The sequence below is a fragment of the Gymnodraco acuticeps genome, unplaced genomic scaffold, assembly GCF_902827175.1.
Source record: "Gymnodraco acuticeps unplaced genomic scaffold, fGymAcu1.1, whole genome shotgun sequence".
Lineage (NCBI taxonomy): Eukaryota > Metazoa > Chordata > Actinopteri > Perciformes > Bathydraconidae > Gymnodraco > Gymnodraco acuticeps.
The window spans coordinates 546,848-675,564 of record NW_022991779.1 but is presented as its reverse complement, the minus strand read 5'-3'; the positions used below and the strand labels follow the sequence as shown (position 1 = coordinate 675,564).

Here is a 128,717-nt window from a genome sequence, read left to right as displayed (position 1 = left end):
CCTTTCAAATGGGAAATAACGATGGACGTTTGTAGTAAATTACATATAAATATACAAAAACAAAACAATAAAAATGTGACTAATTACTGTGAACAAAAAAAAATACATACAAAAATAATAAAGATTAATAAAATATATAAATAAATAATAAAATATGTTCAAAAATCTATCTGGAAGAAATGAAGTTAGTCCACTTTATAAGGGGACGTTAGACAAATCAAGTGTATATCTTACAAAGAAGTATTGTTTTTAGTCCCTCTCTTCTTCCCAGGACATTGTTTCCTCGCCTGATGCATGCTGGGGGTTTTAAAACAATGTTTGTTATCGTCGTTTATTTTGAGGATTCAGGGAGATTTTATCGCGAAGAAGAGATTTGAATATTTAAAACCCCTGTATTTACTGAGCAAACCTGTGCTTCTTGTAATCCCATTGCACTTAGATCTGATCACATAGACATTTTCATTTCCAAAGATATCACACAAATAAAAAACGGCCCATTCTATGTTTTATATATTAACCCCTATATTTAACTTTTATTGTTGTACATTGTTAATGTTTATTAATACATATTTAACGGGGTTTTAATCCCCAACGACTCCTCCTTTCAGTTGTTGTGCATATTAGAATAAATAAATGACTTGCAACTTGTCATCAAGAGGGACATGCTACACAAGGTTCCCAATCAGGAACGAGTTACACCACAATTACCGGGGGGCTCCGGTAAGGGTCAAATTCATTGTCACTGGCCCCACCATGGTGACCACTGGCCCGGAGCATTCGTCCAAAGAATCGACTAATAAGGAAGACAATTAACACATTTGTTGCAATAGGAATTAATGCACAAACTACATTACTACAACATTTGAAACATCAGTTCTTCCTAATTTTCCTCAATTGTTCATATTTGGTTTATTAAAATAATTATATTGTGGTCATTGTTAAATCATTATTATGAGTATATTATTATTAGTATAATGCGCTTTCTGCCTTCCTGTCATTAGGAGTTAGCATGTAATGGCTATGTAATAGATTAGAACCGTCATCATCCTAAACTGCTGGGACATTTCCCTGAAGCCAATACCTTTATATTTTCTACTCTTCACTTACTTGTCAGCATGGGTCGGCATTGATGTACAGAGCCGACAGAAGACCTTGTTTATATCATCATATTGAAGCCAACTCCTTCGATCAAGCTGAAACCTTCTCTCCCTCTTCTTCTCATGCTCCCTGTCACTCTCCTTTAACTCCTCCGGTGACATTCTTTTATTTGAAGATTGTTTTTTGCTCGGCGCTTGGCCGGTTACCGCTGGTATTAAAAAGAAATTGGCGAATGGTTAGGTGGCGAGAAAGTCTGTAGTGAAGGGGAGCCTGCTCCGCACCAACAACGACAACCGCCTCACGAAACGCTATGTTGTAGCGTTAATAAACGAAACAATTTAACTAAATTGCTAGTCAAAATACCAATACCACAGGACCATCTTTTTTTTAAGCAATATTTTGAGTGGCCCGAGCGGGCAAGTGGAAAGTACGTTATGCTGGCCCGGGGGGTCTAAATAGTGCTTCCGGGCCAGCGGGCCGTTTATAACGTGAGCCCTGAATGACATGGTTTGCTTTTGAATAAAACCTCTGAAGCAAAAAAGCTTTCGTTTCTGCAATCACACAGCACAGAATAAAAAGAGGGAAGCTGGAATCAGGAAACGTGTTTCGATAACATCTGTTTCTATATTGAATTTGAAGATCAAAACGTGAACAAAGCTTACCAAAAAATCCCTAAAATGGTTTCCGTATTGAGCGTATGAAAACAAACAGATTAAAAAACCGCTTCAGCAGGATTCCTGACACGCCGAGGCGAGGCTGAACTCCAACACCAAGGACAGACATCAGAGAGTACGTCTCCAATGTCTGTGGCGCTTTTCCACTGCAGGGCCTCGCTCGGCTTAGTACGTATGGCTAGGCCTCGTTAGGCCTCGTTGGGCCAGGCTCACTTTATGCTGCGTTTCCATTACAGTTTAGGAACTGGGGCAGTATCTATAGTAACGCAGTATCTATAGTAACGCAGTGTAGGCGGAGCCGTGACGTCATCTTCAATGAGAAACACAAAACCAACACAGCCGTTAGCTGTTAGCACTCAGAGCTCACAGCTCCTCATATCTGTTCAGAAACTAGACAAAAGTTAAACAAGTACAAACCACAGACTGTCTGTGTCATGGAGAATACAGTCGCTGGTTTATTTATGTCTGTATAGGCCGTTGTTGTGAGTGTGGACGGTCGGAGCATATACAACGTTAGCTTAGCCGATCTCCATTCAGAAAACAAGCATTCTAAAAGGTTTTTTGCCTGCCGTCTGTCTGCAGACATGTCAAAGCATTAATTCATGGTTTTTACTAACCGGTATCAGTATGTAGTTACGTCGGCATCATTTTGAAACGTGTATTACAATTAAATCACGGTCAAATATGTTCATCTTGTTGTAGTTGCCAGCGATTCTCTCACTAGTTTAGCCCGGTTGTTGGCCCGGAAAGAACCTCGATTTTGGAGAGCCAGAAAAACTGTGAAAAAGTACCCGCTAGCCGGAACTACGCCGAGTGGAAACGCAACCAAAAACGGGCACGGCACTCTTAAACCGCGCTGTAGTGGAAATGCGCCATAAGTCACCTAATACAAACGGGATGAAGTAGACTTCATTGCTTCTGTGGCTAGATAGATGTCGTTTACAGTGCTTTTACTTTACTGCTTGGCAATACGTGCTCCTTTTGTTTACAACTAGCGAGACAGCAAACAGTTTTTTGAGTGTAGGGAAAATACTGCTTTTAAAATGCTTAACACCAACAAACACGAATAGAAGCAGAAGACTTTGTTAGAAAAGAACGTATATACCTCAAATTAAATATAATACAACAACTCAAAGACCATTTAGTCGGTATTGGTTGTATGGCTCTACAAAGCAGCTATTTGAAGTCTGGTTCAAAGTACAGAGTAAATTCAATTTAAAGTATTTCCTATCCGATATCCTCTTTTACTCGTATGAGTGAGTGCGCGTCTGTCTGTGTGTCTCTGTGAGTGTGAGTGTGTGTGTGTGTGTGTGTGTGTGAGTGTGAGTGAGTGTGGTGAGTGTGTGTGTGTAGTGAGTGAGTGTGTGAGTGTGTGTGTGTGTGTGTCTCTCTGTGAGTGTGAGTGAGTGAGTGAGTGAGTGAGTGCGCATCTGTCTGTGTGTCTCTCTGTGAGTGTGAGTGAGTGTGTGTGTCTCTGTGTGTGAGTGTGAGTCTGCATCTGTGTGTGTGTGTGTGTGTGTGTGTGTGTGAGTGAGTGAGTGAGTGAGTGAGTGTGAGTGAGTGAGTGAGTGAGTGAGTGTGTGTGTGTGTGTGTGTGTGTTACCTGGGCCATCTCCTGCAGGTAGGGGGCAAAGTGTTCCTTGGTGATGTTGGGCAGGTAGAAGGAGGGCATCACCTCGGTCTCGGCGAAGTCCAGCCCCCACGTCTTGGTGAAGAAGTCCGACTCCCTCTTGGCGAGCCGCGGGTCGTTCAGCGCCGCCGGGAGGTTCACCTTCGAGCTCAACACGGTCCACCTGTCGAGATCCGCCACCACCGAGGGGCCGTCACACAGGCCCCGCCCCTCACCTGCACAGGGGACGAATCACAGTCAGACTGAAGACTCTTCTTGCACTATTTCTATTTTATTTGTATTTACTTGCACATCTGAAGAACATTCTCTTGCACTATTTAATCTGTTTTATTTGTTGTATGTCCTCTATATATATATATATATATATTCATGTTGCAGTGTTTCATTGGCATATCTACGCTGTAGCTAATGTGCACATGTCAATAAAGCCTTGAGTCTTGAATTGACAGATGAATCAGTTAAAAGGAGCCTTAAAATGATCCCACCTGTGGGCTCCTTGGGGCAGACGTCAGGCAGCGAGCGGAGGCTCCGGCAGCGAGGGGGGGGGGGCGCCCCGCTCCTTGAGATACATCCCATCTCGGCCTGGACGAGGCACGGGGGAGGAGCCGTGGCTGGAGGCCATGGCATCGGGAGGAGCCTCCCAGGAGGCTAGCTGAGAGAGAGGGACACATGAAGAACTGGTTAGACACAGGAAATCTATATAAAGGATACAGCTGGTGATATGCTGCTCCTTTTTTCAACAGATCCCCCAAAAAGAGAAACATGTATGTATCAGAGCATGATTCATCTTCTTCCTCTGTGCCGTCGAGCTCCATTGTTCAGAAAAACTATTAAAAACTCTTCAGTGAGCCTCACTTTTGCACTGGTGACATGTTCCTTCATCACCATGCACACACACATTTATTTTGACTCAATCCCACACACACTCTCCTGCTGCCACACACACTCACTAGAGCACCAAATGTGGTTTAATGCGGAGATGAAAATAGTCCCAAACAAATGCAGTTATTCCTCCTGTTCGTTGAAGCAGAATTGACATAGCCTCCTTTAAAGAAGGCAGACTCTATATTTGTGTTTTTAAAGATTAACATATTTAGTAGTAACCAATTGGCTTGGAGCGAAGAACCACAGACATTAATGAGGAATGAACAAACATGTAGTCTCGATATCTTCATGGAATTTGATGACAATAATGAAAATATAGGTTATAGTTAAACCTGTTAAGCTGCGTTGCAATATATATGTTTACATCTCTTAATCTAAATCTTAATAAAAAAACTGTTCAATATTAAAAACTAACTAGAACACAGTAAATCATCCGAGCACCTCTCTCAAAGCTTTCCGTGTCCTCTAAAGTGCAGGAAGTCACACCTGTTCAGTGCGAGTGTGTTTCATGCAGCTGCAGAAGCTCAAAGCAGGACTGAAAGTGTGTTGTTATCGCTCAGTGCTGCAGGTTCAGGGTGGTGACACCGAGTGACTCAATGACTGTCAGTTACACCACCTGAACACAACAGTTCAACAAGTACACACTTCTGTGCTGAGCTGTTTTTATGGATGGTGTTACAGCCGCTGCTACCTTGTGAGCTTAAGTCTGTTTGTGTATGTAAATGAGTTGTGCAGTTCCTCTGCTGTCATTGGCCGTCCGGACCGCTCAACATCCGCGGGGATTGGACAGACGTCGCCCAACCCCTGCTCGCTCCTGCTTGCTCCTGCTCGCTCCTGCCACGTCATCCGGGGGAGGAGTATAAAGGCTGAGCACGGACAACAGTCGGGAGGCTCTGTATTTTGTGTCAGATGCCTCAACCCTATCCTTGTGATAAGCCTTCTTTCTGTGAATTCTGAGATTTAGCGTGTGTCTTTGGTATTAGCTCCACTGATTAGCAGTGTCTATAGGAGGGTTCTAGGCGAGCACACTGAGTAGCAGTGTGTCGTCGGGTTCTGTGTTAGCGTAGGGATTTTGTGTGTGTTTATACTGCTTAGATCCAGGTTGATTAGCACCTGTAGACCAGCGTTCCTGTGTGTGTATACTGCTTAGATCCAGGTTGATTAGCACCTGTAGACCAGCGTTCCTGTGAGTGGATATTGCGTAGAGCCAGGTGATTAGCACCTGTAGACCCGCACCAGCTGTGTGTTTCCACAGTCCCGTTTTGTTTATTGCTTGTTTCCACTTGAGTAGTGAGATTTGTTTTTCTTTCTATAGCGGGGCAACTCTCTTTTGGAGACCCTTTGTGTTGTATTATAGTGACAGATTGACCCGTGTTGTGGGGCCAATCTGTGTGACCATCATTTTGCCTAGTTTCAGTGACAATAAAACCACCGGTAACAAATATACCAAATCCAATCTGGTCGTGTCGTTCCCCGTTTGTACCCTAGCCAAGTGGGAACGTAACAGATGGTAAAACAAAATAAAGAGATTTGAGCACTTAACTTAATTATTTATTAAATGTATTCCACTTAATGACTGTGACACTTAATAACCCTATCTAAAGTATGTGAGTAAATGGCAGCTTATTATTTACAACAGTAAATAGTCTTTGGAGATATTTTTAGTCTGAAGATCTTGAAAGGGGTCAATACATGTTTTAGGGGTTTCATGAAACTGTTGGTACAGTATTTAAAATATGTCACATTCAGATGAAGGAATCCATGGTATTTTCTGAGAATCTTATTGACTGAAATTCACAAAGCAGATAACACAGATGAATTACCAACAGCCCCTTAAACTCAGCACTGAGCTGTTAGAGTTACATCCATCTGCTGTGTCCTCTCCAAAAACATTGAAGACAGAGAATAATAATAATACATTATATGTATATAGAGCTTTCTTGAACTCAAAGGCGCTTTACAGTGCAAGGGAGGGTGGTCAAACAAAGACAGTCAACAGGAAATGGTTTGATGGGGGGGGGGCTCATGGATAGACAGTGGTGAAGAGATGAGTTACATTTGATTTGATAATAAAGACTGAGTAGCAGCAGATGATTTGAAGTGGAGTCTTTTCGTTTCCGCTTTGAATCTGACTGCTCAGACTGTGGAGGAGTCAAATCACTTCTTTGAATCCCTGATGACAGATTTAGAGGAAGGGTCTGCAGCCTCTCTGTTCCCACCACCACTGTTTGATCTCATTCTGTCTATACATCAAAAACTGTCTCGTCGTCACATCCTGAGGCGACAGAATAAACAATTTGAAGTGTAAAAATGCAGACGCTGTTCACCAAGACGTCTGTGAGGTAAAAATAGAAATGATTGGGCAATTTATTTTGTGAAAGCAGACGTGATGCTTAAGAGGGTTGCATAATCAAATAAAACCAGTCTGTCACAGATTCAACTCATCATTATTCGCTGCTGTAAAAAAACTCTTAAATGTAATTAAAACTTATGTTCTTTCCGACAGAAAGACAGAGAAAGAAAATGTGTTGGTTGTTTCTCAGTAATGATGTACGTGTTGTTCAAACACTCAACATTACACAAGATGTTGTGCACCGTCCATCTGTATGTCGCCATGTGTTTACATACATGCTGATATCTTTATGTTCGTGTGCTTGATCAATATTTGGACGCTTCTGTGTTCTGGCGGTTTAAGTAAATACCTCTCTGGGACAGGAAATGTAAATATAAAATGTAAGTCATTATAAGAAAATCAACTTTGACTCTCTGTCGACAATCGTGTTTACAATTCAACTGGTCTGTGTTTCTGTAGAAAAGCCAAATAATCAATTAACAGTAATATATTTCAGTGTTGTAATAAAGCTCTACCTCAAACTCTTAATAACGTATTAATATAATAACTAAGGGGTTTAAATAGTTGCTCCAGCAATGTTGTGTTGCCTGTCCATATCGTTTTGGGTGCTCATAAAAAGGACAGATTATGATAGAAGAGGGAAAATCGCAGCAGCAAATATTAAGAAGAACGTTTTCAGAAATACAGAAGTGGAGTAAAAAGTACAATATTTAGCTCTGAGATGTGACGTTAGTGGAGTAGAAGTGTAGTTACATAAAAGGCAGTGTTGTACTTACTAACTACATCTGCACAATGACTACTTTTGGTACTATAAGTATATTTTGAATGTTAACACTTACTTGTAACATTTTGAATGCAGGACATTTACTTGTGTAGTATTACTACATTCTGGTACTTATACTTTTCCTTAAGTACATGATCTGAAAAAAGTAAATACTTAAGTACAGTACAAACACCTCCAATTTTCCAAAATATAAGTAGAACATGTTTAGTAAATGTACTTACATTCCACCACTGGTGTCTTCAGCAGAACAGGCAGCAGTGACAGAAGCTAGCCTGTTAGCTTTAGCTTAGCTTCCATGCATTGACTGCTGTAGCCTTTAGCGATAAATCCAGTGATCTGATAGTGAGGTCAACACTTAACGGTAACCAAAGACACACAACCCTGCATTAAACAATCGATGACAGGGCTGAGGAGGCTGTGAATATCCGAGGCCTGTGCCAGAAGCTAATGCTAAAGCTAATGTTGTGGGGTTACACTTACACCGGGTTACACGTAGACTAATGCTAGCAGCTAACGGCTAATGCTCTGACAGGCGGAGGGATATGAGAGACAAAACCGGGAGAGGTCACACACTGCGGGGTTTCGTCCGTACCTGTCGTTAAAAGCACAGCAGCCGGTGTTTGTCCTCTTCACCATCACAGAAACACCGGAGGAACCGGGAGGAAAACATACACAGCAGCAGCAGAGACCATCATGCACCACAGGAGGAGGGGCCGCTTCTTCTTCTCTCTTCATAAAACTAGCTGCTGCCCGCTGCTGACCGGGGCCTTTCTCATTTCTCTAATTTCCCTCCTCGACTCCCCTCCTCGACTCCTATCTTCATGTCTTAGTCCCGCCCACAGGAGATGCGAGCGGAGGAATCGAGGAGGGGAAGCAGCAGGTGTTTAGAGAAATTAGAACTCCTCTCCTCAGAGCAGTCATTTTAAAGAGAGGTCCATTAATGATGACAGGAGGCACAGCAGCACTCTGTCTGATGGACAGAACTGTGTTCACGATGACTTATTTACTTTTAATTCATTAAAAAAAATTCAAGTTTTATTTACAAGTATTAAAAGTAAGCGTAAACCGGTCTGTCCGCCGTATCTACGCACGCAACTACGCACGCACACACACACACACACACACACACACTGTACCACACACACCTACACACTGTACCACACACACCTACAGCTCCTAAAGCATAATCAGGCTACAGCCGTTGTGTATTTTATTATGTGAAGCACTAAATGGTCATAGAAAAATATCTTTGTTTGTAGATATCTACTAAACTAAAGCATACACATACAGAGAGTAATGTAGGCCTGTTATACTGAGTGATATATATTATACTACACACTGCTCTGCTTTCTGCACGGACCTCACCGCTGTTCTCACTGTTAACATCGCGTCACGATTCAAGCAGTAAATAAAAATAATATCCAGGGGATGCATGCAGAGCTGTCATTGGCTGAGATAAGTCCGGCCGTGCAGCACGACTCTTTATTACGTATTAATTAGCATCAAAATATAGTGAAAGTAGCGACAGTAAAAGTAGTCGTTGTGCAGATTGGTCCATTTCAGAATAATATATATGATATGTTTTATAATGATTGATCATGAAAGTGTTCTCAAAGCTGGTGAAGGTGCAGCTAGTTTGAATGACTTTGTATACTGCAGGGTAGCTTGTGGAATTTACTCTAAATATTTCTTATTTCCAAGTGGGAGGTTGGCCTCACGATGCGCCATGTATGTTTTTATTTCTTGTCTGTATTGTACTTTTATTTGGTTTAAAAGCTCAGTCTGAATCTTTGTGTTTCAAGTCACAAGACAGCAGATTAAAACGTTTCCCCAAGAAATATATTTGTGTTATGATACAAAGCTGGAATTAGGATCATTACACACAGCATTTCTGTGCTCAGTTAGACAACCACATTGCAGAGGAAGCTCACTCGATTTCCCACACAATAATTAAATACAGAAATATTAGTTTATTCCCCAACATGTTTACATTTCCATTTTCCCCATAGAAAAGCCTTAAAAAAACACATAGACCAAAGACAATAAAACCAAACTGTGATCGTGTGTTAGTGTTCATTTCTCTTTAAGGCTGTTAGATATTGCATTGATTTACAAACACATTACTGGAATAAATAAAGAGTGAGGCAAATCATCACAGTTTTGTCCAGGGAAGAACACCACTTAAGAGGAGGACAACAAAGCCTGCACCATTACACGTTCCAAAGAGGGCAGGCATCAAACCAATACAAGTATTTATAATGCTCAAAATTAAGTTAAGTTAAGTTATCAAAAGGACCGTTATGTTTTTCAGACAAGGCAGGATGATTTTGCAAAGTGCGACAATTACAGGGAATACATTAACTGCCATTTCCTCAACTTTCATGTACTTTAAGGCGAGGACATTACATTACAGAGTGTGAGGCAATCATCACAGTTTAGTCCAGGGGAGAACATTCACCACTTGAACAGGACAACAAAGCCTGAATCAAAAACCCAATATATGTATTTATATTGCTCAAAATTAAGTTAAATTAAGTGATCAAACCGACTCATGGTTGTGCCTTCTGTTGTTTAGGTAAGGCGGGATGATTTTGCAAAGTGTGACAATTACAGGGAATACATTCACTGCAATTCACAGTTTAGACCAGGGAGGAACATTCACCACTTCAGAGGAGGACAACAAAGAAAGCCTGAATCATATACCCAATACGTGTATTTCTATTGCTCGGAAATTAAGTTAAATTAAGTTATACAAAATTAAGTTATAGAAAGAACTCGTTTTTCTGTTGTTGAGACAAGCAGTCTGAGGTGTCTCCTTTATTTTACTGTAATGAAAGAAAGCGTGTGGCGGTTTACTGCCTCTTAAGCATCCTCTTGAAGGTAATGGTTATTATTTAGTTTACTGTTAAACAATAATTCTCTTAAAGTGTGAAGAGACGGATATTCTTTCATTGCTCGTTTACACAACAGTCAAACTACTTTAACTGTATTTATGGGCGACTGTGGCTGTGAGGGCGTCTTTGTGGGTTCGATCCCAGCCAGAGCAGTCAACATGTCGATGTATCCTTGGGCAAGATACTGAACCCTGAGTTGTGAATGAGTGTGTGAGTGTGTACGAATGTTAGTTCCTAGAGTAAGGTACACTGCTCTGTATGAATGGGTGTGAATGGGTGGATGTAGATGAACTTGTAAAGCGCTTTGAGGGGTCGTAAAAACTGGATGAAGCGCTATATAAGTACAGTCCATTTCTCATTGGTGGTCGAGGACACTCTTTTTTTCAGCCAAGCAGTCTGAGGGGTCTCTAGTCCAGCGGGCTCTGGAAGATGAGTTTGATGCAGCCGGCCTCCCCGCTGAGCGCCTCGATGCAGAAGGGGCACGCAGAGTGGAAGGTGTGTGTGCCGTGCGGCAGCGGGATCTGACTCCAGTACGCCGCCGTCTTCGCCGAGCACACGTGTCCACAGGGGATGAATGTGTGTGTGGGCGGCTCTGCGTCCAGGTAGAAAGCCGCCTCGCAGCCCAGCCACAGGGGCTTGTAGGGGCCCCTCGTGCGGCACATGGGGCACTCTCTCTCCTGGCACTCCGCCTCCACCTCGGGGTTGCGGCGGCCCCCCCAGCCGTGGTATCCGTGCACGTGTCCGCAGCGCAGGTAGGCCCACGGCTGCTTCTCGTCCAGGACGTCTTTGCGCCGCATGCTGGGGAAGGCGAGCGTGTTGAGGCCCACGGGGCACTGCGGCCGTCCCGCGTTCAGCTCCTGCCTCAGGGCCTCCAGGTGTTTGACGGTGGGGGTGTGGGCGAGGCCCTCCGCCGTGCGCCACAGCAAGGTCGCTCCACACAGGTCCACCAGGGAGCCGTCCACCAGCTCGTTACACTCAGGCTCCATCTGGAGAGAGAGGAGCAGATATACAGTATGACAATGTGACGATGAATCCTGTTGGAATGTCTTTTATAAGATAAGGACGGAATAAGAGGAGATATGACGCGATACAACCATAGGACATGACAAGACAATACGAAGCAATATGACACAATAAACAACTCGATATGACAAGACACAACAAGATGAGATATGCTACCATACAATACGATAAAACAAGATACGATACAACATGACAAGATATACTATAATCTGATGCAACAAATGCAAGGATACGATGCAATATGACAAGATTAGATACACTACGATACGCTACGCTACGATACGCTACGTTACGCTACGTTACGCTACGTTACGCTACGTTACAACATGATAAGATACCATAAGACAAGACACGATACGATACGATAAAAAACGATTTAGAAAATATGCCTAATTGTCCACAAGGATCTTTGTTGGGGGTAACACTGCTGCATCCAACTTAAAGATAAATGACAAACAAAGACAATGAAAACAAAAAATACATAGGTATTATAAAAATGAGGGAAGAAATTCTGAAAAACTATTTGATAAAAGTATATATACATCTATACGAAACAGTTGCTGGAATTGCTTTTTTTATTGTCACGAAAGAAAGCTTGAGCGGTTTTCTGCCTCTTAAACATCTTCTTGAACTTAATGGTTATTATCTAGTTTACATGTTAAACAGCAGTTCTCTTAAAGTGTGAAGTGGAACATATGATGTCCTTCTTAAAGCTTGCATTGTTCATTTACACGAGTCAAACTCAACTTTGCTCTGGTGCATTTCTAATGATCCACAGATGGTGGCAGTAATGTGCAAAGACAGATATCGATGCACTGACAAAGGGCCAGGATGAATAACTACATGTTTGTTAGAAACACTGAATGTTTACCTTACAACATTGAATGATGTGTTTACATCAAAAAACTATCTGCAGCTCCCATGCAGAGTAAGGCTCACCCACCATCTTGCCCCTCTGCTGAGAGGACCTGGTCTCCCTCAGCGTGAACACGTTTCCGCAGACGGAGATCTCCCTCCACAGGCCGGGTTTGGAGTCCTGGGTGAAGCCCTGTCGGGGGTGCATCACCAGAACCCCGTTGGTGGTCAGTCCGTCCATGTGACCGTCCTGCATCCTCCATTTAGCTGCTTTCTCCTGAGACAAAAGTTTAAAAATATGACCTGTTATTACAGAACACATAACATGATCTAGAGAGGCGAAGCCCCTCCCTTTCCGGGGGAGCTCCATGGGACCTTATTTCGGAAAAAGTATGTATTGAAGTCAATGGAGAGAGAAAGGTTATCTTTTGATCCCGTTTGAATTGTGCCACGAATTACACATATGATGTTTGTCAATTTAAAAGATCATTTTGCAAAATTAAAACGTGTCGTAAAACTGTGAAGTAACACTTTTTGTGCGTGAAACGCTCAATGAACTACAACTCCCGTCTCGCACCACACACCAAGATGGCCGTCACGTTGGAACATCTCACTTCTTTCTTTCAGAACGAGGCGGAAAGTATTAAAAGAGGTGAAAATCACTCCAAGTCTGGGCGCGTTGAGAGCTGTGCACACACACAAGGGGAGTTAGTCGGTCCGTAAGAGCCAGCATGCGGGACCGGGATTCTGGGATTTGTAGTCTTTCTAGTTGCGTATTTTTCATAGTCTTATATTTCAACAGTTTACGACAAACTGACTTTTTTTACATGGAAATTATTTGTTAAGATTGACAAACATCATATGTAATTCATGGCACAATTCAAACGGGATCGAAAGATACGTTTTCTCTCTCCATTGACTTCAATACATCATTTTTCAGAAATAAGGCCCATGGAGGTCACCGGAAAGGGAGGGACTTGGCCTCTCTATAGCATCTTCTACTTTCTACACTTATTTTTTTTTTAAAACTGTTGCTGGTACTTGTTGTTGTCCACCTGGATGTGTACTTTTCTTTAATTGTAATTTGTGTCATTTCTATATTCATAATTGCATGCGTGCCTCTTATTTAATAGTACATTTTTTCCTCTGTACTTTTGCTGTAACAACTAATAATAATAATAATAGATTACATTTGTATAGCGCCTTCCAATGGACCCAAGGCCGCTTTACAAGCTGAACAAACAAAGAAACAAAGAAACAAAAAGGGGCAAATAATAAAGTAAAAATTAAATAAATAGCAGTAGGAGTGGAAGTAGGGGGACTGTGATGGGTTAGGGGTCAAAGTACTGCGTAACGGTACAAAATGTGTCAACAAGAAGTGACCTTGTTCCTATAAAAATGTCTGTTAAATTAAATGTAGTGTAACAACTTCGGTCATATCGACACAGAGCAGTATCCCCCTCTAGCAGCCCCAGTTTCTGCAGCCTACCCCGAGGAAGATGTTCTTGGAGGAGTCGAAGCCGGCGGCGTAGATGCGTGCGGTGAACGGAGCGTCTCTCTGGCAGATGATGCGGCAGGCGAAGCGGGAGATGGTGCTCTGAACCGTCTGACCGTCCACCTGGATCTGACCCCCGGGCAGCGTGTCCGTCACCACGTAGTCAATGGGAATCTCTGTGGAGCGGCCAATCTGTGATGAAGCACAGACAGGGTTTATAATAATAATAATAATAATAATAATACATGGGATTTATATTGCGCTTTTCCTGATGCTCAAAGACGCCTTACATAAAATCATTGCTGGTACCTAGAAGTGTGTGCACATGAAACTGCAGCAGATACTTCTGTATAGTGTCATGTACATTGTGACAGTGAGTCGATGAAGTGGCCTCTACTTCCCAACTGTCATGTTAACGGTAGATAAAGTGCACTTCCCCCAAAAATATATATAATCCCTCCAAGCTCCCTTTCAGTAAAGATGTCGTCAAAGATAACTAAAACTGTTTTTCATTCTTCACATATTGTGTCATAAGATATATTGGGTATAGAATGAATCTGCAGTTCCTCGGATAAAACATTTGACCAAACTTTTTTACGGATGTCAGTTATTGAGCAACGACAAATGTAAACGTGGCTTTTTCTTAACATTACTTTCTGGAACTGTTATCAAAGCTATTTCTTTGAAGCGTGTTGATTCCCATTTCAGTTTCCAATTCCTCAAATGTGGTTTCTCACTCTTTGTTCCGAGTTTCATTTGGTCTTTCATGGGTTAAGGAAATTCTGCCAAGAGCCAAAAATTGTGCAACATTACAAAAGCATGGTGATCGAAAAGAAACATGCATAACAAAATTAATTGTAGCTTTTCTTTCTCACGACTTGTAGGTAGTTGTGTAATCCTTTTTTAGCTTTCCAGAAACTAATGCTGTCAAAATTATCGCGTTAACGGCGGTAATTCATCTTTTGAATTAATTGCGTTAAAATATTTAACGCATTTAACGCATGTGCAGAATGGCCCGCCCCATACATCGCACCAGTGGCAGCGCCAGGGTATGGCTGGGGTAGGCTACAGCCATACCAAGAAATGGCTTAGCCCCACCATGAAAAATGATGATAAAGTAAGCAAAATAAAGTCCGCCAACTCGCGCCGAGTAAATTGCACAGACGGCAGTTAGTAAGATTGATTTCAGTAGAGGCCACTTCTCTGGAAATACCGAAGACCAGAAACGGTTTTGAAAACTTTTGTCACGTAGTGATCGTCTTCTTAATAGAACATCTTTGATAATGTCTTCTGGCCAATCAGAATCAAGATAACGGCGTGGTGTTGTTGCAGGAAGTCCCGACGGAGAATACTTTTGCTGCATCTCTATACACATCGATACAACATTACGTGTTGATAGAAATCAACACGTAATGAAATAAGATGATTGATAGGTGTGTGTGCTGTCTTTCATTTTGACACACAGAACAATGTTATAATAAACATACATACGTTAAATGGATATATCCGCCTTCTTTCATTTATCTTTCCATTCCCACAACAATATACATAAAGAAATGGCATATTTTGGACATAGTTTGAATGGTGATTAATCATGATTAATACATTTTTAAGCTGTGATTAATCTGATTAAAAATTGTAATCATTTGACAGCCCTACCAGAAACACAAAGATAGATCATGAAAGGCTACATTTAGTCTGTGGTTTGTGATCTGTGTATCTGCAGGAGCATCAGGTAGAGTCAGTCGATGCTACAGACCTGGAACATGTCCGTGCTGCCGTCCTGCGTGTACTCCACCACCACCGTCTGTGCCCGGGACAGAGTGTAGGAAATACTGTGCTGCTCCTTGTTGCTCACAGCCTGCACAAACACAAGAGAGGCACTTTTTAAAATGCGTTTAAGATATGACAAACACACCTGTAATTGTTCAATAATAGTATATTTCATTAATGATGCAGTAAGGCTTTAACAGAGCAACAAAAGTGCGAAGAAAATCTTGTTTATCCTGATAACATAACAGAAACAGAACAGATAGAAAACATGTCAGCGTTTACATGTTTGTAACCATCTGTTATATTGCAGTTAATGCTTAATGACTGCTACTATAGGAGAGATACAAACGGAACAATTAGAAATGTCTTGATTTGGTCCATCTGACAGTACCCATCAAACTCATTTGGCAGGAAACTACAACATTGTGATCCAAATGTAAATAAAATAAAGTGTTTCCCATGTCTTATTAGTTAATTGCAGGTACCCCACACAACCACAATAAATCAGTAATATCCAAGAGCGTGAATTCCCTCTCTGTCTTCTTTTATGAACTTTGAAAGGTCCTGTCCTCTGCACTCCCTGTCATAGTGCCTGATGTTCTCTACCTGAGTTCAAAGCGCTCACCTTGGCAGCCTGAGGCGTGCACGAGGAGTGCACGGTGCTCGGTTTCACGCCGTTGGCCTTGTTCCTGCGAGACAGAGCGAAGCGGCTTTTCCTCCTCCCCTTGTCACCGCTTGGCAGAGAGCCATTACACCTGAACACAACATGGGAAACGTCTGATTATAATCACACAGGATCTGCACGGAGTGAACAAGTTAAACGTGTAAAAGCACATATTAAGGTCATTTCAATCTACTAAAAGAAGCTCAACCGTGGTTTATAACACACTTCAGTGAAACGGCGTGACAGTGCAGGGTTTCAGTTCTTCACACAATAACACAGAAGCTAACAAAAGGTCTGAAACCACAGGCGCTCTCTGAGTCAGCAGAGAGAGGCCTTCAGTCAGGAAGTCTGGGGGGGGGGTTCTCTACATTAAAGTGGATATATACAGAGTTATGCTGACAGCAAACCAGAAGTGGGATAAAGTCATCGTTTAGCAAATCTCGTCCGAAACATCCACCTGATTGTTCATTTAACCAACCTGAGGTGAGGTATCATCTGTTGCCATTAGATACAGTCTATTCTTTAACCAATTTATACTTACTTCAAATAAAAAGCTACACGTTTTAGAAAAGTAGAATCCATTGTTGTATCTGTTTGTAATCTATTGGAAGTTGTATGTGTGTCAAAGCTCTTCTAACCCCTTCTGCTTGTCTGATAAGCTGGCCCTTTCTACCTAACAGGCAGATTTCCCAAACATTATTTGGCAGCTTTCACTGGAGACAGGAAGCCTGGTGGGTCAACTACATTTTGCACATTATTGTCAAAAGGAAAACTATGAAAGCTATGAATCTGTTGGAGGTTTAATTAGGAGTGTTTGTCTGGAGGTTATCTGCAGAGCCAGCCTGAGGATCATATACACATTTGAGTGGAGCCATTCTTCCACGGGATAATGCTAACTTCCTGCGTTTCAGGACAAACCCACTGTGGCTCCACTGCCTCTGTTCTCACAAACTATACGTCTCTTTAAAATGACACCCTGTGAGCGGTGTAATTGTCAGTTACATGGTCTCCCAGACTGTTGGGTTCCACATGTGATACGAAAGCAAACAAAAGGTCTGAAACCACAGCAGCCACAACTCTCCTGACGTCTCCCTGAGTCCGCAGTGAAAGGCCTTCAGGCAGGAAGTGAGCTGCATTCTTCTCTGCGGTGGAGCGTCTACACGTTAAGCTGGACCAGGCACAGCTTCTGAACTATTTCATACTGTACTAAAGTCCCACTGAGATCAAATGAAGTTATCTATTCAATCTTTTTTATCTGGAGAAATGTCACATTCTTATCTGAACTAAAAGGGTTTGCACATTTGAAGCAACTTGTGCAAAGTGTGGGCATTCACCTACAAGTTTAAGATGAAATACAGACACATACATTTAGTTTAAAGGCTTCAAGTGCTTAGACCTCACACAGCAGGGTATCACACCTTAATACATGTTCAGGACCGGACCCCATGTGTTCATACTAGTGTCTAGTATCACAAACAAAGCTGTCATTTAAAATGTGGTCAAATTTGAATCTTTAATCATATAACTACTGATTAACAAAACCGTTTAAGACAATTGTATACAAGCTCATACACTAAGCAGCCATACACATTGTTGTCTGGCTGCTTATGTATGCTTGTTGGAGCCATAATGCATGTGTCTTTTTATCTGGACGTTTAATTAATGATGCACTTTCTACACAAGATGGAGTATTCACTTGTGTGTGTGTGTGTGTGTGTGTGTGTGTGTGTGTGTGTGTGTGTGTGTGTGTGTGTGTGTGTGTGTGTATGTGTGTGTATGTGTGTGTGTGTGTGTGTGTGTGTGTGTGTGTGTGTGTGTGTATACATGTAATCACTGGGTGATCAGGTGCAGATGTTTTGGGACGGTAGCAAACAGTTTTCGAGCGTGTCGGCCGAAGCCGTGTCAATGTGAGCTGTGTGTGTTAAACCTGTTTGTATTCAGCGTGACTGGCGTGCATATATTGGTTTCTGAATGGTAACAGAAAGGCTATATGGACAACAAAATAAAAGGATCGATGGATTGAAAGATATACACTCGTATGGACATTGCTTTGTCATCTGGAACACGCGTCCGAACTTAGTTCTCCCGTTCCCATCCCTCAGTGGCTTGAGTATGGATGAAGTTATAAAGCCACTACAATGCTTATGTTAAAACGACATTTGAATTGTAAAATATTGGGCTTCTTGTGTTGAATGATAAACATTTTTGAAGAACATTTCTAGAAACTACCAAAAAATGTGTTATAATTTCCTTGAAAGTATAAAAGTAGTAAGCCCTATGACATGGTAGTGTTTGTGAATCTGTCATAAATAAAGCGTAGTCCCTCTGGATGTCCACAGGTTACTCACACATTAAGGTACAGCAGATTACTCCCATCTGTAGCCGGGATGATTACAAATACAAATCTCCATCCTGGTGGAGGATAAAGATTTACTCTGATCTATTCTATCCCATTGGTGGGTCTCCTAAAGTGCCCGAGAGCATCTCAAAGATGAGTTTCGATCACTCGATGAAAAGTTTCCTGATACACAAGTAAAGCTAATGCTGCGTTCACACCGGACTCGATGCGATGTTTGGGGGCTGCGCGATTACATGTAAAGTCAATGCAGAGACGCGAATTCGCTCCGACGGCGAGCATGAAGCGGTGGACGCGAATTCCGCGGCGGACGCGAATTCCGCGGCGCGATTGAGGCGATTGAAGGGGGTTGAACGCTCGAGTTAAATGTTTTCAACTCGAGCGTCATATTCGCGTGACGCGATCTTGCGGTAGCCAATCAGCGGTGAGGATCTCAGCCTGCCGTCACTGACGTTCATCCAGAAAACATCAGCCGTTAGCTGTTAGCACTCAGAGCTCACAGCTCCTCATATCTGTTCAGAAACTTGACAAAAGTTAAACAAGTACAAACCACAGACTGCCTGTGTCATGGCGAATACAGTCGCTGGTTTATTTATGTCTGTAGGCCGTTGTTGTGAGTGTGGACGGTCGGAGCATATACAACGTTAGCTTAACCTGATGGCAACACGGATTTCAAAAGGTTTTTCGCCTGCCGTCTGTCTGCAGACAGCATTCATTCATGGTTTTTACTAACCGGTATCAGTATGAAACGTGTATTACAATCACGGTCAAATATGTTCATTTTGTTGTAGCTCCCGAGACAGCGCGTCTTGTTTGAATGATGCGAGTAAACCCAGCAGACAGCCGCGGTTTAGAGTAAAGCGAATATTCGCATCGCGTCCGGTGTGAACGCAGCACAAGTGTTAACTTTCGTATACAGTACAACTATCTTAAATAGAGCCGAGCAATATGGATTATATCACAATCTTTTTTTAAAGTAATGTGGATATAATGACTTAGTGGATAAAGACAACACTTTATAATGCAGCCTTTAAAACAAGGAAATGACAACACTTATTTATAATTTGATTTGAATACTGACAGTTTACTTTGTGAACTGTGAAGTAGGAGCCAGATGTAAAAACAGAAGCTGTTCTCCACTAAATGAAATGGTCAGCAGTGAAGTGCACATTGTTGAGGGCTCAAACCAGCAGAACCTGAACAGCTCAGCGTCGATGATTCAGACGTTTTAAACCGCAGCAGAGAAAGCTTCTTACCCCAGAACAATGAGCTCTCCATATTTCACTGGTCCTTTGGTGGAGGCCGGGGAGGAGGGGATGTTTTCCTGACCGAGAGAAAACATGTGTGCAGCTTTCAGCGGGAGGAAGGGTGAGGAAGAGTGAGGAAGGAGGAGGAAGGGTGAGGACTTTCCCAGTGTCACCCTCAGAGCGTCTCCATCAGCACCGCTACACTCATCACCTGCAGACAGAAGAAGAAGAAGTACTTTTGACTATACTTTTCTACTTTTATTTGGTCCTGCAATACAACCAAGTCTTTATACTGGGGATCTGGACCCCAGCACAATGTGTTCATAGTGCCTGAATCAAAGACATTAAATATCTGGTCAGATTTACACATTTATCACGTAATTGCTCATTTGAATAGCAATTTAAGAACATTGCATGCAGGCAAAGTTCTTTTTTTGCCGGTATGTTAAAATAACATCTAAAATTTAAGATCTTTGACTTCTTTGTTGGACCTAAAATGAGTTCGGAGAAATTCTCAAAGTGCTTTTTGACACCGGGGATATTTCATTTAAAATGTAAAAACAATGTTCAGACATTCATACAAACAAACACATAGAGGCTGCAACACAACACTATTATGTCCTGCTACAATACAACCATACTGTCCTCAGCTAAATGAGTTATTTGTGCCTGATATTAAAACCACCAAATATCTGGTCAGATTTACACATTTAAGCCCATAATTCCACATTTAAATAGCCATTTAAGGCTGTTTTATACAGAGAAAGTACCTTTTTTCAGCTGTGATGTTCGAATCGCATGTAAAGCGTAAGATCTTTGGCTATTTGTGTTGAATGAAAAAGGGGTTTTGTAGAAAAACATGTTTATAATTCTTGAAGTACTTATTAAGATAAAGTTGAACTTTACAGAGAAAGCTTCACTTTGTGTCTTACATTTAAAATGGAAATAACTTTTTAGACTTTCATACAAACACACATAGTCTTCAACACACCATCATTCATTGGTTCCTACAATACACCCACACACTCTTTGCATTGGGTCTGTGCTGCAGACAATGTCTGAATTCATTGCCGGACACTGAGCAGCGTTGTGAAGAGAGTGTTCATGACGGGGTGACTCACAGCGTCACACTGGGACTGATGTTATAATGCTTTGTACCGTGAATAAAAACAAGCCGAGTGTCACTCAGACAACTCAGATGTCCAGAGGCCGAAGAGGACCCAACGTCACTAAAAACCCACGAGGGATTCACGCTGTGATGACGAATTAACCCGTTGGAAACCAAAGAGGGTTTAGGGTTCAGATAAATTGACTTTCATATATTCTGGTGTTGGCGAGTGTTTCTCGTTAGAGGGTCATAATACTCAACTGGTAGAAATCCCCTTTTTTTTTTTTTTTTTTTTTTTAAAATAGGAGGCCCTCCATTAAGGATCCTTTTCTTTATAACATGTTCTTTCCAGTGTCAAATAGCAGGTTTCAAAGGAATAAACCCAGAGAACTCCCTCCCTTTTAAATTGTAATAACATACCCAATGTTACCTTCAATTCTTGAAGAAACCTTTGCTTTTAGCTCATGTGTTTAAGGTGAACGAGGAATCTAATGGCGCATTTCCACGGCAGGGCCTCGCAAGGCTTAGTACGGTATCGTTAGGCCATGTTAGGCCCGGCTCACTTTATGGTGCGTTTCCATTACAGTTTAGTAGCTGGGGCAGTAACTATAGTAACGCAGTGAAGGCGGAGCCGTGACGTCATCTTCAATGAGAACCACAGAAAACCTACATCCGCCTTTAGCTGTTAGCCCTCAGAGCTCACAGCTCTTCATATCTGTTCAGAAACTAGACAAAAGTTAAACAAGTACAAACCACAGACTGTCTGTGTCATGGTGAATACAGTCGCTGGTTTATTTATGTCTGTAGGCCGTTGTTGTGAGTGTGGACGGTCGGAGCATATACAACGTTAGCTTATCTCCATTCAGAAAACACGAATTTTAAACGGGCCGGGTTTGGCACGGCACGCTTAAACCGTGCTGCAGTGGAAATGCGCCATAATTGTAGTAAATCGGTCTATGAACTCTCACACAACTTATGCAGTACAATGCAAGTCAAATTCATCTTGTTATGAACTCACTACATCCCAAACAGATGCATTTGCACTAAAACGATGTTATTCAAATCACTTCCACTTCAACTCAGATTAACACAGGCGCAAAACTAAGTGTTTGGCTTCGATTCATCGAAAGGCTTAATTCCTTTGAGGCATTTTAGTCGAGAAAAACCTTTAAAAAGTCTAATGAAAAAGACTTATGACCACAATGTCTTTCCAAGCAATGTGCATCTCTCACTTTAAATTATATACACCACCACACAACATCTTCTTTTGGGGAATATTTGAAAAACCACAATTTTAGACATTAGCTGCAACTTCCCAGATAGTCGTTCTGCTTTTCTGTAACATTTCAAAAGGAACATTTACACATGCTGGTCTTTTTCAGCAAGAAGCATTTCACTGAATATGTTTTCGTGTAAAGATGTTGTATTTTGACCTCAAAACATACAGAAATATCAACTAGTGAACACCAACGCACGGTTAAATGGACTAGATGTCTCCAGATGTGTGCTGGTTTCTACAGAAGTGTGGGCAGCGTCTTTATTATTGAGTCCACTGATGAATTTAAAAAGAAGAACGGTAAACAGGATGTTTCATATCGAACAATATTTGAATAGCAAATGTAATTTTATCAGAAGAAAATCTCACGCACAAAAAAAAAGATGACTGATTCTCAAAATGACGCAGCTTAAAGACATCATTCTTCTCAAATGAAAAAGATTGGCTGGATAAGCTTGAATATTTAATCAAACTGAATGCCGAGAATGAAGTGGGTTAGTTAAAGGTTGTGGTTCAAATTGGGAGATTACAGATGTTGAATCGTGTTAGATATTTAAAGGTCACATGTCATGCTTTTCCGGTTATTACCCGTCCCCTTGTGTGTTATGAAGGTTTTTATGCATGTAAACGGTGTGCAGAGTCAAAACCCTCAAAGTACACCCTGTAGCGAGTAAACTCTAATACAGAAAATACCTTCCCCAAAACGCCTCGTTGGTGAAACGTCATCATCCATTTGATTCTTCCGGGGACATCTGATGTCATGTCGTACCCGGAACGAAATGGACCAATCCGTGGAGCCGTTACGTTACATCCGCGGAGCCGTTACGTTAATCCCCCGCTGATTGGTCCAAATTGACCAATCCACGGACTTCCTCACACACTCAGTGCAGGCAGCTCTGCTGATTCTCCTCCCTGGCCTGCAGGCTGATAACAGACAGTTGGGATCGCGGCGAAATTCTCTCTGCAGACCCATTCTCTCTGCAGACCCATTCTCTCTGCAGACCCATTCTCTCTGCAGACCCATTCTCACAGCGTTTATCAACCTTTTTCTTACTCAATATCAAGCCACACTTATTGTTTTTACTTCGGCTGTGACTTTGTGTGTGCTCAGGGTGAGTTTGGCTGTGTTTCGCTGTGTATCGCTAAACAAGGAAATCACACCTCCACGGAGCTCAGCGTGATTCACAACGTCCCGACTGGTCCCGACCAATAGAAGCACACTGGGCTCACAGGGAGGGGGGGGGGGGGGGGGGGGGGCAAGAGCTGCAACGAGCCGTTTAGTGGAGAGAGTGAATACACGTAGTTTACAGAGTAAACTAGTTTTAGTATGCGAAACAATGTGAGTTTGGAAAATTGCACAGTATAAATCTATTCTAGTCGACCTCAACAATGGAATCATGATCAGTGGAAATGGCCATGACATGTGACCTTTAAGAGTCAGAGGGAAAGCATCTGCAACTCGAGTTGACCTTTTGATTATCATCTCTGCAGACCTTCATGGATACTAAGTTCCTGACATTTCATTAGCCTACTTCCAAGCAGCTTCTTCTACAACACCCCCACTCAAACCGTCCCCTCAGCAGCAACAAGTCTCCACTCTGAAGCCGTTAACAGACATCTGAGATAACATCTAAAAGTCTAACAACAGGAAACACAATAATTAGTGTCAGGGTGTGGTTTGACGAAGAGAGGGTGAAGATGATAATCATGATTCTGTGTTACCATGTGCTGAAACAAACTTGGCCTCAATTAACCTTAAGGACACATCTACCCAGAAACCTTTCATCATCACGTTTTCTAAGTAATCAAGTCTTTGTTACTGAACGTCAACAGGAACTAAGTTTACAGATGATTGATTATATCATCACCAAGTAGCTAGACTGATCACAAGATTAGATGCGTCAGGGTTTGTCTACCGTAAATGAACGTACTTGGCGGTACAACAACAAGTCAACAACAAAAAGACTGATTCTTAGTTTTAGGGGACCACTTTTCCCAATAAATCCCATGAAATCCCAGCCACTGGATCTTCAAGTAAAGGCCCGAACACTTCTTCTACCACAAGTTAGCTTAGAAAAATATAATGCTCAGCTATCTTTGTATTTAACCTCTGTATATCTGTGTTATATTACATGTCACTTGTTAGACGCTTTTATCCAAAGCGACTTACATACTCACTTATTGAACCTTTGACCCCCTGATCCGAACACCAACGCACAACCCACTGCACCACACGCCATTACATTCAAATTAAATTCAATGGTTTTATTATCATATGCACAAAGCTACAGTGTAGACATGGCAATGAAATGTGTCTGACCTGAGCTCCTCATTACATGTCCTTGTGGCTGACACTTTTGATCCAAAGCGACTCAAATACACTTCTAAAACATTCCTATAGAGCAATTTGGAGGAGGATACTTGTTGACATGTTGACTGCCGCTGGTGGAGATCGATGCTATGAAATGTGTGATTGGTAGACTCAACAGCCACACATATCACTGGTTGTATACAGTGGAGGAAATACGTATTTGATCCCTTGCAGATTGTGTAAGTTTGCACACTTACAAATACATTAACAGTCTATAGGTTCATTTTAACAGTGAGTGTACTGTTCTCTATGTGTTGTACTGTCTCAGTGTGAACATGAGGCGTGTAGCGCAGTGGGTTGTGCGTTCGTGGTGGGATCAGGGGAGCACAGGTTCAAACCCCACTGCAGTCAGCATGTCGTTGTGTCCCTGGGCAAGACACCTCACCCCAAATTGAGTATGTAAGTCGCTTTGGATAAAAGCGTCTAACAAGTGACATGTAATGTAATGTAACATAGATTACAGCCAGCCAAACTCTTACACTTAAGACTTAAGGTGGGCAGAACAGTGAGGGTAAGAATATCAAAAAGAAAACAGTGGGAAATAAGTATAACTTACCAAATCTGCAAGGGATCAAATACTTATTTCCTCCACTGTATCTATGTAGTTTATGGGTTAAAACAAATATTCCTCAGAGGGTGATTTGACTCTTTGTCTGCGACACAACATGTGGCTAACCTCTGCCCAGACTGTAGTTCAGTGCTGTTATAGGCCGATGCTTCCCTCCTCCTCTAACCCACCTCCTGGGGGGGAAACCCTGCAGCATGTTGGGAGTCAGCGGGGTGAAAGAAGTGTATCATGAGAAGAGCCTCAGCCCTCCATCATGACCGGAGCTTATGAATACAGCCAGTGAACAGCCGAGGGACAGAGAGCCATTCAGCGCCTGAAACTGGAGCCCAGATAGAGAGGACCACTTCTAAAGTGACTTCACTCCTCAGCAACAACCGCTCTTTGTGGTCCCTTTTCCTCTCGTGATGAAGACCCAACGCCTTCCCCCCCCCAAGTCCGACATGGAGGTGAATCACCCGTCAATGTTCAAAGCTGATTTTATCCCTCGCTTGTGACTCAGATCTCATGTTTTGTGGTGAACAACACAGCGCTGCGTGGACACAAGGAGCTCCACACAGCTTATGAACATCACCGTGGCTACATGTAAATCTGGTTTTTATTTATTATCATAGACACAACAATTACAGGGAAGTTAATCTTAGATCTAAGGCGCCATCTAAAAAAATGAACCAATGATAAAATATAACTAACGTTTAATAAATACAATAATATATATTTGTGGTAGAAAATAATATCTGCAGATGTAACTGTACCTAATATCTGTTTGTGTATTTGACGATGATTTGATTTACCATTAAATATTTATTTTCATGTTATTCATTTAAAAAAAGAATCTAAGACATAAAATACGGACGAAAGTAAAAATATGTGGAAAAAATATATAAGAAAAATGTAATAAATACAATATTTTTGCGGTAGAAATAATATTTGCACATGTATATATATAAAATAATAGAAGGTGTATTAAAAAATACATTATGCGTACACATTTTATTTGATTAGCTTATTAGTGTGTATGTTCCCATGGTTTTTAATTTACTATATTAATATACATTTTATTTTCATAAATGTTCATATTCTTAATATGTTCTCAATAATCAGATTATTCTTATGTTGTTTATGTAATTATTGGTTTACTTTCTCTTTCCATTATTATTATTATTATATTATTATGGACACGTGTGGCGCAGTGGATATTAATAATCTGAAAACCTGAGCGAGCCAGAGAGGCTTATTTCTGTCCGTATTCTCTAGTAGCAATAGTTAGGGTTTATACATTTGAAAATAAGTTAAATAAAAAATATCCAGATAGAAACAGAGCCTGCGCTACAGAGAAACAGCTTATATAATATCAATAATAGCAAGACAACAAACTCTCATTGCAACAGAGAAAATAACAGAAATCTGCAAAAGTGACTTTATATCCCTGAATAAAAGCCTTAATATGTTAAAGGACCCTTTGACAGGTAACCACACAGAGGGGGGTACACGCCGAGAAGTATTTATTTAGAGAGGCAAGGTAAACAGGTAAACAACAAGTCTCTCATCCTCTGAGGCCTGCACCACGAGGGGGAATAAGTGGGTCAAGCAGCCATCTTTGTTTGGTCTTATCTAAACTTTTCCGGTATCACAGAGCTGGCTCACTTACAGGCGGTGTAAATCACCATGGTAACCTAACCTATGCTCCGGAGCCGGTTAACTTCAGAGGAGAAGATAACGACCTGAAACCTTTCCAACTGCAATGCAATGAGATCACTCTAAACACACAGCTATACATCCTACAGGTTCCTGATCATATACTGACTTCCTGATTAACCATAAACAACCAATGCCTCTGCAGATAGCTGTTACACATTTTACATTTGTGAACTCTGGTTTTAAAACTAGTCTTCTAACAAACAAAGGGATAGTTTACACTAAATAACTCATGTCGATTGAAGCTGCTATTGGATTGCAATGCTTCTCCCCTTCCCAACACCGAGATGCTTTTACACGGTTACTCCATCGCTGTAGCTCGACACAACATGAGGCAACTTTGTGATAATGACCTCAATTCAGAATTAAAGGGGCCCTATTATGCTCTTTGGGGTTTTCCCTTTTCCTGTAGGTTTTGGTGCATGCAAACGGTCTGCACACCCCACTGAAACGCCTTAATTGGACAGTGACATCACTATGTAACACTCGCGCTTCTATTGGCTAGCGCATCAACACATTGTACGTGATAGGCTAAGGAGCGGGACATCTCTAAGCAGGTTGACCCATCACAACAGAGCCGGCCAGCTAACCAATCAGAGCAGACTGGGCTCTGATTTCAGACAGAGGGTGAAAAGAGGTGCTGCAGCACAGGCAGTACGAGAGAAATAAAGAGCTTTTTGAACATTAAAGCATGGAGACATGTCCCAGTAGAGACACTACATACTGATATACACCTGGAAATGAGTTCATTCCAATTCCAATACTGACCGACCTACAACCTACCAAATACAGAGCAGTTTCTCACTGAAAGGGCATCATCAGCCGGGCGACTTAAACTTTTCACACCTGCCCTGAAGTGGAAACCCCCAGCAACACACACACATACACACCTAACCCAGTTAACCATGACAACACACACAGATAAAGTCTGTGGCTGTGAAGTGTCTGGGAGCAGCCCGTCAAACTGTCTCCATCACAGGCGGAGGCGGAGAGAGAGAGAGAGTGTGTGTGTGTGTGTGTGTGTGTGTGTGTGTGTGTGTGTGTGTGTGTGTGTGTGTGTGTGTGTGTGAGGGACAATACAATCAGTGTGCACTAATAATTCAATTAAAAGCAGATTAAGGCAATAGTCTGGTCCCATTACTGCTCCGCGTAAACAGTTTAAACACATTATTTCACATGAGTAACGATCTAAATTGGGACACGTCTATCCAGATTAACAAAGCTGGGTTACTCATCAATCTTTTAATTAAAGATTAAAGACATAATGCAGCACTTTAAAGAAAGATCAATATCATATTAAAATCATCATAATCACATTAAAATATAAGGTCCAGGTTTTGAAACTAACTTTTTTGTCCAACTGCCACGAATCTACCATCCAAATGTATTACCATGGGGCTGGTGAAGGAAGTCATTCTAGCAGCCACCTGAATATGTTATCATCCAATTACTATAAGTCGCTATTTGTATCCCATATTTGGTCCTACACTATGTTCTAAAATAGCCAAACCTGGTATACTGAACATTGTTACCCCTGAATAACTCCCTAAATAATCAGAAAAGGTCTTAATTAGGATAGAGGCAAATGTTTGTTATCACTATTATTATATTGTGATATGAGTTATTTTGACACATTTTAGCTGTTAAAATGTATGATCTTGTGTCACACCGCATAACGGTGAAACAGGCTTTTAAAATATGTTATATTTTTCAAATTCTGTTAACTTTCTACACGGGTTCCTTCAATAGATGTTGTATTAGCGGTTGTAAGCCACAAAAATGATAATGCATCTCATATTGTGATAATTGTCTCTTAGTAGATAATGTCCTTAACAAAGGGGATATCATATATTAAGGTTTAAAATGGATAAACAGTTCCTTTGTTACCCAGAAATGTAATGTTATATTTAATAACATTTAGCTGATGTGGGGTTTTAACAGGTAAGGCAACCCGCTATAAAAACAGCATTAAACTATATATTCATATTGTCATATTGATTTCACCCATATCACTCAGCTCTGATTGACAGCTTGAACTGGGACCCTCCCCCCTCCCTGTCAGCTTTAATCCACTCAGACCGAACTTTCTCCAGGTTTTAGGTCAACGTGTGCGTGTGGAGAAGGGGTGTCTATAAGCTTTTAAAATGAGTGGACAGTTGCACACAAAAAAGGGCCAAGTTTCAAGTTTCAAATGGGGAACAATAGCAGCGTCTGTGGGGACAGATGCTCCGAAAGGACGGTGCATGCTAATCAGTTTGTGAGGCTGCAACAAAAGAGGCCAGCTGGACGGCCTGACAACCACAACCACTGCTGGAGAAGTGTTTGAACGGATGAACGGACCACAGACTGCAGATATACACAAAGTAAAAAGTATAAATACACTTGGCTATATGTGGAAACACCCCTGAAAAAAAACGTAGGCTACATTCAGAATTAATTACCCTATTGAACCAAATGAACAAACATTACCGACTGTTTGAGACTATTTTACAGTGGTGGAAGAAGTATTCAGATGATAATACTTAAGTGAAAATACTCCTCTACAAGTAATAGTGTTGCATTCAAAACCGTACTTAAGTCGAAGTCTTGGTTGTTATTATAACCTAAATGTACTTTAAGTATTAGAAAGTAGTCAAAGTGCAAATGTTCCCAGTCAGTTGTACTATTTATATTGTATAGCTGATCCAAAAAGGGGTTTAAAATGTTTATTTAGCTTAAAAAGAAAATACTTCACCCCTCAGTATTCTTAGAACATTGGATATTCATCAATCTGAAATATAACTTTAGCTGTCAGACAAATAAAGTTGAGTAAAAAGTACAACAATTCCCCTTTAAATGTAGTTTAAAGTTGCATTAAAGATAAAGTAAAGAATAAATGTACTTAGTTACCAGTGATGTAAAGTAACTAAGTACATTCACTCAAGTAGACTTGTCCTTTAATTGAGTATTTCAATTGTTCTACTGCAACATTTTGAATGCAGGACTTTTACTGTAACAGAGTATTCCTACACTCTGGTACTACTAACCTAAGCTTAAACATTAAAGTAGTGAAGTAAAAACTACAATATTTCCCTTTAAATTGTCTTGGAGTATTAGTACAAGGTGGCACTTCAAGGAAATACTCAAGAAGTACTTCATATGTGTACTTAAGAACAGTACTTCAGTGAATGTTACTTCCACACTGCAGTTGGTAACGTTGTTAAAAATGTAGTCAAACAACTTTTTAGACACCAAACTCACCAAAGTTACGGTCGTCCTAATGCCGTTTCATCACCGGGGAGTTTCCGTTCCGGTTACCGACGGTGTTAGCTGTTTCTGGTGCTAAATGTTCCGGTAGTTTGATAGTTGTAATCGGCAGAGGAGTCTTAACACAAACAGAGAGAGGTCTGACTCTCAACTAACACCAAATGATCTGCGTGGAACCGTCAGAGGGAACTCTACCTACTTCCGGTACGCATTTCAAAATAAAGCTCGCAAATCCAGTGAAAGCATTTCATTGAAGGTAATATAAAGAGAAAGGTGATGAAGGCACACACAGTACTGATATTAAACTGCTTAAAACATTAAGAAGTGTATGGTTACACAGCTTTAAATCAGTGAAATCATTGTAGAAGAAGATATTAAATATGAATAAGTATTACATATTAAATTGTGTAACTTTTTTATTATAATTTTCTTAATCTGTAATGTTATGCATGCTGTTTAGGTAACATTAAGCTGTCTTTGGCTCTTTTCTGCTGTAACAATGTAAATGTCCCCTCTGTGGGACTATAACGGTACGTCCACACGGCAGCGTTGCATGCTTCAACGGAGACGCTTCCCATTCACTTTGCATTTGGGTGAGGTCACGCTTTTCCGAACTGCATTGTGGTTCCAAGCTTCAACGCAACTTTGCCGTGTGCTTCAAGAGACGCTTCCCATTCACTTTGAATGGGGTGACGTCACGCTTTGCTGAACTGCATTGTGGTTCCAAGCTTCAACGCAACGCTGCCGTGTGCTTCAACTGAGACGCTTCCCATTCACTTTGAATGGGGTGACGTCACGCTTTGCCGAACTGCATTGTGGTTCCGTCGCTTCGCTTTGCCTTCGTTGCTCGCCTCGAAAGTTGCGAAAAGTTCAACTTTGGCCGTGTGGACGTACCGTGACGGTACGTCCACACGGCAGCATCGCGTTGAAGCTTGCCGGTGGCCGTGTCTGGCGTGCGACCAACAACCAATCACATTAATCTCCCGCCCCGGACACACAAGCACAAGGTTTGATTGGCTAGAGCTTGTACTGGCATATTAATTGATCGGCTGGCGCTTCCGTCGACGCTTGAAAAGTTGAACTTTTCTCAACTTTCGAAGCGAGCAATGGAGGCAAAGCGACGCGACGGAACCACAATGCAGTTCGGCAAAGCGTGACGTCACCCCATTTAAAGTGAATGGGAAGCGTCTCCGTTGAAGCACGCTGCCGTGTGGACGGGCCGTAAAGGTCTTCTAATTCTGATTATAGCAGATATATTATGTGTTGTATATATTATATTATATTGTCAGTGGTGTAAAGTCACCAAGTAGATTTACTCAAGTTCTTTACTTAAATACAACTTTCAGGTACTTTACTTGAGTATTTCAATTGTTTGGCTACTTTGTACTTCTACTCCACTACAATTCAGAGATACATCGTGTACTTTAACGCCACTAGATTTATTTAATATCTTTAGATACTTTGCAGATTTTGTTTACTCAAATAAGTCATTTGACTTATGTACAAGATCTAAGTACTTCTGCCACTTCTGTTTATTATTCAATAGTGAAGAAATTGTCTTTCACAATAAAAGTTCTCTAATGCCTCTATTTACTTCGGTAGACACTAATGTTACAAAATATATATATATAATGCTTCTCCTTGTTTTCTCCCTTTTTAACCAACAAGTCAGCAGTAATATTTGTTTTGTTAGTCATTTGTTTTTCAACCTCAAATGTGTATCAAAAAGTTAAGACTGGTTTTAATGCTGCTCTGATATTTTTCACGGCCAAAGAGGAATCTCCGGCAGTGGCTCAGTCAGTAGGGGCTTGGACTGTGAGACACAGGGTCGCTGGTTCAAGTCCCCGACCAGACCTACAATATGGAGTGTGGACTGCTACTTGGGCCGTTTCTCAATGTCGAGTACACATGCTGCAGAGCCACTATTTCAAGTAGTCATAGAGTGGCGCCACTCGATGACGTAATATAGGCTACTTCAAATAGTTGCTCTGCAGCAGGTTTACTCGACATTGAGAAACGGCCTTGGAGAGGTCCCAGTTCACCTCCTGCCCTGCCCTTGAGCAAGGCACCGGATATCCCCCTTCCCCCCCACTCCCATTGCTCCCCGGGCGCTGTACAATAGCTGCCCACTGCTCCTAGTAGCCTACTAGACTCCTGGTTAGGGATGGGTACCGTACCGAGCTATGGTACCGAGCCCCGGTATTAAACGGGCCCCGGGGCTGAATTATTAAAGACCGTGGAAGGCCTACCGTTAAGCTCCGACGTTAACGGTCTTGTTATCGGTACTGGAGACATGTAAAAAATATATAGGCCTATGTATTATTGCTACACAAACATTATATTGCAGTTTTAGTGTTGCCAACTCCGTTTTTAATATGCAAAAAGTGTGCAAAATGCGTCTTTTTAGTATTTTCGATCTTTCCAATCCAGGTGAGAGATCTCTCTCCCCCGCCTGCTTGCGAGGGGGCGGGGCAGTTTACACACACGCAGTTTACACACACGCAGCTGCTACATGCAGCAACACACACACGGAGGAGATGGCGGAGCGAACGCACTCCGAGGTGTGGTTAAACTATACCCGTCTCGATGTGGACAATCCTCGTTACCAAAAGTGCAATAAGAGTTTAGCATGTAAGGGCGCACGAGCAATTTGTCTAAACATTTAGCAAAAGTGCACCACATTCAGACGGAGAAATGCACCGGGTTCGACTTTCTTTCTAGTAGCTCTGTAGCCCCGTCCACGCAGGGCCGTTTCTTCCTATAGGCGGACTATGCGGGGGCATAGGGCCCCCGCGGCCACTAGGGGGCCCCCAAGCTGAAAGTATTATTTTTTTTATTCATCCGAAAAACAAAAAAAAGTTTAATTCATACACACAAAGATGAACAAAATTAGTAGAAGCGGGAGGGCTGAAGCATAGCTTGTGGAAAGTAGTCCTCTCGTGCATCATCCTAATACAGCGGCATTATTGCGTCAAAAACATATAGAAATGAAGGAGTACAAAGAAATAAAGAAAACAGGAGAAAAAATTAAATAAAAGTTAGGGCAGGAAAACAATAAATGCATATATATACGAAAACTAGATATAAGGTCATTTTCTGCACATGTCAATAGCAGTTTCAACTATATTTTTTTGGAAATTAAAATACTATATATAAATATATACATAGGTACACATGTACTTGGCAAATGAATAATAATAATAATATATGCATAATTGCATATAAACATTGTGAACACTTATTTTCAAGTGACTTTTTTTACATTCATATATGTTCACGCTGTGGTTTGGAACTGCTTTTGAATGTTATTAGGCATTTTCTTATGGAAAATGTTGTGCATAATCAGTACTGTTTTAAGCTGTACTATCTCAACACATTTTAATAGATTGAGTTTTTTTAAATATGGGAGTTGTGTGTTCATATTTACCAACACCTCAGACTATTCGTAATACTTTTTTTTGGGATGTTATTATTTTTTGTAGATTTGTTGAGTACGTGTTTCCCCATATTTCGGAGCAGTAGTAAAGGTAAGGGAGAAATAGAAAGTTATAAAGGGTATCTTTTCTTCAAGAATGTTCTTAGTATGATACAAAATACCTATTGTTTTTGACAGCTTAGTCTGTATGTGACGGCTGTTGCCTCTCCGGTCCTGTTAATACCGTTTTGCTATCCTGTCATGTAAATAAGCTGTGTGATTGCTTCAAGGTGACTGGCTACCAACTCCGGGTTCCGCCCTGAAGACACTGATTGGAGCACACCGGGCCCAACGCGCTCCAATCCCCGGGCCATCTCAGCGCACACCTGCGAGAGATGACGCTACAAAGCCTGGGGACAGCTATCACTCGGGAGGCTCTGTTGCTATCAGACGCCTCACTCTTCTTGTTCCTGTGTGGACACATAAAACTAGTAGATTGTATTTGACTCTTCTGAACTGTGTTAGCGTTGTGGGATAGGGGTGTTTAGTTATGTGTTTAGAGCAGTGGTTCCCAAACTTTTTGTGCCCAAGGCACACCAAAGGACAAGTAAAAATCCCAAGGCACACCTATTGTGCAAAATAGCCCTTATAACACGTGTTATCACTCATATCATGTAAAATATCTGTAAATGTGCATAATTATTTACTAATGCCAAATAAAATGTGACAAAGACAACTATATTACTCGTGAAATATTTCAGAAATTAATTTGAAACTTTATCAAATTAAGCTTCATCAAAGCAGCAACACACTCATTTAAACCAGACAGGTCACACAATTAAAAATGAGGCAAAGGAAACTCAGCAGAAATTCAGCACAGAGAACTGTCAATGCAAGGAAGCTGCATTGTCCATGGTCCTGAACTACAAATTATAAATGTAACATTTCAGCAATCAGCATTGAAACATGTGCTATTGTAAATATTTTGCCGACTTACAAATTAGTGAGATACATGTGCCTGTCGGAGCGCGCAGATTTTTTTAATCCTTGGTGGCACTGACGAGAGGGCCACTCGCAAGTCCTGTTCAACAGAGAGCCGTGACCTCCTGTTGTTCTTCATGTAAATCAGAGTAAAGAACGCCAACTCCAGAGATGGGGTCGTTACTAAAAAATTTTAATATATTACATATTACTTTTTTAAAAAGTTATATATTACACTTCTTCGTTACTATCTACATAAAGTAACTCGTTACTTTACTCGCCGAGCACGTACGAACTGCGCATGCGTGAGTGGCAATAACTTTCCTTACCAGCAGGCGGCGGTAGTGTGTTCATTCAAAACAGGCAACAACCGCAAGACAGAGAAGAAGAACAGACAACGTGATATAAACAAACAACAAATAGCGTGTACAGTAGCTTCACCTTAGCATGTGTTCTTTGCAGGTGCTTGTTGAGGTTTGACGTGGTGTTTCCAGCAGTGGATAACAGCTTCTGGCCTGGACACAGTTTGCACCTCACCGTCACATTCCTGTCTATTCTTCGGACGAACTCAAAATAATGGGCAGTTATCGCTGACTCAGCCATGTTTATGCAGCACTGCACGTGGAGATGTGGACGCGCAAGTCGCGCAGATTACGTATAAACCTACAAAGTACTGATATAGTAAATTAAATAATTATTTTTGTGTAGTTGTATATTGCAATAATAACGTATCCCATCACAAAATCCCACGGCACACCCGGACTTGCCTCACGGCACACCGTTTGGGAACCACTGGTTTAGAGTATAGCGTGTGGTGATGTGTGTTTAGAGTAGTGTGTACTGTTTTGTGCTTAGAGTAGTGTTTTCTTTTCCCCCTCTTGTTAGCTGCATTTCCCCATTTCCCGAGCACTATGGGCTACGCAAACTTCAATCAACTTGATAATAAATCATCCACGGACCACCAATGTAACGTTTGACTGTTTAATTAAATCAATTTAAAATTACTCAAACAGGCTACATTGTTTCACATGGGCTATAGCCTATTATGGCTGTAGCCTACACAGAGCCGAACACACGCGATAAGAGCAGCCAGCGGCACCAACCATGAACAATATTAATATTAATAATACAGCTATAGCACAACACAACCCTCTCACTGTCTGGAGAGACGCGACGCCACACACTCAACGGCTCGTCTTCGTGTGTCTCTTCAGCCCCCAAGTTAACGTTAGCTGTCAAGTTAGCACTAGCACTGACGTTAGCTCCCTCCTCTCTCGGTTATGTTGTAGCAGCAGTCACAACGTACGATGTGCTACCACCAGCTACATTCGGTTGGTCTTCTTGATCAGGTTGTTTGGCCGTCTTTTTAAAGAAATTGCCCAAGGTACGTTGTTTTTTTCTTTTCGACATGTCAGCAGCAGCAACAATGCCTGGTAAACAGGCAGTGCTAACTAAACGAGCTTGTGAGTGGGTAGTGGGTGGAGCTGCGGGCAGCGTGCAAGCAGGCGACACTTTTTTCATGAATCATAAACTCTAAATATAATTTTATTTCACTTATTTTACACCTTTGAAAAAAAAAAACATGCCCAAAATGGAATTTATTTGGTCATCGTATCAGTATTTTAGAGAGCTCCCCCCAAATTTCACAAACCATGTTCCCAGGGGAGCTCATGTCACCACTAGGGGAGCTATAGCTCCCCCTGCTCCCCTCCAGTTCGCACCCTGCCCGCAGCCTCCATCTATTAGTGGTGATTGTTAGTGATCACAGCTGCCTGATTAGGCTCACCTTTAGACCCCGGCCACACGAGGACGAAAACGGCTAAACGCATAGGATTAACGCAATCGCAAACAAGCTTCCGTCCACACGCAATAGTTATCCGGATAGTGTCTGCCCACACGAGACCGCTCCGTTTAGCTCCAACCGCTGGAGAAGCTGCAGTACATATGCAGGAGCCTGTACGTGGCGCTGTAACTTCCTCCACAAAAGCAGCGAAGAAGCATGGTTGTCATGGTTGCCCTTCTGTTTATTCTCCGCGGTGGGGGCGAGGGAACCGGGCAGAGTTTTTCGCCAGTCAACGTGTATTAAAGTTTAAATCTTCCGACAAAATTATAAAAGTGCCGGTCAAAGGTCTTCTTTGTTATTTATTGAGCTTTAAAACAAATGAATAACGAATCTATATATTATAATAATAAAATACACGGAGCCTCTCTTTTTCCTCCCTCTCTTCGGACAGCGCGCCAGTGTCTGTTTCATGCAGCAGTTGATCCAGTAATGAGTGACTCGGCCGACAGTAAAAGTAAACATATTGATAACTAGTTTAGGTAGTTTGAGAGGTAATAAATAAAATAGCTAAGGGTGATGATCTGACTTGAAGTGTGTGTTTTACTCCGTTCACCGCCGCATCACAGCGGGAGGAGCTGCAGGTGAGCAGAGCTGCGTGTCTCCGTCCTGTCAGATTAGACTTCACTCGCGTTTATGTCCATATTGAGAGAAAGATAAATAATCTGAATTCAATGTGCAGTTTACTTTGACGCGGGGGTGAGCAGCAGAGGTGGGGAGAGGTGGGGCTATTGCCTCATCATTATCAGAAAATGATCGTATAGGGCGTACACACGGAGCCGTTGGACCCCCCAGAGCGTTGCGTATGCCGTTCTATCCACCTTGGGACCCGTTATCGTTTCCTCAGTCGTTTAGTGCCGTATTCGGTCGTCCTCGTATGGCCGAATGGTCTATATGACACTAAACAGTAACGCAAACGGCCGTTTTCGTCCTCGTGTGGCCGGGGCATTAGAGTCCTCTTCTGGTATTTAGCAGCATACCTGCGCCCTTTTGGCTCCTTTCGTTTGGCGTAGGCTATTTTTTGTTCTGTTTTTATTGTACACCTTTGTTGTTAACCATTAAACCCTTTTATAATTATTACCAAACCCATCTGGTGTGTGTTACCTTCCTCATCCCTAGTGAGTTTGTAACATGTAGCCTACATAATTTATATGGTGCTTCCAATTGAGTTTTTCGTCAACAAGCACCAACCTTTTCTATTTCTGTATTGCAAATCCGTATAATGCAGTCATTTCTACTCTCAGACTTTGTATTGAATAACATGTAATTTGTTTTGGCCACATTAAGGGATAATTTATTAACTGCAAACCAGTTACATAGTATTTTTAATTCTGCATTCACAATTTTAACAAGATCGTCAAGATTATGATGGGAGCAGAGAATTCAAAGTTCAGGTTCAGCCTCAATATATTTGGGGAGAATTAAAATAAGCCGTCTTTATTTACATTACATTACATTGCATTTAGCTGACGCTTTTGTCCAAAGCGACTTACAATAAGTACATTCGACCAGGAAGACACAACCTTGAAGAAAACAGAATCATATAAGTACATCAGGTTTCATAGAGCCAAACATTTCAAGTGCTACTCAACTGGCTTTAGGTAAGCCAGTCCTTTATTAGTATAAAAGTGCTTCGTTAATAGTTCTAACGCTCAAAGTGGAGTCGAAAGAGATGAGTTTTCAGTTTGCGCCGGAAGATGTGCAAGCTATCTGCCGTCCTGATGTCAATGGGGAGCTCATTCCACCATCTTGGAGCCAGGACAGCAAACCCACGTGTTTTTGCCGATGGGAACTTGGGTCCCCCTCGCAGCGAGGGCGCAGCGAGTCGTTTGGCTGATGCAGAGCGTAGTGCACGCGCTGGGGTGTACGGTTTAACCATGTCCTGGATGTAGGAAGGGCCAGATCCATTCGCAGCATGGTAAGCAAGTACCAGTGTCTTGAAGTGGATTCTAGCAGTTACCGGAAGCCAGTGAAGGGAGCGGAGGAGCGGAGTGGTGTGGGAAAATTTAGGAAGGTTGAAGACCAGACGAGCCGCTGCATTCTGGATGAGCTGCAGAGGTCGGATGGCACATGCAGGTAGACCAGCCAGGAGGGAGTTGCAGTAGTCTAGGCGTGAGATGACGAGAGCCTGGACCAGAACCTGAGTCGCTTTCTGTGTCAGCTGGGGACGTATCTTCCTGATGTTGTAAAGCGTGTATCTGCAGCAACGGGTTGTAGCAGCGATGTTTGCAGTGAAGGACAGGTTGTTATCTAGGGTCACACCCAGATTCCTTGCAGTCTGAGTCGGGGAAACAACTGAGGTGCCGATGTTGATTGTTAGGTCAAGAGTGGGACAATCTTTTCCCGGGAGGTAGAGCAGCTCAGTCTTGTCAAGGTTGAGCTTGAGGTGGTGAGCAGACATCCACTGAGAGATGTCAGCTACACAAGCAGAGATGCGTGCAACGACCTGGGTCTCTGGGAAAGGACAGAATTAATTGGGTGTCATCAGCGTAGCAGTGGTAAGAAAAACCATGCGGGCTAATGACTGATCCGAGTGAGTTTGTGTACAGGGAGAAGAGGAGGGGACCAAGAACAGAGCCCTGAGGGACCCCTGTAGTTAATTGACAAGGGTCGGACTCAGACCCTCTCCAAGTCACCCTGTAGGTACAGTCTTTCAGGTATGAGGTGAGGAGGGAAAGAGCAGAGCCTGAAACTCCATGTTTTTGGAGAGTGCGAAGGAGGATCTGATGATTCACCGTGTCGAATGCAGCAGACAGGTCCAACAGGATGATGACAGAGGAGAGGGATGCAGTTTTGGCAGTGTGCAGTTCCTCCGTGACAGCAATGAGAGCAGTTTCTGTGGAGTGATCTGCCTTGAAACCAGACTGGTGCGGATCCAGAAGGTTGTTCTGATTGAGATAACAGGAGAGTTGTTTAAAGACAGCGCGTTCAAGTGATTTAGACAGGAACGGGAGGAGAGAGACAGGCCTGTAGTTTATAACATCAGACGGGTTGAGAGTGGGTTTCTTTAGGAGAGGGTTTACTCTTGCCTCCTTGAGACTGTTTGAAAAGTGACCAGAAGTTAGAGAAGTGTTGATGAAATGGGTGAGAAACGGTAGAATATCAGGAGCGATAGTCTGAAGGAGGTTTGAGGGGATAGGGTCCAGAGGACAGGTGGTAGGGCGGGCAGAAGTAATGAGGGTAAGAACCTCACTTGGAGAGAGAGGGGAAAAGGAGGTAAGTGTGTTGGTGGAAGGAGGGTCTGGTGACCCAGCGGTGAGTATAGGTGAGTCAGAAAAAGAAGAGCGAATATCATCAACCTTTTTTTCAAAGTGGGTAACAAAGTCGCTTGACAGAAGTGAGGAGGGGGGAGGGGCTTTTGGAGGGTCCAAGAGGGTGGAGAAGATGGAAAATAGTTTTTTAGGATTGGAATAGGAAGATTGGATCTTATCTTGAAAGAAAGTGCTTTTTGCCTGAGAGATTGAAGCAGAGAAAGAGGAGAGGAGAGCCTGATAGGTTAGGAGGTCGTGGCGGTGTTTGGATTTCCACCATTTCCGCTCTGCTGCCCTAAGGACGGTTCTATTAGCACGCAGCGCATCATTTAGCCAGGGAGCAGGAGGGGACTGACGAGCCTGCCGAGATGTGAGAGGACAGAGAGAGTCCAGAGAGGATGAGAGAGTAGAGATGAGAGTTTCTGCAGCAGAGTTTGGTGGCAGGAGTTGGAACGAGTCAGAGGAAGGGAGGGCAGAGAGCACCGACGAGGCAAAGGTAGAGGGGGAGAGGGAGCGAAGGTTACGGCGGACAAGTGCAGGATAAGACGAGATTAGTTTGTTATGTTTGGAAAGGGGTAGAGAGAATGAAATGAAGAAGTGATCGGATGTGTGGAGCGGGTTTACAGAGAGGTTAGAAGTAGGGCAGTTCCTTGAGAATATGAGATCAAGGACATTGCCAGCTTTATGAGTCGACGGGGACGGAGACAGTGAGAAAGCAAAGGCGGTTAACAGAGATGTTAGTTCGTCTATCTTCCCCGTCTGGAGGTTGAAGTCTCCGAGAAGTACAGCGGGAGGGCCAGTTTCAGGGATGTGTGAGAGGAGATTATCTAATTCCTCCAAGAAGTCCCCCAAGGCGCCTGGTGGACGGTAGAGAACAACAATGGTTAACTGTATGGGTTACTGTGACGGCATGGAATTCAAAGGTGGAAGGAGTGAAATTAGGTAGTTTGAAGAGGGAAAAGCTCCATTTGGGAGAGAGCAGGAGACCAGTGCCACCTCCTCTGCCAGTGGGTCTGGGTGTATGGGAGAAGGAATATGCAGTGGAGAGAGCTGCTGGGGTGGATGTGTTGGATGGAGTAATCCAGGTCTCAGTGAGAGCAAGGAAATCCAGAGACTGCAGGGAGGCGTAGCCAGAGATGAAGTCAGCCTTAGGAACAGCTGACTGGCAATTCCACAGGCCACCAGAAACTAGATGTTGGATCTCAGTGGAGCACGTGGGATAGACGAGAGCAGGCCGGTTATATCGATTAGGAGATACACGGGGCCAGTGATAATTGCGAGAAGACACATGAACAGGAATGGAGAAAATACACATGATTATAGCATGAGGGGCTTGAAGACTAAAGAAAAGAGAAATAAGACACCAGCTCAATCAGAGTAGGATTTGCCTCCTCTTTGCCTCCCTCTTTGCCTCCCGCAGGACTCCAATGTCTTTGTCAGTCTTACTCCCGCAGGACTCCAAATTCTTTGTCAGTCTTCGGTTGTCTGACGCTGAAGCTGACGCTCCAGGAAAGAGCTACCCAGAATGGACGCCTGATTGCTCAGTTCTCACAGCTGTAGGGCCACGCCCCTCTAATTAGTTAACTATCTACAGCTGATGGGCGACAATAGACTGGCCCTGCCTATATTAATGCAGGCTTGAGTGCTGAGATCTGTGAAGCAGGTTTCGCCTGAGCAGATCTGAGATTTAAAATCTCTCAAACGCGATTTAGCCGTTTAAGCTACAATAACAATTATACAGAGTCGAATAAATGAAACAGAGAAGTCTAATTAAACAAGAATATAACTTACAGTGGTTGCTGCGTCAATAGGTAATGTCGTCACCGGGTCCAGATGCACACTGAGTTCATCAGATTTTAAATGCGGTATTTAAATGCTTTTTAAGGTAAAAAATTACTGAGTCACGCGGTTGTACTTCACGCTATCAATAGACTGGCCCTGCCTATATTAATGCAGGCTTGAGTGCTGAGACCTGTGAAGCAGGTTTTGCCTGAGCAGATCTGAGATTTAAAATCTCTCAAACGCGATTTAGCCGTTTAAGCTACAATAACAATTATACAGAGTCGAATAAATGAAACAGAGAAGTCTAATTAAACAAGAATATAACTTACAGTGGTTGCTGCGTCAATAGGTAATGTCGTCACTGGGTCCAGATGCACACTGAGTTCATCAGATTTTAAATGCGGTATTTAAATGCTTTTTAAGGTAAAAAATGACTGAGTCACGCAGTTGTACTTCACGCTATCAATAGACTGGCCATGCCTATATTAATGCAGGCTTGAGAGCTGAGACCTGTGAAGCAGGTTTCGCCTGAGCAGATCTGAGATTTAAAATCTCTCAAACGCGATTTAGCCGTTTAAGCTACAATAACAATTATACAGAGTCGAATAAATGAAACAGAGAAGTCTAATTAAACAAGAATATAACTTACAGTGGTTGCTGCGTCAATAGGTAATGTCGTCACTGGGTCCAGATGCACACTGAGTTCTTCAGATTTTAAATGCGGTATTTAAATGCTTTTTAAGGTAAAAAATGACTGAGTCACGCGGTTGTACTTCACGCTATCAATAGACTGGCCCTGCCTATATTAATGCAGGCTTGAGTGCTGAGACCTGTGAAGCAGGTTTCGCCTGAGCAGATCTGAGATTTAAAATCTCTCAAACGCGATTTAGCCGTTTAAGCTACAATAACAATTATACAGAGTCGAATAAATGAAACAGAGAAGTCTAATTAAACAAGAATATAACTTACAGTGGTTGCTGCGTCAATAGGTAATGTCGTCACCGGGTCCAGATGCACACTGAGTTCATCAGATTTTAAATGCGGTATTTAAATGCTTTTTAAGGTAAAAAATGACTGAGTCACGCGGTTGTACTTCACGCTATCAATAGACTGGCCCTGCCTATATTAATGCAGGCTTGAGTGCTGAGACCTGTGAAGCAGGTTTCGCCTGAGCAGATCTGAGATTTAAAATCTCTCAAACGCGATTTAGCCGTTTAAGCTACAATAACAATTATACAGAGTCGAATAAATGAAACAGAGAAGTCTAATTAAACAAGAATATAACTTACAGTGGTTGCTGCGTCAATAGGTAATGTCGTCACCCGGGTCCAGATGCACACTGAGTTCTTCAGATTTTAAATGCGGTATTTAAATGCTTTTTAAGGTAAAAAATGACTGAGTCACGCGGTTGTACTTCACGCTATCAATAGACTGGCCCTGCCTATATTAATGCAGGCTTGAGTGCTGAGACCTGTGAAGCAGGTTTCGCCTGAGTAGATCTGAGATTTAAAATCTCTCAAACGCGATTTAGCCGTTTAAGCTACAATAACAATTATACAGAGTCGAATAAATGAAACAGAGAAGTCTAATTAAACAAGAATATAACTTACAGTGGTTGCTGCGTCAATAGGTAATGTCGTCACCGGGTCCAGATGCACACTGAGTTCATCAGATTTTAAATGCGGTATTTAAATGCTTTTTAAGGTAAAAAATTACTGAGTCACGCGGTTGTACTTCACGCTATCAATAGACTGGCCCTGCCTATATTAATGCAGGCTTGAGTGCTGAGACCTGTGAAGCAGGTTTCGCCTGAGCAGATCTGAGATTTAAAATCTCTCAAACGCGATTTAGCCGTTTAAGCTACAATAACAATTATACAGAGTCGAATAAATGAAACAGAGAAGTCTAATTAAACAAGAATATAACTTACAGTGGTTGCTGCGTCAATAATGTCGTCACCGGGTCCAGATGCACACTGAGTTCATCAGATTTTAAATGCGGTATTTAAATGATTTTTAAGGTAAAAAATGACTGAGTCACGCGGTTGTACTTCACGCTATCAATAGACTGGCCCTGCCTATATTAATGCAGGCTTGAGTGCTGAGACCTGTGAAGCAGGTTTCGCCTGAGCAGATCTGAGATTTAAAATCTCTCAAACGCGATTTAGCCGTTTAAGCTACAATAACAATTATACAGAGTCGAATAAATGAAACAGAGAAGTCTAATTAAACAAGAATATAACTTACAGTGGTTGCTGCGTCAATAGGTAATGTCGTCACCGGGTCCAGATGCACACTGTAGACAGCCAAGCCCCCTCCTGTGTTCGCAGTGGCGTTTTTAAATGTACAAAAGTGGTGGGGCACAAAAAACGTAGATGTCTATATATAAGCTTCTGCAGTGAGGTTCATGGCTGGTGAGGCACTGGCACTGACTCTTCAGGTTTACAAATATTATATTTTGACCTAAATCAAAATATAATATTATTTTCAAAAGATTTTTTTGTCTGATGCTTCGATTAATTTTAAACAGACAGTTCAACAAAAGGATACCCAAAAAATGTAATTTTATCATTTAAATATTGAATTGTTCTCTCTTAGTAAGATCCCATTTTCAATACAATTGCGGTCTTACCTTGACTTGAAGATGAAGTCCATTTGCCTATCCTTCTGGACAAAAATCTCTATTACTTTTTTGTAAAAGTCCTCCTTATCTTCTTGTAGTTTCAAAAGTCTATCATAAATCTAATCGATAGATTTAAGATTAGAAAATTATAACAGTAGGGTAGACATGTGGATATTATCCGGCTGAACAAAACGTGCATTTATCTAACAGGTACGTTTCCCACAGATCTTATTTTGAGCTATTTTCTAAAATCCTATGGAGAAATCTCATTGCTTTTCTGTGGAGGGAAGCCATGCGCAGCTTACTTCCTGGTTTTAGGATGCGTCTCTCTCCTCCTCTTCACACACCACACTTTTTGCGGCACACGTACTTAGCCAATCAGCTCTGAATTATGTGAGATGACGTATGGTGGGGATGGCAGCTCTATGGCCCTATGGTCATTATTTTTTTGCCACACACATTAAATAGGACAATACTCTGAGCATGTGCAGTGTAGTTTTTACAGTCACCATTGACTTAGACAATGAGAGGGAGGGGCATGATCGGGTTTTGTCCCACATGGCTCTAAACAGCTCAATAGGCACACACTGTAGACACTCATTAGAAGAACACAGACTAAAACAGCAATGTACAGACGAATCAGATGATTAAACATGATCTTAAAATATATTTTATATATTTTGTAATTTATTTTTTGCATTTTGTTGTAATCATTATTTGTAATACTTTCTGCTCACACTAGGTGGGGCTGTGCCCCACCTGTCCCTAGTCGCCACTGTGTGTTCGGTGAAGCATTATATGCTTACAAATCCAATGTAGGATATAAACACGACTAAACTGCAATGATAGCAAAGCTGTGGCTTGAGTTTTTGGGGTAAAGGGTTAGGGTTGACAGCCCAACGATCGTCTGAGGAAGATGACAAATGTAAATTAAACATTGTTGAGAAAATGCTGCATCTCTTGCATTTATTGACAAAGAGGAGCCTTATTGTTTACCTTTTTAATATCATTTTTTGTAATTTTCAATTGCTTGGTTTTCGTGAAATTAGCCTGTTTTCCTATTAAAGTGTAACAGATTGATGCATCTCCACAGATCCTCTTAAAGGCTTCTGAATCCCCCCCATTATAGTTAAAAAACTGTCAAAACTAGGGCCCCCAAACAGCATCTTACATAGGGCCCCCAAAAAGCTAGAAACGGCCCTGCGTCCACGAGTAACGTTTCCACGTCAGGTATGTTATGTATGCTAGCAGCAACACACCGAGTTAACTACATTATACAAACATGGGTTAATGATTAGAGGTAACTGAGTTATTTATTTAGTTAAAGTTTCAGCTATTCTGTTTACAGTTCTGTCATCACATTATTTAATATGATTTGTTAAAACACTGTTGTTTCTTTTGATGTGAAATATTATGTATTTAATTTAAATAAAAATTGATTTAGTTTTGTTCACAATTTGTTTAGTTAGTTTACCTTGTTTTTTCTCTCCAAAATAACCGATAAGAATATACCGTTAAAAGACCGGACCGATAAGCGGTATCGATAAAAGTAGTATACCGTTAAAACCTTAACGATACGATACCCATCCCTACTCCTGGTACTAGGGTTAAATGCAGATAACAAATGTCACTGTGTGTGCTGTGTGCTCTGCATGTGAGACCATTAAAGAGGGTCTCATCCCTCCCAATTCAATCAATTCAATCTTTAGTAAAAATACATTTTTTCTTGATTATTTCCAAAATTAGTAAAAGCAAATATTGAAATGGCTTTGTAAATGTCGCTTGACTATAGTTTCATTTTACAACAGCAGATAATGTTCTGATCTCGTAAATCCATGTCTGCTCAAGATGCTTGTTGTTGTCAAAATGAAATAAATCAATGATCAAGAATACTGCTGCAATCCATTAACTTCCCATAAGCTTTGCTGCTGTCATAATAATTAGGGTCTATTCCGAAATAAACTGAGCTTGTATGATAATGTAGGTTACATTATCATATTATAGAAAATAGGAGTCGGGGACCCTATCGAAGTGTTCTTACTGCTTTTAAATCCAGGCTGAAGAAATTGATATATTACAATTGTGCACAAGGTTTAGGTGTCCGGGACCCTAAGAAGTGTTATAAAAAATACATAGGAGTCGGGGACCCTATCGAAGTGTTAAAAATAGGAGTCGGGGACCCTATCGAAGTGTTAAAAATAGGAGTCGGGGACCCTATCGAAGTGTTAAAAATAGGAGTCGGGGACCCTATCGAAGTGTTAAAAATAGGAGTCGGGGACCCTATTGGAAAGGAGAAAAAATAAGAATAGGGCAAGAAATTAGTGTTAAGAGCAAAGGATCTTAAACTGCACTGTAACTTTTATTCATGTATTTTTTCTTTTAATGTTTATTTTATTATCTTTGTTTTTAAATGCCATTTTCTGAATGTCTTTCATTTTTGTAGAGCACTTTGAATTGCCTTGTGTTGAAAGGTGCTATATAAATAAACTTGCCTTGTGTACTTTGTCATAGCTTACACACATACCTACAGTTTGCAGTTCAATTATTAAAGTCTTAGCTCCTGCAAAATGAGTCACACCCTTAAAGCTGACACTTTCTTAGAGTACTTGAAGGATAGTTTAAAAATACTGCAATACTAACTTTCCACTAAAAAGTAACAAATAAATAAAGGGTACATTGTATTGTTTTCATTCCTCATCATCTTCTTCATACACACTAACAGCTCTTGATGGGTAGATCTCGTGTTAATGTGATGTACCCCTCAGATATCCTGGATTTATAGAGGTTTCAGTGAAGCTTGCAGTGTGACAGGCCATCAAGTGTTAGTCGTGAAATCACTGTAAAGTTGGCTACATGTATTTTTTTAGTGAGTTAAGGCCTTAAAACAACTTACTTATTTGATTAAATGATTTAAATAATGTCTAAAAAGTAGTTTATAGTGAATATTTTGTCGAAAAACCCCACTGTATTCAATTATTTTAATCCCTTGAGTGAGATTAATTAATTTGGGCATTGAGGTTAATTAAATATACGGTTTGAACAAGTCTCAGAGGGAACTTAAACATATATCATTTAATATAATAATAAAAAAAATTATAATAATAAAATAATGATTATAATACAAACATAATATAATACTATTCATAATAATAATAATATTCAGGTTAATAACTTTAATAAAAACAATTATCCTGTAGTAATAATAATAATGACATAAGCTCTAAACATGGGTGTGTAATATGATTAATAATAATGTAAACAAATTGTACATTGTTCTCACATTTGTACATGTCCTTAAACAACCCAAAAACCGACATGTATGTACTGTTGCTCCATTAACCACCATCGGAGGACCCGTGTTGACAGCACACATGGATCATGACCATAGACTGTATATATAGATAATGACATGGATGTGTAATAAGAACACTCCCCCCCAAAAACCAAGCAAGCAGTATTACCGGTGTTCCGCATTAACTGGTTCCCCGATCAACTGGTTGACAGATGTGGAGGCGTGGCCTTCGACTGAAATACACATTTCGATCGCTTCTTCTGTCGTTTACATCAATCTTTTGGTATATTTGGCTGGATAGGAACACGTTGATGCACATTCAGTACCAGTGTGTGAGGTTGTGGTTACGATGGCGATATCCGGACGCGAACAGCGAGGACTACAAAAAGAAAAACGAGTTGACTGGGGATGTCTGTTCAAAACATTGCGAGCTCCAATAAATCATTTAAACCAGCTATTGTTGCCAGACTTATTTCTGAATATCGTTCTTAATGTGATACCAAGTCCATCTGAGACCTGTGTACACCTTCAGACAGCCTCCCAGTGAAGCACACGTTGTTTACTCACAGTTTGAAAGCAGCGTGGAGAAGTCTTCAGCTGTGTTAAGTTGTGATCCTCTCGAACAAATCCTTAAAACCAGCTATTGTTGCCCAACTTATCACTGAATATCATTCCTAATGTGATACCAAGTCCATCTGAGACATGTGTACACCTTCAGACAGCCTCCCAGTGAAGCGTACGTTGTTAACTCAGAGCTTGAAAGCAGCGTGGAGAAGTTTTCAGCTGTGTTAAACTGTGATCCTCTCAGGTAAACTGTGATTCGCTCAGGGTCAACTGGGATCCACCCATGGGAAAATGGGATCCGCCCAGGTTAAACTGTGTTACGACTTCTGTGTGGCTATCTACCAGCGACCATGATTTATGTAAACGACAGAAGAAGCGATCGAAATGTGTATTTCAGTCGAAGGTCACGCCTCCACATCTGTCAACCAGTTGATCGGGGAACCAGTTAATCCGGAACACCGGAAGCCAAGCAAGAACCTCGCGCCTCAGAAACTCACAGCACCACCGGGAGACCCAAAGAGAGACACGAGGACCCGGTCCAGACCCTCAGGTGAGCTCCGTTCTTATTACCTGTTGTTACCTAAACGTGGTGTTTTTCTGAATGGGGCTTCTGAATGGGGAACAGTCTAAAGACACGTGGTAGTGGGTACTTTCACTCTATGAACGCGCCAGAAAGAGAGGAAGGCGCCAGAAAGAGAGGAAGGCGGGTAAATTGAATTGAATGAAGTTATTCTTAGTTTGAATCTAACATGTTAGGCTTCTATAACCGGATTTACTATATGTAATATGCACACTAACCGACCATATGTTGAGATAAACGTGACTTTTCTGTCTGCTTTTATTTTTTAGATTTGACTTATTCTGTTCAGAAACACTGCTGCTGTTCAAAAGATTAATAATAACAACGATTATAAACAAGCCAGATTTAATTTATTATAAAATAGCGTGTGGGTTGTTTCGTTTACTGTAGGCTATACATAGTAGGAGTCGATGTTGACATAAACAGACATCATAATCTAAAAAGTTGATTTCGTATTTTATGTGTGTAGAAAAAAATCGATACTGTCGCAATCGCTCTTGTTTATCTGTATTTGTTTTAAACACATGGTTATAACAATAATGACCAAATTATAAGTCATAATATAATGAGACAATGTTTATATTAGATACAATTAAGTCATTATCTCAACCTTTTATGTATACGTCTCGAGCTATCAAACAAAAATCACTCACGTGTATATTAGTTTGCAGCTTTGATCACAGAGCTTTGACAGAAATATAACGTTTTTTAATGATGCTCATCACTTATCTGTCACAAATCATTAATACTAATATAGCCGAACTGTCAGTTGGAGCCCAAATCGCACGAAAAGTATTCCGCATGTTATAACCATAGACTGTATGTCATAACAAGCCATCCAGATTACATTTAGCCGCCAAATAGAAGAGAAATTTGGCGGAATTAAACAATATGGTCTAGCTGCGGCCGCGGCCAGTACACGGCGGTACACGATGGTACACGACACGCCCACCTGACACTACGGTGGCTGAGAGATATGACAGATGAAAAGCGAATTGACGACAACTACGCCGCCTACGGTGGAGACCGTACAGGGCATGTTATTGTAGCATTTTAAGCAACTAAATTAATAACCTATCCGTTTTAAGCAACTATTAGGCGTTTGAAGCCACTATTAGGCAAATAAATTAATAACCTATCCGTTTTAAGCCACTATTAGGCAAATAAATTAATAACCTATCCGTTTTAAGCAACTATTAGGCAAATCAATTAATAACCTATCCGTTTTAAGCAACTATTAGGCGTTTGAAGCCACTATTAGGCAAATAAATTAATAACCTATCCGTTTTAAGCCACTATTAGGCAAATAAATTAATAACCTATCCGTTTTAAGCAACTATTAGGCAAATCAATTAATAACCTATCCGTTTGAGAACCCCTTGGAACCCCTTATCCCATTTTGATGGTTGACATCTCATTTGAACAGTGAAAGCCAGAATATTGTAAAAATGCTTACCAATGATGTATTAATAATAGGATATATATAGCGCCTTTCATGAGACCCAAGGTCCCTTTAAAAAGAAGAACAGGAGTAGAAACAAACATAACAAAAGGCAGTCAGACAAAACAACAAATAGATTTGGGGCCAAAGGCCTTGGCAGACAGATGGGACTTGAGGGCCCTTTTGAAGGCATCAAGCGTGGGGATGTTGCAGATCTCCGCAGGGAGAGCGTTCCAGAGAGTGGGGGCTGCCATACTGAAGGCTCTGTCCCCGAAGGATCGCAGGTTGGTGCGGGGGGCCAGAGTCTGAAGACCGCAGGTTCCGGGGTAGAGCATGTGGGAATTGTATTGATTGAGCCAGTGTTTCATCGTGTACTTTCAACTGCAGTATATGGTCAGGCAAGTTCAGCATTCACTGTGATGTATATAAAATATGACACTGATACCGTTTTCCTCAATGAACATTTATTGAACAGAACATCAAATGGAAAATCAGAGCTGGTCAACTTAAAAAAATATTGAATAAATAATAAACTCCTCGGAATCTTTCACAAGTCCTTCAGCCTTTGGTGCGCTTCCTCACTCATGTTCTTGGCGAGGTCATGAGAACAAAGTTCCATCTTACTGATAAGACTAGATGGTATAAAGAAGTAATATGTAATATTATAAAATCACATGCATCAGGGGTTGTACACTTCAATGTGTCCATTCACTAACCGACTCTTTAGGAAGGAAGCTGTAAGGCCTCTTGTTATAGGAGTGGTCCTCATCAGTGTCCAGGGGCATCTGTAGACAGTCAACCATTATTTTGACAGTGCTTTACATGCACGGTTTAACTCCTCCAAAAATGATCCAGGCTCGATTCAGAATGACACAGTACCACACAAAACAAATGTTGCATGTACCATAAGTTCTATGTAGTATGTGTTTTAGGAGTAGTAACCCATTCTGAAACAGGCACACAGGGTCATAGATACGTTGAGCGATACACTGACCATGGTGCTGCTTGCATGCGTCCTTTTACGACTGATCCTGAATGTACGTGGGACATTGTCGCTAAGGGTCGCCCTGCCTTCCTCACTATAGTGAGCAAACCTCTTTCCATACCTGCAATTAAGACACATTTTCTTCACCAGAAGGTTGAATTTTAGAGCCAGGTGTTCCCCCCCAAATCTTCTTGATAATACAATTACACATTCAAATGTTTTTGTAGCACTGCAGCATACCCTTCCAGTCCAAAGTTTTCCACCAGGATAACACACCACCACCTTCTCAGGAGAGACATGTCATGTTAAAGAAAGAGCATCAATTTTCATTAAGTTTGTTATAGCATTTTAATGTGACTTCTTTCCTTAATACTTACAATGCTGAAGTCAAAGCTGGCCTCCATGGCAAAATACCAGGCATACTGTAATGAGAATTTTATTAGCACATGCAAGACATAATGTACACGTGACGGCTGGGTGTGACCCGGTCCTTTCACAAAATGGACACTGGAAGGTGTCCGAGTCCAATTTGTTGAGCTCTGGGCGTGCTCCATCACGGAGTGTTGTGTTGTTTGTCTATAGGTGAATAAAATAGAATACAATTTAAGTGACTTTAATATTGGAAATAGTTAACTCCTTAAACAAGCAGCAATGGACTGGCCTGTATAATCCTATGGGACAAAGCTGGTCATACTTCCTCACTTTCAGAAGGTAACCCTTTAATGCACAAAACAACCTCTAGATTTCACTGTGGTTCGAACAGAAAGCCCTTCAGCTAGTTTAAATATCAGGCCTACAGCATAAACCCCATCTAAAAACAGAGGCTCTGTCCTAATTACCTGATTGCATCCACCTGGGTTACTTGGCTCTACCCAATAACTACCATTTAACTTTAAACCACACTTAAAATAATAATTATACATATTTACATGTCTACAGTATAAGAGCTAATACATGTTTTAAATAAAAAACATTCAAATGTGAAAGACACCTTCAATTCATATTTAAAACTTACATAAAATCAGATTCTTGTAAAAATTAGAGTACATGCATGTTCAGTTAGCATATATGCTAAGTTAACTGAACGTCGAGCATGTCAAGCTAAGATATACAAATAAACACAATTACACTGCGCTAAACAGCCACATCGACAAACAAACGAGAACCTAAATAGTATGTAATTATATCTAAAACCACAATACGTTAAGTACCTGTACTCGGTGCGCCATGTTGTTTGTTGTCTGTAAACCTCACGTGTTGGGCGTGCTCTCTTCTGACCATATTTGGAAGTACAACTTTTCGCGGCCGCAGCTAGACCCTTCTCAGCCACCGTAGTGTCGTGTCAGGTGGGCGTGTCAGGTGGGCGTGTCGTGTACCATCGTGTACTGGCCGCGGCCGCAGCTAGACCCTTCTCGAATTAAAGCTGGTTCCTCCATGTGGAGTTTACGGGAAGTGACGTAGTGCAACGTGCCGCGTCACTTCCGTCACTACCATAGACTATATGGTCACTACCCAAACTGACTCTTTTAAGTAAATGAAATAGTTAATAGTAAGATGTATAGGACTATAAACTAATATTATCGTTTTTTATTTATATTAATTTATTTTCTAGTTTTCTTTCTTGTAATTTGTATTATTCTTATTATTAAACCATGTTGTTACTGTTTTATTTAATATATAGGTTTCAATTTTGTATTGTATTGATTCATGTTGTCTTATGCCTTCCTTTGTTTTACCGAGAGGGATCAATATTTGTTGTTATTATTATTGTTTTCCTATCACACCTTTTACCTCCTTGTGTCGCTTGAACGGTTATATATTTGTTGTCAGTGCATTCAAAATCTACATTATTATTATTTTACTTAACTCAAAGTATAAGATCATAGTGAAAAGAAGAGTAAAACAAATACAATTTCACATACAAAACACATCAGTTTTACAATATGATGCAATGCTACATACAATCTGTCTAACAATGTGTTTTTAAAATAAATGCAGCAGATTAAAACAGTCATTATGTATCAGTAATACTAATATATACTAGAAATATCTTACTATATGCTAAATGCGTCTCTCACTTCAACAATCCGTACTGTAAAAATAATAATGCAGCTTGTAAAATGGAGTAGTTTTAGATATTGTTACTGCAAAGGTTAGCATTGGTATTTCTTTTAGGTCTAATAATCATTTGACGCACCACCATGGATGCTAAAGACTATAGTAAATGAGTCAGTTGATGAAAGCCTGTCCTGTAAGTTTAATCACGTGCTCCTGGCTGTTTATTTAAAGGCTTCTCTTGACTTTAGTGCAGGAACGTGACAGAAGCAACAGGATGACGATGAGTCCCCCCGCAGATCGGTGAGTTTGAGGCTTTGTTTTTACTTTTGGATATATAAACTAAATGTGTAAAGATCGGGGTTGTAAAAGTGTTTTTGTTTCCGCAGCGGCCAGGCTGTAGGCCTCATCATCTTCGTGCTCGGTTTGGGAACTCTGCTGCCGTGGAACTTCTTCCTGACGGCCTCAGAGGTTTCTACAACTCCTTCTTCATGATAAACATTGAGGGATTACTTAGCAAAAACACATACAAAAACAACTTTACTTTGCACTCAAGGGAATATCAATCACTGGGGTTGGTCAATTAATTGTAAGAAAGACTTGTTTTTTTTGCAAATCAACACAAATTGAGCTTCATGTGTGCCAGAAATCTGAATTAACTTGGTGTTAAAAAGGTCCTTTCCATTTTCCTCACGATCCAAGGTCTTTAAATGTTTTGTTTTATCAGTTCAAAACCCATAATGATGCAGTTTAATTTGAAATGAAATATTTAAAAAGCAGGAATTCTCCATATTTCAGAGGCTGACATCAGACTTATTTGTAATTTTTGCATGGAAACTAAATTAAAAATGATGAAATAATCGAGTTACGACACACAGTTTCCCACTCTCTCATTATGTTTTAAAATAAAATATGTTAAATCATTCTTTGTTTCCTCTTTGATAAAGTACTTCAACCAGCGCCTCAAATCAAACATCACCTCCAATGGCTCCTCAGGCGTCGCTGCTAAAGACTACAACTACGACAGCTGGATGGCCTTGCTCTCCCAGCTGCCCCTGCTGCTGTTCACGCTGCTCAACTCCTTCCTGCATCACTGGTGAGCTCCTGCAGCAGATTCATTTACATGAGGCTGGAGCCTGGACAGGTATAAACATGTACATGTCAGCCAGGAGGGTTGAGCTATAGGTAGTCATTGTTCAGTGTTGGAAGAAGTACTCAGATCATGTACTCAAGTGGTTGGAAAAAGTCCGGCATTTCAAATATTACTTTGTAAAAAAGTATTAGCATCCAAATATACTTAAAAGACCAAATACTCGTTATGTTTAAAAGCCCATTTCAGAATCATATATATTCAGGGGGTCCGCGAGGCCTTAAAGTTATTAAAAGTTGATAAATGAATTTAGTGAAAATTAAGGCTATTAAACGGCATTTTCCAAGGTATTACATTTTGTAGCTTGTTTTCATTAAGTATATAAAGTGTCCAAAGAGGTTGTGTTCTACAGTCTGCCTGAATGTAATCATGGCGTAGGTGTGTAGTGTGATTCTGTGTAGTTTATTTATGGCATCCCGTTGGATGTGACGTCATCTGAACAGGACATCGCACGCTCACTGCTTGATAGCGCGAATGTCCGTTTACGCCGGTTGTTAAACAACATCGTTATGGGGAAATGCAAATCAATCATCACTCCTCTCTGGTCACTTTCACTTTTCCATGGTGCTGTGAGAGGACATCGCTGTATTCGCCTGCAAGTTACATCCGCAGGGAGATTCGGTTCAATTCCATCACATAATGTAACGCAGTAACGCACCCATTTAAATCACAGTAACTATAACGGCGTTACTGAATGGGAATAGGTAACTAGTAACGCTATTAGTTACCGCAAAAAGTAGTTGCGTTACAGTAACGCGTTAGTCCCAACACTGTTCATATCACACTGATATCACATCCATCGATCATATAATATCACAATATTTCCTTATCTGAGTCAGCTTCTCGAGCCGTATCTGGCCGTGCAACACTTAGTTACATTGTCTCATATACTGTATGGGGCGTATTATTTTAAGCAACACATTAAGTTGACGAAACACTCAACTCAAATGTAATTAAAGTCAGATCCCCTCGTGTTTTAGATGGGGCAGTATCATAAAACTGTTTTCAAACACTCTGTAGTTTATTTTTTAACCAGTAGTTATATTCACCTTGCAGGTGCAACTATGTGGCTTGTATCCTGGATTATATGTTTAAGTCATCATGGATGTTCAAAGTTCATATTTGTCTAATATTAGTTTACTTTTCATTAATGAAGTATGATGCTGCGCTGTCAGTACACTTGTCCCTGTTTGTGATTGGTCAAATGTAGCTAACTCCGCCCCTTTCACATGAACGCGTTCTCAGCTGGAGAGAGAAACCCTGGCTTGATTTACCGAGTTGATAACCAGCGTCGTAGGACCGTTTAGCGAGATCGCGTTTGTTAGGGTTAGTTAAGATAACTCAAGCATATCCAGGGTCTGTTGAACTGGCTTCGTGGTACAGGGCACAGGTGGCTGCATAGCAGCGCTAATGTCAAAGACACACACATTATACATTATATTTTTATTTTACCAGGATGCAGTTACACAAATATTTGGGAAGGCTTAGCCTTCCCTTGCCTACAGCACCCGCCGCCCCTGCTGTGGAGGGTATGAGGGAATGAGTAGCAGGTGAAGGGAATGAGCTGATTGCAAGAGCTGGGAGGAAGGCAGGATCTGAAAGGACAGGAGAGTTTATTGATATGCAAAACCTATGAATGTGTTGAACTTGTGACCGAAGTATAATGTAGGATAAACTGAGAACGTTAGTACAATTACCTCAAAACAGACTTATGTACAGTATTTGAGTAAATGTACTTTATTCCTACATCCCACCATTGTCATTTTTATATCTCACACTGCAGTAATATGTAGTAAGACTCTTACCTTCTGGAGTCCACATCTGATTTCCCCCTTAGTGACAGTAACGTTTATTTTGTCCTATGAATGAACTGTTGAGGTCTCCTCTCTTGTCTCTCTGCAGGGTGAAGCCTCGTCTCCGTGTCGCCTTCAGTTTCATCGTCATCTTCCTCCTCTTCTCCCTCAACGCCGCTCTGGTTCGAGTCCCGATGCAGCCGGACACCTTCTTCTCCGTCACCATGGCCACCATCTGGTTCATCAACAGTAGGTCATATTATTATTTAGTAAAATAATGGATTCTTGTTCGTATAAATGAATAAATAATGGTCGATATGTATCAACTCTATCAGATCTTTCATGTATTATAATGAAAAAACAAGTCAAATGATCAATTAGTTTGAAAATGTAAAGGTCTCTCTCTATAATATTACTCTGATGCAAAGATTTTAATGATGTTTGTGTGTATGTGTGTGTGTGTGTGTGTGTGTGTGTGTGTGTGTGTGTGTGTGTGTGTGTGTGTGTGTGTGTGTGTGTGTCTCTCTCTCTGTGTGTGTGTCTGTGTGTCTGTGTGTGCGCAGTGGCCAGTGCGGTGCTGCAGGGCTCTCTGTTCGGGGTGGTGGGTCGGTTCCCCTCTCGGTACAGCACTCTGTTTATGAGCGGTCAGGGTCTGGCCGGACTCTTCGCTGCTCTCGCCATGCTCTTCTCCATCTTAAGTGAGTAACATCCACACCTAACACATACTGCATATTTATATGTCGGAAAACTCCATGTGACAAGTTGCCATTTTCCCATGACTCGTGAGATTGCTACAAAATGCATAACATACTTTAGAACTCGAAAACATCCAATCAATGCTTTTTATAATATATAGATTTGTAACATATGATTTATTATTAATATGAAGACATTTTTAGTTTTTTTGTTGAATATACAAATATTACCAAGAATGTGGATAAATACTGTATTATAACAATATACGGTATTCTGTTTTTCACATTTGTTATTTTTTAATCTGTTCGAAATAAAGACTGAAAGAAAGAAACATAACGCTTCAGACGTATTCACTCAATCCTAAATAATGGAAACTGCTGTTGACTTTTTGATAGGTGCACAAAGAAATACAAATGAAATCTCAAAACATGAGTGAATGTAAGGTTAAGGTTAAGTGCAATCATTTCATTCATTATATTTTTCTCATTACATTTTATATAATTTTCTCTTGATTTCATTTTCATTACTTTTGTTATTGATTAATGTCGTCCATACATTAGCACGATACAAACTAATCGGCTCATAAAGTATGAAGATGAAGAATATGCTACGAAATAGCATCATATATTAATGCCTTTATTTTACATGAGGCGAAAGAACTTACAAAAAGTAATAATAAGTAACTTTGTTTTTGCGATTTACCTTTGATGAATCTGCCGGTAATTTTAACAGTTAATCATGTGGTCTATAAAGTGTCAGATAATATAAAAAATGCCATCAGAAATTTCCCAAAACAATTACTCTTCACTTTCGAGAAGCATCACGCCTCATAATGTGTTGTTCTGCATGTAAACAGATACGAGCTCTGAGGCTGACGCAGACAGGAGCTCGGCAGCGTTGGGATATTTCATCACTCCCTGTGTGGCGACTCTGGGGACTCTGCTGTGTTTCCTGCTGCTGCCATACCTGGTGAGGACACACACACACACACACACACACACACACACACACACACATAAACACCTAAATACCCTGATGCTACTGTCAATTCTACAAATGAAAATGATGAATCTCTCCCTGAAATCATTTGAAGGGGCACATCCTGCTGATGTTCAGGTTCAGGTTCATATCAATATCAATACTTCATTCTTCTCATACTCCCTGTGCTGCAGCTCCTCTTTTCACCCTCTGTCTGAAACCAGAGCCCAGTCTGCTCTGATTGGTTAGCTGGCCGGCTCTGTTGTGATTGATCAACCGCATAGGGATGTCCCGACCCTTAGCCTATCACGTACAATGTGTTGGAGCGCTAGCCAATAGAAGCGTGAGTGTTACATGGTGATGTCACTTTCACAGAAGTAACATTTGAGAAAATAAAGGGCTTAATGTCACATAATAAATTAATCAGCCGAATCATTACAACTATTGATGAGTACCTTTCTTTTAATTTAAAGGCTTTAGAAGAAACCCTACATACTCTCCGAATTTCTGAAAGATTATATTTTAGTACTCATTATAATCTCCTGACGATGTCGACTCTCCTCTGCAGGAATTTGCTCGTTTTTACCTGAACAAACATCAGTCGCAGAGCGTGGAGGCGACACTGGAGCTGTGCGGCCCCACAGGTCGGTTCCTACACTCTCACTCTGCAACATAATCATGTCAGGGATTTATATTATTATTTTCAAGATGTTTAAGTCAATGTACACAACTTGAATATCTTCATATATCCATTTCTACTTTTAATGTTTTTTCAATTGGGCTTGACTATAAAATACCATCCATCTTCTACCGCTTGTTAAATACCAATTTAATTAATTAAATGTTGCATTTAGAAATGGCTTAAGTTAAATGTAGCTTGGAAGATAGGAAACATCTGTCCAATAAATAGCAAATAAGTATATAAACAGGAAGTCACTGATGGAAAGGAAAGCTTTTATTTATATTGTACATTGTACTCATGAAAGGGCATCAAAATAGTTTAGCATCAGCACAAACACTTAAAAACAAGCAACAAATGAAACAGAAATCAAGACGATGTCTGATAAGATTTACATTTTAATGTTGACTCCCACTTACTCGGCTAAGCTTGAATTTACAAACAGCTATTAACGCTGGCTGAGTCACTGACACATTTTCATTTATTTCCTTTCAAAAGACAAGAAAGTGTTAGAAAACGGCTCCAAACACCAGGAGGCCAACGGGAAGCTCTTCAGAGAGCCGGAGGGGGATCAGGAGCGTTCGTCCGTCCTGCAAGTCTTCAAAAAGGTGAGTTTTTGTATTTATTTAACACGTTGTTGTCCAGGTGCTAAAAGACAGCTGGTTAAGTCTGGATCCATTTTGGATATATATCTTTAAATGTGCCTTTTATTAAAAAAAATGTATTTAGTTTGCAATAATATAAAACAGGAAATTCAAAGCTTTTTTGTAATGCATCATTTAGCATAGTACAGGACTGCATTTTGTCTTTTATTCAATCTCATGTCCTTCTGACTTTAAAGCCTCTTGTCATTTATTTATATACAGTTGCAAGAAAAAGTACGTGAACCCTTTGGAATGACCTGGATTTCTGCATAAGTCGGTCATAAAATGTGTTCTGATCTTCATCTAAGTCACAACAATAGACAAACACAGTCTGCTTAAGAGATACCACACAAACAATTATATGTTTTTATTGAACACACCATGTAAACATTCACAGTGCAGGGTGGACCCCTAGGCTAAAGACTTCTTCAAGAGCTAATTGGAGTCAGGAGTCAGCCAACCTGGAGTCCAATCAATGAGACGAGATTGGAGGTGTTGGTTAAAGCTGCTCTGCCCTATAAAAAATACACACCAGTTTTGAATTTGCTATTCTTAAGAAGCATTTCCAGATGTGAACCATGCCTCGCACAAAAGAGCTCTCAGAAGACCTACGATTAAGAATGGTTGACTTGCATAAAGCTGGAAAGGGTTACAAAAGTATCTCTAAAAGCCTTGATGTTCATCAGTCCACGGTAAGACACATTGTCTATACATGGAGAGAGTTCAGCACTGTTGCTACTCTCCCTAGGAGTGGCCGTCCTGTAAAGATGACTGCAAGAGCACAGCGCAGAATGCTCAATGAGGTGAAGAAGAATCCTAGAGTGTCAGCTAGAGACTTAAAGAAATCTCTGGCACATGCTAACATCTCTGTTGACGAATCTACGATACGTAAAACACTGAACAAGAATGGAGTTCATGGGAGGACACCACGGAGGACACCACGGAGGAAGCCACTGCTGTCCAGAGAAAACATTGCTGCACGTTTGAAGTTTGCAAAAGAGCACCTGGATGTTCCACAGCACTACTGGCAACATATTCTGTGGACAGATGAAACCAAAGTTGAGTTGTTTGGAAGGAACAACGCTAGGTGTGGAGAATCCAAAGGGTTCACATACTTTTTCTTGCAACTGTATATATTATATATGTTTAAAAATGTATCCATCGTTGAAATGCTGTTCATCCATTTGTTTTCCTAATCCTTACTATTAGTATAATTAGTATTCTTGTATATTAGCATTTCACTGCCCTCTTTACAAATATGAGTATCTTACAAATAAATGTGTGTGTGTCCTGCAGATCTGGCTGATGGCTATGTGTGTGACGTGTGTGTTTGCCGTCACACTCTCAGTGTTTCCTGTCATCACACTCCGAGTCAGGACCGTCTACCAAGACAACTCGGTCTGGGGTGAGACACAACATCTTTATCTCTGTTCACGTCAGGGATGGATCGATATGATTATTGAATGTCAGCTGACAATCGTAATTTTACCTCTCTTAAAACCCTAAGAGATTCATAATATAGTTTTAAAGAGTCCTCTCCTGCTGATGTTCAGGTGTATATCAGTATGTAGTGTCTCTACTTTAAAGAGTCCTCTGCTGCTGATGACCAGGTGTATATCAGTATGTAGTGTCTCTACTTTAAAGAGTCCTCTCCTGCTGATGTTCAGGTGTATATCAGTATGTAGTGTCTCTACTTTAAAGAGTCCTCTCCTGCTGATGTTCAGGTGTATATCAGTATGTAGTGTCTCTACTTTAAAGAGTCCTCTCCTGCTGATGTTCAGGTGTATATCAGTATGTAGTGTCTCTACTTTAAAGAGTCCTCTCCTGCTGATGTTCAGGTGTATATCAGTATGTAGTGACTCTACTTTAAAGAGTCCTCTCCTGCTGATGTTCAGGTGTATATCAGTGTGTAGTGTCTCTACTTTAAAGAGTCCTCTCCTGCTGATGTTCAGGTGTATATTAGTATGTAGTGTCTCTACTTTAAAGAGTCCTCTCCTGCTGATGTTCAGGTGTATATCAGTATGTAGTGTCTCTACTTTAAAGAGTCCTCTCCTGCTGATGTTCAGGTGTATATCAGTATGTAGTGTCTCTACTTTAAAGAGTCCTCTCCTGCTGATGTTCAGGTGTATATCAGTATGTAGTGTCTCTACTTTAAAGAGTCCTCTCCTGCTGATGTGCAGGTGTATATCAGTATGTAGTGTCTCTACTTTAAAGAGTCCTCTCCTGCTGATGTTCAGGTGTATATCAGTATGTAGTGTCTCTACTTTAAAGAGTCCTCTCCTGCTGATGTTCAGGTGTATATCAGTATGTAGTGTCTCTACTTTAAAGAGTCCTCTCCTGCTGATGTTCAGGTGTATATCAGTATGTAGTGTCTCTACTGGGACATGTCTCCATGCTTTAATGTTCAAAAAGCGCTGCAGCACCTCTTTTCACCCTCTGTCTGAAACCAGAGCCCAGTCTGCTCTGACTGGTTAGCTGGCCGGCTCTGTTGGGATTGTTCAACCCCTTAGAGATGTCCCGCCCCTTAGCCTTATCGTGCTAGCCAAAAGAAGCAGGAGTGTTACTTAGTGATGTCACTAAGTCCCTCTGGAGGGAACTTTAGCCTTTGATGACTATTTACATGCACAAAAAAGCAAAATAAGGACTCTTGAAAAGTGACTTGATATAACTGAACACTCCTTTATTTACAGACAAAGTGTTCACCTGCGTCTGCTGCTTCATCGTGTTCAACGCCTTTGACCTGGCCGGCCGCAGCGCCCCGTCTCTCGTCCAATGGGTGAGTCTGCTGCTCAGCTGGGGGAAAACATGCTCTTTGGAGTACAAAGTAAAACATTTGCCTCTGAATTATAAAGAAATACCTAAAGTACCAAACAAAGGAACAAATTCAAAATGATTACTTCAGTATTGTACACAAATATTCATAGACTTAAGTTCCAGACTCCTCTAATATTGCAACATACAGTATACTTGGCACATACCAAGACATAAAGAGAGTTGGAGAGCAGTTTGAGACACGGTCGCCATCTTGGCCACATCAGTACTTTTTAAATGTTCTTTCCACCTCTTCCTCTGCTATTTTTGCGTTTTAAATGTCTAATTATTCCTGTGATGGACTCCTGAATGTTTCTGTATGTGCAGCCCTCGAAGGAGAGTCCTCTGTTTCCCATCTGCGTGTTCTCCCGCCTGGTGTTCATCCCGCTGCTCATGATGTGTAACGTGGAGACCTCGAACCTCACCATCCTCTTCAGTCACGACTGCGCCTTCGTCACCATCATGGCGCTCTTCTCCTTCACCAACGGATACCTGGCCACCCTCTGCATGTCCTACGCCCCACAGTGAGTCAACGTTTGTTGATTTATTTGTAAAATTCACAAGCTGCCCGGCAGTAAATATATTCCTGACCAGCTGCAAGAACTATCCATCCATCCATCTGTCTGTCTGTATGTCTGTCTGTCTATATCTATCCATCCATCTATCTATCTATCCATCCATCTGTCTATCTATCCATCTATCTATCTGTCTGTCTATATGTCTGTCTGTCTATATCTATCCATCCATCTATCTATCTATCCATCTATCCATCTATCCATCTATCTATCTGTCTGTCTATATGTCTGTCTGTCTATATCTATCCATCCATCTATCTATCCATCCATCTATCCATCTATCCATCTATCTATCTGTCTGTCTATATCTATCCATCCATCTATCTATCCATCCATCTATCCATCTATCCATCTATCTATCTGTCTGTCTATATCTATCCATCCATCTATCTATCCATCCATCTGTCTATCTATCCATCTATCTATCTGTCTGTCTATATCTATCCATCCATCTATCTATCTATCCATCCATCTATCTATCCATCTGTCTATCTATCCATCCATCTGTCTATCTATCCATCCATCTATCTGTCTGTCTATACAGATGAAGCGCTCCATTTCAGACGCCTACCCGTGCGGGTCCGTGATCGGCACGGGGTGGGCCCCTGCTGAAAAGGAAAACCCCCCCGCAGGACTTGAAACGCCCCCTTGATAAATACATTTAATTATAATGAAACCAGCTGCAATGGATAATGGATCCACCAGGGGGAGCCGTGATTAAAAAGCTGCCACACTGGAACCCATGTGAAATAAACAGCTGATCTACAGGTATCTGATATGCGGATATTTGTTAAGATCCATATGTCACGGATAGGATCATATTCTGTGCTAAATAAGAGACATGTAATCATTTACTAAACGTCCCCATGTTTTTATTTAACAAAATAATGTTTAATTCACGTTGGCGTAAGTACAAAACCATCGCTATGTTTTTAGATCAGGAAATGCATCCAGGCTCAAACAAACGATTTTCAATCATCATCCTCACGATCATTTAATGTATCATATGTTCGCGAGTTGAAATGAATGCACTAAATTTAATCCACGTGAGTTTACAACAACAAAAATAATCGCTTTGTTTTTATATCACATCCGACCGGAGGAAAATGCAGCACGGGTCTCACTACCGATCATCCTAATCCCACGGGCAAACAATAATATGTACAGTGTTAATAGTGTACTGTATTATTAGTATTATTAGTGTCTAATATTACTGGGGATTTCGGAATGGTAGCCTACTGGATTTTGATTTATTGTATCGGCTTCATATCGCAATATATTCCCGAAGTCTGAAATGCAAAAATGTCCCACATTAGGGCAATTCACCCTACATTTAATCATTCATACAAAATCATATTTCGTTTATTTTTAACGAAATAAATGTGGTGTAATCCACATAATTTACTGTGTTAATTGTTTACTGTAGTATTGTGCACATTACTTGTCGCTGCTTGTTGCACCTGGTTAGAAGCTAAACTGCATTTCGTTGTCTCAGTACCTGCAATATGTGCAATAACAATAAAGTTGAATCTAATCTTGAGCAGGAACAAATGTATTTAGGCTACTTAGTACATATCTGACATAAACGATTAAACACATTTGTGCATTCTTTAAACCGAGTCAAGCCGAGTCCGGAGGTGGCGGCACATTAAAGTGTGCACCTGATTGTTTAACTTGAAGGTGCCTGATGACATTTAATCATTCAAACTAAATCATATTTCGTTTATTTTTAACGAAATAAATGTGGTTTAATCCACATAATTTAGGCCTACTGTGTTAATTGTTTAGTATTGTTTAACTTGAAGGTGCCTGATGTGAACATTTCCAGAAGAACTCTAGCTTGACTGGCCTTTGTATGTATACAGTAGGCCTAACATAGGCGGCGCGTGAGGCTCAGGTTTGGGAAGGCTAAATAACTTTTTTTTTCATCTTACGCTGCCCGCCTCCGGCGTCTATAGAAAAGAGATCAACTCAGTGAAAGCACCATCTGCTGACCGATCAGAGCTCAGTGTGCGGAGTTTAAATCTATCAAGTCATATTACAGGAAAAAGGAAATGCAGTTCAAACTGCCGTATGCAGAGAAGACGCCGACGTGTCGCACGTATCATTCATATCACACTGACATCACATCATCAATCAGATCATCGATCTCACAATATTTCCTTATCTGAGTCAGCTTCTCGAGCCGTATCTGGCCGTACAACACTTAGTTACATTGTCACATATACTGTATGCAGACGTATTATTTTAAGCAACACATTAAGTTGACGAAACACTCAACTCAAATGTAATAAAGTCAGATCCCCTCGTGTTTTAGATGGGGCAGTATAATTAAACTGTTGTACGCTTTCAAACACTCGGTAGTTTATTTTTTAACGAGTTGTTCTGTATTCACCTTGCAGGTGCAACTATGTGGCTTGTATCCTGGATTATATGTTTAAGTCATCATGGATGTTTAAAGTTCATATTTGTCTAATATTAGTTTACTTTTCATTAATGAAGTATGATGTTGCGCTGTCAGTACACTTGTCCCTGTTTGTGATTGGTCAAATGTAGCTAACTCCGCCCCTTTCACGTGAACGCGCTCTCAGCTGGAGAGAGAAACCCTGGCTTGATTTACCGAGTTGATAACCAGCGCCGTAGGACCGTTTAGCGAGATCTCGTTTGTTAGGGTTAGTTAAGATAACTCAAACATATCCAGGGTCTGTTGAACTGGCTTCGTGGTACAGGGCACAGGTGGCTGCATAGCAGCGCTAATGTCAAAGACATTATATATTTATTTTACCAGGATGCAGTTACACAAATATTTTGGAAGGCTTAGCCTTTTTTCCCGTCCAAAGTTTGAATTGGATAAAGGTAATGGTTATCGATGGTGCTTTTATAGCCTATTGTATAATAACTGTGTGATTTATATTGCTTTTCAAATGCATATGGCCACCCATTTACACTGCTCTTCCCGTCAAGAATATGAATAGAACTTAGTTAGATCACTTTACATTTCTGCAAATTAATTTTTAATCACACACGTCTCCCCGTCCCGAAAATGATAAATAAAATAAAAAGAGGAAACCATTTTCAAGTTCAGTTTTCAACGTTTTATTTAAAATGACTGACATAACAGACACCATACAGTAGGCCTATCTGCTGCGGAAACCAGGACGAGCTATTTCGGGATCTGTTTTTCGGGGGCTCCTCAGTCTCTCATTTACCCGGCTCCTGGGGGGTATACTACGAAGCAGGATTTTCGCTTAGCCGGCTAAATTCAGGGGAAACTCCGGCTTTCCGGTCCTACGAAGCTGGTTCTCTTTTTAGCAGGCTAGATCTCCATGGTAACTTATGCTAAGCGGCTAACCTGGTCGGGACCAGGTTAGGTTGCAGGCTAAGAGCTCAACTCAGTGAAAGCACTGCCTGCTGACCAATCAGAGCTCAGTGTGCGGAGTTTAAAGCGATCAAGTCATATTACAGGAGAAAGGAAATACAGAAAAACTGCCATTGCAGGAAAGACGGCCGGCAAAAATCGCCGACTGTGTGAACGTGAACATTAATAGAATATCACCTCCATCTTCAGAGCAATCTGACTATTATAACATTAGCGTTAATAAAGCTTACTTAAATATCTGCCACAACATAAGTACACTGAGTGCAGACGATGTGTCCCATTATCATTCATATCACTTCATAATGTATCATATTTTCTTATCTGAGTCAGCTGAGCCGTATCTGGCCGTGCAACACTCACAGCGTCACATACTGTATGCAGAAGTATTATTTTAAGCAACACATTAAGTTGACGAAACACTCGAGACAAATGTAATTAAAGTCAGATCGTGTCTTAGACGGGGCAGTGATATCATAAACCTGTTAATGTACGCATTCAAACACTTTTTCTTTTGCCAGCTGTATTCACCTTGCAGGTGCAGCTCTGTGGCTTTGATCCTGGATCAAGTGTTTAAGTCATGGATGTTTAAAGTTTAACTTCTTCATATGTCTAATATTAAAGTTCACTTTTCATTGAGGAAGTATGACGCTGCGCTGTCAGTGCGCTTCTCCATGTTTGTGATTGGTCGAATGCTCCAGATACCACCCCTTTCATGTGAACGCGCACCTAACTAGATAGGAAACGGCTGGCTTGAGCGATCCACTTGATAACCCGCGTCGTAGTACAGTTTAGCGAGAGCGCGTATGTTTTGGATTAGGCCAACCGGCTAACTCAAACATATCCAGGTTAGGTTGAACCAACTTCGTAGTATAGGTCCCTGATTAGGACACATCCTTGGGATTGTGTTTACAAACATTGACCAGACCGTTCACCAGCCCCCACCCCCCATGTTGCCCATGCTGTCCTGTGTTGCGAACTCTTTGTTTAAAACGAATTGGCCATCGGAATGTGTGGAGGAATTCTCCCAAGGGTCACATTCCACAGCTCTCCCCCCCCCCCCCACTCCTGTGATCTCCCATCCCCCAGTCTGTAGGTTTGTGTTTGCATATTTCTATGCCGTAATTCCTACTGGTCCTCTCACGCACATACATTCTCCTTACAGTATACATACATAGGCTATATGAGTCCGTGTATCTACGGACCATTTGTTTTTCTTTATTAAAAAAGTAAACGGAAGAGCGTCTGAGATGCGTTTTTGCCCTTTTGCTTGTTACCTTACTAAATGGTCTAATGGTCAGTGGAGCGAGGGGGGAGGCCCGCGAAACTCGCGGAAGTGATTTCAAAACAAAAAGCACTCGTTTGCTTGGAACAAAGAAAACGGCCAAGACACACATTGAGTCCAGAAAATGAATGTTATTAAGGGCTGTAAATATAATAAGCCTGTGTCTAAAATTGACAACAGGCTTATTATATTTACAGCCCTTAAGATACACTTTTGTGTTTAACAGCTGACCACTACCATGACATACTTTGTTTTAGTAGATTTCGCATGAGAGCAAAATGTATAAATATGAGCATTACATTATATGAATATGAGAACAACATGCATGAATGTGTGAGTGACAATATATGAATGTGTGCATTTAAATATGATAATATGAGAGCAAAATGTATGAATGTGTGAGTATATATACGTGTGTGAGAGTGAAAATGTATGTATGTAAAAGGAGAATATATGTGTGTAAGAGTGAAAATGTATGTATGTAAAAGGAGAATATATGTGTGTAAGAGTGAAAATGTATGTATGTAAAAGGAGAATATATGTGTGTAAGAGTGAAAATATGCTGCATTTTGAATGTCCGATAGTCCACCATTTCCACCGGAAATATCAAACATTTAATAAAAGTGAAAAACAATGAACAAGACTTAACGTATTCATCATAATTAATTATATTTATTTCGTTTGGATGTAGGATTTTTGACTTTGTTTAGAGCAGTGATCTTCTACTATATGAACATTTTGGACCCAAAATCACAAAAAAAACGTAAAAACAGATTTTGAAAATGATATTATTTTTCATATGTAACACAAACATACACAACGAAACCATTTAAAAGCTGGAAATATATACATGGGATGTCACTATGATAATGTGAAAGTTTGATTGAGGTAGCATGGGATTTTATTCTGATAAGGCAAAGGTGTTATTATAAATATAATACAAATATATATATATACACATTATGTACAAAAATCTGTCTTTATCTGTGCCACGCTTCAAAGCGGTTTCTGTCGACACAGAGGGCAACATCACAGGTTCCTCCTCCTCCATGTCAAAAAACAAGCTTAAAGCTTGACTCACGTTCAGAGTTCTCTTCATCATAGTTGAATCTTCAAAACTCTAAATCTATCTAACTATATCTAAATTCTCAATGTTTGTCTGTCACTTTACTTCAATCCAGTCTCCCGCCGTCTCTCTTCGTCTCCCGCCGCCTGTCTTCGTATATCTTCGTCTCTCTCATTTCCCGCCGTCTCTCTTCAGTTCCCGCCGTCCCTCTTCGTCTCGTTTCGTATCACTCCGTTTACCTGATTACCTCACCCCCTCCCTGGTAAATACATCCTGTTGAGCAGAATCTACAGTTTCCAGTATTTTCCGTTTCGTAAAATTATCAAATACGGCGAAGATATTAAAATATGTGCTTCCATTATTCATACTTCTGAAATATAGCTGTATTAACTTTATATCATCGTATGTCCGTGTTTATTTGTGTCTGTTTATTGGGTCTTTTTGCATGAAACAAAGACTGGCATATAGTTTCAAGCCAGTACTTTCGACAGAAATACACATATACATCCTGTTGAGCAGGATCTACAGTTTCCAGTATTTTCCGTTTCGTAAAATGATCAAATGCGGCGAATATATTCAAATATGTGCTTCCATTTTTCATACTTCTGAAATATATTAACTTTATATCATCGTCTCTCCGTGTTTACTGGGTCTTTTTGCATGAAACAAAGACTGGGATATAGTTTCAAGCCAGTACTTTCGATAGAAACACACGGCAATGTTGTCCGGACTGTTGTTATTATGCGGCACAGGTCATGTGATCTGATCACGCCGGCGTGACGGTTGACTCCAAAGGGTTAATATTAAATACATATAAGTATTTTTACAACTTGTATTTAGAAATACTCTGTTGTAATTATTGATGCATAAATGTGTTCATCCATTCAATGTGGCATCTGCTATAATGGGGTTAATGTATGATATTACTTAATAATACAATACATTATAATATATGTTATGATAATTATATTTTAGTTTTATTCATTTCTTATTTCATAGTTTCTCATTATTATTATTTTTATCACTCATCTTATTTTTGATTTTATTAATCTGTGTGAATCTGTGCTGTCCTGTTTTTCACTCTCACCCTGTTGCTGTTTGAACTACTGAATTTCCCCACGGGATTAATAAAGGTCCATTTTATCTTATCTTAATGTATAAATTGATTTACTTCAATCTACTGTACTGTGTAAAAACACCCCAACAATATTACAAGAAATATACTGCATAAAGCAAACTATATACTTTATTTGATCTAAAATATTGATGTTTTTTCATTATATGTATTTTGTGAATGAAGCGCCATCTCATGGTTAAATCCTGTAATTGAACAAATGGGGAAATTGGGCAACGCCCTCTAGCAATTTGGCAACACCCCCAGCCGCTGGCATCCGCTGGGCTTTTGACCCACCTGAGTCTGATCTGGAGTGCTTCATCTGTATCTATCTAACTATCTATCCATCCATCTATCCATCCATCTGTCTATCTATCCATCTATCTATCTGTCTGTCTATAATCTATCTACAGGAAAGGGAGAACCCCAAAGAGCAGAATGGGGCCTCTTAAACTTTCGAGTTTCCCTTCATGTAGTTCATGTATTAACAGTGTGTGTGTTCTTCAGGTTGGTGCGCTCTAAAGACTGCGAGACGGCCGGCTCTCTGATGTCCTTCTTCCTGGTTCTGGGTCTGGCTCTGGGAGCGTCTCTCTCCTTCCTGCTGGTGAAACTGGTTTAACCACCTGAGAGATCAACAAGAAGAAAAGTCAATAGCAGTCTTCCGTACGTACGTGAGATTAATTTAAAATCTTAATTTAATAAATATCATTTAGGCATAGCTCCTAAAATAAAACTGTTTATAATTTATAAATTGATAAGTTCAAGTAAAAAATTGAAATGATATAATAATAATATATGTTATATACATTTAGTTCATGTAAATGAATAATCTCTATTCATTCAATGAAAACACTTGAATGTAAGTTTGATAAACCACAATATTAATTAAATAATCACATTTGCACTTGTTAACTGTCGTATCAAATGCATAACGTTTGTTCGGTGTGAACAGGAAGGCGGTTTCAATGTTGAAGGACAGCTGAAAATAAAGGACATAGATTTGTGGTTAAAATGTTGCTGCAACAGCAAAGAAATATGAAGACAAATGTATTTATTTTATTTTATTTTTCTATATTAAAACATTCGAGTGAATGCCATTAAGTCAACTTCTACCTTTTGCTTGCAGTTTTTTTCTGTTGTAACTTATCTTTTAATGTATGGAAATGTAGCTGAAAGTGTTTTTTCAACTCTGTCTAATGTATTTCATGACACTGCAGGTGTTTGTCATTTTCTATAGATGGAGTTGTTGTTTGCTTATTTATGTTTTTTCTACTCTGTTATTTTTATACAAACAAATAAAGGGGATTATGTGTGTGCTTTCATAATAAAATATACAAAATTGTCACTGTTGTTGTTTCCTTGGGCCTTGGCCTTTCTTTTGGTTAACAGGCTTTCTCACATGAGTCAAAGAGCTGACCTTAAAGGGCCCATGTCATGCTTGTAAATGCTTGTAAACGGTCTGCAGTCACTAACCCTCAAAGTACACCCTGTCTATGCTGCCCCAGAACGCCTCGTTGGAGATTTCTCTTTTTCCATTTCTTCCGCGGTTCCCGGAACCAAAATGGACCAATCCGGAGCTCCTCACACACCAAGACCTTTAGCGTACATTTTCAACTAACAGGGAGTCCCATTGACTTGCTCCCTGGTTGGTAATAGACGAGTTGGCATCGTGGAGAAATGCTCTCCGCAGACCCGTTCTCACAGCGTTATAAACCTTTTTCTTACTCAATATCAAACCACACTTATTGATTTTGCTTCGGCTGTGAGTGTTTGTGTGTGCTCAGGATGAGTTTCGCTGTGTCTCTGTATCGCCGACCCGGAAACCACACCAGTAAGCCAGCTCACTGAGCAGCGGGCCTCGCAACGTCCCGACCAATCAGAGCACACTGGGCTCACAATTAAATAAAATACAAATATAGAAAAATAATCTGCATACATATTTTGACAGTTTTCTGTATTTTCTTTATTTTAGTATTTAAAAGGTTAAAGGTCCCATGTCATGCTTTTCCGGGTTATTACTTGTCCCCTTGTGTGTTATGTAGCTTGTTCTGCATGTAAACGGTCTGCAGAGTCACACCCTCAAAGTACACCCTGTAGCGAGTAAAACTAACACAGAAAATACCTGTTTATGCTGCCCCAGAACGCCTCGTTGGAGATTTCCCTTTCTCCATTGTTTACTTCTTGGGTATAGTGACGTAACGTCGTTACGTTTGGACCAATCCGTGGACTTCCTCACACACACACTCGGCGGGACGTTGCAAGGCTCGCTGCTGCGAGGAGTGAGACACTGAGCTGGCTCACTGGTGTGTGGTCGGCGAGACACCGCGGAACTCAGCCTGAGCACACACACAAACTCCCAGCCAGGCTGCGGGTGTGTGTGTGTTTGTTTCGGGCTAGGTTCCGCTGTGTCTCGCAGACGGCCACTGGGCTCATATGGGGGGGGGGGCAGGAGCTCCAGCAAGCCGTTTAGGACAGACAATGAATACACATACTATACAGAGATGCTGTATGAGAAACCAATGTGAGTTTGGAACATTGCACAATGTACATCTATTTTAGTAGACCTCAACAATGGAATTATGATCAGTAGAAATGGCCATGACATGGGACCTTTAAGATCAATTAGACATTTGTTTATGAGCTGTTGTAACTTGAGCAGTGGCGGCCGGTAAATACAGTCAGAGAGATTATTACATTTTGGCTAAATATTTTAAATTAGCGATTCATATTTTTCTTTGGAAGCATGTGGCCTCTGTTGTTTCCTCTTCCTCCGGCTCAGCCCTTTCCTCTGACCTCGTGCTTCCTCCCATTCTCTTACTCTCTCCACGGGAAATGAAAAGGAAAGTTGCTACCAGACAAGTTTTTGTAAATGAAATTAGAAAAACAGGGAAAATCTGTACTTAAAATAGAGAAGTTGAAGAGAAAGCTCCGTACCTCTGCTGCAGACTGGTAAGGTGAGTCTTTTTGGAGGTGATACTTCTCTGGATTACTGAGCATTCTTAAATGAAGTTATTGTCAACCTCTAACGTGATACCTACAATTGGTAGAATTAAAGAAGCTTACCTAACGTTATTTAAAACAAGAAAATACTTAAGGAAGTAAAACCAACCTAAAATGATTCCTCTTGAAAGTCCTTCGTTTACAATCTTAAGTAAAAGCATGTATCGGCTAAATGTACTTAAAGTATGGTATAGTTTACTCAACAGCAATGCATAATATTCTGTAAGGTCCTCATATTTAAGCTTCTCAGTTTTGTGACGATGCATTTTCCAACAGATCCAAGAGGCTTTTTAAATAGTTTATTTAGCTAAACGAGTGGGAGAATTTTCTGAACAAATGAAGAAACACTTATTTGCGCTGTCAGAAAATGTGGTTGTATTTGCTTCTGAAATGTAGTCAAACATAACATGGATACTCAAGTAGTGTATAAGTACCTTCAATGTGTAGTAAAGTACAATACCAGATGTAACATATCTAACCTTCCACTGCTTCAAAGTACTGGTGATAGTCTGTATGTAATATTATTGCAAACAAACAAAACACATGAAAACTCCCAAACCAAAAGCGAAGTTTTACCAAAGTTATCCATACCACCAGAGTAAACAGCTGTGTGAACTCTGCTCTCTATTATCAGACATATAGGTGAATAAATACACTGTCTGTTTGCTTTTACACAAACCAAATACTTGCTTGTCATTTTTAGAATACATTATGAGCATGTGAAACCTAGGAGTTAATTAAGGTTGAAGGATTCACTTTTTTGTTGCAGCAGCAGGTTATCAACGCTGTGCACATGAGTTAAACAGTATACTGTACCAGTGGTGTAGTGGGGATTTTTTTGTCACTGACACACCCCCAGCTCGCCGCGGGGTCACGAGCGTGATGACGAATCATCATTTTTTAAGAAAATCGTTTTTATTTTGTATTATAATTACTTACTGTGAAATGTATTATGTTTTTGTCATTATTACAACAAATACACACTTGCAACTGATAACACTGGCAATGATTTTATATTTATTAGACTATTGAAAAAAAGATCATGCTCCAAATAAGTGGGGGTACGGCATACCCCCGCGTCCAACGCCCACTACAGGTCCACTACTGTACATATCAACGGTACACACATACATCTAGAATACACCATTTCAAATACAAGGGTTACCCGAATATACTATACCAAACTAATGCAACTAACATTTAAAAATAGTGTTTTGTATTCATTATATGCAAAGTATTTTTATTTATTGTTTTGAAACTTAAAGGTGGGGAAGGTAAGTTTGAGAAACCGACTCGAGATACACTTGTTATATTCCATGGAATGCTCTTAACATCCCGAAAGCAATGAATATCTTAAGTGCTTTGATAAAAAATCCATAAAAAATGTCATCTGTGGAAGCCGTAGTAGGCTACTGTAAAAAGCACGACCAATCATCTGAGCCGGCCCGGCTAAAGTAACTGGATGGCCTACCTGCCTGTCAGCCTTCTATCTGTGCACAAACTTATCTCGTGCCCTCATTGGTCATGTGCGCGTTCGTGTGTGTGTTGGAGGAGGGGCTCTGTGAGGAAGTGGCAGATTTGTTCCGGTTCTGTATTTTCAAATTCTAGCGCACTCGAGCTGGTTTCTCCAAAATTACATACCCCACCTTTAAATCAAAATCACAAATACTTTAATGAACACAGGGGAAATAGTTTTGTTGTGACAGTTGTTCCATTATAATATGAATTAAATTAAAAGATAAATAATATGTATAACAAAGAAGTCAGAATGTGCAGTAAAAGATCAAATAAACATAATAATTAAAGTAAAAATGTTCAATAAAAGATCAAATAAGACGTGTAAACATAAGAATTCAATTAAAAAGTCAAATACAAGTCGAGTACCAGCATATAGCCTAGTGTGAGTTAAATTTAAAGTTATTTAAAGATCAAAGGTGTTAAAACACTTTTGCTCAAAACAAACGCTTTTATATGTTTTGGTTTTGCCTGCAGTCACGGCCTCACAATGAGCTCTTGTTATTGACCTAGAGAAAGGCATGCAGAGGGCAGCTGATTAACAGAGCAGTGTGTGTGTGTGTGTGTGTGTGTGTGTGTGTGTGTGTGTGTGTGTGTGTGTGTGTGTGTGTGTGTGTGTGTGTGTGTGTGTGTGTGTGTGTGTGTGTGTGTGTGTGTGTGTGTGTGTGTGTGTGTGTGTGTGTGTGTGTGTGTGTGTGTGTGTGAGATGAGGCAGGTTGGAGCTTTTTTCCGTCGGAGTGGACGGAGGAATGCAGTCTAACTGGATCTGCAGCTCCTTTTTTTCCCTCTGCTGTTTGATTTTCCTCAGATAAACAAAGATGGCGGACACACGCAGAGTGACAGAGCCGGGCAGAAAGGTGAGTTTAATTCAAACACACCTGAGAAACAGGAAGCAGCTGAGAGATTATGTAAAGTAACAAAGATGAGAGGAAACAGGGGGAGAGTGTTTTTTATGTCAGATTCACTGTTGGGATTAAAGTTTTATTTCTGAGGTGATTATTAAACTAGTTTACTAACTTTTTTAAATAATCTGTTGTCATTGAAACTGCGTCATGCATGCCAGAAGAGAAACTGCAACGTCCGGTCATTGTTAACAAAATAAAAGCTCTGTTTGCATACTTATCTGGCAGCTTTTTTAAATATATCTATGAAGTAATGATACAAGAATCAAATAAATTAAACTGTTCGAAATAAAGTATGTTTTCTTGGTGCTAGTTTATTTATTATTTTTGACACATCGAGTTACAGTGAAAAGTTTGTTTTGAAGGAACCCTCTGAACTTTTGGGGATTTGCCGCAGCACGTGATGGTCACTCACAGGACATGTGATGTCACGCAGTTAATTGAGTTTGAGTTGCTAATCATTTCATTACGTTTTTTCCTTCTTGTGAAAAATAGTTGACACATTAGGAATAATATTTGCACAAATAAGCATACACGTAATGTATTTCTAAAAAAATGTAAATAGAGGAAAAGTAGAGGAAAATATGTTTCATACATTCACCAGTTTGTTTTACTTGATATTGGGGTTACGGATTATGTGTGGTAAACATAACATAAACAGATTAAAATGTACCACAAAGTTAATTCAACTGTTTTGAGAATATATTAAAGGGGACCTATCATGCAAAATGCACTTTTGTATGTCTTTTATACATAAATATGTCCCCCCGGTGTGTCGGGGTACTCACACAGCGTCAGAAAATAAAACCCTCACTCTTTTCCTCCATACCCAAATCTTTTAAAAACAGGGGTACAACGGAGCTGATCCAGATTTGCTGCCGATATGACGTCAAATTGGCGGTGGACCCACAGAGAGTTGCTATCAGAAACAATGCCTGACGTGTTTTGGACGTAATCTCGTCTTTGTTTACATTAGCAAGCCTCGCTAACACTCAGAGCTAACCTGTACTAGAGAGTGTGTTTAAAAAGCAGGAAATAAAAAAAGGAACTCACCTTGTGATAAACCTGCAAGAGAAAAAACATTTGAGCAGGGCTGCAAAAGAGGGGTATGAGCAGTATGAGGCATGGCTACAATGGGTGATCTGTTTGCTATTTTAAACATGTTTTGTATAGGTAAAATTGGCCCTACAATATATTTTTTACAATATAGCATAATAGGTCCACTTTAAGACTATTAAAGGTCCCATGTCATGGCCATTTCTACTGATCATAATTCCATTGTTGAGGTATACTAAAATAAATGTATATTGTGCAATTTTCCAAACTCATATTGGTTTCTCACAGCATCTCTGTATAGTAGGCTATGTGTATTCACTCTCTGTCCTAAACGGCTTGTTGGAGCTCCTGCCCCCCCCTCCATATGAGCCCAGAGGCCGTCTGCGAGACAGCGAGACACAGCGAAACCTAGCCCGAAACACACACACACCCGCAGCCTGGCTGGGAGTTTGTGTGTGTGCCCAGGCTGAGTTCCGCGGTGTCTCGCTGACCCCACACCAGTGAGCCAGCTCACAGTGTCCCACTCCTCGCAGCAGCGAGCCTCGCAACGTCCCGCCGAGTGTGTGTGTGTTTGAGGAAGTCCGCGGATTGGTCCAAACGTAACGGCTCCGCGGACGTAACATTATGTCACTATACCCGAAATACGTCACTATACCCAAGAAGTAATCAATGGAGAAAGGGAAATCTCCAACGAGGCATTCTGGGGCAGCATAGACAGACCTTTTCTGTGTTAGAGTTTTACTCGCTACAGGGTGTACTTTGAGGGTTTGTGACTCTGCAGACCGTTTACATGCAGAAAAACCTTCATAACACACAAGGGGACGGGTAATAACCAGAAAATCATGACATGGGACCTTAACCTTTTTTAAATACTAAAATAAAGAAAATACAGAAAACTGTCAAATACAGAAAACTATCAAAATATGTATGCAGATTATTTTTCTATATTTGTATTTTATTTAATTGTTAAGTTGCACATGTTTTCAAACAATCCAAATATTTCCATTTATATCTGAAAATGCAAAACAGATAGCTATTATTAATTATTTATCTTTTTTTCACTTTTCAGAAATGGGTCGTTCCACAAAGAAGTCCACCTGATGAAAATAAACCGAGTGTTCGTCCTCCTGAAAAAGAAGCCGAGAGAAGTCTGGTAACTGTTTCTCCAAATTATAACTTTAATTTAATAATGTTAAGATTAAAATGTTAACTTTATCTTAAAGATTTGGCAGATTTGGCAAGTTTGCCCACTTACAAATAAATTAACAGTGTATAATTTGAATGGTAGGTTTATTTTAACAGTGAGAGTAAGAAAATCAAAAAGACAATCCAGAAATTGACATTATATAAAATATAAACATTGATTTGCATTAAACTGTGGGAAATAGCCTATAAAACTGTGTCTCATATATCCTCAAATAAAATATGTTAAATAAAATAAAATGTTTCAGTAAATACATGTATTTGAATTTATCCAGTGCATCAATTGTATATGTCATGTTCCCATTTTCTTTGTCTAACACTTACATTTTTGTCTTTTACATAATACAAAGTCACCTTGATAGTATTTTCCTTTGTTTGATGTAAATGTTTTGTGTGCAGGCGGTTCCTTTCAGAGGTCACATCACAGGAGGGATGTCTCCGGGGAAGAAGGTTGTCATGATCGGGGTCGTAGACTCTCGTCCTGACAGGTACAAAGTATTTCATCTAATCTTGCATTTATTAATCCAACTCCTTCCTTCAGTATCAATGCTAACAGTGTGGATATGCAGAGAATGGATCTGAATGATTTTGAAGGACTCCTGAGGTGCATCTCACTTTGGTTAAATGGATTCCTTGTGTCCCTCACTTGCGTCGTTTCCCTGCGACTAGTCCCTTCCACCAGGGAAGCGTGGAGAGACGCAAGGAAACCACGAGAAGCAGGGAAATTAGTTTTAAGAGCAATGGGCAGGGGGGCCGTAAGGGGGTGAAAAGTTAGGACGATTCTAAGGGCCTGTGACTGACAGGGGCCCAAACTATTTTAGAACATTAAGAAAACAATGTTTAATTAACCATTGTGATATATTTTCATGGGGCCCAAAATCCCTGGGGGCGCCCCTGCCAATGGGACGTCGTTTCCTCCGGAGCGTCACGTGAAGCGACGTCCGTTTGTGAAGACGCCGCACAGCTGATCGCCTGACAGCAGCCAGATCAGTGCATGCGCTGCATCGTCCAATCAGTGAGCGATACACAGTAAGGGGGCGGGGCGAGTATCTGAGGATTTCACCGGAGGATGGTCTGGTAGTTCCTCAATTATCGCTCCTCCGTTATCGCTCCTCGATCCCCGGTCATCCGGCAAAAATAAGGCCACTGGGACGCTACTCAAGATGGCGCAGACAAATCAACTTCCGGTGATACCGAGCCCGAAGAGCGAGGAAATGAAAAATAACCGAAGTGAGACGCACCCCTGGACTTACTTCTAGTTCCACCGTCAGGCTGAAATTCACACTACAAATCACCAAACTTTGCTCCATGAGGAACATTTACATTTAACTTCCTGAAGAAATCCTTATTTCCGCTGTTTATTAAGAAAAACATCTGTAATCTTCTCATAAATCATAGGGGGAAAGAAGGACGGCATGATTTTGCTCAGAATCATCACATTTTTAGGTTTTCTACAAGCAATCCAGTTTGTTCACTGAAACAGGAAAAACCAAAAGATGAATCAGCAAACTTTTAATGATGTTTATTTGTCCAAATCAAACTAAACACCAGAACCTACATGTAGCTGACATTTTCTAAAGGACATATCATTAACTTTTTACGGGTCTTGCTCTCCTTATTCTGTTGCTCTCAAATACAATATTGTGCTGCTGGGTTACCCAAAGTAGATGGCAGATATTTCTAGTGAAAAAGATAAAAATAACAAAATACAAATAAATAATAATTATAGTAACAATAGCTGTTTTTAAAAAAATAAAAAATGTTTTCGTTTAAGCTATCTTAGATCCTCCCTTCTGTTTTTGTTTAGGCCTTCCTAGAATCAATTATGAAGTCAGATCCGTGTCAGATTTATGGCTGGTATTTGTCCCTCTGTTAGGTTTTACTTCGCTCTGACGTGTGGTCGGGGAACAGGGGGCGAGCCTCCTGTGGACGTGGCTCTGGAGCTCTGTGTGAGGTTCAAGGACCGACAGATCCTGCGGCAAGCCTGTGAGTCCGGATCCTGGGGAGAAACCGAGAGAGCCGTGCCTTTCTTCCCCTTCATCAGAGGACTGCCCTTCAAGGTACCACACGCAACTCTCATAGTCTTCATGTGGCAGCTGCTAACTTTTTTAATACAAGGAAAATGACAGATGTCAATTGCAGGAACAGATTCAAAGTCAGACTGAAGCATCCTTTGTGCTCCAGTCAATCCTCTCAGTAAACACAGCGCTGAATCCAGATCAAATGAAGGCTCTTTGAGCAGCTTTTCTCTCACTGATTGTGCTGTTATGTTACATGTGTGTTGCCTATGTCAGTGCCTAAAGAGATTGGATACTGATTACCATTGTGCATTACGTGGGCTGGTTCCCTCTTACATTTGCACATATATGTGTAAAAGAGAAAGTATATATGGCCTGCTCTCCCAAGATTGTATTCAGATGCTGGTTCCTAAAGTAAGAACTGGGTAAAACAGCTTTTAAATATGCTGCCCCCTCTGCTTGGAACGACTCTCAGATTGTATCACCTTGGGGGAGTTCAAGTCCATCTTAAAGGACAGAGAACACAAAACCATTGGTCGATGTGATTGCTCGTATATCCCTTAATTCTAGTCGTTTTGCATTTTGCCAGTTTTTAATGATTTTTTAATAGTTTCTTTTATTTTGCATATTGACTGGCATTTCATTTGTGTTTGAAAGCTGTATTCCTCTGCCTGTATTCACTGTGTTTTATCTGTTGTGACTTTGTTCATGCTGCCCTCTTGGCCAGGTCGCTCTTGGAAAAGAGATTTTAATCTCAATGAGACTTTATCTGGTTAAATAAAGGATATATATTGTTGTTTGTTTCTCATGTGTTGTGTCTTGATATTTGTCCATGTTGATGTTACACATGGAGCTACTGTGATGCAAGTCACATTTCACACTTGATCTGACCAATAAAGTATTATCGTATTCATTTAGAACTGCCAAAAACAATAGACCCTTTCACCAAAATTAACCAAACTTCCACTTTCTGTCTCCTCCCAGATTGAGATTCACTGTGAACACAGTCGCTTTCGTGCGTTTGTGGACGGACAGAAGCTGTTTGACTTTCAGCACAGGTTGACGTCACTCAGAGACATTGACACGTTGTGGATCAAAGGTAGCGTCGCTATCACTAAACTGGCCTGAAGGAAAACACAGCACTGCTGAACATTTGAGAAGATTTCAAACAGACTCTGTTGAGCTCAAACTGCCATGACTCCCCTCATCTGAACATGTTCTGTATTCACTGTGGACCTTTTTGTACAAAATGTTGAATATGGGGAGAAAAAAGTGTTTTATGACCACACAATAACAGACTGACTGATCAAGGAAGTGTAAGATCAGCAACTTCCATGTTTTGAGACGTACAATTACAGTTTTCTCCTCCTCTGAACACACTCTGCATTCACTCCTGACTTTTTTTGTACAAAATATTTAATATACAGAAAACAGTAGCCTCAATTTTGATGACAAATATGTTTTTGATCTACTGAAACAGTTTGAAAATGGGCATGTGTGACTGTGTGAAAGCAAACACCCAGACTAAAAAATGTGTTTCCAGAGAGTTTATAAAATCCTATTTTGGTTTTTTCATTGTGTCAGTTCGTTGTTTTACGGGTTAGTTCATATTCAACACACACAATAACACACATTTAATAACGGATTGAGGAAGCGGTAGACCGGCCACTTCCATTTTCCGCAAAGTAAAACTACTGTGTTTCTGAAAATAGTGTAGTGGCTTTAAAGAGAGTAGATATCGGCTTCAGTTCCCCCTGAAATATTCTTGTTTATTTTAGGGGGATAAAATAAAATGTTTTGCTGCTGCTCCTGTCCACAGCAGTGCCATGTTGGAAATGAAGCTCCTTCTATAACAGATGTTCAGCCCACAGACCACAACTACTACAACTGTAAATATCATAAAATACAATATGTGTAGCATGAAAATAAACAGAAAATAATGGGGTTAACTAAAGGCCATTGAGGCTTTGGGTAGGACTGTTTTTATATTTTTCTGAGTAAACAAACCATGAAGAGGCCTCTGTGATCTGATGACTACCTCAAACCACACCGTGGGATGTCCTGCTGTCATCCATATTTAAATATATGAATATCTGTATGAGATATACAACAGTACAACATTTCATCAAATACAAAGAAATGACAACTTTAAATATTGATTCTGAATCATTAAAAAACAGGATAAATGTATGCAAACGTTAGGATTTTATTGTATATGACAATATATTGTATTTTATTATTATCATTATTTTATTATTATTATTTTATTTTATATTGTATATTACCTCTATGCATGAAAGGGTTAAACCATTTGTTTCAGATGCTTTAATAATGTTTTGGACAATGTCTTTATTGATATTTTAATTGCAATTAAGCAGATATTTTTATATTTTTGGGAATATTTTCAGATATTTTACTAAAATATTCTGAATATAAAAAAAATAAAATTGGTTTTAAAACATCTGCTCAACTTTTAACCAATCAACAAGACTTTGACATCTTGTTGGTGCCTTGTGCAGACTGTGACTTAAACATATATATATTTCATGGAGCTTAAATGTTAACGACCTGTGATTCAGTCCACGTTGTTTGACCAAAGTGTTTTTCTGTGAAATCTGTGATTTTCTGTCTGAACTGAAGTACCTGTTAAACATGGAAAGTTTTGGAGGAGCCAGCTGAAAGAACCTGTCACCGCGGTGCATGCTGGGTGATATTGAGGCAGGGTAGCAGCAGCAGCGGCACCGGCTGACTCAACCTTCAGTTTCTGCTTCACTTTCAGCCGTCCGGCACTCCTCAGGTGGCCCACATCTGACACCTTATGGACGGCACCGGCTTTACCTGAGTCATGGACATCAGCGGAGGACATCTCACGGTGAGCTCACCTGTTTCTCTCTAAAGACACCTGCTGTCAAACCCAGCCGGATGAGGAGGCTGAAGCTAAAGCTAAAGCTCAGGGAAGATGCTTGTTGTTGTCGCTAGCTGCGTAGTTATCCGAGGTGTTGGACTTCTCATCTACTCATATGTCATGGTGTTGCTTTTATATAGTCTTTATATGTGTGTGATCACCCTGTTTATCCATATAAACGTCACGGCAAAGGGGCGACAAACTAATGACACGTTAACATCGCTATCGTTCATTAGCATGCTAAGCTAAGCTAGCAACCGTTACACCCCATCTCTGCCGTTAACTGGCAACATCGCTCATACATTAGCATGCTAAGCTAGGTTAGCACCCGTTACACCCCATCTCTGCGAACTGTCTCGGCCTTGTAGTTTAATTAGATGCCTCCTAGTTAAAGCTACCATAGCTGTTAGCTTCATGTTAGGTTGATCCTAGGTTAGTCGTTTTTAAATCTACATAACTCCTCTGAGCTGTCAGGTTTATACTGAGCAAACGTTAGCATTATCCTTTTAGCCTGCTAAGCTAGATGCCAACCGATTTAGCTTAGAGCCGTCTTCACCTAGTTGCAATTATAACCTAAGACAAGTAGGGGAAAATGTGTCAAACTCGAGAAATTGCCTAAAGTGGTTGCTTTTGAGTTTGTGGATTCTGAAATAAACAATTGTCAAAAGATGCAAACCTTGTAATGACGGCGACAGATCGTCTCAATAGATAACATATTGAGTTTGCTAAATATTAACTTTAGTTTAAAGGGCTGGTCTAAAACAGCTGCTTTAACCAAACAGCAGTGGTGGAACAAGTGCTCCGACATTTCACGCAAGTAAAAGTAGCAATACCACTGTGTAGAAATACTTTGTTCCTGCATTTAAAATGAACATTTTTAGCATGAAAATCCACTCAAAACCCAGCATGCAATTGGCCTATTAGAGTATGGTGTTTTTTACTCGATTATAATCATGTGAATTAATTTATGGAGTGCTATGTCAACCTGTATTCACCTTTTTAATATGACATCACAATGTATTAGTTGATTAAGATGTTTAATCTGAATCTGCAAAGTTACTTGTAAGAGTGCATTCAATTGTAGATTTGTGTCTCAGATGTCGTCGAGGTGAAGTATACAGTTTCAGAAAAAGGAGTTACGCCAGTAAAAGTACTTTTTTAAAGTTGTATCTAACTTACTATACTTAGTTTCTTTCCACCACTGCTAACATTGTCACTTACATTGTGGCTTATTTTGGACACAGTGACTCAACCCAGTCTTCTGAGAGGTTCAGAGAGTACAGCACAGCAGAAGGACAAATGACATGCTTAAATTGTGATGGAGGCACATCAGTTTCCTTGGTAACAAAGGAGCTAGGGGCTACATATTTATGTGTTTTCTCTAACTTGTCTCTCTGGACCTGCATATCTGTACTCTTAGTCAGCGCTGCCGGGGCTGGGTGTAGACGTACCTGCTGCCAGGTATTCAATGAGATAAGGCCAACAAAGCAACCGCACATTTCAGACGCCGCCCACTTCTCAGTCAAAGTAGGAAGAAACTCTTGTGAAATCAGATACTTTTGGGTCACACAGGATTGTAATTTCCTATCTTTATGAAATAAATGTGTACTTTGAAAAAAGTACCGGCACCTTTTGACTATTTCAAATGATTCTTTTTAACATTTCCAACAAAAAAAGTTGTTGGTTGTTATTCCTAGAGACCAAAGCAACCTTTTTACATGTTCTAAAACCTCAAAATATTAAACTGACATTTAGAAAAGCAGAAACAATTCATATTTTAGAAACTGGGATGTTTGTGTTTGACAGAAGATTTAAATGATTAACTGATCATGAAGATAGTTACGGATTCATTTTCTGGCATCGATTTAAGTCATCCACTGGAAAACATGCACTCTTCATGTATAAATAATTAAATGTCCAAAACACTGCCATGTTTTTGAACACATGTCATTATTTCTGAATTACTCTTATTTTCCATTTACAACAAATAGTTCCTGCGGGTAAACGATCTTTTCATGGAAAATATCACACATTTCAAAAGACAACATTATTTTTTATTGTAAACAGTGGATTGTTTTTATTCTAATCTAATGCACACAATGGACTAACATCAAACACACACAAAGATAACACTTTTGGAGCACATCCAGGAACTTTACAGACCCACAAAGATTCTAAGGACATATTCAAGAGAAAGGAAGTGATGATAACATCACGTGTTATAACTTGATATTTTGTTGGCAGTCGAAAACATGCAACTAGAGAGGGTTGATGAAAGATATAAAACCAGTCAAGATGATTTGTAAGTTTGAGTAGACATCAAATAGATAAAACTTGTGTGAATACTTTATAGTTCTAACTCACTGTTTGTTTACAGCACTCTCAGTTTACACATCACCGCACAGGTCTCTCATTACCACTTCATTACTGTCAACGTGACGCCATTCGTCCCTTTAAGTGGTTCCGTAATTCAATTTCTGCTTCGTCTCAAACCACACATCACGATAATCGGCCCTGGAGCTCCAGACGAGTTCACTCCCTGTGTGGATGGGGTTTATTCTCCTCGGTGACACACTTTGTTTCTGATGAGGCCTGTTCTGTGTTGATATGGCGTCTGTGATACATGTTGTGATCATGGACCCCTCGTCTCTGTCATGTGATGTGACATGTATGTAGTAAAGATATTCTCTTTTATCTACTTCTCTTTCATCCTTTCTTTATAACTAATGCTGTTGTTGTGATTTCAAAAAGGTGTCTGTCATCATCTGGACAACAGCTGGAAATGAGCAATGTTTGCTCAAGCTGTCCACGACCCTAAACAAACTAAACTAAAGTTCTCTCTTGCAGGTGTAGCCAGGAGGATTCGTTGACTGCCAGAGAATCATGGAGCCCGATGTGATCCGCTTGTACAGCTCCTCCCCGCCCCCGATGGAGGACGGCGCCGAGGAGGAGGACGAGTTTGGAGACTTCGACACCTTCTCCAACGTCCCTCACAGCATCAGCTTCACAGAATTCGAAACCCCGGCTAATTTTAACCAGAATGAAGCTTTTAGCGCCACTTCCCCCCCTGAGCTCCTGAACAGCAGGGGGCTGACGGCGTTCAGCCACAGCTCCTCTAACGGCACCCACAACGAGCTGTCCAAGGCTAATGGCGTTGTGCCGGGGAGCCACCTGGGCCCCTCAGAAAGAACTGAGATTAAAAAGGTCCTCTCGGGCTCTGTGGATTTCTCCGTGAGCGACAGCGAGCCGGCTGGTTGTAACGGCGGAGGCTCTGAAGTGCTAACAAACGGGTTTGCAACCTTCGATGTGCAGGGAAGCCCCTCCTCGCAGGATTCTGTCCACTCTTGTAAAAAAGCAACGTCAACTGAGGACACGGGCAGCGTCCCAGCCGAGGATGATTTTGCAGACTTTGCTGCTTTTTCCAATGCTGAAGGACACGGCAGCCAGACGGCAAACGAGGACTCGGACAATCCCCCGGGAGGCAGCTTGCTGGCGGAGGCTGCCTGCCACGAGGAGCACTGTGATGTAGAGCAGGACAACACATCAGAGGACAGGGACACAAACAGAACTGGACCCGACACGTGTGGCTCTGGTCTCGCTGAGGGCCCGGACGGCTCGTGCAACACAGACCGGGGCCCCCACTCTGACTCTGGTCCCGCTGAGGGCCCGGACGGCTCGTGCAACACGGACCGGGGCCCCCACTCTGACTCTGGTCCCGCTGAGGGCCCGGACGGCTCGTGCAACACGGACCGGGAACCCCACTCTGACTCTGGTCCCGCTGAGGGCCCGGACGGCTCGTGCAACACGGACCGGGGCCCCCCACTCTGACTCTGGTCCCGCTGAGGGCCCGGACGGCTCGTGCAACACGGACCGGGGCCCCCACTCTGACTCTGGTCCCGCTGAGGCCCCGGACGGCTCGTGCAACACGGACCGGGGCCCCCACTCTGACTCTGGTCCCGCTGAGGGCCCGGACGGCTCGTGCAACACGGACCGGGAACCCCACTCTGACTCTGGTCCCGCTGAGGGCCCGGACGGCTCGTGCAACACGGACCGGGGCCCCCACTCTGACTCTGGTCCCGCTGAGGCCCCGGACGGCTCGTGCAACACGGACCGGGAACCCCACTCTGACTCTGGTCCCGCTGAGGGCCCGGACGGCTCGTGCAACACAGACCGGGAACCCCACTCTGACTCTGAACAAAGAGACGTAGCTTTTGCACAGGAGGCCTCAGAGGCAGTTTGCACTAACAGACCCCTCACCCTGAACGGGGTGGATGTAGCCGACGGGGACGACTCCACAGACGGAGGCAGTGAAGACGACCTCTCTCCGGACGCTGAGGAGGGACAGTCTGACGGGAAGGGCTCCGGGAACGAGACGGAGACGTCGTTGGGTCGGCCGCTCTCCACAGAAGCTCTGGAGGAGTTTGGGGACATCAGCACCACGGGCTCGGTGCCCTCTCCGCCGCTCCAGGGGGAGACCGCCGCCACGCCCGCCCACTACAGCCAGCTGGCGGAGGACGACGACGAGGACTACGGGGATTTTGGAGACGCCGGCTCATTCAGCGGTCAGGGCTTTGCAGACTTTGAACAGCTGGACGTGCAGCAGGAGCCGAGCCGGACGGAGAGTCCTGCTCCTGCTCAGGAAGCTACAAACACAGAGGAGGTGGAGGAGGAGGTGGAGGAGGATGACTTTGGAGACTTTAACTCCCCCAAATTTCACGCCAGTGGAACCGTGGGGGAGGAGGATGGAGGCAAGTTTGAAGACTTCCCCGTCAGCAACAGTTTTGGTAACTTCAGCTCGGCCGCAGACGGGGAGGCGGACACAGGGTGGAGCGCCTTCGGAGATCAGCAGCAGCAGCAACAGGTGGAGGAGGAGGAGTCCTGGGCGGCGTTCAGCGAGGAGCCGAGCATCGCACCTCCTGCAGAGAGCAGAACGGAGGAGGAGGAGGAGGAGGAGGAGTGGCATGAAAGTGAAGTCCCTGCAGTCAGTGAGGAAACCAGCAGCACAGACAGACAGGCGGTAAGCAGGAAGTGAACATGCTGCAGTTATTCATGCATTAGCCCATATCAGGATTTCATTTATGTAGAGCTGCAAAGCAAGAGAACAATGGCCGTTTATGAGAATTGGCATTAATAAGTTGCAAAAGTAGCCGGCCAGACTTCAGCAGTTTGACTTTGATTTGTTTCCTGTTTCTAATAACGCTATACATCTGCAAACCCTTTTTTGCTGTGTTCATTGAAAGCCACAAAATCCTTCTAGAAACAGCGTCCCCATAAAGTTGGATACTCCAGACATTACTTCACAACGAGGTATCGACAAAAATGAAAACGGAGGTAGACATCTTTGAGACGGATATCTAAACGATTACACGTCAAACCAGACATACATGCATTTTGAGTAATACAAGAAATAACTCTTTAATATGAAATAAATACAAAATAAGCAATAAAAAGGATTTTGATTATTATTTAATCAAGCTACTTTTCCTCAACACACTGTAATAACTTCCCCTGTTCTGAGATGAGGAGGTCCATCCAGCAAAAAGGAGAAAACATGTGTGAAAGAAACATGTTTTTTAAATTCCAAACATACTTTGAAATCCATAATTGACACTAATATCTAACTGAAATCTCTGCTGTACGCAAACTAAAAAGAGGAAGTCGTCCTGAAGGATCACATTTCAATCAGTGTATCGTTTGTCAATATCCAGCTGAGTCAGCAGCACCCTTACAGCATCTCCCACTGTTTGTATTCGAACAGTTAGTGACAGAGGTCGGCTCCTGAAGGACGAAGAGAATACAGTTTGCTCACAGGGAAAACCATCCTATGCTTTCAGAGGAGAGGTGTGGACAGTGCAGTTATATAGGTACACACACTCACACACACTGTTAATACAGAGTGGCAATGGGACCTGCTCCGGTATTTGAGGTGAACTGCATTATCACACACACTGGTAGTGAAGTCTGCAGCTTGCATCAGTGACGCTGGATCTCCTTCATCATCATGCAGTGTTAGCAGCCAGAATAACCAGTGTGACACAAGTGTTAAAGTGTCTGCTCTGGATTCAGTGTGAGGGGGAGGAGTGTGCCATATTCCAATTTAAAAAGTGCCATATGCAGAGGCTTTGATCATGTTTATTGGGTTTCTCCAACAGCATACAGTTATTCTATCAGAGCATGCATCAGAAGTAGGTCAACAATTCTTCACTTTATAGAACAATAGGTAGAGTAACAATGTAAATACTGCTTAACACCAGGGCAACTAAATCCCACACAGACGGAAGACAAACACAAAATAAATAAATAGAAAACCAGTCAGCTAACACACACGTCAATAATAAATGTCTGTACGGCAGCACCTCTTCCCCGCGACAACCCATCCAGTGTTGGGACCCCTCCGAAACGCAAAAGTTTAATCAGGAATGTTTTGGAACTTTATCCGTTTAAATAAATGAAATGTATTTGAGGAGCCACTCACTGCCCCTTATCCGTTTACATTCAGCTCTGTCAATCTACTCCATTGAAATAGAGGTGCCTGCCTCAAATAGGAAAGATATGGAACACACCCCCTTCTGGTGAAGACTTAAACTGCTTTTTGGATATGCTCGGAACAAAGAAACCCTCGTCTTGTGATGTTTGTCAATTTGAGTATGCACGGCTGCATGTCAATAGGATATTAGGTTATTTTGACCAGACATGCAAACAGCTTGGATGGAGTATTGATTCTAATAAAGTAGTAATATGTTGTGCATGTGAACTGTCACTTTCTTCAGTGACAGCCATCTTCTCAGCTGGGTGTGGTGAGCAGCACACCCAGCTGCAACTGTCAGGGAGAACCAGATTATTGGACAGGGTGCAGCAGCCTACATTTCATATGTTGCTGTAGGGCAGCTCAATTATCGTATTTTAATCGCAATTACGATTATGGCTTACAACGATTACGAAAACATTTTTTTTATTTTATTAATTAATTATTTTTTTGGTTTTTCCGTTGAATTCTACTTAAAGTTCAGGTAATCAACTGTTAAAAACGTGCTGTTCACATTTCTTTCTCCAATAAATTGATGTTTTCAAAGTAAATGGATAATCGTTTTTAATAATCGTGATATCAATTATTGACCCAAATAATCCAGATTATGATTTTTGCCATAATCGAGCAGCCCTATGTTGCTGTGGGGATGGGACTTTTGTTGTAAACACCTTCAAAGTCCTAAAGCACTAAGCATTTGAAAGGTGACTGCCCATCTTCATTAACTTGGTGAAAGATTATTAAGATAATTCATCAAGGGTTTGAGTTCAGTAACTTTTTAAAACTGGTGTGACATAGGGATGCATACCGGTATCCGGTATTACCGAAATACCGGTTACTGGTGGCTACGGTATACCGTACCGAAATCAGTTCCGGTTTCGATACTTTAAAAAAAAAAAAAAAAAAAAAGTTTTTAAATTATTTTGAAAAGTGAGTCCGTGGCCCGTGATGGCGGGTGTTATAAATTAGATTGCATAATCGTTTTTCTTCATATTTTATGTATTTTTCATTGTTCAATACTAGAAAGGTAAAAGTCCCACAAATGGACTGTGATGGGATTTGTTTTCTCTCACCAGTGAAGGCATGTTGATTTTAAAGATGAGATTTGTTTGTTTGTGCAATGCCGAGATCTCATGACCTTTATTCTATTATGTATTTGTTCTCTAGTCGAATCTCAGGTTTAACATTAATTATAACGGTGTCTGTTTGCATTGACAAGATGTGCTATTCACGCGGCACACCTGATGGCGGGTGTTATAAAAGATATTCCATAATCGGTTTTCTTCATATTTGTTATGTATCTTTCATTGTTTGTTCAGCACTAAAAGGTCCAAGAAGTCCCACAATCGAATTTAATATTCATTTGACATGTTAACTATATCGTAAAACGCTTCATGGGAGTAATTGTGGGATGATACATTTTCAAAGTATCACGATATGTATCGGTTGAGTATCGGTATCGTTCAGTGGTATCGGTATCGTCAAAAAGTCAACGATATGCATCCCTAGTCCTGTGACATGATGGTAGAAATCCACCAACACTCCTGTCGTGGTTTACTGTACGGGTGGAGACACATTTTGTGAGAGAGAACAAATTTGATCACTCCTTTTTTTTAATTTAAGTATGGCAAACTTGTCAAAGACTCTCTGGTCAATTTATTAATGTTTAAAATCTATCTTTGAAATGGCTGTGAGCTAGAGCCTTCATGGAAATCAGTGTTAAGCAACCTATCACGCGTCACACCGTCTGTACCGTGAAGCTCTTCCACTTGTTTTCTCTCAGCGCTGCCTCACACTAACACAAGCTGAGAAGTACTGGAGGTACACAGATGTGATACATTAGAAGTCAACGCATCCACACATATATTTGTACCACTAACACAGTCTATCTTTAAAACGGCTTGTAGTCTTTTGCACATCTGTGTCAGGTGGCCAGATGTTGCAGGTAAGGGTTTGCGACAAAACATCGAACGTATTTGCTTTTCGTTTCTCTTGCTTGGATCCATTAAGCAGTTTTAAATGATCAGCTCTCCTTCAAGAAATGCTTCTGATATTAGCAGAACGGATCACACTAACCTTTGCATGCTTGCCCCATGATTTGATGCACGATGGAAGGAAGAACTCCCGGCATCACTTCTGAGCTGCAGCTTTTTAGTCCAGGAGGAACTTTACAGAAGCTTTTTGAGTAAAGCTGCAGGTGTTCAACTCTTACGGCCCGTCCACACAGCGGCGTTGGAAGCTTCTGCCCATTCACTTTGAATGGGGTGACGTCACTTTTCGCCGAACTGCATTGTGGGAAGCAGAGCGGAGCTTTCCTGGCGTTTCAGGCTGCAAAAGTTGAGCAATGTTCAACTTTTGAAGCTTCTGAAGCTTTCGGTGGAAGCGTCAGCCAATCAAATCATATGCCAGTACAAGCTCTAGCCAATCAAACCGCTGCTTGTGTGTCAGGGGCGGGAGATTCATGTGATTGGTTGTTGGTCGAGCTTCAGACATGCCCGCCGGCAAGCTTTTTCCAAAGCCGCTGTGTGGACGGGCCGTTAGTGGTTTCCTGAAGTCCTCAGATAGCAGATACAAGTGCTCCGTAGGATGTCTGTAACCGACTGCTGTCTCTCTGCAGCTGTGCATCCGGCTGGAGAAGCTGTTTCAGGGCAGCTTCCCTCAGGCGGCCGCTCCCCCGGTGGAGGACCAGGTGATGTCTCTGAAGAATCTTCTGGAACCGGAGGAGAACCATCAGCCAGGAGGCGAGGAGAAGGAGAAGAGGTCGCCCTGCAGCCGGTGAGCCTCCTCAGAGGGACCTCAAACATACACTGGAACAGGAAGTGCTCTAAAGCTTGGAGAATAGTCGCTTTTTAAAAAGCTGCTTTTTTTTTGCATTCATTTCGTGAATCGAATGAACTGTTTAGAGATAAAATGCAATCATTTCTATAATCCACATGTTCTTACAAAATTATTTTCTTTAATCCATTTTTTCGAAAACAAAATGTCCTCTGCTCTCCTGCTTGCCCTTTTCAAAGTGAGACACACATGTATTAACAGGGCAGTCCAGCAACAGTCTGACATCACCATAATATACATTTATGTTAACACAATACCAGAAAACCTTATTTTGTGATTTCATCAATCTCCCTCTCTCCTGCGTTTGTTCTCTGCTGAATGAATATTAAGTATCTTAGTATTTTAAAGCCCATCCCTCCCTGGTGTGTGACTCTCTGTCTCTCTCTTAGGGCTGTACCCGAATATCCGAATATTAGTTTGTTGGAGTACTATTCGGGTTTCAATTTCGTTATTCAGATTTCGTTTTTTTATTTATTTATTTTTATTTATTGAAATCTCCAATATCAACGTAAGAGCTTGTTCGGGGGTGCTAACAGTTAACCATAAACGTTATCGTTTACTTTCTCCGTCTTTATATGTAGATGTTACTTTTCTCCGTAAATCTCCGTCACGTTGTTTCCATAGCAACAACAACTTCCTGTCAACTGCGCTAACTCTCCTTCAAAATAAAAGCATGTCCATACAAAATAGAAAGCCAAGCCAAATTACACTTAAGACATATACAACTGCAACGAAAGTAACAAACGAAATGCGATATCCTTTTCAATTTCAAAGAACACAAATTGGGTTAATATCTATAAAACAACAATACTGTAGAAGAACAAAAATAATGCCGTGAATAAACCGAAATACACGTGTCGAAGCGCTTCGCTGCTGATTACTACTGAATATCCGGAGCCCGAAAAATGGTATTCAGGACAGCCCTACTCTCTCTCTGTGTGTGTGTGTGTGACTCTCTGTCTCTGTGTGTGTGTGTGACTCTCTCTGTGTGTGTGTGTGTGTGTGTGTGTGTGTGTGTGTGTGTGTGTGTGTGTGTGTGTGTGTGTGTGTGTGTGACTCTCTGTCTCTCTGTGTGTGTCTCTTTCTCTCTGTGTGTTTGACTCTCTGTCTCTGTGTGTGTGTGTGTGACTCTCTGTCTCTGTGTGTGTGACTCTCTGTGTGTGTGTCTCTCTGTGTGTGTGTGTCTCTCTGTGTGTGTGTGTGTGACTCTCTGTCTCTCTGTGTGTGTGTGTGTGTGTCTCTGTGTGTGTCTCTCTGTCTCTCTGTGTGTGTGTCTCTCTGTGTGTGTGTCTCTCTGTCTCTCTGTGTGTGTGACTCTCTGTCTCTCTGTGTGTGTGTCTCTCTGTGTGTGTGTGTGTGTGTGTGTGTGTGTGTGTCTCACTGTCTCTCTGTGTGTGACTCTCTGTCTCTCTGTGTGTGTGACTCTCTGTCTCTCTGTGTGTTTGACTCTCTGTCTCTCTGTGTGTTTGACTCTCTGTCTCTCTGTGTGTTTGACTCTCTGTCTCTCTGTGTGTTTGACTCTCTGTCTCTCTGTGTGTGTGACTCTCTGTCTCTCTGTGTGTGTGACTCTCTCTGTGTGTGTGTGTGTCTCTGTGTGTGTCTCACTGTCTCTCTGTGTGTGTGACTCTCTGTCTCTCTGTGTGTGTGACTCTCTGTGTGTGTGTGTGTGTCTCTGTGTGTGTCTCACTGTCTCTCTGTGTGTGTGTCTCTCTGTCTCTCTGTGTGTGTGACTCTCTGTCTCTCTGTGTGTGTCTCTCTCTGTGTGTGTGTGTGTGTGTGTGTGTGTCTCACTGTCTCTCTGTGTGTGACTCTCTGTCTCTCTGTGTGTGTGACTCTCTGTCTCTCTGTGTGTGTGACTCTCTGTCTCTCTGTGTGTGTGACTCTCTGTCTCTCTGTGTGTGTGAGACTCTCTGTCTCTCTGTGTGTGTGACTCTCTGTCTCTCTCTGTGTGTTTGACTCTGTCTCTCTGTGTGTGTGACTCTCTGTCTCTCTCTGTGTGTTTGACTCTGTCTCTCTGTGTGTGTGACTCTCTGTGTGTGTGACTCTCTGTGTGTGTGTGACTCTCTGTGTGTCTCTCTGTGTGTGTGTCTCTCTGTCTCTCTGTGTGTGTGACTCTCTGTCTCTCTGTGTGTTTGACTCTCTGTCTCTCTGTGTGTGTGTCTCTCTGTCTCTCTGTGTGTGTGACTCTCTGTCTCTCTGTGTGTTTGACTCTCTGTCTCTCTGTGTGTGTGTCTCTCTGTCTCTCTGTGTGTGTGACTCTCTGTCTCTCTGTGTGTTTGACTCTCTGTCTCTCTGTGTGTGTGACTCTCTGTGTGTTTGACTCTCTGTCTCTCTGTGTGTTTGACTCTCTGTCTCTCTGTGTGTTTGACTCTCTGTCTCTCTGTGTGTTTGACTCTCTGTCTCTCTGTGTGTTTGACTCTCTGTCTCTCTGTGTGGGACTCTCTGTCTCTCTGTGTGTTTGACTCTCTGTCTCTCTGTGTGTTTGACTCTCTGTCTCTCTGTGTGTTTGACTCTCTGTCTCTCTGTGTGGGACTCTCTGTCTCTCTGTGTGTTTGACTCTCTGTCTCTCTGTGTGTTTGACTCTCTGTCTCTCTGTGTGGGACTCTCTGTCTCTCTGTGTGTGTGTGTGACTGTGTGTTTGACTCTCTCTGTCTCTGTGTGTGTTTCAGGTCAGTTCAAGGCGGCGTGTGGTCGCAGCTTCAGGACATCCACGAGTCGTTCGGCCTCAGATACCAGTGGGGGGGCTCCTACTGCAACAAAGCACTACTCTGCTGCCTGGGCATCGACACCCGCAATATTGTAAGTCTCTGCTGGACCCTCAGTGGCCTCTCAGTGGCCTAACACCTAATTAGTTCAGCTGGAAAGAAATGTAAAATCACTGCAGCTGCATGCACAAAATGTCCTCAATGTGTGTCATGTAGGATGTAATAGGAGCTATGTTGTCCCCAAATGACTTTCTGACATTTGATGACACTTAAAGTGATCTGTACCCTCTATTGACCTCTTCATGCAGCCATTAGGCTCTGCAACATGAAAGTAAACCTTCCCCTCAGAGACATTGTGTTTACATGAACTCCTCAGCAGGATTGTGTGTGATATCTAGAGTTGTTTCTGACCTGCTGCTTCACTGTGCAGCTGTTCACGGGACAGAAGAAGCAGCCGGTCATCGTGCCCATGTACGCCGCCAGCCTGGTGAGTCCTGCACCTTCACACACACACACACACACACACACACACACACACACACACACACACACACCACACACACACAACACACACACACACACACACACACACACACACACACACACACACATACACATACAGTTCATGTGTTTACTGATAATCATGTAGCCACAAACGGGGGCTTCTCAGCGTCACCATTATATTCATTTGGCTGGGAACCGTCTCATATTTATAGTCCAACAAGGATGAGACTGTGCATCTGATATCTGGGTGAAAACATTATCAACATCAGTCTTGATAACTCATCTTCTGGTTTTGGACTTCACAAAAGCAACAATCTGATGTTTCCTTGAGGCTTTAGCCTTTCAAAAAGGACACTCGCTGCAAGTAAAGGGAGGGACGTATAGAGATGAGTTATATTCCTTAAAGACGGACATCAAACTCCTCCTGGGTGTGTTTCCAATAGTATTTATAAAATGAGTTAGGAAGGACAGTAACCTCTCATAGCACCAGTGTTGCTGCACCTCTGATTTCAGACTGTTTCATGCATGTCTCACTTTCTAAAAAAAGATGTATGAGCATATTCACAGGAGACATGAACAAGCTTTCGAAAACTGACCTGTAGTAATGATAATAACTGTGTGTGTGTGTGTGTGTGCAGGGGATGCTGGAACCCACCAAAGAGCCCGTGAAGCCCGTCTCTGCAGCGGAGATGATCACCTCGATAGCCCAGACCCCTCCTCCGGCTCCAGAGACAAAAACCTCGTGTCCCGCAGACTCAGCCCCGGTGAGACGGAGACACGGAGACACACTCATAGGATATTAGATTTACTGACACCTGAGGGTCTGCACGCTGATTTATAAAATGCTGTATTAGACTTGTTTTGTTCATGCAGACCCAAAATCTGTGTATGTATTGATGTATTTTAAGTGTGTATCAAATAGCAGCAGAGTTAATGGATATGGATTTTCGGCTCAGGGAAAATCCATGTGTTCATTTTTTTCTGCATGTGAGTTTTTGTTTTATGTCAATTTCAGGCTTCGATACGCACAGAGCACTTGATGTATAACCTGACCTCCTCTCTCCTCTCCAGCAGGAGGCGCTCCCCCCCGTCCAGTTTGACTGGAGCAGCAGTGGCCTTACCAACCCTCTGGATGGTAGGTGACCCCCGACCCTCACACTGAACCCCTCCCACTCCTCGCTTCTGGCTCTCGTCTGTCTTTCTCAAACCTTTCTAACTCAGTCTTTTCTCACACCCTGACTCAGCATGGACATGTCAGATATGTAACACGTTGTAGATGCATAAAACGTTCTTCATTAGGAAACGATCCACAAACATTACAACACTGCTGGGGAAACAAATGGTGAACCTAAGAAGAGGCAGGGACAGGAAGTCAGACCCTTTGGAGGGCGACTGTGGCAGGAGACGTTCTTTGGGCGTTTTGACAGTTTTTTAAGCCTTTTAAGTTTAGTTGAACAAATGATCAATCATTCAAATAATGCCAGGTACCTGTGTTATTTGACCTTGGACACACACATAGAGAGCTGCTTAGGAAGTGTTTCCTAATTATACTTTCTAATGTTGAATAACAACTAAATACGGACATAATTAAGTATTTATCCGCAGTGAGTGAAGGTGGATCTTTCCCGTTAACCCTCTTGATAAAACAACATGGCCGCTCTGCATGAAGACACGTCTAACATAGAGCTGACTCTACTCTTCTGACACTGCTGCACGTTTCTGGTTTCTTCTTCTCTCTCTGTGTGTGTGTGTGTGTGTGTGTGTGTGTGTGTGTGTGTGTGTGTGTGTGTGTGTGTGTGTGTGTGTGTGTGTGTGTGTGTGTGTGTGTGTGTGTGTGTGTGTGTGTGTGTGTGTGTGTGTGTGTGTGTGTGTGTGTGTGTGTGTGTGTGTGTGTGTGTGTGTGTGTGTGTGTGTGTGTGTGTGTGTGTGTGTGTGTGTGTGTGTGTGTGTGTGTGTGTGTGTGTGTGTGTGTGTGTGTGTGTGTGTGTGTGTGTGTGTGTGTGTGTGTGTGTGTGTGTGTGACCCTGTGCAGCCAGCGGAGGCTCTTCTCTGTTAAATCTGGATTTCTTTGGTCCTGTGGAGGATTCAGGCTCCAGCAGCTCTCCCTCCATCCCAGGTCAGCAGCTGATCCCTGCCTCCTCTTCTTCTTCCTCTTCCTCCTCCTCCTCTTCTTCCTCCTCCTCCTCTTCCTCCTCCTCCTCCTCTTCTTCTTCCTCCTCCTCTTCCTCCTCCTCTTCCTCCTCCTCCTCCTCTTCTTCTTCTTCTTCTTCCTCCTCCTCTTCTTCTTCCTCCTCTTCTTCTTCCTCCTCCTCTTCTTGATATGAACCACACATCTCCGCTTTCTGCTGCTCGCCTCTGGTAGAATTTAGCGTAAATCGGAAGGTTTCATGAGTATCATAATAAGTGTTTATCATGTGGAGTCAGATCAAGAGTTGACTTAGTAAGAAGTACTTTTTCACATCCACAAATTATACTTTGTATTTGGGTTAGGGGTTATCTCCATAACGATAAACAGAGGAGATAACAAAAATAAGTACGAAAAATAGGAACAATAAAAAACTACAGTATTTGAAGTATATGTGTACCAAAAAAACTCCATGACGTGTACATTTAAAAAACAAAAAGTATATAAAACAAACATGTTAATGTTTTTGACATACAGGAAAATAAGAAAAATACTTTGTTTTATTCAAAGTGGGAAGGAGTGTCACTTTGCGCCACCTGCTGCTTCTTTAAGAAGAGACACAATACTTCACACATAAAATAAATAAAATAGTGACACAATAATGCAAGAAAAGTGAGTTTTTCTCAAAGTGAGAAGTTAACTGTCTGCTTTTTTTCAATTCTCCTTTTTAACTAAACGTTACAGAAAGAGTTTTGCTCACTTCCTGTGAATCTTCATAAAAACTACGAATGAAAACAACCTTGAATGACAAGAGAAAACTTTTGCTTTGACTCTTCGTCGTCTCGTCCTCCCAGTAGGCGTGGATCCCGGAGCTGTACGAGCTGACGACGGCGAAGCTGGACTCGAGTGGCCCGGGGAGTCGAGTCGCCGACGCCTTCGCCCGCCTGATGTCCACCATGGAGAAGACCAGCACCTCCACCAGGTCAGAGAGGAGAGGAGGAGGGGTCATGTGACTGAGTGTTTATGGTTAGAGGCCGGAAAAAGGTTCTCTGGTTAATACAAGTGGGAGAGATTTCCCCGTTTTATTCTACAACATAATCTACTCGGTAAATACCCCACTCGTGAATACAAAAAAACCTTAGCTGCTAACATTTATCTAAATGAGACGACTTAACGTCGTCACGCCCAACATTAGCTGCCGCTAGCTTAGCGGTGGTGGTGTGAAGTCATGTGACCGTGCTGTATTTCCTTTATAGCCCAACATTAGCTTTTCAGCTAAATCTAACAGTTTTTATTGTTATATATGATGTATCCTTCATCACTGCACCGCTCTTTCTGCTCAGGTGTGTATTCAAGTGTGTGTGGTAACGTGTGTGTGTGTGTGTGTGTGTGACAGGAAGCCGAGGAAGGAGGAGAATCTGAGCGACGAGGCGTCCAAAGTGATCTCCCTTCTGCCCGACCTCTCCTTCATGCAGGCCAAAGTTTTGATGTTTCCCGCCACGCTGACGCCGCTCGGCTGCCAGGCAACCACAGACTAAAGCCCCGCCCCCCTCAACTGACATCATCAACCAACACCTAAGCCCCGCCTCCTGACTCGGCCCATTTTAACCAGTTCTCGTTGTCTTCTTCTTTTGCCGCGGCTCAGTTCTTCCCTTTCATACTTTTTTATTTTTATTAAGTTGCGCTTTTCTTTTATGATCACAGGAAACGGGGGGGGAGCGCTCAGACGACGACCTGCACAGAATAGGAGATTAATTAATTTATAGAGTTGCTAATTTATAGAGGAAGGTGTAGAAGTGTTCTAGAAGAATCGTCATGTATATAATCAGGGATTCAATGTTTAATTTCCTTTCTTTTGTTTTTTATTCTGAATGATTTCTGGATGATTTTGAGTGTCTGAAGGAAACACTGGCCGAATCAAAGTGAAGTGGTATATATGTTTAAATTAATACATTTATAAACATATATATAAAATCTATATATATATTTATCGACTTGAAACCACACTGCCTGCAGAATCCAGCTGATCGTCTTGTGTTTAAAGGCCTTAGTTTTTACCCGTAGATTTTAACGTTTCTTTAACCCGATCCGTGTCTTTCTTTCTGTTTGTAATTGAACAGCTTTTTAACGTAAATTATTTCACACCGCATTTACTTTTTCCAGTCTATCCCCCGTTTCTAGAACTGAAGGACGACTGTTTATATTTGCTTTGGGAGCCGACTAAACGCTGGTGTGTCTTTTCATTTTTATTCCATGTTTAATTTTTCTACACATTCCAGCATTTGGATATAAAACAAGTTTCCTTCCTTGTTTGAGTCCGCACTCACTGTTCCTCATTTGTTGTTTTGGGGGGGGGGGGGGTTAAAACAGGACTTTTTTTGGGTTAAAACCACTTTAACTTAAGGTTTCTCGTCAGTGAAGGTCGACTCGAATCAGAAGGGAATTAAGGGACCAAAGTCTGCTTCCTCGTGTCGGGTTTTGTTCTGTTCCTAATATGAAGTGCTTTTTGTTGTTGCCGCTCATGTTTTGTTGTTGTTTTGCTCATACTACTGTCAGCCCGTCTCCCAGGAGGATTTTGCACATTGTAAAGATGAAATGGATGTAATCATAGTTCACTGTGGCTTTAGACTGTGTACAGTTAAACTATGGACTGTCAAATGTTACGGGAAAATTCCTATGGAAAAAGACTGAATCACTTGAAGAGCCTGTCAAACGGTTTTCGTGCATGCCCGGGTTCTTTTGAGACTATAAGTGTGTAAATTTTACTTTTAGTGTACACAAGAAATTAAAATAGTTATCTTCTCCGCTCGCTTCTGTTTCTTTCGGACATGAACACTTTCATCAACCAAGTCTTGTTTTATTTAAGGAGTTCTCTCAGACATGCAGGAAAATATGTATCAATTCTGGCCAAAATGTTAAAGGGTCGGGTGTTCACTTCAGAAACACTTTGTTATATTCCATGGAATGCTCTTAACATCCCGATGGCAATGAATATCTTAAATGCTTTGACAATAAATACATACAAACATGTCATCTGTGGAAGCCGTGGCGCTGTAAAAAGCACGACCAATCATCTGAGCCGGCCCGGCTAAAATAACTGGATGGCCTACCTGCCTGTCAGCCTTCCATCTGGGCACAAACTGATCTCGTGCCCTCATCGGTCATGTGTGTGTTCGTGTGTGTTGGAGGAGGGGCTCAGGAAGTCTGAAGGAAGGGGCGGATTTTTTTCGGCGGCGTACTTTCAAATTCGAGCGCACTCGAGCTGGGGGGTATACTACGAAGCAGGATTTTCGTTTAGCCAGCTAACTTCAGGGAAAACTCGGGGTTTCCGGTCCTACGAAGCTGTTTCTCTTTTTAGCAGGCTAGATCTCCATGGTAACTTATGCTGTGCGGCTAACCTGGGGGGTAGGCTATACTACGAATCTAGTTAAACATATCCTGGATATGTTTTCAGTTATCCGGTTGACTTAATCCAAAACATACGCGCTCTCGCTAAACTGTCCTACGACGCTGGCTATCAACTCATTCGCTCAAGCCATCCGTGTCCTATCTAGTTAGGTGCGCGTTCACATAAAATGGGTGGTATCTGGAGCATTCGAGTGAGTGCAGACGTCGATGTGTCCCATTTATCATTCATATCACATCACATCATAATGTAGGCCATATCATATATCTCCTTATCTGAGTCAGCTGAGCCGTGCAACACTCAGTGTCACATACTGTATGCAGAAGTATTATTTTAAGCAACACATTAAGTTGACGAAACACTCGAGTTAAATGTAGGCTAATTAAAGTCAGATCCACTCGTGTGTTAGACGGGGCAGTGATATCATAAACCTGTTAATGTACGCATTCAAACACTGTTACCAGCTATGTGGCTTTGATCCTGGATAAAGTGTTTAAGTAATGGATGTTTAAAGTTTAACTTCTTCATATGTCTAATATTAAAGTTCACTTTTCATTCAGGAAGTATGACGCTGCGCTGGCAGTACGCTTCTCCATGTTTGTGATTGGTCGAATGCTCCAGATACCACCCCTTTCATGTGAACGCGCACCTAACTAGATAGGACACGGCTGGCTTGAGCGATCCACTTGATAACCAGCGTCGTAGTACAGTTTAGCGAGAGCGCGTATGTTTTGGATTAGGCCAACCGGCTAACTCAAACATATCCAGGTTAGGTTGAACCAGCTTCGTAGTACAGGCCCCAGGTTTCTCCTTTCTTACCTACCCTACCTTTAATAGAGGCTAACTTGTGCTAACAAATAAATAGACATTACATTGTTTATAAATTAAATTAACCTGTAAAGAAAAATGCCAAAAACATTTGCATTATGTTTGAAGAAATGCATTAAATTCACTGTAAAATAATAATGATAGAAATATAAAATGTACAAATTAATTTAGTCTTTAAATGTAACCTATTTTTATTTAATTACACTATTAACTAGCGTAGCCAATTTATTTATTTGTACAAGTTATTTAACATTTAGAGACTGAATAATTAAGAATGCTATACTATTACTAAAATGAGGTAATATCAATAACATGTTTATTTTCTTTTTTTCTAATACATCATTTACATTTGTTTTTATTAAATCAAATTAAATGCCTAAGTTATTTATTAGTTTAAATCAAACAGTTCCTCTCTCACATATCCTCTCAAATTAAAAAAATGTAATCAATCGAGATAAAATCTGTTAAAAATAAAAGACAGGAAGACAAAGATGAGATCATATTCATTTAATGTATAAAATAAAATTACTAAAGTGCCCCCCCCCCCTCAGAGCTGAATCCTCATCACATTCAAATAATAATAATAATAATAATCGCCGTCAGAAGGAAACATGATGTATTGCATAGGAGAAGGCACCGATGTACAGAATCACTTCATCCCTCCCTTTAATGTCCAGTACAAACCTGCAGAGCCACAGAGCTGCTACAAACAACAACAACAACATAATAATACAAACATTTGGTTTGAACAACCAATCTTTCATTCTCTGGATGGAAACAGACAGAAGAGTCAGGATAAACAACATGGAGCCAGTTTAAAAATGATTAAATCGATTAAATCTAAATGAAATAAGGGTTTGGGAAGTCACATTCTTCAGACTTTTGTTCATTTTTATAGTAAAAATGTTCAAATTTAGAACCAAAGAACAAGAAGAAGAGTTTAAAAAACACACAGCACCATTTAACTTATTCTTCATAAAAAACAGTGTGTAATGTAAATATTTTATTAATTGATATCTCTAATTTAGATCCCTGTCTCTTAAGTTTTAAATACTGATCAACAACAGGTGGATGCTTACACTGGAAATGTGTTAAAAGTGATTTGAAGCTGTAAAAATAAATAAATACAGTGTGAATAGTGGAGGAACAACTCCAGGAAGATCTTAGCAATACAAAAGAAAAGGTATTGAATCTTAAAAAACATATTGGATGTTGAATTAAATGTTATTTTTTCACATAAGGACACATGCAGTACTACTCACTGGTGTAACTCCCAGCTGTTACCGCATCTGTCCAGCAGGGGGCGACACAGTTCAGCTTTAATACTGCGTTTAACTGCCATTCAATTCAATCACATTTTAATGTTATTTTACACGTTTACTGAGTTAGATCTCTTTACCAGCTTCAGCTCAGATAGATTTTTAACATAAATACCAGATATTTATAAAGGTTAAGATTATTTAAATGCCAGTTTGTTTACATAATGCCATTTTTGGTGTAAAACACACAACATGCAAGGGGGATTTGTTTCATATATCAATGGTTAGCAACATTGATTTTAAAGCATTGCAATAACTTAACATTTAAAATGTATTGGGCCACAGATATTTAGATCTAGGCACACATCAGCAAGTTTAATCCCGGTTGAAACATAAAAAAAAACACTAATATTTTAAGTTTCTATTCAGATTTACTCATTTGAAACTGGCCCACTGTTTATACACACACACACACACACACACACACACACACACACACACACACACACACACACACACACACACACACACACACACACACACACACACACACACACAGACACACACACAGTGGCATAGGTTGAATTGAGCGCGTATGCATTGCTGAAATCATATATTACATAGTATTAAAAAAAAAAAAAAACTCCGATCATTTATTAAATGACGGAGTATTTCATAGACTTCCACCCAAAAGGACCTCCGAGTTAAGCCTGAACTGAGAGGGCAGCCTTGGTGGAGAAATCCTTTACAAAGAATACATATTTATGTTTCTGTACAAACCAAATATTAGTGTCCAGAGATACAATAAATACACACGGAGCCGCGGGGTAATAAATAATTCATAGAGTTATTTCTGGTAAAGGGAACGTCTGCGTGTGAAACTGCGTCACCATTTTACTACAAACCATCAACAACATACTTTCTATTTTTTCCAAATGTGAGTTTTATTAACTCCAGGTTGAAATGTAGCTCTTTTATTTTTAGAAAGATACAATGTCATTGGTTGAGTTTAAAGTGAGCGCTTACAAACATCCAATGTCTGTCAAGTGTAATGAAAAAATACATTATACATGTATTAGGAGGGAAAGTGTCTCGATGGTTATTTATCTTTTTCTTCCTGCTAATTCTCTTAGATTAAAGCTGGGGTGTCAAACTCAAGGCCCGGGGGCCAAATCCGGCCTGCGACTTCATTTACTGTGGCCCCGCAAGAGCTTGCAAAGAATATAATACGTTTATTATACGGCTACACGCCACTTTACAGAAGCAGGTTGCCCATAAACTACATGTCCCACAATGCATCTTGTTTTGTGACATGCCCTGAAGAGACTTGCAATTATTTGCCCTGGACTTCTGCTTTCAGACGTAGTTAATTACTAAGTTATTATCCTATCCGATAATAATCCAATTCAGAGGCAATCATGTAATATAATACATTATTTTATATATATATTATATATAGTTACAACCGGCCCTTTGAGTGCAACCTTTATGCGAATGTGGCCCGCGATGAAATTGAGTTTGACACCCCTGGATTAAAGTCAAGAATTTAAGTGAAAAAACCTGGGGAAACTTTTTGTTTTGTCAAGTAAGATGAAATGATTACCTTTCTTTTTAAATAATATTTATAATTGAGTTCCTTGATTTTCAGCTAATTTACACTTCCTAGTTTAGCTCAGGTTTGAACTCAACCAATAAGATGCTTTACTCTTTGTGTTTCCAAAAGTAAAGGTTGTTTTTGAACCAGAAACTGTGACAGACTAACAACAACAACAACAACAACAACAACAGCAGTGATAACTGTTCAGACACAAAGTCGTAGGCAGGAAGTAAGTTGGTCATTATGAGCAACAAACCGGCTAAAGAAAATGAAAACTAGAAACGTCAGTCTGCTGCTGTTATATATGTTTCCTGTTTTCAAATCCAATAAAAACACAAATAAATAAAATGTGCTTTTTTTCCTTGGATTTGTGGGAAAATACATAAAAACATCAGACGTTATTTTTCCGTTTGAAAAACAACAATAGAAATAGATCAACATTCACACACGTCGAGATGCTCTCACACTCGTTCTGGACCGAAGTATCTCTGCAGGCGGGATCCTCTTCAAAAGGTATAACATGATGCATTGTGGGTAATTAAGAACAGGTATTGCTTCGTGACGAGCGACAGCAAGACGTGACGGCGTGATCGAGGTTTTAGAAAAAGGCACTGGATTGTTTTTTTTTTATAAATGCTATTGAGATTTCCGTCTTCATCTCATATTTGTGGAAACATGCACCGGCGGTAGAAAAAAAGTCTCTTTTTGATCTTTACAATTTCTCGGACAGCGGTAGGAAACGGGACTTCAGGCCGGAGTTATCGGAGTTATCGGAGCTGGAAGACAAACTCCGAGCTCATTGTGTCTCTGAGAGGGAGTCATTCACACGGCGGGTCCTCAGTGTGGAGCTCAGGGATTAACGCTGCTGTGTGTGTTTGTATACACATGGTTGGTCTCATCTGCGTCACACATTAAAGGCCTGGTCAATCAGAGCTTCACAATCTGCAGGAAAATCAGTAAATCCACACCAAATTAAACTCCATTTGGACATTATTATTTGCACCATTGACAAATAGCAAGCTGTCTTGGCAAGAAGGAGGATGCTATCGTAGCTTATAAGCTATTTCCCTTTATCCAGTTAATTAAACGTCCTCTTTCAGGATATACAAAGTTTAGGAGAGTGCCGCAGTGACGCAGTCCTAAAACCCGGAAGTAAACTCTTTCCGGTTCCTTCGACAAAAACCAATGCAATTTCTGATAATCTCCACATGTCTACCCTACTTTTATAATCTTCAAATCATGAATCTATCGATTAGATTTATGATTCAAGAATTATAAAAGTAGGGTAGACATCTGGAGATTATCCGGCTGAACAAAACGTGATCCGGCTCTTAAATGTGTCTCAGCCACAGACCTTATTTCCAGCTATCTTCCTAAATCCTATGGAGACATCGCATTGCTTTTTGTGGAAGGAACCGGAAGTGGTAAAATGCTAACTTACTTCTGGGTTTAGGACGCGTCACTGTCGCACTCTATTTACGAGGAGGAATAACTGTGAGGATGTTCTGCCTGATAGCAGTTTAGCTAAAATGTTTGTTATGCAGTTAGCAAGCTAGCTAGTTCAAAGCCCTGAGAACCAGAAGCTCCGTGGCTTTTGTAGCTGCTAAGTGCTAGCATTTAGGCTAAAGTAAAACAAGGCTCTTATGAAAGATAGCCTTGTTTTATTTAGAGGTTGTTGGTTTTGGTCAAAGCACCAAAAAGAGCTGGAAGACCTTTTTCTTTCTACCTGTAGCTCTGCACAAACAAGCGTTAACTTCACTGAGCTTTAAAACCAAATATTGACCAGGCCTTTATACCGTGTGTTACTACTTTTGAACTTGTGTTTAAGTTTCATTAATACAACCACCTGCCTGAAACCTCCAGTGGATTTCTCTCCGTGTGAAATCCAGCTCGAGTGATTCATCAGTGAATTCCCGCAGCAGCTGTGATCCTCCAGACGACCCAGAGTGAAGCCCGTTGTTACTTTGAAAACTGTACAAAATGAACAAAGCGTCACTAAGTTCTGCTCAGCTGCCCACCAGCACCTCCATGATGTGGTCCAGCTCGGCCAGGTCCATTTTGAACGGCTGGTTCTGACCGCCCGTCGCTCCGAAACCCGACATCGAACGCACCAGATCGTCCGCCGTCACCATGGGGGCCATCTTGGACGGAGGGGCTCCTGAGGGGCCGAGGTCGTACATCGACGTGTCAATGTCTGTGAAGAGGACGTCGTCCAGGGTGAAGTCAGTGAGGAAGGAGTGGGACTGGGAGGGAGGATGAGGAGGAGGAAGAAGGGGAGGAAGAGGAGGAAGAGAAGGAGGAAGAGGAGGAGGTTTACTCTCCGCCTCTTCCTCCTTCATGATAACATCAAATAAAACCTGAGCAGGAGGCGGTGATGGCGACTCTGAGGAGGAGGAGGAGGAGGAGGAGGAAGAGGAAGGACAGAGTTCCTCGATTTCCTCTAGGGCCGAGGAGAAGCTGTCTTTGGGGGACGGAGAGGGCGATGGTGGCATCCTGGGGGAGAGGAGCAGGTGCTGGGAGGAGGAAGAGGAGGAGGAGGAAGAGGAGGGAGGAAGAGTGAAGAACATGGGAAGATCCTCCTCCAGCAGCGAGGCGGGGGTGAGGCAGGAGTCCGTCAGCAGTCCGGACATCGAGGAGGAGAGGATGCTGAAGGAGGAAGAGGAGGAGGAGGAAGATGGAGGCTGATGGAAGCTCTCGTCCTCGCTCACGGTCGATGAAGAGGAGAAGAAGAGCGCCCCGACGCCCCCCCCCTCCTGCCTGAAGTCTCTGTGGATGCGCTGGATGACGTTGTTGATGAGCACGCGGCGCTGCAGGCGGAGGTCGGCGGGCCGCGGGCCGTACAGCTTCATCAGAGACATGTTGAGGAGAGTCTGCCGGGTGGAGGAGGTCTGAAACACAACGCCTCCGGAGGGGGGGCGCCGCTCTTCCTCCAGGACGTCCTCATCATCGTCAAGTTTACGCTTCACCCCGTTACCCAACATGGATCTGAGGAAAGAGACGGAGATCAGAGAGGCCACAAGAATAATAGTAATTCATTAAGACATTTATTACAGTGATTACGCAGTGGCGGCCGAGGCGGGTTTCGAACTGATGTCCCAGAACGCCCCTTGACCTGGTGATCAACGCTCTAGCACACTGCGCCAACATCATAAATGAAAGCAAGCTGCGCAGTATCAAAGATTCACGGACGAAGAAACTGAAATGTGGCAACAACAGATATTGAAAATATGATATAGTCGGGATGCACAATTGACCGTATTTTATGAAATCTCAATATTCAAGTTGCAGGAAGCACAATATTTAGTAAACGAAAATAATCATTAGAATGAAACAGATAGAGAGAAAATAAGAAAGCTGCACTGCATTGAAATTACAGTGAATAATAAAAACGTTTTAAAAAAAAATGTAATTTAATTTGTGTTTATCTTGAATGAAACAAATGATGCATGCTTCTTACAGTAGGTACCATTAAGCTGTCTTTGGCTCTTTGCTGCTGTAATACATTTCCCTTCTGAGGGACTAACAAAGGTATTCTGAGTCATTACCTCCAATATCGTGAAACCCTTCTTTGTTCACAGCAAAGCATTGACTTTACGCAACATGAAAACGTTTTTTAAAAAGGTATTGAATACTTTGTAAAGTATAAATAGTAGTTCTGAGTGTTTTGAGGCAAACAGTTCATGTTAAGGGTCTTTCTTGGGCTTTGAAACTTTGGAGAAATCAAATCTGGATGATGAGCGGCCTCCTCACAAACTGTGATGAGAAATGTGTGTGTGTGTGTGTGTGTGTGTGTGTGTGTGTGTGTGTGTGTGTGTGTGTGTGTGTGTGTGTGTGAGCAGTCAGCTGACCTGCTCCCATGTGACCCTCAGCTGATTGGGTGGGAGTCAGTCTGACACCTTCGGACTCCCTGAACAACAAAACACAGGAAACAGGCCACTTCCGTACTGAAACACACACACACACACACACACACACACACACACACACACACACACACACACACACACACACACACACACACACACACACACACACACACACAATTGAGTGACTCAAAAATGTGAAACTTATGTGAAATCAGCCTCTGAAAGGTCATGACCTTTACATTAATGTTAAGGGTCGTAACAAAGTGTGAAAAATGACACACCTTCCTCACTCATGACACACCTCTAGATGTTATGCACTATTAAGAATATAACATAGTTGTATCAGATTTAGAAACTGACTGAACACTTTCAATCAATACTACTTTATTTACGGTATCTCTGACCTTCATCCGGTAGAGGGATTTAAAGGGGTAGTTTGGACGGTTTGAAGTGAGGGGAAACCCCCCAAAAGGTCTCACATACATTATATGCTAATAAAGGAACATCGGATGTGTACTTGAGTACTTGAGTAGTGTGTACTTATTCATTCTGTTTGAGTGCAGATGAAGCAGCTGTGGGGGGGATTTGAACCGGTGACCTTGCTATTTCTCGGCCAACAGGGGTCTGAAAGTGCTGAGAGAGATTGAAAGAGGCAGCACACACACACACACACACACTTCTTATATATGATTATTCATGTGCTCGCCCGCCTCCTCTCTGCTTTAGACCCTTGTGGGGCCCCTCAGAGGCCATCTGCTCCGACACCCAGAGGACGAGGTGAGGGGGTGATGGGCGAGACAGAGAGAGTGAGGTAGAGAGAGAGATGTTTTCCTCCCCCCTGTCTGTCTGTAATTTTCTTAATGAAACTGAACTGTGATCGAGCATCCTTTCAAATCAAGACTGAATCTTGTGACTGACAGAGGTTCAAAAATGTTACACCCCCCCCCTCTCTCTCTCCTCCCCCATTCTCCCCCTCTGGCAGCTGTCTGTCTGATGAAGTGAAAATCCCAAAATAGTTTCAGAAACTGCATTTGTGGGTAAAAAGTCTTTGTCATGAAGATCTGACAGCTCAGGTGTGTGTGTGTGTATTTGGTTGTGTGTGTGTATGGTGTGGTTGTGTGTGTGTGGTTGTGTGTGTATGGTTGTGTGTGTGTGTATGGTTGTGTGTGTGTGGTTGTGTGTGTGTATGGTTGTGTGTGTTTGTGTGTGTGTGTGGTTGTGTGTGTGTGTGTGGTGTGTGGTATGGTTGTGTATGGTTGTGTGTGTGTGTATGGTTATGTGTATGGTTTTGTGTGTGTGTGTGTATGGTTGTGTATGTGTTTGTGTGTATGGTTGTGTGTGTATGGTTGTGTGTGTGTGAGTGTATGTATGTGTGTGTATGGTTGTGTGTGTATGGTTGTGTGTGTGTGTGTGTGGTTGTGTGTGTATGGTTGTGTGTGAGTGTATGTGTGTGTGTGTATGGTTGTGTGTGTGTGTGTATGTATGGTTGTGTGTGTGTGTATGGTTGTGTGTGTATGGTTGTGTGGTTGTGTGTGTGTGGTTGTGTGTGTGTATGGTTGTGTGTATGGTTGTGTGTGTATGGTTGTGGATGGTGTGTGGTATGCGGTGTGTGTATGTGTGTGTGAGTATATTGTTGTGTGTGTATGGTTGTGTGTGTATGGTTGTGTGTGTGTGTATGGTGTGTGTATGGTTATGTGTGTGTGTATGTGTGTGAGTGTATGGTTGTGTGTGTGTGTATGGTTGTGTGTGTATGGTTATGTGTGTGTATGGTTGTGTGTGTAGGGTTGTGTGTGTGTGTGTGTATGGTTGGTTGTGTGTGTGTGTATGGTTGTGTGTGTGTATGTGTGTGTGTATGTGTGTTGTGGTTGTGTGTATGGTTGTGTGTGTGTGTATGGTGTGTGTGTATGTATGTGTGTGTGAGTGTATGGTAGTGTGTGTGTATGGTTGTGTGTGTGTGTATGGTTGTGTGTGTGTTTATGGTTGTGTGTGTGTGTGTATGGTTGTGTGTGTAGGGTGTATGTGTGTGTGTATGGTTGTGTGTATGGTTGTGTGTGTGTGTATGGTTGTGTGTGTGTGTGTGTGTGTCTGTTGTGTGTGTGTGTGTGGTTGTGTGTGTGTGTGTGGTGGTGTGTGTGTGTGTATGGTTGTGTGTGTGTGTGGTGTGTGTGGTCTGGTTGTGGTGTGTGAATGTGATGGTTTGTGTGTCTGGTTTGTGTGTGTGTGTTGTCTGGTTTAGTGTGTGTGTGGATGTGTGTGTGTGTCGGGTCTGTGTGTGTGTGTGTGTGTGTGTGTGTGTGTGTGGTTGTGTGTGTGTGTGTGTGTTGCATACCTTTCCATTGAGTAAACTATCAGAGCTGGTGTTGTGTTACAGCGCTCTGCTCTCACAGTGCAGAGGGAGACTCAGTATAAACTCTGGAGGTCACATGACCTGAGGTCACCTGGACAGGAGGTCATGTGACCTCCTGTCCAGGTGACCTCAGGCACCTGGATCCACTTGTTTTATAAATCTAAGTTTGATGTAGTGATTTCAGTTTTACCTCCAGTTACGTGTGCAAATATCGATAGTTTTCTATTAGCTGATTAGTTTCAGGCTTTCCATTTCCTCGAGACAAAAGCATCGTCATCAAATGTCCAAAACCCAAAGATATTAAAGATACTTCACTGTTAAGACCAAACTAGTCAACACATTTAGACCCCATGTACACGGGAACGTTTGCGTTTACGCACCGTATGCGTTTTCAAAAAAGTATTCCGTTCACACGCATTCGATTCATTTAACGTGTCCGTTCACACGAGAGCGCTGTAGTACATACGCCGGGCCTGTAAGTGGCGCTGCTGCCGCCACAAAATACACCAAAAGCAGCGAAGAAGACCTCCGAGCATGGCTGCCCTTCTGTTTAAGCCCCGCGGTGGATTTAGCAACATGTAGTTCATGTAGCTCTCCATGTCCACTTGTCGCTGATGGTTGAGGAGCTGTAGATGTTGCACTAGCATCTGTAGCGTGGTCAGTAGCAGGCGGGGCTATGGCTTCATCTATCGGGGAACGATCGTATAGGACGCACACACGGAGCCGTTTGCCCCCCAGAGCGTTCCGTTTGCAGATATATCCACCTTGGGACCCGTTATCGTTTGCGGGGTCCGTCCCGTTCCGGCCTCGTGTGAACGGAAGGGCTATACGCGAGAGAAACTATGCGGATACAACCCGTTTCGTCCTCGTGTAAACGGGGTCTTAGTCAGCACATTTTAATTACAAAAGAATACTGAAATCGATGTTGCACACAATGAGACTTGTGGAGACACAGGTTAAAAACAAACTGCTGCATGTGTCCAACCGGCTGAAGGACATTTGTTTTATACATTCTGGTGTTGGACCTTCATCAGGCCGACGCAGTGAGTCTGTTTGAAACAATGCATTGATAATCTCACGTAGTTGCTGATTGACTTATTATTGCAGCTCTGTTATGCATCGTTTCAGATGTATAGATACTCTTTGAGTTCTCTTAAACACTCAATATCGTTACTGATGGTTTTCTCCCCTTTTTTTGATCAAATAGGACGAAGAAAAGCAGCACATCTTCACATTTAAGGAGCTGGAAGAATCACATCTCAGGTACGTTGGATTTAAAAATGACTTCAAACTATTGAACTTCAAAGTTCTGCCAACATATGTAATGACAATTGGCTTCACACTGATCACCTTCAGAGTTCTTCAACTGACACACCTGTAACAACTCACCTGTGGCGTGAGAAACATTCATTAACATAACATTGTAATACAATTAGTCACAGCACACACCAAAAGCGAAACCAGCAACCTCAGAGTCATGTGACTTGACTTGTTTCAGCTGCTTCAGCGTAAATGAAACAAAAATCAGCCACTTTTCTAATGTAAGAGGTAGGGCTGCTTTCAGGTGTCACATGCAGAGACACATGTTGTGTGTGACACCTTGTGATGTCACATGCAGAGACACATGTTGTGTGTGACACCTTGTGATGTCACATGCAGAGACACATGTTGTGTGTGACACCTTGTGATGTCACATGCAGAGACACATGTTGATGTTGTGTGTGACACCTTGTGATGTCAGAGAGGACAGTGAGGTCAGCGTGTCTCTGTCTCACCGTGGAGCCGTTTCCCCCCCGAGCTGCAGCGACTCCACAGGAATTTCTTGCTCAGCCGCTTCAGTGTTCAGTCAACCTGACGACACCCCCCCCCCCCCCCCCCCCCCCCCCCCCCACAAACACACGCCATCTTTCTCCTCCACAAACACACTCCTGCAGTGCACACTTTACAGGAGCTGTATCCTGTGGACAGTGTGTGTGTGTGTGTGTGTGTGACCTAGTATTACTATACTTGTGGGGACCTAAATCTGTTTACACAGTCACGTGTGGGGACTCGCCTCCCTTATGGGGACATAATGGATAATCATTCATTTTAGGGTGAAGACTTGGTTAAGGTTAAGGGTTAGGGTTAAGGGTAAGGGTTAGGGTTAGGCAAGTGTTGGTTATGGTTAAGGTTAGGATGAGTCTCCGTGAAATGCATGTAAGTCAATGTAATGTCCCCTGAAGTGATGTATGTATGGTATGTGTGTGTTTGTATGTGTGTGTGTGTGTGTGTGTGTATGTATGTGTGTGTGTGTTTGTATGTGTGTGACTGTGTGTGTGTGTGTTTTCATTCCGCCGGTTTCCCAGTTATGATCTGGTTAAGATTAAATTCAGATAACAGACAAAAGCTCTTGTCCTGGTTTTTCCTACATAAGCTGTGATGAGGGGTCGTGTTGATGATCACTATCTGCTCTGTGCAGGAGGGACATGTTGCTGCTTTAAGTCTGCAACAAAAACTACCAACTTTTGCACGTCAATGAAAACAACTTTCAAACTCATTGATATTACCAATATGTGATACTTTCATCCAAATGACGCATATTAGGAATGTGCGTCGATGTTTGGAGCTGTGAGGAGCTGAGAGGAGCTGAGAGGAACTGAGAGGAGCTGCGAGGAGCTGAGAGGAGCTGGGAGGAGCTGAGAGGAACTGAGAGGAGCTGAGAGGAGCTGTGGGGAGCTGAGAGGAGCTGAGAGGAGCTGAGAGGAGCTGAGAGGAGCTGGGAGGAGCTGTGAGGAGCTGTGAGGAGCTGAGAGGAGCTGAGAGGAGCTGAGAGGAACTGAGAGGAGCTGTGGGGAGCTGAGAGGAACTGTGAGGAGCTGAGAGGAACTGAGAGGAGCTGAAAGGAGCTGTGGGGAGCTGAGAGGAGCTGAGAGGAGCTGAGAGGAGCTGTGAGGAGCTGTGAGGAGCTGAGAGGAGCTGTGAGGAGCTGGGAGGAGCTAGGAGGAGCTGAGAGGAGCTGAGAGGAGCTGAGAGGAGCTGAGAGGAGCTGAGAGGAGCTGAGAGGAGCTGGGAGGAGCTGTGAGGAGCTGTGAGGAGCTGAGAGGAGCTGAGAGGAACTGAGAGGAGCTGTGGGGAGCTGAGAGGAGCTGAGAGGAGCTAGGAGGAGCTGTGAGGAGCTGGGAGGAGCTGAGAGGAGCTGAGAGGAGCTGAGAGGAGCTGAGAGGAGCTGGGAGGAGCTGAGAGGAGCTGAGAGGAGCTGAGAGGAGCTGAGAGGAGCTGCGAGGAGCTGCGAGGAGCTGGGAGGAGCTGGGAGGAGCTGCGAGGAGCTGCGAGGAGCTGAGAGGAGCTGCGAGGAGCTGCTGGCTGTGTGAGAGCGGCTTCAAAAAAAGCGTGCATCAACATATGTTTTATAATGACTCTCTGGCAGAAGTGTAGACACAGGTCCGGGGTTTCATCTGTCAGATTTGAGGTTTATGGAAAGAAGAGAGTTTGTGTGGGTGTCTCTTTGTCTATTTTGAAAAAGGACTAAATGAATGATACCGATGCAGTCAATTGAAGAGTTTTATGGAGCGGGCCGCACTAGAGTTTGAATTTGCTGATACTTTAACAAAGCTGTCACAGAGAAACAGATTCCATGTTAAACAAAATGCATCAAAACCCAAAAGGTTAAATCATTATCATGACTCAAAGGAACCGATACTGTGTTTATCTACCTGTGTGTGTGTGTGTGTGTGTGTGTGTGTGTGTGTGTGTGTGTGTGTGTGTATGTGTGTGTGTGTGTGTGTGTGTGTGCCCACGCTGCTCTGCCGGACATGTAGGAACATGTTGCTGCACACTGACCTGTTTAAAGAGACTCTTATAATTACTGCTCTCAGGAAGTAAAAGAGATTTCCGTTGCTCAGTTTAGGCCCACAATTTCATTGGTAACACTATTTCTGATTCTTATAATGTCAAACAAATGTTAAAATAAAAGCTAAACATCCAGTTATCTAACTTTATGTTGTGAGAGTTTAGTATGTGTGTCTCTTTAGTTAGAACTCAGCTATAAAAGTACGAGTGTGTTCCTTGTTTCTGTCGATTACTGTGTTTAAAGGGAAACTACAGCAAGACTCCAGGAAGTGAGAAATCCTGTATGTGCTGCTCACGTCTCCTCACCAGTGTGTGTGTGTGTGTGTGTGTGTGTGTGTGTGTGTGTGTGTGTGTGTGTGTGTGTGTGTGTGTGTGTGTGTCCAGCAGCAGTCACTTCAGCTCAAAGATAAAAAGCAAACAACTCATTTGCATATTTGATGCTCCCACTTCACACAGAAACTGAGACACAAGCTGTTTCAGTTTCTTGAGTCAGCGATGAGTCAGTCTGATGTTACAGAAATGACAGGCCATGGGTTTTGTTTGGGTGTTGGTCAGAACAGACAGAGGTGTGTAAAAGAAGTAAATACAAAATAATGAAAGCTTAACTTTACTCCAAACATGAAGGTTTCTTAGTGTCCAGCACTTTGGTGTATGACCAACACCATGCAAACTGATAACATCCTGACCAGCCTCAGCTGTAGTCTGAATGTATGCAAGTAGTATAATATATCATTATTAAATGTTTTCTTACTCTGGCTTCTGTAGAATTAGTTTTGGTTACCATCCAAGAGTTTGTATTGATGACACTGTACTGTCCCTGCATCATGTACATCGGCGCTGATGTTAGCATTAACATGTGCTTTTTGGGGTTAACCCTTCCCTGTAGTGTGATCGTTTCTGTGCATGTAAATGGTCTGCAAAGGTTAAAATCCCTGTGTTCCCCCCCCCCTGCCTGAAACGCCTCCATTTGCCTCCTTTATTTATTTCTGGAACACTTGCGCTCCTATTGGCTAGCGCTCCAACACATTGTACGTGATAGGATAAGGGGCGGGACATCTCTAAGCGGTTGACCAATCACAACAGAGCCGGCCAGAGGACCAATCAGAGCAGACTGGGCTCTGGTTTCAGACAGAGTAGTAAGTCCTGTTACTTTATGAATGACTTAAATAAGGAACTTGATGAACTGGATCAGCCAATTGAAGCTGTCCACACTGCAGCACAGCTGTGTCTTCCTCATCTTGTGTCAGAGTTGATTGTAACTGGCATCCTGCAGAGTGTGTGAGTCCAATGTCGAAGTCTTACATAATACACACAAAGTGCTGATTGTACTGCGAGCAGAGTGAACGTCTGTCAGTCTGCTGTAACTCCGCCTGCTCCACTTTTTGAACTGCTGCTGCTCCACGCCACATTCTTCTCTTTAAAGCTGGACTCCACACCAGGAAACTTACAGCACTGACCTTTGATCCCCCAGCTGCAGATCTGAGTCACCACAGCCAGTGTCAACACAACTCGGCAACACTGGATTTATACACGCCGTCTAAATGTAACAAATCATGTATACAGGTATCATTCACACTTTTTTACATTCATTCTATTCTTGTGGCCACTGTTGAACGCCATAAAACATAAACTCTCAGTCAAACTCATGTCTCAACTCACACAAACCTCACCTGTAGTGAAGCCGTCAAATGACACGTTACTATGACATTAAGAAAGCAAGCATTTGTTGGTTGTTTCTTAAATTGAAAGTGTATTGTTTCCCGATATCCCATTTCTAAATAGGAATTTAAGGTCATTATCTTTTGGTTTGTTTATTTACTGCAGGTCACACGCGATCATCATATTCTAGATATCAGTGCGTAAGGGCTTCTAGATTACACGGGGGATTTTAGTGATAAAATATCAAACAATAATCTTTGCCAATAATACATGTATATACACTACAATACAGGAATACCACATGACACAAGTTGAGGATGTCATTGACAGGTGAACATATATTTACGGTTCAGGCTTTTCCACACTAAATACTACTTTATTAACTGTTGGTTCTTTTTTGATACTTTGACTGTTAAAAAGTACAAATCTTGTTCATTAAAAATATCGAAGCCTGTATAAACAAATCTAGTTTCAGTCTATTGCAAGCTATAATTAATATTAAGAACATGAACTACTTATCAAGCGGGGGACATGACGGGTGTGTTGATACTCATACCAGAACATAAGTAAAGTGGGAGGGGCTGCAGCTAAATACATTTTCCATTATTGATTAATCGGTGGAATTGTTCTTTGATAAATCAATCAATTGTTTGGAAATGTTAAATAGTTGGCCCCATTAGTGTCTTATTTGCTTTGTTTATCTGGATAACTTGAAGATGATTCAATTGTTGTGATATATAACAAAGAACAACTGCAAATCATCACATCGAGAAACTGGTAGTAGGTCATGTTCGGCATTTTTGCTTTAAAAAGTTACTAAAAAGACTTTGAGATTATAAAAGTTGCACACACATGTTGTGTTTATCAACGTGTTATTAAATGATCATTGCAGCTTTAGATGACTACTAGAACTAAGTGAATTAAAACCCTTATAAGACCAATCATTGAACGTTACATTACAGAGGATAAATGTCATTTCTGTCCACATTTTGGGGGATTTAAAAGCCATGTTTTCACCATTTCCCTGACATAAAGACTTGCTCACATGTCTGTCTTTTCACTCTGGTAAATATAAATCACTGCGGGTGACAGTGAGCGCGGTTTGCAGCTGTCAGAGCAGCAGCTGGTTCCCAGACCCTCCGGACCTCCAGGCCACCGGCTGCTCCCCGCCACCTGCCCGCCACCAGGCACCCACACCCGGCCACAACCTCCACACAGCACCGTGGGGAAATACGGTTCTTCTCATTACATTTGACATCTAAAAAAATGTACTCTTTCTGATTGTTAGGATATATTTGACTTTTAATTGAAAGCTAATGTGCACACTTGTTACGATTGGTTTATTAGAGAGTAATGTATTCTGTATGTTATAGTAGATATCCTTCTGAATGTATGTGTTTTGAGAATATGTATATATTGTTTTTAAAGGTTTATTTCTATTCTATTTTTAAGAAATGTTGTAATTATTGTACATTGACTGTCAAAATGCTGTGGTGCCATAACAATTACCCAATTTGGGATTAATAATAATAATAATAATAATAATAATAAAACTGTATTATATAGTAGCCTACCTTTTCATACAAATAACAATGAGTAAAAATAAAGAGTAAGGAGCATATGTAAAGATACACAAATATATCTATCTATCTGTCAACCAGTCAGTCCCTGTTTGAGTAATGGTTTTAACTACAATAAAATATTTTAACACTATATAAAATAACAGCAGCTTTCTTCCATAAGTTACAACACCAACGGCTCTCTAACCGACCAACGGCTGCCACTGTGACCGACAAACGGCTCTCTTGCCGGGCAGCACCAGGACAAGTTAGTGGGTATAAAAGGTGGTCTGTCACTCACCACATGTAGCTAGTCCCATCCAGGGTCTCCTCTGCTGCATGGGTGTCGTCGGTGAGGCCGGGAACAGGAGCTGTTTTACGGTCAGGAGGAAGACGAAGAAAGGGAAGAAGATGGAGGAGAAACCAGCAGTTAGTCCGTTTAAATTGTCAGTTTCTACTCCGCCATCGGTTCTCCTTCTCCGGCGGCGGCTGCCTCGACCTCAACACTCACCGAGCTCCGCACACAATGGCGAAGTGGAGGTGGTGGAGGAGGAGGAGGAGAGGAGGAGATGTGTCACCGGGGAAATACAGTCAAGCTGCGGTTAGGTTAAAGAACGGCAAGAAGCGCCATTAACGTAACTTCTGGTGATAGACTTCAAAATAAAAGTGGTTTCCGGTTAATTTCGCTGTTTAAAGGTCCCCTATTATTAAACTGTTTTTCATCAATACATTATAGGTCTCAGATTGTATATCATATACAAAACATGTCTCTGAAGTGTTTGGCTCTAAATACCAAACTGATCATTGCAGCATGCATCCCATAATCCCCTCTGTTTCAAAAAGTGCTGATTCTCTGTCTGTTACTTTAGATGAAAATAAGGAGCCCCTCCCCACGCCCCTCTGAGAGAGATTTGGTTACAAAGAACACAATGGTGCTCTAGGAGGAGATTCAGGTGATAAGGGGGGGGGTTACCTTGGTTGGTGATTGGCTAATGGTTACACAAGACAAAACATCGTTATGACATCATAAAGTGGCCAAAATCTGATCGGCTCATTTTCAGGCTTTTATATAAATTAATCAGGAGAAAAAGAATCTGAGAGAATCTTTTTAGAGCATCAATTTCTATTTATTTATTTTTTGAGAAAGGGGCAGTAATATAACATTATTTTCTTCTCCCTGCTCCTGCTTCCTTATGGTGTGTTTATTTATATATATATATGTATTTATTTATTTATATGGTATGTGTGTGTGTGTGTGTGTGTGTGTGTGTGTGTGTGTGTGTGTGTGTGTGTGTGTGTGTGTGTTTATATAATTATTTACACAACATGTCTCTATAGAGACATGTTGTGTAAATAATTGTTATATATTAAGTAGTGCATACCATGAACGGAACAAATGAAATGTAATGTTCAAGATTGAAGGCTTTATTGCCATGTGCACATTAGCTACAGTGTAGATATGGCAATGGAAAACTTAGGTCACAGGCTCCTCCAACAGTGCAACATGAATATAGGACATAGGACGAATAAAACAAATTAAATAGTGCAAGAGAATGTTTTGAGATGTGCAAGTTAATTTTTTTTTAGCCTTTATTTATACAGGTGTAGATCTCATTGAGACACAAGATCTCATTTTCAAGAGAGACCTGTCAGTGGTAACACTACCACACAAAGTTACAGACAGACAGGACACTAAACACAGAGGCAACACTAAAATACAACATCGTAAAAAAGTAGTCAAGTAGTTAATACAAATATATGAGTCATGTCGCTTTGAGTCTAAACTTTGCTCATCGCTGTGACACTTTCCACAGAAGAGTCCAGACTGAAGTCAGAGTTCAACGATGTTTAATAAAGAAACAAACAATAACAACCAAGTTTGGACAAACACGGTCAACAGAAAAGGTCAGAGCGATTGACCCTCTTTGTCATCCACAAAACCGGCGTGAGACAGGTGACCTAAATACCAATAAACCATATTTATTTAATGTTGATTGCACTGTTGAGGAAAGTGCGATCTTCGTTGATCATTCATTACATAATTACACCGTAGTTGTGTTTATGACAATAAACCTTTGAATCTTGAAGTCTTGGATCCATGTGACAATTATAGAAATAATAAGCATTGGAAAAACAAGCATTTTGGCTCCTACAGATGCTTTAAATCGTTTTGTCAAACCTTTTCCAAATGATAGTTTTGCCAAAAAAATTACTTAAAGGGGACCTATCATGCAAAATGCACTTTTTGATGTCTTTTATATATAAACATGTGTCCCCGGTGTGTCGGGGAACTCACGCAGCGTCAGCAAATAAAACCCTCTCTCTTTTCCTCCGTACCCAAATCTCTAAAAACGGGGAACAACGGAGCTGATCCAGATTTGAGTCCGATATGACGTAATATCTGAAATATGGACCCACGGCCCAATCAGAAAGTTGCTATCAGAAACAATACCCGACTGTTTTGGACGTAATATGGTCGGTGTTTACATTAGCATCGCTAACACTCAGAGCTAACCTGTACTGGAGAGCATGTGTGTGAAGAAGCAGGAAGTAAAAAGGAACTCACCTTGTGGTATAACCGGCAAGAGAGAAAGCCTTTGAGCTCCAAACTGTTTCAGAGAGAATCCTTGATAGTCCATGATATGGCGTTTTATCACCGCAGTATCTGCCGGTAGAATCTCCCGCATGAGCAGGCATAAGCTCCGCCCCTCTTTTTTTTATCAATTTTTTTTTTTTTTAAAGCTTTATACTCAAAATCAGCACTTTTGAAACAGGAAGTGAAATAGAGGGATATGAGGCATGGCTAGAATGGGTGATCTGTTTAGTATTTTGAGCTAAACACTTCATAGACATGTTTTTCATATATTTGTATATATCTGAGACTTATGCTATTGCCTACAAATAGCATGATAGGTGTCCTTTAAGATCTAAAACTATGAAACTACCTCAAATAATTCTTGAATATCACAAAGAAATGATTAAATATATAAAACAATGGCTCCATTTACCAACTTAATGACTTAGTCTAAGGATAGAGGGTGTCGTTTTTTCTCATACTGATATTCTGAACAATCTGTGCTGTTGTATTAGCTTATTATATGTAGCCTACAGCACTTTGGCTCGACCAAAAATCGTTTATAAATGTACTATATAAATAAAACTTGATTTGATTTGATTTAGGAGTATCTCCTAATAATGTTTGAATATATATAACATTCTCGAAAACGTGACTTGAGTAATAACTGTGAGATAGTAAGTCATCATTTGAGACACTAAGTCCTTATTTCAAATAAGTTTAGTGATTATTTAAGGAGGGTTTTCTTGACAAACATGCAATAAATGTGAGAATCAACCAATTATTCACAATATTTATTTTACATTTCATTTGGCTACACAAGTTAAAATAACCCAATATAAAACCAACAATTGATGTACGTTCTTGGTAATAGATATCTGTCAAGAGAGGTCAATAAAGTAAAACCAGTCTTCATTTTTAAAACATGAGGAATCTAAAGCTTTTACTTTGAAGGCCACCTGGAAATGGCGAACATGGTGACCTTGCAGTGGAGAGCTTGATGATCTCCTGGTGTTCACAGCACACTGACAGAAGAGTGGGACCTGTGGGACCTTTTTGGAGACAATTATACTCGTTTTTATGCAGGAGTTAAAGTCTCACCAACGGGATATATGAGGATAAAGAGGACGTAACTGTAAAAATAGTGAAAGATGACATCACAATTACCCAAAGTGACACCTTTAAAATGTTTATTTGTCCAAGCAATGTTTCAAAGACACTTTACATGTTATTGAATTCAAGCTTTGAAAATTATTGTACAAAACAATCAATCCGAATGCTTTATTTTCCCTGGGTCAAAGTGTGTTTCCTGAAAGTCGCTCCATTTTAGAAGAAATAACACAAAAAAGGTAAACACAAAATAATTAAGATAAAATAAAAACTTAGAAAATGAAGTTGGAATGTCAACAAGTGTATACAAATATAAGAAATAAAGTTAAAAGTCCATTAAAGACAAGACAAATATAATAAAATATGTATGTAAACCTAAGAAGTTACAATAGAAAAGGACACATTGCAGTAACAGGTATATAGAGTGTTGTATTTAGGGTTAAACAACACTCTTGAAATGCATTAACATTAATTACACATTAATAGCACTTTTAAAAAGGTAGAGACTTTAAGCCTCATGACATCCTCACTTTCAGCACTGCACCATTACTTCTTACAGTGTCGCTGCTTCACACAGACCCGCCTCTCATAGTAAATAAAAGTCCCTCAACACCCGCCAGGATCAAACAAACTGTCATTGGTTAACCTGCTGCTTACTGATTATTTAATACCGAGTGTTTTTTAAAAGAGCTTTTAGCTCAGTTCCCTTTGACTGCTGCAGTGTTTTCTGTCTGTTTATCCGTGCGACTGTTTTCCTGCTTCTCCTGCTGAGTGAAAAACCACAAATATGTGAAGCATTCCAGTTATTTAGCATTGGACGTCACATCTCAATAATATTCAGGCAGAGAGTCCTCTACTGTCCGCTGTGCAGGGACGGAAACTGTTTCATATACTAACAAAACACCCCCAAACTACATTTGGTCTGACAAGCTCTTTGTATAGTTTTAAAAAAAACATTTTTCACCTATCCACAGTATTCCTTGCCCACATTCACCTGTTGGTCAACAGGTGAATTACTGACAAGATTCTATTTGATTCGCTTAATTGTAGTCTGTATCAATAAGCTGTATGTACTCAAATATTGACATGTCTCCATGCTTTAATGTTCAAAAAGCTCTTTGTTATTCTCATACTGCCTGTGCTGCAGCACCTCTGTTCACCCTCTGTCTGAAACCAGAGCCCAGTCTGCTCTGATTGGTTAGCTGGCCGGCTCTGTTGTGATTGGTCAACCGCTTAGAGACGTCCCATCCCTTAGCCTATCACGTACAATGTGTTGGAGCGCTAGCCAATAGAAGCGCAAGTGTTACATAGTGACAGCATTATGTTCAGGAAGTAAATAAAGAGTTCAATGGAGTTGTTTAAGGCGGAGTGAACAGAGGGATTGTAGCCTTTGCAGACCATTAACATGCACACAAAACACACTACAGGCCAGGGAAAACCCCCAACAAGTGGTCCAAAGCTGAACAAAATGTAATGAAAAGTCGGTACCACTTTACAATAAGACTACCCTTATAAAGGGTTTACCAATAGTTTGTAATTCATTTATTAATTAGCTTGTGAACACTTTATAAATCATTAATAAGCTTTTATAAGACATGAGATAAACAGGGCGACTGTGACAGGTTGCTTGCCAAATAGTGAGCCCACATTTATCTGTCCTGCTAAGCCTTATATTGGCTACCTAGCTTACTTCGTCTTCTTCATCAGCCAGCATCCTTGATGTCTGTTGCTCACCGAATTGATTCTCGCTAAGTAGCCAATATAAGTCTAATGTAACTGTTGCTTAAAAAACCGAATAATGCACAATTCTTGAATCTTGTCCCCTTTTATCGTAGAGCTCTGTTGAAACCTGTTAATGAATAACTACCTGTGCAGTGAGCTGGCTTTCTATCAGACTCTCCAGCAGTGTACTCGGTGACGAGAGAGCTAAAACTGGTCAGACCAGTTCAACCAAACACCCAATTGTTTTTTCTTCTCCTCCTGCCAGAAACCACCTCTGAGTTTCATTTTCCAGGAACAACTTCTGCAGCTCTGAGTGTGATGTGAGGTTAGGACTTGGTTAGGCCGAGCAGGATATAATGGCAGCCAGATGGGCGGAATAAAAAACAGAACCAGCAGCTGATCCCCTTTAAATGAACACACGAGTAAAGACATGGAAATCCCATCTGTTGCTGCTGAGCTCCAAAACCATCACACACACTGAAGGCAGGTTCAGATGTTTCAATGCAGCTGAGGGGTCTTCCAACGCAGATTCTTAACATCTCACATGTGACCCAGGTGTGGTGTTTTCTAATAAGTGCAAGAAAAGGACCATCTGGAGGCTTTGGATGTGGTTCATTCAAGACAGATAAAGAGGGGAGAAATATGGAACTTGTTTTCTATCAGGCAAGATGTTGTGTGTTTGCATGCAGGACCAAAGGATGGACCAATACACAGAAAGAAGAAAATATGATTAAAGGTGGATTTAAGTGACCTGAAGGCTACAGTAGTTTTCCAACATGATGAAATCGCTGGATGGCCTTTGTGTGAGGAGAAGGTCCTATGAGCTTATTACAATAGTCTGGTAAAGGGAGTCGTTAGCGGAGGGGTGTTCAGTTGGTTGCAATCTGCATCAGCAACGCTAGATGGTGACAAATCGAACACATGATATGTTTAAAAATTAGGCAGGTATTGAAAAAGCAAGCAAGACAAAGATAGATGTTTAAAGAGGACCTATCGTGCTTTTTGGGGGGTTTGCATGTAAATGGTCTGCAAAGGCTCAAAACCCTTCTCACACTCCCCCCCCCCCCCCCCTGCCTAAGATGCCTCCATTGGACTCCTTTGTTTACTTTTGGAACATACTGTAGTGACATCAATATATAACACTCACGCTTCTATTGGCTAGCGCTCCAACACATTGTACGTGATAGGCGAAGGGGCGGGACATCTATAAGCAGTAGACCAATCACGACAGAGCCTCATTACATTACATTACATTGCATTTAGCTGACGCTTTTATCCAAAGCGACTTACAATAAGTACATTCGACCAGGAAGACACAACCTTGAAGAAAACAGAATCATATAAGTACATCAGGTTTCATAGAGCCAAACATTTCAAGTGCTACTCAACTGGCTTTAGGTAATCCAGTCCTTTATTAGTATAAAAGTGCTTCGTTAATCGTTCTAACGCTCGAAGTGGAGTCGAAAGAGATGAGTTTTCAGTTTGCGCCGGAAGATGTGCAAGCTATCTGCCGTCCTGATGTCAATGGATGTCATTATACTCATTACACTCCTGCAATAGCCACAAATACAGTTTTTTGTCAGAGCATTTGATTTATTGACCGCTGGCGGTAATGTATGATCCACCATGGCTTAAAGTGAATCATTCTACTTTTCCCTCAACTGATCCGTCACTTTACCGCAAACTTTACCTGCTTTTCTTCAATCTTCAGACCCCCTAGATAAGGGATCTAACAATAAAGCACTGTCCACATACTTTTGGCCATTTAGTGCATCCATCTAACGCTAAAAGAATTGGACAGAAAGACTGACAAACATTGCTGTGAAAGTACAAGTTCAGTATAATTGGGTTCTATTCCTGTTCTCCTTTATTTACTCATCAAACCGTGTGTGTGTTCCTCAATCAGCCTCAGAGACTCCACATATCTTCATGGCTTCTTCCCCACAGAGTTGTTTAACATGCCGGGGATCACGCTCCACTTCATGTTTACGATGTTGCCATGGAGGTAATTAACTCGTGGATCCCCCAACAGTCTCTCCAACACATGTCTCCTCTCGGCAGAGACAGACGTGGAAACCAGGAAAGTTACAGGCTGTGGTTTTTAGAAAGTGTGTGTTCGTCCAATAGTGTGTTTTCTCTCTGTGAGTCACTGCTTCAAACACACTGCTGCTGTCAGAGGAGATCATGGTGCTCAGGCCAGAGAGCAGAGACACTTTAGAAGGTGATCACTTCTGAATAAAAGAGGGAAAAGTGAAGTTTAACTGCTGTTGTGGGTTGTAATATACTTTAAAGAAGAGGTGGAAGAAGAACTCAGATGTGTACAGATCTCTCATCTTGTGTTTATGAAACATCCATATAGTGTGGTTGCCTTTACATGACATGACACGAGGAAACAGACCGACTCTTTCTTTTACAGTATTGGCTCAACCACAGTAACCAATGTGAAACTATAGTTTAACCTTAGCAGAGTTTCTATTCCCCTTAAACAATTTAAAATTCAAATGATCAACTAATGTCAGCCTTTTCCAAGGAAGGGTGTTCTTACCTCACTCTAAGACCAAGCAGATACCTTCAGAAACCACGAGGGAGAGACCAGGAATTGAGTCGAAATGTACAAAGTACTAACCGGTTTTATTAAGGTTTTAACAAAAATTGAGGATTTGATTGATTGATTGATTGAAAAGTTTATTAACAGCTTGTATATTGGGTACAGTACAGTACAGCTCAAAACATACAATTGTTAAGGGGATGCAGACCAGAGAAAGACTTTCGTCTTGTTTACATCAGGGTCCCCCATTTCCAATTCATCATGTCATTTAAGACATATAAGACATATTTGACATACAGATGGCTTATTTACAATTTACATACAGGTGGTTTTTTACATACAGATTGCTTGTTTACAATTTTCATTTTAGATTTCGTTCTAATACATCCTAACCGGACATTTAAGACATACCAAGTCTGCAGATATACAGTTAGTAACAGAGTCTAAAATGCGAGTATATACATAGATGGGGGGGGGGGAAGCTGTCCATTGAACGACAGGTTGAGATTTGTACCATTACCGGGGCCAGTTTTGCAATGCTCTCCTCCGAAGGTGCTCTTTAAGAGAGGTTTTGAAGGTAAGTATAGTTTTACTTTCCTTTACAGTTGTGGGAAGAGCGTTCCACCTTGATGTGGCATAATTGCGAAACGTTTATTCCCCCTTTTTTGTGCCAAATCTGGGTTTCACATGATTTGTGGAGCTCCCTCTGGTGTTATGATCATGGTATTCCTTGACCTTTGGGAAGAATTTTGACATGTACATGGGTACCATAGAGGTGTAGTGGATCTTGTAGACCAGGCCCATTGCAAGTAGCTGTACTCTGTCGTCTACTCTAAGCCATCCTAGGTTGTCAAAGTGGGCAGAGGTGAGGTGGGTTCTAGATGATTAAAAGAATCCTTAAAAAGTAACAATGACACCAAGTCAAAATACAAAGCAACAGGTTCACAAGTCAAATGTCCTAAAAAAAACGTCTAAAAGAGCCCAGCCCAGGGCTCAGAAAACTTCCCCCAAGCTCTCAAGCCTTCAAGCCTCAAAAAGCCTTCAAGCCTAAAAAGCCTTCAAGCCTAAAAAGCCTCAAAAGCCTTCAAGCCCAAAAAGCCTTCAAGCCTAAAAAGCCTTCAAGCCTAAAAAGCCTCAAAAGCCTTCAAGCCTAAAAAGCCTCAAAAGCCTTCAAGCCTAAAAAGCCTTCAAGCCTAAAAAGCCTCAAAAGCCTTCAAGCCTAAAAAGCCTCAAAAGCCTTCAAGCCTAAAAAGCCTCAAAAGCCTTCAAGCCTAAAAAGCCTCAAAAGCCTTCAAGCCTAAAAAGCCTTCAAGCCTAAAAAGCCTCAAAAGCCTTCAAGCCTAAAAAGCCTCAAAAGCCTTCAAGCCTAAAAAGCCTCAAAAGCCTTCAAGCCTAAAAAGCCTCAAAAGCCTTCAAGCCTCAAAAAGCCTAACGGCCCGTCCACACTACAGCTTCAAAAAAAGCTTGGAGCTGGGCGTGTCTGAAGCTCGACCAACAACCAATCACATGAATCTCCCGCCCCTGACACACAAGCAGCGGTTTGATTGGCTAGAGCTTGTACTGGCATATGATTTGATTGGCTGACGCTTCCACCGAAAGCTTCAGAAGCTTCAAAAGTTGAACAGTTGCTCAACTTTTGCAGCCTGAAACGCCAGCAAAGCTCCGCTCTGCTTCCCACAATGCAGTTCGGCGAAAAGTGACGTCACCCCATTCAAAGTGAATGGGCAGACGCGTTGGAAACCGTTTTTGAAGCTGTCGAAGCTGTAGTGTGGACGGGCCGTAAAAAGCCTAAAAAGCCCAAGAAGCCCCCCTTTCTCTTCACACCATCTTTTATAGTCTCTTGCCTCCTCCCTCTCTGCATCAGGTGGTCTCCCCTTTTCTATCTTTGAGGAAGAAGGAGGTCACATATGTTCAACTTTTAACAATTAAAAATGTAAAGTTAAAATAAAACAAATAAAGACTTATAGTAATAATATCAATCAATCAATCAATCAATCAATCAATCAATCAATCAATCAATCAATCAATCAATCAATCAATCAATCAATCAATGTTTATTTATATAGCCCAATATCACAAATGTTACATTTGTCTCAGTGGACTTCACAGTGTGTACAGAATATCAGTATGGCAATACGACACCCTCTGTCCTTAGACCCTCTGTCCTTAGACCCTCTGTCCTTAGACCCTCACATCGTACAAGGAAACACTTCCAGAGAAAACTCACAGTTTAAAGGGAACATGGGAGAAACCTCAGGGAGAGCAACAGAGGAGGGATCCCTCTCCCAGGACGGGCAGACATCCAATAGATGCCGTCATGCAATTTGAAAGAGAGGGAATATGAAAAATTTTCATGAAAGCAGAACACATTGTCAATGTCATGTCAATCAAGTTTTTTCTTTAAACATTTAATTTCAAATATGCAAACTTTATACTTTAATTTATTAACAGAGACTTCATTTATCAACAGAGACAATGAGGACAGCTTGTCTCTACGATTCGCTGGCCCAGGAAGTTGATTCGACCCTTTGCGCAGGCCGCCTGCATCCTGTGCCTCATTGTCTTCATACCCGTTGAAACCGCTCTCAAGGTGTCAAAAACCACAAGCGCCTTCTCAGAATTGTGGCTGGAACTTTTACGCTTTTATTGCCCCATCTAGAATGCAGAGTGCGCATAGGTCAAAAGTTCAGGATGTTCTATCTAGTTTCACATGCCTGATCTCACACGTCTGAAAAGACATGATGGAAACATACATCCTTTCCATTCACAGCCAATTTAGCATATTTTTATCAATGGTAAGCTTAATAGATAGGTGAGGTAAAGGTCAGGTCTGACACGGCCAATTAAAGTGGACCTATTATGCTATATTGGAAACATATATTGTAGGACCATACCTATACAAAGTGTTTTGCTTCAAATACCAAACAGATCACCCGTTGTAGCCGTGCCTTATACTGCTCATACTCCTGTTTTGCAGCCCTGTTAGAGAAACGCGGATCTTGGGTCCTTAGCTTTAAAAAGAAAAAAGAAAAAGAGGAGGCGGAGCTAATGCCTGATCAGAATTCTACTGGAGATAAAGTCAAATTCTGCTGTGATAAAACGCCATCCTGTTTAAACCACATAAAATATTATTTCTGAAACAGTATGGAGTTCAAATGCTTTTTCTTTTGCAGGTTTATCGCAAGGTGAGTTCCTTTTTTTTTAATTTCCTGCTTTTTAAACACATGTGCTCTCCAGTACAGGTTAGCTCTGAGTGTTAGCGAGGCTTGCTAATGTAAACAAAGACGAGATTACGTCCAAAACACGTCAGGCATTGTTTCTGATAGCAATTTTCTGTGGGTTTGCTGCCGATTTGACGTCAGATCGGCAGTAAATCTGTATCCGCTCGTTGTTCCCCCGTTTTTAAAAAGATTTGGGTACGGAGGAAAAGAGAGAGAGTTTTATTTTCTGACGCTGCGTGAGTTCCCCGACACACCGGGGGACACATATTTATGTATAAAAGACATCACAAAGTGCATTTTAATGATAGGTCCCCTTTAAACAACAGAACTGTCAACAGTTGCATTGTTAGAGGAGCCTCAAACTAAAGATGTTAATTCCCAACCCTCTAGGTAATTTGCAAATGACAATAAAGCTGAACCTTTGAAAACCTGTAAGTGTTTCGGACACCTTCACGTTTTTTTTTACATCACTTTGTGTCAGTTTCTCTGTGCTGCTTCGTATACAACTTGTATTCAATAACCTAAATCTAATGCTAGCTAATTTCATTGGGAAATAGTTGGCAACACTCAATTGGTTTATTGAAGTTGAATACTTTCCACATGGGTAGGTAAAAGTATCTGTTACTGTATGGATGTTAAGATTGAGTTGCACATTTAAAAAACAAAACAGCTGCACAGTGTTAACACAGCAGGAGAAGAGTCATGGCAAAACACACACACACACACACACACACACACACACACACACACACACACACACCACACACACACACACACACACACACACACACACACACACACACACACACGCACGCACGCACACAAAATACTCAGTAAAGCTTGTCACTGTTTATGAGTAGGAGCCTCGCAGGATGTGTGGATCAGTAAAGAGTCGGCAGAGTTCACGTCAGGGTTCATTTTGTTTTTG

General features: G+C 41.4%; 5 protein-coding genes across 15 annotated transcripts; 3 read left to right on the top strand and 2 right to left on the bottom strand.

Annotated features, from left to right (window-relative positions):
* Positions 1 to 9,374: 9,374 nt before the first annotated feature.
* Positions 9,375 to 48,041, bottom strand: LOC117535160 (E3 ubiquitin-protein ligase pellino homolog 1-like). 3 transcript variants are annotated; one of them, XM_034199532.1, is made up of 8 exons: positions 47,746 to 48,041; positions 47,348 to 47,557; positions 19,741 to 19,942; positions 16,090 to 16,219; positions 15,451 to 15,552; positions 13,686 to 13,883; positions 12,285 to 12,473; positions 9,375 to 11,304 (listed from the first exon to the last, which is right to left on the bottom strand). In XM_034199532.1, exons 2-8 carry the CDS (start codon positions 47,358 to 47,360, stop codon positions 10,726 to 10,728), a joined length of 1,413 nt encoding a protein of 470 aa, XP_034055423.1. In that variant the 5' UTR covers positions 47,361 to 47,557; positions 47,746 to 48,041; the 3' UTR covers positions 9,375 to 10,725. The 3 variants fall into 3 exon arrangements, with proteins under 3 accessions (XP_034055423.1, XP_034055425.1, XP_034055424.1); XM_034199534.1 differs by lacking the exon at positions 47,348 to 47,557 and having other exon boundaries at positions 47,746 to 48,039; XM_034199533.1 differs by lacking the exons at positions 47,348 to 47,557; positions 47,746 to 48,041 and adding an exon at positions 29,990 to 30,166.
* Positions 48,042 to 48,080: 39 nt separating this feature from the next.
* LOC117535158 (equilibrative nucleoside transporter 2-like) lies at positions 48,081 to 70,315 on the top strand. 3 transcript variants are annotated; one of them, XM_034199529.1, is made up of 13 exons: positions 48,081 to 48,292; positions 53,055 to 53,106; positions 53,193 to 53,274; positions 53,751 to 53,899; positions 55,856 to 55,995; positions 56,310 to 56,444; positions 57,299 to 57,411; positions 57,989 to 58,064; positions 58,598 to 58,707; positions 60,040 to 60,148; positions 61,434 to 61,519; positions 61,882 to 62,078; positions 69,478 to 70,315. In XM_034199529.1, the coding sequence occupies exons 1-13, from the start codon at positions 48,127 to 48,129 to the stop codon at positions 69,587 to 69,589; spliced, it is 1,527 nt and encodes a 508-aa protein (XP_034055420.1). In that variant the 5' UTR covers positions 48,081 to 48,126; the 3' UTR covers positions 69,590 to 70,315. The 3 variants fall into 3 exon arrangements, with proteins under 3 accessions (XP_034055420.1, XP_034055421.1, XP_034055422.1); XM_034199530.1 differs by having other exon boundaries at positions 48,219 to 48,292; positions 53,038 to 53,106; XM_034199531.1 differs by lacking the exon at positions 48,081 to 48,292 and adding an exon at positions 48,361 to 48,449.
* A 1,442-nt stretch (positions 70,316 to 71,757) lies between these two features.
* Positions 71,758 to 80,244, top strand: LOC117535156 (galectin-related protein-like). 5 transcript variants are annotated; one of them, XM_034199523.1, is made up of 6 exons: positions 71,758 to 71,924; positions 74,201 to 74,342; positions 76,513 to 76,596; positions 77,046 to 77,134; positions 78,523 to 78,706; positions 79,649 to 80,244. In XM_034199523.1, the coding sequence occupies exons 2-6, from the start codon at positions 74,304 to 74,306 to the stop codon at positions 79,790 to 79,792; spliced, it is 540 nt and encodes a 179-aa protein (XP_034055414.1). In that variant the 5' UTR covers positions 71,758 to 71,924; positions 74,201 to 74,303; the 3' UTR covers positions 79,793 to 80,244. The 5 variants fall into 5 exon arrangements, with proteins under 5 accessions (XP_034055414.1, XP_034055415.1, XP_034055417.1 ...); XM_034199524.1 differs by having other exon boundaries at positions 71,766 to 71,919; XM_034199526.1 differs by having other exon boundaries at positions 71,781 to 71,924; positions 74,294 to 74,342.
* Positions 80,245 to 81,355: 1,111 nt separating this feature from the next.
* LOC117535163 (aftiphilin-like) lies at positions 81,356 to 99,068 on the top strand. Its single transcript, XM_034199537.1, is given in 12 exon segments — positions 81,356 to 81,536; positions 84,417 to 85,221; positions 85,403 to 86,586; positions 90,713 to 90,870; positions 93,600 to 93,729; positions 94,066 to 94,122; positions 94,778 to 94,903; positions 95,211 to 95,274; positions 96,172 to 96,255; positions 97,122 to 97,129; positions 97,131 to 97,246; positions 97,661 to 99,068. Coding segments are annotated over 11 exon segments (2,838 nt in total). The 5' UTR covers positions 81,356 to 81,536; positions 84,417 to 84,452; the 3' UTR covers positions 97,803 to 99,068.
* Positions 99,069 to 105,108: 6,040 nt separating this feature from the next.
* LOC117535149 (SERTA domain-containing protein 2-like) lies at positions 105,109 to 117,206 on the bottom strand. 3 transcript variants are annotated; one of them, XM_034199512.1, is made up of 3 exons: positions 116,915 to 117,204; positions 107,203 to 107,298; positions 105,109 to 106,339 (listed from the first exon to the last, which is right to left on the bottom strand). In XM_034199512.1, exon 3 carries the CDS (start codon positions 106,333 to 106,335, stop codon positions 105,361 to 105,363), a length of 975 nt encoding a protein of 324 aa, XP_034055403.1. In that variant the 5' UTR covers positions 106,336 to 106,339; positions 107,203 to 107,298; positions 116,915 to 117,204; the 3' UTR covers positions 105,109 to 105,360. The 3 variants fall into 3 exon arrangements, with proteins under 3 accessions (XP_034055403.1, XP_034055402.1, XP_034055405.1); XM_034199511.1 differs by lacking the exon at positions 107,203 to 107,298 and having other exon boundaries at positions 116,915 to 117,206; XM_034199514.1 differs by lacking the exons at positions 107,203 to 107,298; positions 116,915 to 117,204 and adding an exon at positions 112,114 to 112,230.
* Between the last annotated feature and the right edge of the window lie 11,511 nt (positions 117,207 to 128,717).

Excerpts from the sequence above, each read along its gene's own strand:
- LOC117535160 (XM_034199532.1), bottom strand. Across the intron at positions 16,220-19,740 it reads GGAGAGCTCATTGTTCTGGG|GTGTAATGGCTCTCTGCCAA; the intron begins GTAAGAAGCTTT and ends TGTTGTGTTCAG. Across the intron at positions 11,305-12,284 it reads CTCAGCAGAGGGGCAAGATG|ATGGAGCCTGAGTGTAACGA; the intron begins GTGGGTGAGCCT and ends CTCTCTCTCCAG.
- LOC117535158 (XM_034199529.1), top strand. The coding sequence starts at position 48,127 with ATGTGTATTTCAGTCGAAGGTCACGCCTCCACATCTGTCAACCAGTTG. Across the intron at positions 53,107-53,192 it reads ATGAGTCCCCCCGCAGATCG|CGGCCAGGCTGTAGGCCTCA; the intron begins GTGAGTTTGAGG and ends TTGTTTCCGCAG. Across the intron at positions 62,079-69,477 it reads TGCATGTCCTACGCCCCACA|GTTGGTGCGCTCTAAAGACT; the intron begins GTGAGTCAACGT and ends TGTGTTCTTCAG.
- LOC117535156 (XM_034199523.1), top strand. The coding sequence starts at position 74,304 with ATGGCGGACACACGCAGAGTGACAGAGCCGGGCAGAAAG. Across the intron at positions 76,597-77,045 it reads AAGAAGCCGAGAGAAGTCTG|GCGGTTCCTTTCAGAGGTCA; the intron begins GTAACTGTTTCT and ends TTTTGTGTGCAG. Across the intron at positions 77,135-78,522 it reads GTAGACTCTCGTCCTGACAG|GTTTTACTTCGCTCTGACGT; the intron begins GTACAAAGTATT and ends TCCCTCTGTTAG.
- LOC117535149 (XM_034199511.1), bottom strand. The coding sequence starts at position 106,335 with ATGTTGGGTAACGGGGTGAAGCGTAAACTTGACGATGATGAGGACGTC.